General features: G+C 40.8%; 5 protein-coding genes across 16 annotated transcripts in view; 2 read left to right on the top strand and 3 right to left on the bottom strand.

Moving 5' to 3' along the window:
* LOC123758751 (fibrillin-2) overlaps nt 1–43,091 on the bottom strand; it is a 344,156-nt gene extending 301,065 nt beyond the window's left edge. For 5 of the 9 annotated variants that reach the window (XM_069334445.1, XM_069334443.1, XM_069334442.1 and 2 more), the window contains exon 1: nt 23,198–23,792. In XM_069334445.1, the coding sequence (XP_069190546.1) occupies nt 23,198–23,225 (28 nt within the window). In that variant the 5' untranslated portion in view covers nt 23,226–23,792. Of the gene's footprint in view, nt 1–23,197; nt 23,794–42,480 lie in introns of those variants that run through there. The other 4 variants (XM_069334441.1, XM_069334444.1, XM_069334438.1 and 1 more) reach the window with 3 other exon arrangements.
* A 10,861-nt stretch (nt 43,092–53,952) lies between these two features.
* LOC123758750 (uncharacterized) lies at nt 53,953–71,227 on the bottom strand. Of its 3 annotated transcripts, none has more exons than XM_069334436.1 (6): nt 71,078–71,227; nt 67,816–69,064; nt 65,515–65,629; nt 62,783–62,950; nt 61,441–61,728; nt 53,953–58,298 (listed from the first exon to the last, which is right to left on the bottom strand). In XM_069334436.1, exons 2-6 carry the CDS (start codon nt 69,054–69,056, stop codon nt 58,146–58,148), a joined length of 1,965 nt encoding a protein of 654 aa, XP_069190537.1. In that variant the 5' UTR covers nt 69,057–69,064; nt 71,078–71,227; the 3' UTR covers nt 53,953–58,145. The 3 variants fall into 3 exon arrangements, with proteins under 3 accessions (XP_069190537.1, XP_069190538.1, XP_045599356.2); XM_069334437.1 differs by having other exon boundaries at nt 71,014–71,087; XM_045743400.2 differs by lacking the exon at nt 62,783–62,950.
* Nucleotides 71,228–76,736: 5,509 nt separating this feature from the next.
* Nucleotides 76,737–96,605, top strand: LOC123758747 (Inhibitor of growth family, member 3). The gene is made up of 7 exons (XM_045743395.2): nt 76,737–76,954; nt 88,656–88,847; nt 90,493–90,703; nt 91,545–91,675; nt 92,824–92,937; nt 93,973–94,102; nt 95,435–96,605. Exons 1-7 carry the CDS (start codon nt 76,904–76,906, stop codon nt 95,626–95,628), a joined length of 1,023 nt encoding a protein of 340 aa, XP_045599351.2. The 5' UTR covers nt 76,737–76,903; the 3' UTR covers nt 95,629–96,605.
* Ing3 (Inhibitor of growth family, member 3) lies at nt 81,911–87,623 on the top strand. Its single transcript, XM_069334431.1, has 2 exons — nt 81,911–83,383; nt 85,408–87,623. The coding sequence occupies exon 1, from the start codon at nt 82,044–82,046 to the stop codon at nt 83,199–83,201; it is 1,158 nt and encodes a 385-aa protein (XP_069190532.1). The 5' UTR covers nt 81,911–82,043; the 3' UTR covers nt 83,202–83,383; nt 85,408–87,623.
* Nucleotides 96,606–97,334: 729 nt separating the features above from the next.
* Nucleotides 97,335–132,220, bottom strand: phr6-4 ((6-4)-photolyase). 2 transcript variants are annotated; one of them, XR_006772932.2, is made up of 11 exons: nt 131,911–132,220; nt 114,317–114,425; nt 111,866–112,008; nt 110,995–111,179; nt 108,987–109,216; nt 106,376–106,543; nt 104,357–104,497; nt 102,888–103,039; nt 101,923–102,125; nt 101,522–101,736; nt 97,335–99,649 (listed from the first exon to the last, which is right to left on the bottom strand). XR_006772932.2 is itself a non-coding variant. In XM_045743392.2 (10 exons), the coding sequence occupies exons 1-10, from the start codon at nt 132,090–132,092 to the stop codon at nt 101,600–101,602; spliced, it is 1,650 nt and encodes a 549-aa protein (XP_045599348.1). In that variant the 5' UTR covers nt 132,093–132,220; the 3' UTR covers nt 101,385–101,599. The 2 variants fall into 2 exon arrangements, 1 of the variants encoding a protein (XP_045599348.1); XM_045743392.2 differs by lacking the exon at nt 97,335–99,649 and having other exon boundaries at nt 101,385–101,736.
* Nucleotides 132,221–144,179: the final 11,959 nt, after the last annotated feature.

The raw sequence follows: 144,179 nt of genomic DNA, 5'->3' as shown, positions 1-144,179 counted from the left end.
GATATGTCAAGCGAAAATGGGGTTATCTAAGGACAAGATCGTTGCCGTCAGAGGCGCGGGGCGGCCGGGGGCTCCCGCCATTAAAGCGCCCTCTGTGAAGTCCCTCGGAGTCCATATAAGCTGCCGCCGACCACACGGATCACTTTTTGTTATCATAGTTTCTGCCTGTTATCTTTTATCAGCTTTTTTTAGTGTGTTCATTAATCCGGTGATGGAGCGGTATGTAGTGGCGAGATATGGGAGGCAGATCTGTGGGGGAAGGTGGAGAGGAGGAGGTTTGTAGGGGGGGGGGAGGAGGGGGGAGTTGCAAACACTCACAGCTCTATGACAAGAGAGCAAGCTTAGCTCAGCTACTAAACACACACACGTACACATCGTCTTAACCAGGCGGACAGGCTTGCTATCATCACGTGCTCTATATTACACATTTCCAAAACCTTTTTCCTTCACCTGCAGCTCTTCATCTTTGCTACTAAAAAAGTCTGGGAGGGAGGAGTGTGGGAGGGTGAAGTAGGGGCTGGAGGTGTGGGGGGGGTGTGGGGGAGAAGAGGTGTGTAGTGTAGGGATGGACGTGAAGAACCGTAGAGTGAAGATGTTGTGGAAGAATTATATAATGGGTGACCTCTGGTAGTACAACGGAAGGAAGGCCTGTGGGTTGCCCAGTGGGAGGAGGCTGCATCGTGAGAGAGTAGGGGGCAGCCTGCCCCCATGGGGAGCATGACTGCCCCCATGGGGAGCGGGGTGGGGGCGCTCCGAGGGAGGGGGTGTGAGTGGGCCAGCCAGCAGGGCGTAAAGAGCTTGACCACACCTTTGGTAGTTACTGTTAGCTAAGCACCGTTAAGTAAACAGAGAGAGAGAGAGAGAGAGAGAGAGAGAGAGAGAGAGAGAGAGAGAGAGAGAGAGAGAGAGAGAGAGAGAGAGAGAGAGAGAGAGAGAGAGAGAGAGAAAGAGAGAGAGAGAGAGAGAGAGAGAGAGAGAGAGAGAGAGAGAGAGAGAGAGAGAGAGAGAGAGAGAGAGAGAGAGAGAAAGGAGGAGGAGGAATGAGGTGTGTGGCAGAGGGTCGAGGCGCCCGCTGCTCATGTCATCACGCGGTACACAGAAAAAGACACGGTAACACTTTTTTGCTCGCTTCTCTTTATGGCACCGGAGACACGCTGTAATGAGCACACAACCTTTATGATACTGGCACAACATATATCAAAAACTTAAAGTGTCTGCTTACGAAACCTGTACATCTTTCCTCCATCATGGCGGCTTACTCCCCATTTATTATTTCACAAACTTCGGAACTTCACAACCAAAGGATATTATTGTTAGAGGCAACCTCGTTTAACAAATGCAAACCAAGCCATTTATAACTGAAGAAAGATGTACAGGTTTCGCAATTGGACAAAAGTGTCTGATGAATCGTGACTGGAGACACTGTGTAGTAAGAATATAACCTACATCTTCTGGCCAACATCACTTGCTATATGTGATGTGCAAAAGTTGCAAAAGTGTCATCTACAAGTGCAAAACTTCCACTTGAAGATCCAAAGATTACGCAAAGATTGCATAATCTTTGTCTCATAGTTGCAACCAAGGGCAACTAGTTCACCTGCCTGATACTGGACTTTATATTTCCAGTGCTCCAGTTGCTTTACGGACCTTTGTTCCCAGTCATTTTTATCATTTTTTGTTGTAGAGCATTATGAAGTTGGCGCGGCTGTTGTCTTCAGCAAGATGTTCCAGGAACTTTGTTACTAGTTCCCTTGTCTAGTTCCTCTGGAAACTTTTAAAAGTTCTCTGTCGTTGTTGTTCCCAGATCCAATCTCTGGGGTATCTGCCTATCCCACTGTGTCATGGTATACACAGTCCCTATATCCCACTGTTTCAGGGTACAGTCTATTTCTTCCCGGAAACTTCCATGGAGCTGCTCCAGTCTGTAAACTTGTCCCTTTCTCCTTTATAATTTTGCAGTTATTTAGTGTGTAGTGAGACCGTAAGTCTCTATGGGACTGATCATGTCAGTTGCGTCGCTGACATCACCGGTAGAGAATGTCGGGGTGATTGTTGCATCATTCTCCTAATCCCTTGTTATCGCTAGGCGTCCCATGTTCCCCTGACTTAACTACCTAGTTCCAGAACTGACCTATGACCAGCGATCGTTACCTCCCTATAAAGGGTTAAGACAATGAGGGCCCTGAATGACTGTGACACCCGTCCATGTTGCATCTTAGTATTGATTCTTAGGAATCCCTTTGTGGTAATGCCTGCAGGGTTCACCTTGTTTGTATCAAATATATAACACACACACAGCCATAAGGCAGGTTTTGGGAACCTGGAATGGGGCTAAAGCGGAGTGTCTAACTCCCTCATCGATTCTATTGGTCACAAGCTTTGTTATCCACCGAGTTTTTTGGAAGTCTGTCGTAGCAAAGCACGTCGTACATATTATAATAATATATGCAGTGAGAAAATTCGCTCAAAAAATGTGTCATGTTTATCATATTTTTTTGGGTTCGAAAATATTGTCAAAGCCTTGAAACTTTTTAATTACTTTTATTGTTTAATTACGAAAATACTTTTGGAAAAGTATTAGTAAGAAACAGTCCTTGTAGTGATAATTGTGTCATTTACAAAATACCTTGTGTTCTATGTAGAGCAAAAATCCAAAGGTTTGAAATTTATAATTTCGCAACATAAACGTAAGACACGGTCAATTGTCTAATGCTTTGTTTGTTCATTTGTTAGAAAGTTCTCACCAAATTGACTGAGATAAGCCCTGTTGTGCGCCATCACAACAGGGCTTCTTTAATACCGAATTGTAAAAACCATTTACAATAGGAACATTATTGAATCTGCTTTAATACATATTACGAAATCTTATAATTTGAACACTGGCAATGGTTTGTATAATTTAGATCCATTTTTGATTGATCAGGTAAAGGGTGATTTGAGTAGGATGATTGACACATATTTATCTCACTACAATACCTTATTAATATCCTAATGAATGTCTCATTAAAGACATTGTACCTCACCTCTTCCCTGCCTAAATATCCACACCACTGAACTGTAATCTATCCCTCTGAAGATGTATATTAAAAACGAAAGTACTTAAGGAAATTCCCGTCTTAATCCTTCCTTCGTGGTCTGACATTACCTATGATATATTATATATATATATATATATATATATATATATATATATATATATATATATATATATATATATATATATATATATATATATCTTACAATTACCACTAGCTTCGATATTAATGTGCCATGTTAGCAAAGTTCAGCTCACCTATATTTATGCACAGTTAATAGCCCCCATACAAGACATCAGGGGACACTAACTACTCCATGCATGCCATTTCACCTCCCGCCAAGCACCGTGAGGGCCCCTGCTGGCACGCCCCTGCCTCGGCCCCCCGTGGGACACGCCCCTGCCTCGGCCCCCCGTGGGACACGCCCCTCCCTCGGTCCCCCATGGGACACGCCCCTGCCTCGGCCCCCCGTGGGACACGCCCCCGCCTCGCTCTAAGTAATGCCACCAGGTAGATACGGCACAGAGTCAACTACAACCTAACTGACCACTCCGCCATCGTCCATTAGGGGAGTCCTGATTATAAATTAAGTGGAACCGCTGATGCTGAAGTCTCTTCAATGTAGTATTGGATGTGACCCTTGACCCCGTCTCTCAAGAGTCTCGGGGCGCCATCACAACGGCGGCGCGATAAGGAGTTATAATGGCGTTACAACAGGACGTTGCGGCAGGACGTCACACAACAGGACGTTATAATTGGACGTTGCGGCAGGACGTCACACAACAGGACGTCACAACAGGTTACGACAGGACATCACAACAGGGCGTCACAACAGGGAGCCGCAACAGATCATTACGGCAGGACGTATCGCAACAGGAGGTTACAACAGGGCGTTACAACAGGGGACGTTACAACAGCACATAATATCATCATCATAAACTGTAGACTAAATCATCTTACTCATTTGCCTGTTTGATCTCATGATGCTGCTGAGACTCACTCCCCAAGGGTAAAGATTATGCCCAACGACAACAGGCTAATCTATAAGAGAGAAAGTATGTCTTGTCTCTCCAGACAGGCCAGACGCTTGGGGCTAGCCTCACCCAAGGCTAGGTATCGACTTGAGAATGGTCCAGGACGGACCGAAACGTCGTCGTCCCTTCACCTTCTAGTGTGTGGTCTGGTCAACCTCACCCAACCTCCATACATGAAGCGTGTAGGATAGTGTCATCCACACTTCCGTGAAAATAAGCATTCCATTCACCTGGGCTGTAGGAGACTCGAACTCTGGACCCCATGTGTGTGTGAAGCCGAAGCTCTATCGATTGGGCTAGGCGTAGTCTTTATAGGAGTAGTGTCATATGGGAGTGGGATAGGTAACCAGAGATGAGAGAGGAAGGAAATTGGGATAGTGGGGATGATGAGAGGGAAAGGGTGGAGACCCGGGCGCAGCCGGTCATCCAATCTTGCTTATAATTTACAAGATATAACCCGCGTAAAGATTGGTCGTAAGGTAGTAACCACCAGCGTCTCGTTGGCGTGGTTAAAACAACAAAAATGCAAGAAAACCATTGTAACTATAATAGACTCTGTTCATTATATAAGTAACAAACGGTGTTATTTAGCCCAGGAAGAGTGCTAGAGACGAGGTTCGCGTGTGTTACGTGTGTGCACAGTTCCCAGCAAAACACTCCAGGCGTAAAACCAACTGAGCTAGTTGGGGGCGAGTTGTCCAGCTATTAAGGGAAGCACCAGTAGTGTCTCGGGGAGTAAAAAATGTGTACATTAGAGGCAGAGAAGACCCAAAAACACTCGGCACAGTCACGCAATTTCAGCCATACCAAATGTTACGTCATGACGGCCTCAGTTTCCACGAGGCGACCAATGTTTACAATACTCATGTAAACACAGACGGGTGATGCCCCGGCCTTGGGGAAGGGGAGGTAAGGGTGGGTCAGATAGGTGGGCGGAAAGTGGGTGGGACATTATGGCCAGGTGAGAAGGTGGGTTGGTATGACCAGGTGGGTGGGGAAGGGGGTAGGGGACAGAGTACGGGTGGGCAAGAGTGTAGGACAGAGTGGGTGAGTGGCATAGTGGGCAGCGCTGACAGGCGTCTGACATGACCCTCGTAAACACTTGATACCTCCGACACGCTGGGGCGGCGTCACTCATAATTGCTGGCCGGGAATACTGTCGTTGTTGTTGTTGTTGCTGCTGCTGTTACTGCTACTGCTGGAGCGGCTGATCTAATACTCTGCTGTTGCTGCTGCTGTTACTGCTACTGCTGGAGCGGCTGATCTAATACTCTGCTGTTGCTGCTGCTGTTACTGCTACTGCTGGAGCGGCTGATCTAATACTCTGCTGTTGCTGTTGTTGCTGCTGTTACTGCTACTGCTGGAGCGGCTGATCTAATACTCTGCTGTTGCTGCTGTTCCTTGTCTATCAAGAGCCTCCCCCACCCTGTGCTGCCCATTGTAAGGATCTCAAGCATCTATTGTTGCTGCTGCTGTTGTTCCCACACCGAGGGCCTGCAGCCCCTGCCACTCTACGTGTAAACACTACCACAACCATCACTACTGCAACACATCCTCCACAAATGACAGTACATAAAGCTACAGTTAAGCACATATACAAAATAATGTGTGTGTGTGTGTGTGTGTACTCACCTATTTGTGCTTGCGGGGGTTGAGCTTTGGCTCTTTGGTCCCGCCTCTCAACTGTCAATCAACTGGTGTCAATCAACTGGTGTGTGTGTGTGTGTGTGTGTGTGTGTGTGTGTGTGTGTGTGTGTGTGTGTGTGTGTGTGTGTGTGTGTGTGTGTGTGTGTGTGTGCGTGCGTGTGTGTCGCCTCAAAAGCAAAGTTTTGCCCTACTGGTTTAGCAGGGAGCCCTAGAAAAAGACAGCAACCTAACCTTTCTTCCCTTAAGCCTAATATAATACGCATATGTAATACATTACGCCTAAGAAGCCACAGGCCTAGGACTGTGTATATTAGGCCTATAGTATTGAGCATATTTGGCCTAAGAATGAGTGCATTAGATCTAGAAGTTAGGTTAGTATACAGATGATATAAAACGTTGACTTCCTTTTTTGGTACAATGGTCTTAACTGTACTAAATTGTGTTAATAAAATAAAATGTGTGGAGAGGACACGTGACCACCGCCACCCCCTACCCTCACCTGCCCCACTAAACACACACTCCCCCCCCCCCCCCCCGTCCCCACCCTTCAACAAGGTCGCATATTTTTCTAACAGGATAACTGACCGCGCACACGGGAGACATCTCCCGTCACGCAGGGTGCAGTCGCACCTCCACAGATCTCCAGTATCAGCTCTTGATACTGGTAATGGCTCCAAAAGGCCACCACTTACGGGCTATTCATGCCCGTGCCACCTTTTGGGTGGCTTAATCTTCATCAATCAATCAATGACCGCGCAAAACATCTCCGTTCATCATTCCCCGCATTTCCACACGACCTCCTTGGCGTCGCAAACTCTCGTTCCTGTCATGCTGTGTAATCCTGTCTTCACCCTACAGAGGACGAGCAGCGAGGACGCGGCATACTGAACATTCCTTGAGGTGGCCCAGCACACCTCTCTCAGGGTCACGTTCATCTGTTGTGTCTCTCTCTCTCACACACAACCTCCTCGATCAGCAGCTACGTTGTGTGTTTATATATATCTACTCCTCTGTGATGGGATCGAGATCCAGCTCCTGTGTGCCGACACTAAGCCATTAATCAACCGGTGTGATGATATTTTGTCATATACATTTGATCTTCTCGGGGGTTGAAGCTTCATTGTGTTCTGTCGTCCTGGTCCCAGCCCTTGTGTCCTATACTTCCTGGTCCACCACCACGTGTTCCCTCCGGAGAGTCCCACCCGTTTTCTATAAATCTGCATTTACCCACCATGTCGATACCAGAGTGCGTGTGTGCGTGCGCGGCCTAAGGCAGGTGTGTGTGCGTGCGCGGCTTAAGGCAGGTGTGTGTGTGTGTGTGAGCGTTTGCAAAGCTGCAAATACAAGACCAAACTAACAACATTAACCCAAAAACAACGTGGTCCTACGACTGGTATAAACACTTGGCCAATCACCAATACCCCTCACACTGACCGCCTGACCAGGAAGAAGAAAATGAGAAGAGGAGTAAGTGGAGAAAGAAAGAATGCAAAAACAGGGAATAGGAGAAAGCGGTAGGAAATCAAGTAGAAGGAGGAAGAAATAGAGACGAGTAAATAAGAGATGAGGAGGAAATGCTAGCAAGGACACACACACACACACACACACACACACACACACACACACACACACACACACACACACACTAAACTACGCGAAGGAAAACAACTTTTTTTAACAAGATGGAGATAATTGCGTGGTCAACCCACCAACTTCAGACGTGATAATGCAGGTCGGTGCTATGAGCTACTTGACATTGGCCTCTATGTAATTGCAGCACACAGAGCTTTATTGCTGTGTAACAGAGGTGTAATACAATTGAATTCATTCTAACCGATTTATTATGTCCTCCGGTTGATTACAATACGGGAACTCCGAGGCCAGACGCTGGCATAATGAGCGGCCGCCACGGCGCCAGGGGTGGCCAGCCACGGCGCCAGGGATGGCCAGCCACGGCGCCAGAGGTGGCCAGCCACGGCGCCAGGGGTGGCCAGCCACGGCGCCAGGGATGGCCAGCCACGGCGCCAGAGGTGGCCAGCCACGGCGCCAGGGATGGCCAGCCACGGCGCCAGGGATGGCCAGCCACGGCGCCAGGGGTGGCCAGCCACGGCGCCAGGGATGGCCAGCCACGGCGCCAGGGGTGGCCAGCCACGGCGCCAGGGATGGCCAGCCACGGCGCCAGGGGTGGCCAGCCACGGCGCCAGGGATGGCCAGCCACGGCGCCAGGGGTGGCCAGCCACGGCGCCAGGGATGGCCAGCCACGGCGCCAGGGGTGGCCAGCCACGGCGCCAGAGGTGGCCAGCCACGGCGCCAGGGGTGGCCAGCCACGGCGCCAGGGGTGGCCAGCCACGGCGCCAGGGGTGGCCAGCCACGGCGCCAGGGGTGGCCAGCCACGGCGCCAGGGGTGGCCAGCCACGGCGCCAGGGGTGGCCAGCCACGGCGCCAGGGGTGGCCAGCCGCGGCGCCAGGAAGAGGTCCCAATCTCTGATTGGCTAGCTTTATATCTAACACTTCACTTGCGAAAGGAATACTCCGTTCATTATACGTCAGCCGTAAGATCATCTTTAAATAAATCGTTCATTACCGATACCTCAGACCTCCATAAAAATCCCTTCTCATACTGTAACAACAAATTTCTTTCAACAACCAGTGATGCAAGAACCAACTTTTTGTCGTAAGTCCTGCTCTGCGTCGATTTCGTGTGGCACCGTCTATCGCACCCAATTAAGAGATTAGTGCCTCTCAACTCGTGTCACTTGGCCCAACCGGACACCACATGGCGCTGAGGCAGAGAGGAAATGTAGATGTTTATCTCTCAGAATGTTTGGTAATATGTTTATTGTTTGTGATGTGTGTCTATGTATGTATTAACACGATGTACTGAACGGGGTGAGAATAGCTTGAGCTACCTCATCCCTTTGTGTGTATTTTACCTCAATAAATTTATTTCAATTTCAATTTCTGAGGTAGAGCGCTCTTAATTAACTGTGCCCTTGTTGTTGCTTTAGATTCAGCTCCTCAGAACAAAAAGTTTCAAGTAGCACAGGCTATGGCGAGCCTGTAAAAGTGTGGCCCCCTTGCTCAAGCAAACTTTATTATAGCATTGTTAGCTGACGTGAAGCGTTCCGACACGGCGCGGACACGGATTGCAAAGCCGGTATCTATACGAACTGACGTGGTATTTTCCAACCTCCACAATCACTATGGAGGTTGGAAAACGTAAAAAATCAGCTGTACGAAGCTTTGGTGAACCCCCCCCCCCTCTATTGGGGACCTCTAAACGGGTGAGCCCTCCCTCTATTGGGGACCTCTAAACGGGTGAGCCCTCCCTCTATTGGGACCTCTAAACGGGTGAGCCCTCCCTCTGTTGGGACCTCTAAACGGGTGAGCCCTCCCTCTATTGGGGACCTCTAAACGGGTGAGCCCTCCCTCTATTGGGGACCTCTAAACGGGTGAGCCCTCCCTCTATTGGGACCTCTAAAGTTCCATTTGGACTACTGTATCCTTGCCTGGAAACCTCAACTTCGAAATGACACATCTATTTGGGAGAACGTTCCCAACACAGCGACAGACATCATCCTCGAACTAAGTAAACTCTTATAGGCGGGGGGGGGGGGGAAATTGAGGGTCTCGGGACTGACAGCACTACAAATCAGACGCGACAGGCTGATCTTATCATGAATTTTAAAACGCTGTACTAAATAAATTGGAAGATATTACTCCAGACCAGCTCTCTTAACAACGCTATGTAGCTCACACAAGCGGCGACAACTACAAGCTAAACAAGCCACAATGTAGAGAAGATAACACAAGATGCCTTTACATCTATGGGGGGTAATAAAGTAGGGAACGGCCTACCCGCCGAAGCAGTAAATGTCAAGATAATCCTGTGGTTCAAAACTCAGCTGGAAAAAGATCCTCAGGAATAATTGGGGGGACCTTAAAAGGATAAAAGATCCGCGTGTCATTGAAGAACTCATTCAACCTCGAAACCAGATCTTAGAGCACGATTTACTGCATGAAAGCAGCAATTTGGTTCACTGTTTACCTCGTAGCAAAGGAGAAATTAGGGCAGGAATTTTTATCCAGTAGACCTCGAGACAAAATGCCAAATACATCTGGAAAGGTGTCAAGATCGAGGTGAAAATGAATCCTTCCTCGAGAAACACAACTTGTCAATATTGAGAGCTTATCTGATCACTTGCCTCACTGCAAGATGTTCAGTTTTCTCACTGAAATATTAAATTCCTCCACGAAGACTGGCTTAACCATCGATGGCAATGGCCTCTGGGACTGTACGTACAGATATACTTGATTCAGAAGTATGTGACCCTTGTCTCGAATGGGGAGGTAAATTACCTTTGAATTACCACAGTTTTACGGAATCACAACGCATTTGTCACAGGTGGGAGGGAGGTCACGTTCTCAGTCGACATGTTACACTGCAAAAAAAAAAAATACTTTTTCTCTCTCTGGCTAAAGAAGCTTTATCCATCTTCTTAGTAATGCCCTTAAAAACCTGCCGAAAGCTTTTACTAATAACACATAACGACACATTATGCTACTTCGCGCGTAATATGTCTGATGACCTTCCGTGTGTCAAGAGTGTACAGTGAAACGACAGCCACAACGTACAGTGTACAGTGTACGGTGAACGACAGCTGCCCCCCGAGGTGGTGTACTCACCTATTTGTGCTTGCGGGGGGTTGAGCTCTAGCTCTTTGCTCCCGCCTTTTTAGTATATGGGGGGGGGGGCACTTGTGTCTATCACACACTTGAGGCAGCCACACCCCCAACCTCTCGCCCGACTCCCATCGGCAGACTCATGCCGGTAAAGGCAGCAGCAGCAGCAATGAGCACTTGAGGAGTGCAAGAGATTCCCATCCTAATGTCACAACTGGTGGTCAGGCAATGGCCGCCTTTTATAGCGGCAAGCATGACTAATCTTAATTATCTGCGAGTGCACCTTCGGCAACTTGCCACCGAAGGGAAAAAAAAGAGTTACAATTGTTCCAGCAATTTGTTTTTGTCGCTACATTTGCTTCTCCAAATGTGTGAGACTTTTGATATACTTAACGACACGCCTGGCTGTCAGTCGAGGACCCTGCCTGGCTGTCAGTCGAGGACCCAGCCTGGCTGTCAGTCGAGGACCCAGCCTGGCTGTCACTCGAGGACCCAGCCTGACAAGCCATATAGACAGTAACTCATACTCCACGCCGTGTACTCCTTAGCCAAGATTCGTCAAGCATTTAGACGACAACTTACGAAGCCTGTACATCTCTCAACAAATCTTGGGACTTTTGTTTACATTTATTTAACAATATTACTAACCTAAGGTTATTATTATCATAAATACCTCTGAAGGGAACTATCAGGGGGAAAGTGCCAAGCCATTACGACTATATAGCACTGGGAAGGGGTCAGGATAAGGATTTGGGATGGGCCGGGATGGGAGGGGGGGGGGTGGAAGGAATAGTGCCCAACCACTGTGACAGTCGGGGATTGAACGCTGGCCTGCGCGAAGCGAGACCGTCGCTCTACCGTCCACCCCAAGTGGTTGGGAATCAATTTAAAGCCGCCAGGATTACTGAAAGATGTACAGGTTTCGTAAGATAGCGCGTAACACTAGCGAAGTTGTGAGTCAGCTGACGTGGTGGGAACTGCCCGCGGGGGACAGGTCGCCATCATGGTTTCCCTGGTAAACTTGACAGCTAATTTATACTGAATTCCTGTCATTGATTGTGATGACTGCGCTATGAAACTGTTGTGGTCAGCAACAGGTAAATTGACTCTTGTCACACATTAGAATATGACACTAATAATTCATCAAATGAATATAATACTTTTCATTCGCCGTGTTATTCACGTGCTCCAAAAATACTCATCTGTATCAAGAACAGTGAACAGTCAAACTTGCAGTCAATAGATATAAGGAAAACATCAATATTTAACCTGTCAAGGCGGTCAAGATACAACACAAAATCCATCCAAGAAGACATTCGCTGAACTATAATATAGTTCAGTGTCTATATAAGAACTATAATAATATGTGTTTATTATATAGAAACATTTGCACCCCTCACCTGAATGTTGTTGTTTTAGATTCAGATACTCAGAACGAAATGTCTATGTAGCACGGGCTATGGTGAGCCCGTACCTCACCTGCATTTGTGACCTTGTTAAATACGCACCCACCCACCTCCTCTGTCTCGCCTAGCCATTCTCCTAGCCCCCAGCCACCACCCGTCCCTCCCTCTCTCTCCCCCGTACCCTAGCCACCTTTGTTTACTTATTGTCTAAACCTTCACCTTAACTCCGACTCCTAACCTCTAACTTGGCACTAACAGCCTACCCCACTGTCTAACATTGGCTCCCTTCCCTCTCACATGTTTAAACACAGCCCTTCTAACTTTGACCCTCCTGTTTCATAACTTTTTCCCTAACTTACCTAGCCTACCCCTTGCAGTTACACCGCCTATCCCCTCCCCCCACTACTTCCACTTTCCCCTTTTCCAACATGCCTAGCCCTTCCCTCAACCATCAACCCCCCACTCCTAGCCCAACCTATCTAATCCAAACCTAATGAGGAGTAAGGTTGTTGTTGTTTAAGATTTGCTACTTGGAACAAAAAGTTCCAAGTAGCACGGGCTATGATGAGCCCGTAGTGGGCGCCTAGCCCCTTACAGTGTCCTATCCGCGCTCTTCTCCCGACGAGAGCCACATGACTATACACACAGGTGATTCACACACCGACCCATCGCGCCTAAGCTACAACATCAACACAAAAAAAAACACCAGACAAAAACACTGACCGTTGACTTTACCAAATAAAGTCAACGGTTTGAGACTTGCTTTAGTTGGGCGCTGCGGTTTTTTGCCGGCGCTAAGCGAAGCGAAAGTACACAGTGGGCTGCGACTTGATATACAACGGTTAATTAATTACAGTGTTTAACAACGGTACCCGCAGACTGGTGCGCGGTATCCGAGGTGTTCGCTCAGGGCGAGTCCGGTTAAGGTGTGTATTGGTCCGGTTACAGCGGCGGCTGGTTTTAGTGGATCTGATTATGGTTTACTGCTGCGTCTACTGGGTTCCTTTAAGGCAGATGCACTGGATGGTGATGAGTTTAGTTAAGGCAGCTGCAGTGTATGATGATGAGTCTAGTTAAGGCAGCTGCAATGTGATGATGAGTCTAGTTAAGGCAGCTGCAGTGTGATGATGAGTCTAGTTAAGGCAGCTGCAGTGTGTGATGATGAGTCTAGTTAAGGCAGCTGCAGTGTATGATGATGAGTCTAGTTAAGGCAGCTGCAGTGAATCCATTTAACTGGATGAGTTAACTGGATGAGTCTAGTTAAGGCAGATTTTAGGTTCAAGTTAACTTTTGTATGCCTACCTGTAGCTTACCTCTAGTTGGTTTTGAGAGGTCTTCAAACTCTTGCAATCCGACTGAGCCTATGGCTATTATGATGGTAATTGATCCGCGAGGCTGTTGTTGGTAGCGGCCCGCAAGCCTACATATCCTACCCGTCCATTACAAACCTGGCTTACCCGGCACTTCCTATCCAGCGTATCTAATTTTATCTTGAAAACTTCTATATGAAAATCTCTAACTAGAGGTGATTTTAGAGGCTTAGATTTTTCCAGTATCGGTTATGGGAAAATTTCCTCCATATTTTCACCTTTCCTTCACTAAACTTCCACGGAACCCATCCCAGCCCCACGACTATTTCCCCACACACACCTATCCTTCCTATCCCTACCCATACCTGCCCCCTACCCATTCTCATGCCCTCTTGCGCTACTCATTTCTTCTTGCTGGGGTAGAAGCCAAGCTTCAAGCAGGGTATATTTAAATGTTGACCAGACCACACACTAGAAGTTGAAGGGACGACGACGTTTCGGTCCGTCCTGGACCATTCTCAAGTCGATTGTGATGAGGATGTGATGCTCCTCATCACAATCGACTTGAGAATGGTCCAGGACGGACCGAAACGTCGTCGTCCCTTCAACTTCTAGTGTGTGGTCTGGTCAACATACTTCAGCCACGTCATTGTGACTCCTCGCCTGTATATTTAAATATAATGTAACTGTCTGTACTCTACAGAGGTGTATCTAATTCTTCTAAAAATCGTTATATTCAAAATTTCAAACTCTACATTGTGGGACTGTAAGGCAGCTTGCTCGGAACCACTCCAAGAATTGGCTAGCTCAGCAAAATAGCCAAGAAAGTGGTTTACTTATGTGTTACTAATCAGTAATCATTACTGGGAACCCTATTTACCACAGGTTCAATTAGCGGATTCTGAAGTAATAGTTGTGCTATGATCATTATTTTAATTGTGTTACCAATTGACCGAATCATTGTTTACAAACACCGAGACTAGGAGAAGCATTGTTATGTCTTAAAAAATAACATCTTAATAAAATATAAATTAATATTGGAGAGTGAAAAAAGCCTGCACTCTGCTCGCAAGTACAGCACTTCTCTCCACAGGCTCCTTCGCTTCAAAAAGAAGTTATTTTACTGCACATATCTGAGACGTTTGTGCTCAAGTGCTTCATTAATGACCGTATTCGTCTTGTGTATAATTTCTAATCCGGTATCTCTCCTTCTCTGAAAGGGGAAAGTGAGTACCGGAGATCATTCATGATTTCGTCCGGCCTCGCGCGACGTGACAATGGGTTACGTTAAAAAGATTGTGTGTGTGTGCAAACTGGATCCGGTTATGGTGGGAAGGTGTGAGTGACAAGTGACCACCAGTGGTGTGACCAGGTGTAGGGAGAGTGACAAGTGACCACCAGTGGTGTGACCAGGTGTAGGAGGAGTGACAGTAGCCAATATATATATCTGCCTTGACTGCTGGGTTCCCTACTAGGTTCGTACGCTTCAGAAGAGACCAAAAAAAACCATCCGAATGGAGAGGAAACAGGCAACAAGCCGCTAAGCAGGTTAACATCACCTTGGCTCCTAAAAGGACACAAATCTCCCTTGTTCCTGGTTATCTTGAGATGATTTCGGGGCATTTTAGTGTCCCCGCGGCCCGGTCCTAGACCAGGCCTCCACCCCCAGGAAGCAACCCGTGACAGCTGACTAACACCCAGGTACCTATTTACTGCTAGGAAACAGGGGCATAGAGTGAAAGAAACTCTGCCCATTGTTTCTCGCCGGCGCCCGGGATCGAACCCGGGACCGCAGGATCACAGTCCAGCGTGCTGTCCGCTCGGCCGACCGGCTCCCTGCCCTGGTGGTATCAGTCATTCGCCCGCCACCATTATTTGTACAATAGAGTAATACAAGCTATATTTGGTTAAGTACTTTACAATGATAAATAAAACCTGGGGTGTTATTTGTGTTACTAGTAAGCTAAGTAAATAATAGTTGAAGAGTTTCTCATGTGTCGCCTATGAGTGAGTTAATGACATACGAGATGGCTTACTGTGTGTAAAGTTTGTTAGCAGGAATAAAATAGCCGCCGAGTACAGGGTAAAGATAATAAAATGTTATATCAGTACTTAGTTGCCACAATGTTATTAAATATTTGAGGGAGGTGACGAGTGGGGTTCCTCAAGGTGCGGTCATGTAACCATGGCTGTTCCTAATGCATGTGAATAACTTACACTACGGCGTGTGTGAGCTTGTACATGTCACTGTATGCAGATAACTCAAAGACTAATGAGAAATATTGTTCTTAAAACATTCCTCCATTTTGCACCCACAAGATAACGTACGATTTTAAGGGTTGACAATTGTTAATCTCCTTGTTTGAGACGCTGTTCACTTGAGACAGTTAAGCAAGTCCCAGCTGTGTCTGGGTACAAGTGACAGGATGAAGGACCCAGCGGGTTTTCTTCCTATTGGGGAGTGTTGTACATGCTGTTATGGCGGTGTGTCCACTCACACGACGAGTGGCGCTGCCCAATACTGTCACTATGGCGGTGTGTCCACTCACACGACGAGTGGCGCTGCCCAATACTGTCACTATGGCGGTGTGTCCACTCACACGACGAGTGGCGCTGCCCAATACTGTCACTATGGCGGTGTGTTCACTCACACGACGAGTGGCGCTGCCCAATACTGTCACTATGGCGGTGTGTTCACTCACACGACGAGTGGCGCTGCCCAATACTGTCACTATGGCGGTGTGTCCACTCACACGACGAGTGGCGCTGCCCAATACTGTCACTATGGCGGTGTGTTCACTCACACGACGAGTGGCGCTGCCCAATACTGTCACTATGGCGGTGTGTTCACTCACACGACGAGTGGCGCTGCCCAATACTGTCACTATGGCGGTGTGTCCACTCACACGACGAGTGGCGCTGCCCAATACTGTCACTATGGCGGTGTGTCCACTCACAGGATGAGTGGCGCTGCCCAATACTGTCACTATGGCGGTGTGTCCACTCACACGACGAGTGACGCTGCCCAATACTGTCACTATGGCGGTGTGTCCACTCACAGGATGAGTGGCGCTGCCCAATACTGTCACTATGGCGGTGTGTCCACTCACAGGATGAGTGGCGCTGCCCAATACTGTCACTATGGCGGTGTGTCCACTCACAGGATGAGTGGCGCTGCCCAATACTGTCACTATGGCGGTGTGTCCACTCACAGGATGAGTGGCGCTGCCCAATAAACTCGCCCCTCGGAGCAAAATTTAAACATTTTAATGAGAAATGTAAAAACATAATACTACAGAAATTTGCAGGAGAACCTTAACAAACTCGCGTACATAAATGGCTTTTAGAATTCAGTCCAAGCGAGTGTAAGGTAATAAAGCTGAGACAGTGAGAAGTGAGACCAGCAGGTATCTACACATTTGTGGAAGGCAACTACAGGAATCAGAAAAAAAATTCATAGTGAATGAAATTCAAGGTACAGCAGGGGTGACAGCAAGGTGCAGCAGGGGTGTGATAACAAGGTGCAGCAGGGGGTGACAGCAAGGTACAGCAGGGGGTGACAGCAAGGTACAGCAGGGGGGTGACAGCAAGGTACAGCAGGGGGTGACAGCAAGGTACAGCAGGGGGGGTGACAGCAAGGTGCAGCAGGGGGTGACAGCAAGGTACAGCAGGGGGGGTGACAGCAAGGTGCAGCAGGGGGTGACAGCAAGGTACAGCAGGGGGGGTGACAGCAAGGTGCAGCAGGGGGTCACAGCAAGGTACAGCAGGGGGGGTGACAGCAAGGTGCAGCAGGGGGTGACAGCAAGGTACAGCAAGGTGCAGCAGGGGGTGACAGCAAGTTACAGCAGGGTGTGACAGCAAGGTACAGCAGGGGGGGTGACAGCAAGGTACAGCAGGGGTGTGACAGCAAGGTACAGCAGGGGTGCCAGCAAGGTGCAGCAGGGGTGCCAGCAAGGTACAGCATTGGTGTGATAGCAAGGTACAGCAGGGGGGGGGGGGTGACAGCAAGGTACAGCAGGGGGGGGGGTGACAGCAAGATACAGCAGGGGGTGACAGCAAGGTACAGCAGGGGGGGGTATGCCAGCAAGGTGCAGCAGGGGTGACAGCAAGGTACAGCAGGGGGGGTGACAGCAAGATACAGCAGGGGGTGACAGCAAGGTACAGCAGGGGGGGTGACAGCAAGATACAGCAGGGGGTGACAGCAAGGTACAGCAGGGGGGGGGTATGCCAGCAAGGTGCAGCAGGGGTGACAGCAAGGTACAGCAGGGGTGTGACAGCAAGATACAGCAGGGGTGTGAGTGAGAGGTAGGCAGCAGCACGACCAACCAGCACACCGGCAGACTCGAGGACCCTCGCCAGTAAATCAACACAATCTTGCCATTACCAGCGCTGAAACACATCTCTGTCCGACGGCTCATTAACACGCTTCACATTCCCGTGTCGGATACCAGCAGTGACGGACAGTGCCTCGTGCCAGCAGCAGGGCGGAGGACAGTGCCTCGTGCCAGCAGCAGGGTGGAGGACAGTGCCTCGTGCCAGCAGCAGGGCGGAGGACAGTGCCTCGTGCCAGCAGCAGGGCTGAGGACAGTGCCTCGTGCCAGCAGCAGGGTGGAGGACAGTGCCTCGTGCCAGCAGCAGGGCGGAGGACAGTGCCTCGTGCCAGCAGCAGGGCGGAGGACAGTGCCTCGTGCCAGCAGGGTGGAGGACAGTGCCTCGTGCCAGCAGCAGGGTGGAGGACAGTGCCTCGTGCCAGCAACAGGGTGGAGGACAGTGCCTCGTGCCAGCAGCAGGGTGGAGGACAGTGCCTCGTGCCAGCAGCAGGGTGGAGGACAGTGCCTCGTGCCAGCAGCAGGGCGGAGGACAGTGCCTCGTGCCAGCAGCAGGGCGGAGGACAGTGCCTCGTGCCAGCAGCAGGGCGGAGGACAGTGCCTCGTGCCAGCAGCAGGGTGGAGGACAGTGCCTCGTGCCAGCAGCAGGGCGGAGGACAGTGCCTACCTTACCTACCTTGAGGCTACCTTGAGGTGCTTCCGGGGCTTAGTGTCCCCGCGGCCCGGTCGTCGACCAGGCCTCCTGGTTGCTGGACTGATCAACCAGGCTGTTAGACGCGGCTGCTCGCAGCCTGACGTATGAGTCACAGCCTGGTTGATCAGGTATCCTTTGGAGGTGCTTATCCAGTTCTCTCTTGAACACTGTGAGGGGTCGGCCAGTTATGCCCCTTATGTGTAGTGGAAGCGTGTTGAACAGTCTCGGGCCTCTGATGTTGATAGAGTTCTCTCTCAGAGTACCTGTTGCACCTCTGCTTTTCAACGGGGGTATTCTGCACATCCTGCCATGTCTTCTGGTCTCATGTGGTGTTATTTCTGTGTGCAGGTTTGGGACCAGCCCCTCAATTATTTTCCACGTGTAAATTATTATGTATCTCTCCCGCCTGCGCTCAAGGGAGTACAGATTTAGGCTCTTTAGTCGGTCCCAGTAATTTAGATGTTTTACTGAGTGGATTCTAGCAGTAAAGGATCTCTGCACGCTCTCTAGGTCAGCAATTTCTCCAGCTTTGAAAGGGGCTGTCATTGTGCAGCAGTACTCCACTCTAGATAGCACAAGCGTTTTGAAAAGTATCATCATCGGTATAGCATCTCTAGTGTGAAAAGTTCTTGTTATCCAACCAGTCATTTTTCTTGCAGTTGTGACGGCTACTTTATTGTGTTCTTTAAAGGTAAGGTCTTCCGACATGAGTACACCCAGGTCCTTTACATTGCCTTTTCGTTCTATGTTATGATTTGCCTGCGTTTTGTACGTGGTTTCTGTTTTTATATTTTCAATTTTTCCGTATCGCATGAGCTGAAACTTATCCTCGTTGAATACCATATTATTTTCTGTAGCCCATAGAAAGACCTGATCTACATCTGATTGGAGGTTTGCCGTGTCCTCTATGTTGCCAACTCTCATGAAAATCCTAGTGTCATCTGCAAAGGATGATACAGTGCTATAGGTTGTGTTCTGGTCTATGTCCGATATGAGGATGAGAAAAAGTACTGGAGCAAGCACAGTACCCTGGGGGACTGAGCTCTTCACGGTTGATGGGCTGGATTTTATTTTGTTGACTATTACACATTGGGTTCTGTCAGTCAGAAAATTGTAGATCCATCTGCCTATTTTCCCGGTAATTCCTTTTGAACGCATTTTATGTGCAATAACACCATGGTCACATTTATCAAAAGCTTTTGCGAAATCTGTGTAAATTACATCAGCGTTTTGTTTGTCTTCCATAGCATCTAATGCCATATCATAGTGGTCCAGCAACTGCGACAGGCAAGAGCGCCCTGTTCTGAAACCATGTTGTCCGGGGTTATGGAGATGCTGTGATTCCATGTATTTTGTGATCTTACTTCTTAGCACTCTCTCAAAAATTTTTATGATGTGCGATGTTAGTGCTATCGGTCTGTAATTTTTTGCCTCTGCCTTATTTCCTCCTTTATGGAGTGGTGCTATCTCTGCTGTTTTTAGTATGTCAGGGATAACGCCAGTATCTAGACTTTGTCTCCACAGAATGTGAAGGGCCTGCGATAGTGGTTTTTTACAGTTCTTGATGAATATGGAGTTCCAAGAATCCGGGCCTGGTGCAGAGTGCATAGGCATACTGTTTATGGCTTCTTCAAAATCTAGTGGGGATAGGGCGACGTCTGATATGTGATTTGATGTTGGTATCATATCCATGAAAAATTCATTTGGGTTATCAATCTTTAGTGCATTTAATGGCTCACTGAAAACAGAGTCGTACTGCTTCCTCAGTAACTCGCTCATTTCTTTGTTGTCATCTGTGAAAGTTCCATCTCCCTTTCGCAGGGGCCCGATACTAGATGTGGTTTTTGATCTTGATTTTGCATAGGAGAAAAAATATTTCGGATTTCTCTCTATTTCAATGATGGCCTTTTGCTCTCTTTGCCTCTCCTGGGTTTTGTATGATTCTTGTAGCTTGAGTTCAATTGTTTCTATTTCTCTACCTAACCTTCTTCGCCGTTCTTGAGATAGGGTGCGACTCTCAAGTTGTTCCGCGATTCGTTTTCTTCGCCTATATAGGGAACGACGTTCCCGTTCCAATCTGCATCTCTTTCTCTTTTTTCTTAGGGGTATGCGGTTTGAACATATTTCTAGTGCTACTGAGCTTATTTTTTCCAGGCACTGGTTCAGGTTTGCATTTCCTAGCTGTTCTTCCCAGTTTATTTCTGTGAAGTCCTGGTTTATTTGCTCCCAGTTTATCCGTTTATTATTGAAGTTGAATTTGCTGAAATCTCCTCCACCGGGAATCTGGACTGGTTTTGAAGGTCCATTTCCCATGGTTGTCAGAACTTCAATTAAGTTGTGATCTGAGTAACAGGTATTTGTAATCATTATGTTCCCGATCAACTCATCATTATTAGTGAAAATGAGGTCCAGCGTGTTCTCCTTCCTAGTTGGTTCTACTATTTGCTGGTTTAAGGCAAACCTATCGCCTCGTGCCAGCAGGGGCAGGATAGTGTCTCTAGTCCCAATAGGGGGTAGAAAGTGCATTATCCTGCCAGTCATGGGTCTATCGTAGGTGTTTTCACTTGTAGCAGAGTTTGGTGACATTTTGGAGTGTACCAGACTCGAGTGTGGTGGTGGCAGGGCAGGGAGGGGGGGTGTGTGGCAGGGGGGAAGGTGATGGCACGGGACTGTGTGGTGCTGGTGGTAGTGGGCAATGTAGTGGGGGAGGGGGGGCAAGAGAGACAACATGTCGTAGATGATTTGAACATGTCGTAGCTCAGTCGATTAAGGCAGCGTCTGGGATGCTCCGGGACGCAGGTTCGAATCCTCGTCACGGTCCTTGTGGATTTGTTCATGGGCAAGATGACCATTCAGCAGCATCCAGTAAAGAGACGAGTCGAGGCGAGATGCTCCCCTCTCGGGCCTGTGGAGGGGGTGAACGGACACTTGAGTGCTTGAGCCTCGTACCCGCCGCCCTCTGAACCAGCACATGTGTGTGGCGCTGCAAAAATAGAGTCACGACTAACGTGACAAATGAGAGGTTGCTGCTCCTCCCAATTCACGGAGTCGACCTCTAACGGCTTCTAAGGCAGTTTCGTTCTCAGTCTCAAAGCCTTATTGTGAGTCCTGTATCCCAGCGGTCTACGTCTACGACTCGCAATCGAGGCTCTCGACCGATTTCCCCGGGCTAGAAGTGGTTGGGAACATATTGGACAGATCTTTGTCCAGTAAGGCTTACTCGGGAGGAGATTGTGTGGAAGCCTCGCGTATGCCTGCAGTCTGGCGTTCCTCTTACTGTGGCTGGGAGTGGTGACTGCTGCCGCCCCTACTGTGGGTGTCCCCCTGACCCACTACCACCGCCTACAGTGGGTGTGGGGGTGGATGGCCCTCCTGATCCATCTCCAGCCCGCCACCTCCAGGGGTGAGATGATGAGTGAGAGGTTGACGGGTGAGGTTGTACAGTGGTAAATCTGTTCCAATAAGGGTACGCTTATGCCATGGCTTCCCCCCGGGATAACTCTTCAGTGCGTGGCGATATGTACTCTGTACAGGCACGTACTCTGGCCTCATGTTGACACTGCGCTCCGTCTATTGACTGACCGCAGGGACGGGAGACCAAGCGACGCGCGCGACGGGAGGAGACAGCACGTCACAGCATCAAACAGTACCATTACCGAAATCACTTGCATCGGGTTGCTGAGGAGTCCTGGTCAACATCCACACACACGAGGTTGCAACTGCAGAGGCCAGCGAGCAACACGAGACACTGCTAAAACATGTAACAGCCCCGACGTGGCTTTCGTTAAGACGGAGCTGACGATGTTACAGGCGTTCTGATTGGTGCAGTTCTCACGCCAGTAGAGGGGGGGGGGAAAGAAGGGGCCAACACCGAACGCTCATTTAACCGAGTCGATTAGCAACGCGCGCAGATTATGGTGAAAAACTGCATGAAAGCTAAACAGTTGACTGTAACCCGAGAGGTTGGTTCGACGCCAATTACTGGGAATGATTTAAAGTGGGAGTGCTTGGTCACGAGAGGCGGTTGACAGCTACAGGACCCTGGACGGGAGAGAGGGCAGCCTGCAAGTGTTGCCTGCGTGGCTACACTGTCGGCCCCAGTGTCCTCCTGATGGACGCCGCCCCGGGGACCACTTCTCCACCTATATTTAGCTGACGGGGGGGCGCCGCCGCCTCTTCCTGGGGCACGCTGCTATGCTCAGCTGGTCCTGATTAAGCTGTTCTTTGACACAGCCGAGGGAGGGGTTCCCTGCGACAGGCTTCCTGACACTTCCCTTCCATTGACCCATAATACTGACATGCCAGCCAAGGATACGTAAAATTACACAGTAAGCTTTCTGGATCTGCGATGGTCTCGGTACAGCGACGGCCTCGCTTCTTGGAGGTCGGTGTTCGAGCCCCAATGGTCCAAGTGGTTGGGCACCGTGCCTTCCCTTCGTCCTATCCCAAATACACATATCCCTTCCAAATGCTATACACTGGCGGAGATGCCGTGTCTCAGGGGTAGGGGTCACAAGCGACGTCCTTCAGGGCTCCCTAATCTCTATTATTCATAATATACATTAATCCTCTTCATATTAGAGTAAACTCGAGGACGATACTCAAATAGTCAACATAATATACTCAAAAGAAGACTAGTAAACTTTTCAAAGGGCCTAAAATGGCTTGACGTCTCGCTGAAGAGACAAGTGAATACTAACGTAGACAAATACAAATTTTATGAGGATAAATTAAGATGATAAAGAAACAATATTAAGTGAACAAAATTAGAACTGGGCAGACGTATATTTATACATGATACAGGTGAGCAGTGTGGTGGCAGAATCTACCAAGCATTTACTGAAGCGAATACCGCGAAACTTTTTGGCAATATGTTGCAAATAAGACCTGTCTCGCGTGGATTAATATGCCTAATGCATTGCTCATTTGGTTCAATTTCAAAAAAATTTTGTTTAACATATGCTGCTCGTTCTTGAAGTGTAAATATAACCTCTGATTTTCACAGCGAATGGAAAATGGGAAACAAATATAAGTTTAAAAGTGGGAGTGAGTAGACTTACCTGTCAAGAGCAGCAGATGAAGAACCATGGTGCCAGGATAATGCCGCCCGGAGGAACTCAGAGTCACGGTGCCTTTGGAGGCCCTCAGTCCCGTCACGGTGCCTCTGGAGGTCCTCAGTCCCGTCACGGTGCCTTTGGAGGCCCTCAGTCCCGTCACGGTGCCTCTGGAGGCCCTCAGCGTCTGATGCCAGGTGCCGGATCTCACCTCACTAGGTAGGTTTATGGACGATCACAAGCACCACTCATGCTACCCTTCCCTACCTCTGCAACCTTGCTCACCACAGCTGCTTGACAGCGTCGGGGGAAATTTCCTGTTGTGGCTTGCATAAGGTTCCCGCAGGTAATGTCCTCCTGCTTTCCTCTACGTACACTTGTCACACACTTAATAAAGCACTTTGAAAGACGTATAAGCCACTTGCAGTAGTATCCATCACTTGTTCCATGCTTTTAAGGTCACGATCACTTTTTATATTCCTAAATCAGGGGACAGTTCGAAAACATTTTCAATCAACTATTCCCACTTTCTATGTAATAATTTACTCAGTTAAAGGATCATTTCCGCGTCCGAGTGCTACAAACTCTTTTTTTTTTTTTGAAACACAAACTTTTTTTTTAAAACACACTCAACACAGCTGGTTGGGAAAGGTCTACGCGACACACACTCCATGACTCAACAACACATACACACACACACACACACACACACACACACAGACACACATACACACACACACACACACACACACACACACACACACACACACACACACACACACACACACATACACATATACACACACACACACACACACACATACTTCACAAGGCACTGAACACATTTTTGAAAGTAGGTATTATTATGCACGGGGGCTGTTACAACATGACCTTTGGGGCCAGGCATATGAGAGGTCGCCCCGCCGATAAAAATAAACTGCGTGTGTTGTCTGACGATTATGTACGCAACACGCTGGCAACACTTGCATACACGCATGCGCGCACACACACACACACACACACACACACACACACACATACGATCTCCCTCCACTCACAACCACTTTCACGACCATACACACCTCTTCCAGTGCCCTTCTTACCCATGCCCCATTCCCTTCCCCAGTGCCCCCGCCCTCCCCAGAGGAGTCACAAGAGCAGCCACCTAACGGCCCAGGAGTCAACACGCGGGGGAAGGGAGAGGGGGCGAGATAAAAGAAACCAAATAAAAAGGAGCGAGCAAGCAACACTTAGGTGTCTCGGTCAGGAGAAGGCCGAGCCACCAGCAAAGAATGTTGTTTTGGCTGAGGAGAATGTGGAGAATGGAGGGGCGGGGGGGGGGGAACTAGGTACAGCTGAGGCGGGAACTGGAACCTGCAAAAGGGGGAAGGGGTTGACGGAACAAGGAACAGGAACAGCTGGAACAAGGGAGAACAGAGGAAGTGTGGTAGGTGGTCACGACTGCAGGGTGGGAGATCTGGACCCCCACATACAGTGTTTCTAAAGCGTCAAACCACCCAAACTTCGTGGACAACTAGGAGACGGAGGTCACAACACAAGACGCTCAGCCAGCATCGAGCATTCGTTCCTCGTCTGTAACGCATTTGGAACACGTTCTCTCAACCATACAGAGAGAACAGCTCTCTGAACCTACAGTTCAGAACCATAGGCGACTGACTCTTGCTTCACTCTGCACTTTGATTAATGTTACGATATATTTACTAAAGTATAAATAAAAAAGAGATTTTCTATAGCCAGTTTTCAAAATGAGTGTTTTTTGCAGTATGTATATAATCACAGTGAAACGGATTTGGCTTGCCAGAGAGAGAGAGAGAGAGAGAGAGAGAGAGAGAGAGAGAGAGAGAGAGAGAGAGAGAGAGAGAGAGAGAGAGAGAGAGAGAGAGAGAGAGAGAGAGAGAGAGAAAGAGAGAGTAAACAGACAAACATACACAGAGTATCGTCACATACTAGCCTCTAGCCTAGTAACTGTTCCCAGCTCAAGTAATATAACCTAGTTCACAGAAATAAGCAGTTGTATTTAAAATCATAACAATAACAAGAGTCATTGAGTGTCATCACGTATACTATGACCAGTGTCACTGTTGTCAGTCACTTGTGTATCAACACATGACACATGTTTGTTTACAGGTGTAAACAAATCTCTTACTTTGTAACCACCAAAACGGTTTCAAAGGTAACCGATCTGCAGTTGTCCTTAAGCTGAATGAATTCAAGACCAGCTGTGTGGTCCAGGGCTAATCTCAGAGGATCGAACACTCTTAGTCTATTTCATATTTTTGGGGCCCAAAGACGGACTTCACAAGCCACACACAAGTGCCATACTGGTCGTGAGAGCATTGAATACTCTTACAACGTCAAGGAACTACATGCTAATGGCAGGAAAGCTCTAGTTATCTCCAGCTGTTTTACAGGCAGTATGTGGCCACGTTGTAGAACGGCCCCTTAGAATAGTCCTTTGTGGAGCGATGAAAGTCACTCAAATGGTGCCGGGGTACGTCAGGGAGCGTGCTTGGTCCCTTCTCCAATGTCTAATTCAGCAGCCACTACACAACACCCCTGTAACCCACGCTCACACTGATGGCTGTACTTTGCGTGTTACGTAGGACTATGCTACACGACTATGAAGATTATGGTGAACGGCTGAGGGGACTGTGCTACAGCGACTGACTGAGAGGAATGTGCTACAGCGAACTGCTGAAGGGAATGCACTACAGGGAAATAGGGAATATACGACAGTGAACAGTGGACGGGACTCCTCGTCATCAAGGAGGAAATAAGAAACAAGGGCTGTGATGTTGAAGGGAATGCACTACAATTACGGTGCCAATTATGGTGCCCAATAAGTGGTTGGGCACCATTCCTTTCCCCCCGTCCCATCCCAAATCCTTATGCTGACCCCTTCCCAGTACTATATAGTCGAAAAAAGTAGCTTGACGCTTTCCCCTTGATAGTTCCCCTTCCCTCTCCTTGCCTAAGCAAGTACGCCACAGACACGCCCGCAATAATGACTACACTCCTTGAGGGTAGTGACGTCCTAAGGTTGAATAATGCCAACAACACGACGAGAAGACCTCCAGGACACAGGATTCAGAAAAAAAGTTAGGAAGTTTAGCTTCTTCGGCGTAGTGGACTTGCCGATAGAGGGAGTGCAGGGGCTTGCAGTTGGCTCACAATACCCACACTCTGAAGCAGACATGACATGAACGATAGAAGAACGAAGTCACCGGATCAAGTGAACGAGCTAGAGGTGGGAGAGACCACATGATGTGTGATCTTCAAGAAGTTAGATCTAAGATTATGGTGTGATCTAGCAGGCCAAACACGCACACAGGCAGGTGTGTGTACCCAGGAGGGCACAGCCTAGGCTTACCTACCACGGAACACACACACACACACACACACACACACACACACACACACACACACACACACACACACACACCACCAACCCACTACCCATATGAACCAATTATGCTGTTGCAATATCCGTCATGACTCAAGCAATTAGCATTAAATCATCGATGATAATGAGACCTGTCGATGCCTTAGGCTCGTCGTGTTCATTGTTTCTGTCTCGTGTGTGTGTGTGTGTGTGTGTGTGTGTGTGTGTGTGTGTGTGTGTGTGTGTGTGTGTGTGTGTGCGTGCGTGCGTGTGTGTGTGTGTGTGTGTGTGTGTGTGTGTGTGTGTGTGTGTGTGTGTGTGTGTGTATACAATACTCAAGCTGTGGCAGTGTACCCAAGTACGAATACATTGGTCATCCCGTTAGTCTTCAGTATGTATACCTGGCAGGGGCAGGATGGATGAGTGGTAGGATGGGGGTTGATTGGGGGGGGGGGGGGAGGGATGGGAGGGGAGGGGTGGGGTGGAGGTTGGGGGGGGACAGTTTAATGGAAATGCAAATCCTGCAGCATTACTCCATCGCTCCGTGTCTGAGACGAAGGGTACACCCCCAGCAGGCCAGGAACCAGGTCAAGGTGAACAGCACTGCACCTCGGCCCTGCCACCGCTCCCGGCTGCATTAAGACTTACATTGTGCGGCCTTTCCCCCCCCCCCCTCCCCTCCCCCTCTCACAAACAACATACTCCCTCACAACCTGACTCTCATTAACGCCATCGTCGCCACCTGCTTCTCATATACGCCTTCACCTTCTTTCGTATATGCCCTCATCTCCCCATGCATCTCACATTCACCCTTATCCCCTTGCCTCTCATTTACACATTCACCCCCAGTCTCTTTCATATGCACCATCGCCCCCTCCCTATGCCTCACGTAAGCAGCAACCTATCTACAATAATTGCATATTTTAATGCCCGCCACCCGGCACTTTACCACTGGCAGCCAGCCGAAGCAGCCCACAGAGGCAGGAAGACCTTCAACCTCATCAGACTCAAAAGACTTAATCCTCCAAGGGGCCTCCATTCAAAGACATTCATAACGGGAGACAGACGAGACTGTGGCATTTAATACTGTAAAGTCATTTACCCAGGGTAAGAACGCTCGATCCGACCACATTCCTATAAACGTGAAGCAGCAAACAATTCTCTTTAGGTTCATGGCTCTCCAGAGATCCTGAATTTAACCTCTTGGGGGAGGGGGTAGGTACAGCCCCACCGCACATTTATAGAGAAATGACTCCAAAGCCTAATCCAGCTAGACCATCAACCTATCCATCCAACCGTCAGCCTATCCATCCAACCGTCAGCCTATCCATCCAACCGTCAGCCTATCCATCCAACCGTTCAGGCCGTGTCTGCGATTGACAACAGTATCCACAAGGCCACTGTGGCTTCCTGTGGCATGCCAACATGAGAGCAGGGAACACTACAAGCCCCACGAGGAAGATCAAAGGAAAAGTGAGGGTATACCAACAAGCCTGCATTAGACACTTTGTTACGGTATCGGCACCGTCGTCTGAGTGTGGCATGGCAATTCCAGCGCCATCTATGAGTCTGAAATCAAACTTCCCTGGTATTGGACGCTACGTGGACAACGCCATCTATTGGTGGTGGCGTGACAGCGATCAATGGCTCCTGTTTCCTGCCCTGGTTAGCAAGAGGGGTCGACGTGGATGACCTCGGGTGGATGGCAGGTCACGATCATTTTAACGGTAAAGGTAAATATATTGGTGAAGGGGAAAGTGTATTGTTCATCCCCCCCCCCTTTTTTATTGCACTATATAGCCAATTCTTGAAAGCATACTAACAACACTCTTAAACTGTAAACTTCCTCAGCACCTACCACTCAAAACTTACGGAGAGAGAGAGAGAGAGAGAGAGAGAGAGAGAGAGAGAGAGAGAGAGAGAGAGAGAGAGAGAGAGAGAGAGAGAGAGAGAGAGAGAGAGAGAGAGAGAGAGAGAGAGAGAGAGAGAGAGAGAGAGAGAGAGAGAGACCCTTCTCCCTAGGCGTCACACTACGAGGTCTGTAAATTAGGCCTCCCCACAGCGAAATTTGATGTTTGATAGGTTATCAACTAACATAGGTTAATACACCTTAAGGTTAATAATCGAGAAACTAGTAGGGGTCTCCAGGCCTCCGCCAAGGCACCTCGTGTGTTAATACACACTAATGTGACCCACCAACAACAATCCATCAACATTGACGACACAAGAGCAGGGCCACTTCATGAACTTGGTCTGGATAAAGTACCTATCAGTGTCCAACAGTTTAACACCGAACAACCAACACTGTGTTAATCATTGAAGAACACAACCCCAGCACCCCAGTACACCACACAGAGGACCATCCCCTCCTCACGCGACCATTAACCCGTCAGGTATATAACAGAAAACTCCTCACCCCTGAAGGATTCGAACCCAGACAGCCACGACTCCATGCACCGTTGGCGTGTCCAGTACTTTAATCACTGGGCCACACTGACTGTTCAAAAGAATTGGAAGTCGTCAGACTTTTAACCCAATCCCCGACAGCATTTGGTGACCTTTCTTGGGCACAAATATTTCACCAAATCCCCTCACCTGCTGGGGCCACGTGAGTAACATTTGTGCTAACAAGCTTGACTGGTCCCCAAGCTAACATGCAACAGAAAACAAGGAACCATATTTGAATCTCTACCATTAACTGATTCTACCGGTGGACTTGAGCGTGCCTGTGAGTTATCGTCGCATTTCCCGCACTTAAGCGTCTGCAAGGAAAACCGTTAATTAACATCGCGCAGCGCATATTACAACCTCTATGTATTCAACGATTTTTTGTTGTTGTGAGCTATCCTAACTCGGCGCGCCAAATAACCAACATGTCCATAACAGCAACAATACCTCCGATGCCGTCTAATGAGTCTTACGGAACTCTGGCCCATACAGAAGAGATGAGGTCTACTATGTACTGTCCATATGGAGAGATGCCGACCATACCGGGGGCGTCTGGACCCATATAGACCCACCCTAAGGGGTTATATAACACAATGCATGCGGCCAAGTTGCTCTTGACTTTACTGACAATTAAAACTGGCATTAAAAGATTATCGACTCGTCTTAACAATCGGCGAGCGCTCATAAACCCGCCGAGCTCCGTTCGTAAAAGTCGCACCCGATCGCCAACGACTGCAAGTCGTTCTAAGTCCAGCAGGTAAACGGCTCCCCTAAATCTCTCATATCTGACAGGATGGGGCTGGCTCCCCTGGTTCTTTTCTAACTGGCTGTCCTGCTGGCTTGCCATCTGGCCGGCAAGCTTGCCACCTGGCCGGCAAGCTTGCCATCTGGCCGGCAAGCTTGCCATCTGGCCGGCAAGCTTGCCATCTGGCCGGCAAGCTTGCCATCTGGCCGGCAAGCTTGCCATCTGGCCGGCAAGCTTGCCATCTGGCCGGCAAGCTTGCCATCTGGCCGGCAAGCTTGCCATCTGGCCGGCAAGCTTGCCATCTGGCCGGCAAGCTTGCCATCTGGCCGGCAAGCTTGCCATCTGGCCGGCAAGCTTGCCATCTGACCGGCAAGCTTGCCATCTGGCCGGCAAGCTTGCCATCTGACCGGCAAGCTTGCCATCTGGCCGGCAAGCTTGATGTAATGATTAAGTGTGTGATAGGGGGAAATGGAAAAAAACTGAAATATAGGTTTTCTAATAAAGGAAAAAGCCTAGAGGAAGGAGATAAAGAGGAAAGAATTAGCAGTAAAAAGGAAAAGTACGACACAGGAACTAAAAGTGGAAGAGATAAATGCAAGGATAGGAGCTAAAAGTGGAAGAGATAAATGCAAGGATAGGAGCTAAAAGTGGAAGAGATAAATGCAAGGATAGGAGCTAAAAGTGGAAGAGATAAATGCAAGGATAGGAGCTAAAAGTGGAAGAGATAAATGCAAGGATAGGAGCTAAAAGTGGAAGAGATAAATGCAAGGATAGGAGCTAAAAGTGGAAGAGATAAATGCAAGGATAGGAGCTAAAAGTGGAAGAGATAAATGCAAGGATAGGAGCTAAAAGTGGAAGAGATAAATGCAAGGATAGGAGCTAAAAGTGGAAGAGATAAATGCAAGGATAGGAGCTAAAAGTGGAAGAGATAAATGCAAGGATAGGAGCTAAAAGTGGAAGAGATAAATGCAAGGATAGGAGCTAAAAGTGGAAGAGATAAATGCAAGGATAGGAGCTAAAAGTGGAAGAGATAAATGCAAGGATAGGAGCTAAAAGTGGAAGAGATAAATGCAAGGATAGGAGCTAAAAGTGGAAGAGATAAATGCAAGGATAGGAGCTAAAAGTGGAAGAGATAAATGCAAGGATAGGAGCTAAAAGTGGAAAGGAAAAAAACCGTCCTGCCAACATCCATTTAACACAACTCTATAAACAAAACTGGATTTGTCTCTGAACCTTATATCCATGTAAAGATAACAATTAATTAACCTCCTGATGAACCTCGTGGGAGGATAAGTAGTATCAGTGAGTGCCCTTCACTCCTGGGTATCAGGTAACAGTGCAAGCAGTAAATAGGTACCTAGGAGTTAGTCAGCTGTCACGGGCTGCTTCCTGAGGGGTGGAGGCCTGGTCGAGGACCGGGCCGCGGAGACACTAAAGCCCCGAAATCATCTCGAGAAGCACAGATCATCTAGTACCATCTCGAACAATTGCACCACAACACCAGCAATGGTCGACATATTTAGTACTCCTTAATTATTTACTCTACACGTAGCAATGTCAAAAGACGAACATGAACTAAAGCCATAGAGGAGGAAATACAATACCTCACAGGGGTATACAATACCTCACACGGTATACCATACAATACCACACAGGGTATACCATACAATACCTCACAAACATCAATCACTGTGGTCCAAGATAATGACGACAGGAGACGGTAAGGACGGGGTCTGTACCCAGGCCAGACAGGGCCAGGGGCCAGATTCACGAAGCAGTTACGCAAGCACTTACGAACCTGTACATCTTTTCTCAATCTTTGACGGCTTTGGTAACATTTATTAAACAGTTTACACGCATGAAAACTTGCCAATCAACTGTTGTTATTGTTATAAACAGCCTCCTAGTGCTTCGGAGCTCATTAACTTTTGAATAATTGTAAACAAAGCCTCCAAGGATTGAGAAAAGACGTACAGGTTCGTAAGTGCTTGCGTAACTGCTTCGTGAATCTGGCTCCTGTTCTCCAGACCTGCTCCGGTATTTACCCAGGAACCAAGGACCTAAGCCACCCCCATCATGAGGTACAGCCCGAGGGTAAGCTGATACATAAACAATGGACAGGTGACGGAGCTTTGATGGATGGCATCAGGCAACCCAACACAGGTGACAATCATCCGATTAACGAGTTGTGGCCTCCGACTGGGTCATTAACACGTCTCCCCAACCACCTGACCTCATGGGACAAGGTGCCATTACGGCACATTAAAGTGGCAGTTACCGTTGTCTAGTGAAGGGTTCTCCGTCAAGTCTCGCACTTTCCTCTCCTGCTAGACTCATCTCTGCATATATTAATTTATAACTAAGATAATTTATGGTGTTACAGTGCCATGCGGCTGGCCAGCTTGACACGCGGCTGGCTAGCTTGACACGAGGCTGGCCAGCTTGACACGCGGCTGACCATCTTGACATGCGGCTGGCTAGCTTGACACGCGGCTGGCCAGCTTGACACGCGGCTGACCATCTTGACATGCGGCTGGCTAGCTTGACACGAGGCTGGCCAGCTTGACACGCGGCTGGCCAGCTTGACACGCGGCTGGCTAGCTTGACACGAGGCTGGCCAGCTTGACACGTGGCTGACCATCTTGACATGCGGCTGGCTAGCTTGACACGCGGCTGGCCAGCTTGACACGCGGCTGACCATCTTGCCACGAGGCTGGCCAGCTTGACATTTGTATCAATACATTACTGACTGGCAATCTGGCCGGCTTAGCCGTGTGGCTCACTATCTATACCTTGGCCCGGCTTGGTGTCTTCAAACCCCTGTCCTGCGACGGTCTTCCGTTACCATCTGCACGGGGTATAACGATGCAGGACTTATGATCTATAGGCACAGATGCACTTGTCGCCAGCTCCATCTATTTTCTTGTAAGGGGTTCACAGGTGAGAACGTGGTCGGGAATGTGATATGAAAGGTTGTAAGACGACCCCCAAGCCAATGTCTTTTTTTTTTTTAGAATGAATCCCATAATTGTCGCGTAGCTTCCGGGTACCCATTTACTGGTAGGTGAGACGGGGCATCAGGTGAAAGGCAACATGGCCAAACGTTTCCGTCCATCTGCGCTAATCGATCCAGAACGACGATTAAGAAAACGGGTGGAAAGTGCAGAAATAAAGAAAATGTGAAGATGAAAGAGGGGATCGGAACAAAGAAAACGGGATAACAAGAGGGCTCAGATTAATTAAAAAATGATGTCTCAACGAAAATTTGTGATAATTGAAAATTATTAGGCACAGAATGAGTAGAACGAAACGTGGCATAGAAATGTAGGAAGAGGGTAAAGAAGAGACAGGAGGGGGGAATGAGTGGAGGGGGAGGGAGGAATGAGTGGAGGGGGAGGGAGAAATGAGGAGAGAGGGAGAGGGAATAACTTCGAGAGAGGGGGTGAAGATAGGAGGGTAAAAGAGAAAGGCGAGGAATACAAATGCAATCCCGGTAGCCAGAGTGATTTGGGCCACATCAACTGTTTTCCCAGCTGGCGAGTGAAAGATCCAGCCACCACTACACACCAGTCACGTGTACACAGCCTCTCAAGCGCTCACGTGTGTGCGTGTGCGTGTGTGTGTGTGTGTGTACTCGCTTGAATAAACAGCCATAGTATTCAGACACATCTGCATTGTTTAACGCGCAAACACTCGACTGGAGATCATCGTGTGCACAGTCTGGTGCACATCACCGTGGCCTGGCAGAGTCAAAAGTGCACAGTCTGGTGTAAGTTATCTCAGAGCCGGGATAGTCCTGTGTGCACGGAGCACGCAGTTCTCTGACCTAAGTTAACTCCATACAGAGGTTGGAATGTAGCTATAATAAAGCTTAGATGAATGGGACTCTTCCCCCACCAAACGACCCAGGACTCAAAGGTATAATAAGGAGGTACAAGACTCGGGGAGTATGGGCAAGGGTTATAAACCCATGGAACCGCCTACCCGCCGAAGCCGTAAATGCCAAGACTTTGAACTTCTCTTCAAACTCCAGTTGTACAAAAAAAATATCCTCATGAAGAATGAGGGGGAGGGAATGAGGGAGGGGTGTAGGGGGGGAGGGGATCTATGACAAGCCACCGGTTTTCTGTTCCGGTTGGGGGCCACTAGAGAGAGAGTGGTCCCTCAGGTACATTCAGGTAAAGATATGTGTAACATGGGAATGTAAGAACCAACACACATTAAAACTATAGCGTAGATGAATCAAAGGAATGTTAGGAAGAACTTCTTCATTGTAAGGAAAGCGACCAAGTGGAAAGGCGTGGGTAGGCAGGGACACATACTTTACGAGACTGTTAACACCATGCTATGTATCCTCACAAACCCAATGTACCTTCTTGTATATATAGAAATAAATAAATAAAATAAATATACGCAAATTTAATAAGCAGTTTTTAAAGGAAATATGATAGGAAACGGGAGGGTTGGGGGTCAAGGGATAGGAGGGAGGCAGACCTTAGGTGACCTTACAGTCTTACCTTACAGTCAGATCTTAGTCTCTGTGGCGTAGTGGTTAAGACGCTCGCCTGGCGTTTCGCGAGCGCTTTGTCCTGGGTTCGTATCCTGGCCGGGGAGGATTGACTGGGTGCAAATCCTTAACTGTAGCCTCTGTTTAACTCAACAGTAAAATGGGTACCTGGTTGTAAAAACGAATCTTCGCGGGGATCGTATTCCAGGGAACATAGGATTAAGGACTTGTCCGAAACGCTAAGCGTACTAGTGGCTGTACAAGAATGTTAAAAAAAAGTGTTACTCTCGAGCCTACGAGCACATTGAGGCAAGTGAAGAGGACCTCGACGCGAACACAGGGTACGGGAACTATAACTTCCATCACTCGTGATCGGTTCACTCCGATCTTGACGAGAGGGAAAAGGACAGTGTTTAATACGGATGGCAAGAGGACGATGAGCAGCCACACGTGTCAAATGTAAACAAGAACACGAGATACAATAGAGACGTAGTAAATATAGAATAGGATCCACCATAATAGCAGAGATCCTCTTACCCGCAAGCACTTGTAGGTATAAGAACACATACACTTAAATACAGCTGGCACAGAATATATTGTAAATGTCACTGTTTAACAAAAATAATATCTCCCCACCCCCCACCCAAACGTCAGGCAGTAACAATTCCTAAGAGAACTGCATATACAAGTATCCAGGCACGCCCGAGGGACACTGGCAGATACCTAACCAACCCGTTCTCCTGAATAGTACATCGTATTTTGACGTATAATTCCCCCCTAAGACCAAAACTTAATGTACTAAAAGTGACAGCGGCTCGCGAAATCGACATGTCCCGTTTTTTTGTTCGTGGGTCTTCGGGTAGGTTAGGTTCTGGTAATGTAATGCATCACTTTAGCGACGTTGGGAGCGCTTAGGAGAACGGGTTGAGTAACAGGGGTGCAGGTTAGTGCTGTCGGGTCAACACACACTACCAGGCGACAAGCACCCTGCAGGCTGGTCCACTGGTGACGTCGGGTCAACACACACTACCAGGTGACAACCACCCTGCAGGCTGGTCCACTGGTGACGTCGGGTCAACACACACTACCAGGCGACAACCACCCTGCAGGCTGGTCCACTGGTGACGTCGGGTCAACACACTACCAGGCGACAAGCACCCTGCAGGCTGGTCCACTGGTGACGTCGGGTCAACACACTACCAGGTGACAACCACCCTGCAGGCTGGTCCACTGGTGACGTCGGGTCAACACACTACCAGGTGACAACCACCCTGCAGGCTGGTCCACTGGTGACGTCGGGTCAACACACTACCAGGTGACAACCACCCTGCAGGCTGGTCCACTGGTGACGTCGGGTCAACACACTACCAGGTGACAACCACCCTGCAGGCTGGTCCACTGGTGACGTCGGGTCAACACACTACCAGGTGACAACCACCCTGCAGGCTGGTCCACTGGTGACGTCGGGTCAACACACTACCAGGTGACAACCACCCTGCAGGCTGGTCCACTGGTGACGTCGGGTCAACACACTACCAGGTGACAACCACCCTGCAGGCTGGTCCACTGGTGACGTCGGGTCAACACACTACCAGGTGACAACCACCCTGCAGGCTGGTCCACTGGTGACGTCGGGTCAACACACTACCAGGCGACAACCACCCTGCAGGCTGGTCCACTGGTGACGTCGGGTCAACACACTACCAGGTGACAACCACCCTGCAGGCTGGTCCACTGGTGACGTCGGGTCAACACACACTACCAGGTGACAACCACCCTGCAGGCTGGTCCACTGGTGACGTCGGGTCAACACACACTACCAGGTGACAACCACCCTGCAGGCTGGTCCACTGGTGACGTCGGGTCAACACACACTACCAGGTGACAACCACCCTGCAGGCTGGTCCAGTACCATCTCCGTAAGTCGCTCACTCGCAACATGTCGCCCAACTCCTACACTTGACATTTTTCCAGGAATTTCCTCGGTCAAAGCACGTCGGGGGGAGAATTTCAACGGCTGCGTCGCCCACGAGGGTATCCTGACGGGCGTGCAACACATGTGCGTTTATTTACACGGTTGATGTGTGGGCACGATTGCTTCATCAATATTGCTGCTCGGAGGCATGCCCAGTGCAGCGCGGGCATACAGCACAACAATTTAATATGTTTAGCACTTAAAACATTTATAAAGCCTATATAATTCTATAACTTTTCATCAGTGCTTTAAGACATACTCTTGCAATGCCGCGTCCTATTTCAAAATCTGGAGTGTTTATAGGATTTAATAAAAGTTGCAAGTGAGTTTATAAACAGGGAAGAGCAGGGGCAGCAGCAGCAGGCGAGTGCTTGAGGCACGCCCGGAGACCATCAGTGTTGGTCACACACACACATACACACACGAGCGACACCAACCCTCACCCTCCACACACCTCAGTCACACTGCCAGCTGGCCCAGGCACCACACTCCTACCCGCTCTCCTCCGCTGACCCGCTCACACTGACTGACTCCCCCGTGCCCACTATCCCACCACACTTCTCTCTTGCTTCCTCCCACACCACCATGGGACCTCTTCCTTACTCCTCCCCCCTTCCTCCCACACAACATGGGACCTCTCCCTTCCACACAAGTGTAAGGGAATGATGACGGGAAAGTGAGAGGAGGCCAGAAGACATCTACACCATAAGGGGAAGGCAACGACAGGAATAGGAAAGAAAGTTTAGTGAAGAACACTAATGCCAGAGGCACACATAAACAGGATAACATCGGCAGCATATGGGACGCTGGCAAATATATGAACTTCGTTTAGAAACTCAAATCAGGCCTCCTTCAAAACAACCTACATACCATTTGTTAGACAAATACTGGAACATGCAGCACCATGAGAAGCATAAATCCAAAACTGAAGAGTAAATGGGTTTGCGACAAGATTGGTGGCAGAGCTCGGAGGGTTAAGCAATAACAGGCTAATGGAACTAAATCCCTCAACCACAGAGGATAAATGAAGCAAGATGGGATAATATCACAACATACAAGCTACTGAAGAGAATAGATAAGTTGGACATGGATAATCTCTTCAAACTGAGAAAAATCCGGCCAAGAGAACACAGGTGGAAGCTGGAAACGCAAATGAGCCAAAGGAATGTAAGGAAATTGACGTACTCAGTACAGGTGGTCAACAGGTGGAATGCACTGAAAGGAAAGGTTGTGGAAGCCACCTCCATCCACAACTTTAAGGCCAGATTTGACAAAGAATTTGAATGTCAGCACGGTTAAATTATAACTAAAAAAATACAAGGCTGGTAGGAGGGGGATAAAGAGCCAAACCTCAATCCCAGGTGACACTATTAGGCAAGTAGAAGTATTGGACCTCTCCCTTCCTCCCACGCCAGTCTGGGACCTCTCCCTTCCTCCCACGCCAGTCTGGGACCTCTCCCTTCCTCCCACGCCAGTCTGGGACCTCCCCCCTTCCTCCCACGCCAGTCTGGGGACCTCCCCCTTCCTCCCACGCCAGTCTGGGAACCTCCCCCTTCCTCCCACGCCAGTCTGGGACCTCCCCCTTCCTCACACGCCAGTCTGGAACCTCCCCCTTCCTCCCTCGCCAGTCTGGGACCTCCCACGCCAGTCTGGGGACCTCCCCCTTCCTCCCACGCCAGTCTGGGGACCTCCCTCTCCCTCCCACACCAGACAAGTGCTATCACAACAACAACAACAACACACAACACGCTATATTCTCAGCCACAACTATCACAATAACTATGTCGTTAACAACGACAACGTCAACAGCTACACCATGTACCACAACTAACAAGCTCACTATCTAGCCTACGTTATCATCCTCAGTGTACGGCAACGCCAACTGCATCAGACGCAACTAAGCTGTGGTGAGTATGTGGTAATAATTTTGTATAATATTTATACAAAATTATTAAAAGTTGAGAAAAAAGCAACAATAATTACAATAAGTATACTTTAAATATAATACAGTAATCTAACAAACATGATCTTTATAAACCTGGACAATTTGGAAAAGGTGATGCAGCCTATTTATTTTTTTGTTTACATTTATCTCTGGAATTTTTGCTAAAATGATGTAGCATAATTTGTTTATTGTTTTTTACCTGGAAAATGTTAAAAAGAAGACATTGCTTATTTTTGTTTTTACTGTTTTATATTAGTACACCCCTTAAAGTGGCACCCAAATTTGCACACACTCATTCATCAATTGGGAAAATTCCACTTTAGCAGCAGGATATTGCTTCTAGAAACTTTTCTTATTAAGACTACTCAACAGCTCGGTTTATAGAGCTTCAGCCTCATACACTCATTCATCAATTAATTCCATTAGTCAATTCATTTGTTCATTTATCTATTCACTCATTAATTCGCACGATCTACACGATTTTCCTTCGAATTTGTGTTGAGTAACTCTCTCGCAACTGAAAATGCCCCACGCTACTAGAATGACTTAATGCAGTTTACCTAAAGGTGCTTGGCCTGGGTACACACCTGCTGATCTGCAATAATTACGGCCAAGCCTCCCCCCCTCCCCCATACCTCCACCTCTCTTCCTTCCTCGTTGTTGTTGTTTTAGATTCAGCTACTCTGAACAAAAGCTCAAAGTAGCACGGGCTATGGTGAGCCCGTAGTGGATTTACCTGGCACAGGAGCGGGGAGCTTCCTTCCTCTCCGCTGCCTCTTTTTCCCTCTTCCTCTGCTTGCACCTCTTCACTCCTCCGTCTCCATACTCTTCCTCACACAAACTTTCAATGTCATTTTAGATTATGTTACTGAGAAGGCAAAATTGCCCACTCAAGAATTCTACAACCCAACTTATCATTTATCACGGCGCATATTTTTACGGAATCTTCAAATCCGTTAAAAATTAGTACAAATATTGACGTTGTTGTTTTAGATTTAGCTACTCAGAACAAAATGTCCATGTAGCACGGGCGATGGTGAGCCCGGAATTGAGTTCGGTTATTCGCGATAACCTTGTTACTCTGATATTTGGGTCAAAGTATTAAATGGAGGTTGGGTTTCCACCTTTTTCCCTGTTTCTTTTTCGCTTCTGTTTTAGTCTTGTTTTATTAACATTATCTTGGTGGCAGAAAGTTCACTAGTGAGTCCCATTCTTAACGGCTTTTCTAATCATTGTAGTGGCTGTGGAATGTGCATCTAATGCACATTCCACAGAGTCAAAGTAGCGGAAGGAAGATCCACTGCGATATGGTACGAAGAAGCCACTGGGTACTACTTTCAAGCCTAACAAAAGGATATCCAGAGACATTGCAGTAGCCATACACAGACTCAGACTTTGTTACAAGTGCTGCTGGGAGGCAATGAACCCAATAGTTAAAGAGTGTCATATCTGTGGAACAGAAGCAGAGGCGCCACTATTGCACTACTTCCTGGAATGTGAAGCTACTGAAGCCCTGCACATCAAACTCAACATTAATCCAAATATTAACATTGTTGTTGTTTAAGATTCGCTACTTGGAACAAAAAGTTTCAGGTAGCACGGGCTATGGTGAGCCCGTAGTAGACTTACCTGGCACAGGAGCGGGGCCTGTGCAAAAAATATTGACGGGAGAGGAGGAAGGAAAACCTGAGTTCTGGAAAAATATTGACGTTCAAAACTTTCTATATATCAGTCTCGATAGGTTAGCCGAGTTGCTTGGATTCGTACGTTGCTATTAGGCTAAAAAAAAAATATTTTTTACGGAGTGGCAAAATGAGAAAACGAAGAGGTAAACAGATTGACCACCGCCGGCCAGCATCTGGAAAAAGATCACCAACAGTGCTAACAAATATTAAAATAAATATATTTTGCTAAACATTTTACAATTTAACTGGAAAAAGTCCCGGTTGCCAGCATGTGGGTCCCCAGCACCAATGACCATCGACCCACACAAAACTGGCGAATCATACTGAACGAGAGAAAGCCCATCGTGCGGGTGAGGTGGGGGGGGGGGGGGTGAACCCATTGTCGTGTCAGGTTCCTCGAGTGATTGATGGGTAGTTTGGCATTTGATTGCAAGTGACACTTATTTGGCAATTTGCGTGTTTCTGGGCGGTGGTGAATAGGCTGTCATTGACACGAAAGTGCTCGCCCTTTGTCGTTTAACCTTCGCTCGTAAAGACTCGTAAAGGGAGAGGTGGGAGGTACAAGAGAGGGGACGAGTGACAAAATATATTTTACGGGCTCACCATAGCCCGTGCTACATGGACACTTCGTTCTGAGTAGCTAAATCTAAAACGACAAAATATTACGGGCTCACTATAGCCTAGTGAGCTAGGCTATAGCTCACACGGAAATTTTGTTCAGTGTAGCCGTATCTAAAACAACAACATAAAACCAATATTCATGTCAAACGTTTAGCACCTGTGTGTACTCTACAGTGATTCCCAACCTTTTTTCGTTTGGAGAAACCCTTGAAATATGTCGTAAAATCTCGAGGAACCCCTACCTGGCTGACACACATTTAGTTCGTCAGGGGTAAATTACGAAATAGACGTGTAAAGCAGTAGGGTTACTCAAAAAATAATTAACTCATACTTTTGAATACAAGTATTACTGAAAAAAATAAACATTTTCAATTACATCTAGCTTACTGATTACAAAATATACACAAAATTTTTAATGTTAATAAAATTGGTTTTATACAGCTCTATGAAAAAATACATTTATTGTTTTATAATTAATACGGTCACAAATGAACGCTTGCTGTTCTGAACACAACAAACGGCCGTCCTTATCAACAAGGCCAAATGCTCGTTAATCCAGCTATCAAATCCAGTTTATGAATGAAAAACGCTTTATACACATGCAAGCCGTTCTTTGGCCAGGCTGGATAGAGGCGGCCGTCCGCCTACCGTCCCAGACGCGTTCATCAATTTTTAACATACCGTATTGGGTTTGTTTATATATACAAGTTAATATTATTATATATTACATTTATATAACCTAGAAGGGGTTACATTTATATGTAAAGTTAGACGTAGGTTAGGTGTTTTGGTTCTGTTGGCGATTATTAGTATTTGAAGTATGTGGGTTAAGCGTTTCAATCCGTTCTCAGACCAAGTCCATTGCACCCAGCGGTCAACCCCAAAGACGCATTCATAAATTTTAATATGCTGTTCATTCAAAACAGGATTTTTCTCAAATATAAAATAATATTATTTTATAACCATATTGTGCATATTTAGTCATTGGTTAGGTTAGATTCTGTTAGCGATTACTTGTACTTTGTAGTACGCGGGTGAAGCATTTATAGCGTTGTGGTTCGAACAAAATTCAGCGAACAGCCCGTCCTCCAAACAAAGCAGCCCGTCCTCTAAACAAAGATCCAAAAGTGATTCCATGCACCCACCAAACCCCCTGTTTATGAATGAAAAGCGGTTTACACACGACTCACAACTGCTGACGTTCGAACATATCCGGAACAAGTGCTTCACTGACGAATTTTGTTCGAACCACAACGCTGTAAATGCTTCACCCACGTACTACAAATACAAATAATCGCCAACAGAACCTAAACACCTGACCTAACCTAACCTATGCCTATTTATACACAATATGCAAATATAATTTAATATTAATTTATACTTGAGAAAATTCCCGTTTTGAATGAACAGCATGTTAAAATTTATGAATGCGTCTGTGGGGTTGACCGCTGGATGTAATGGACTTGAGTCGAGGATGGGTTGAACAAAGACCCAAAAGTGAATCAATACATCCGTCAAACCCCCTGTTTATGAATGAAAAATGGTTTACACACGACTCCCAACTGATTTCGTTCGAACACTTTCGGAACAAGTGCTTCACTGACGAATTTTGTTCGAACCACAACGCTGTAGATGCTTCACCCGCGTACTACAAATACAAATAATCCCCAACAAAACCCTAACCTAACCAATGCCTAAATATGCACACTATGTTACTATATAATAATATTAATATATATATGAGAAAATTACTATTTTAAATGAACAACATGCTAAAATTGATGAAGGCGTCTTTGGGGTCGACCGCTGAATGGAATGGACGTTGTCTAAGGACAGGTTGTCCTGGGCATGACCACATGTGAATACACCCAGGCTCATACTGTTCATGTATGTAGCCCTCATTAGCTAACTGGCTGCTCAGTGAAGCTAGCTATTATGAAACACAATCACAAGTACTTACCTGTTCATGTGAGACGAGAAGCATGTCATGGACGTGTCCGAGTTGGACTCGTGACGTGGGCTACCATCGTCTCCCTGGAGAGGCGATGGTATTATTATTATGATAGTAATACCATGGAGGTATTTCTCCTTCCTGGTATTATTTTAGTTACAAATCTAGTTTTGTTTTCTTGCACTCATCACACTGATCTCATAGAGACACTGACCACGTATTAGGTACTGCAGTTGTCAATAACCTAGCCTGGTGTTGGCCTAGTGCTCACACTTCCCACTAGGCCTAGTGCTCACACTTCCCACTAGGCCCAGTGCTCACACTTCACACTAGGCCTAGTGCTCACACTTCACACTAGGCCTAGTGCTCACACTTCACACTAGGCCTAGTGCTCACACTTCACCGGGATCATTGACCGTATACGCTCCCACCAGCCATGACGGACGCTGATGTTGAATGACCTCTACAGTGATATTTAGGCCACCATGTTGCTTCACTGACCTTCTAACATGTATACATTTGTCCCGAAAATAGTTCAGGCTTAAAATAAACTCGCCGTATAGGCTATTTACACCGAAAAGGGGGACTACGCCCTAAACACTAATATATCAGTAAAGTACAAGGGATCGTTATTTGTTTACATCCCGTTCCAGGTAGATGTAAAATTCTCATCTTCAAATTTATATTGTATATGACAAAGGCTAGTTTCGTTCCTCTTAACGGAACTCAATTTTGACAGAATATAAATTGCCATATTTTTGTTTTATAATAGCTTTAAAATATGTAAATAAGGAGTCGAAAATTGCTCCAAATTGTAGCGTTTGGCTCTTCTCGTGAATTGTGCTTCGCTAACATAACAAACAACCAAATCCCGTAATTTTAATGTAGCTTAAATATATTTGTGCGTTCACGATATTTTCAGCCCATTCTCGAAACATTGAGCAAATGTTAACCCGTTCTCAGGGATCGTTAACGATGCGGCCTTCCCGAAGACGCATTAATAAATTTTAGCGTAGTGTATTAAAAATTGGTTTATAATGATATTATTATATATGTATAGTTAGGCATAGGTTAGGTGTTGAGGTTGTGTTGGCGATTATTTGTATTTGAAGTGAGTGAAGCATTTCCAGCGTTGCGGTTCGAACAGAAGTCATCAAAGCACTGTTCGGGAAGTGATCGAACATCATTGTTGAGTCGTGTGTAAACCGTTTTATATTTATAAACGGGGGTTTGGCGGTTGGATTAATAAGCATTTGGCGTTTGTTCATGAAAACAGGCTGAAATGCAACCCGTCCTCGCATACAAAGATTCAAACTCGCTAATCCAGCCACCTAACCTGGCATCATCCATAGATGTAACCAATAACAGTTTACCCACTCCCAATTAATACATAATTATGCAATTATGCCAGAGCCAGAACCTGCCCCCTTACAGAATCGCAGGGTACGGTGACGTATATTTTCGCCACATCGCCGGGAAAGGCAGTCAGAAAGTCAGAGTCAAAAATTACTGCTAGATTCGAAGAGACCGAAGCCTCACAACCGGCCCTGAAGGAACTTCCCCCATCTATGTAAACAAATGATCGAATTATCTCAGAATTAGCGCGAGCTCGTTCGCCCCACCTCCCCAACTCGTTTGGAGGGAGGGGATAAGTAGCCCACCACCAGCCGGTGTCCCAAAGCTCAGTTCTAGGACAGATGTAGGCATTCACCGGGTCACCCGATCATCAGCTGTAGGAGCCGTGATGAGGATTCGAACCTACGCGGTGGGTGTTCTCACTCACACGCCCTTAACAATTACGGTCCTGTATATAAAAAAATATCCAATGTTGTGATCTCTTCTCTGAGATTTTCCAACAAGTTATTTGGAGCCCAGCTATCTTGAGGTAATCTTGAGATAATTTCGGGGTTTAGCATCCCTGCGGCACAGTCCTCGACCAGGCCTCCTTTTTGTTACCCCCCCCCCCCCCCCCAGGAAGCAGGCCGTAACAGCTGTCTAACTCCCAGGTACTTATTTACTGCTAGGTAACAGGGGCATCAGGGTGAAAAAAAAATTTGCCCATTTGTTTCCTCCTCCACCGGGGATCGAACCCGGAATCTCAGGACTACGAATCCGAAACGCTGTCCACCGCTGACACAGCTAAGCCTACTTCACAATAATAACTTTCTGACGGCCTTGTGGATTATTACGGGGGCGATGAAAATAACCAGACATTCCTGTTGTGGCATGCGTTTATAATTTTTAATAATTAAGCATTTATCTTAATAGTATTTAGAAAAAAATTACATTTCTATGTGTTTTTTAAGGTAAATGAAATTATTGTTATACAACCATCTATATTTGTTTTCAATATTATACAAAAATATCAATAAACATAAGTGACACTCTTAGACAAAAATTAAAATATATTTGAATGATTTGTCTCATTATGAAAAGTTACAAATGACACAAATACTGTATTGTATATACAATTGTAATAAGAAATGCTGGGAATTATCTGGCTGACATTGACTCTTCCCTTAACATCAAGACTGACTTGGACTCTAAGGCTAGATGTATCCATCCAGAGGATAAATATAAAATCCCAATAAAAATTAATGGATACAATAGTTTGAATACCCATGAAAACTATGCAAGGCACACTCAAAGGTTAGCGATGATCTATAGCTTTTAACATTTACCCATATTTCAGGTGGCTAGTTTATTTGCCTCTCTCGAAGTAGGCTCAAATATACAGTATGCAAAACTTCTTAGTCAAAATTCATAAAAATTACACTTTCTTTCAAATGTGTACAATTCATTATAATGGAATGCTAGAAGGAAGTAAATACTGTATATAAAAAAAACATGTTTACAAGTGAATATCTTGTACTGTTTATGTAGTATAAACTTACATATTAACATTTCTGAAATCACAGCACAAGTTCTTTTAGTTGATTTTTTAACTGAATACTGTATTTCAGAACATTTATTTATATTGGAAAATAGGTTTCTCTGATAGTTGCAGTCTGTGTCTGTGTCTGGAAAGAATATACAGTAGTTGTCTGTATAGTGTACGCGTATATACTTTTCTTTTTATATATTTCACAAAACACATACAGTACAGTGTATTAATTTCTTTCACAATATTACAAAGAATAAAGATTCCTTATACTGTATATACAAGTCAAAATAAGCTTAACCATGAGACATACAGTACTATTTCATTCGGGCGTTTCCTGCCTGAAACGCTTTGCATAATAGTGGCTTTAGGCACTACCTGTAGCTCTATCTATAAATTCAGCAATATATCACCCCTTGTATATATGTACTTTACCTGAATAAACATTTGAATTTTTTGAATTTTGAATTTGAATTATATCGAGTACAGTATAATGCCCATTAAACTCCAAAATAAGTGTTCATACTCATACAGAAGCCTAAATAAATAAAAATTATGAGTTAACAAAACAATTCCAGCAGCATACTGCATCCCTTACTTCAATTTACTCTTACAAGCACACACCCTATATCCTTCCCCAGCTCAGAAATATCCTATACCCTTTCCAACACACACACCCCCCTATAATTAATGCCTTTCCAACACACACACACACCTATAATTAATGCCTTTCCAACACACACACCCCTATAATTAATGCCTTTCCAACACACACACACACCTATAATTAATGCAACAGAGGCAACACAGCAAGTAGGTGGGGAAAGACCTCTCTTCCAGTTACTGAAACATAAGCATCCAATTACACCCCCTTCCCCACAAACACACACACATTCCATACCCTTCCCCAATAAACACACACACACACTGTACTCTCTCACAACATACACACACCATTCTCCAGTGCACTAACACTATAGTTATCCATAAACAAATTCATCTATGCACAAATATCTGTGGTACTGCCTGATATTTTGCAGTTTCCATTCCTGAGAATACCGTAATGGCTACTGACAAAAAGGCTGTCCTATGATCCAGGATGAGATGGCAAGAGCTCTAATGGGTGAGCTGTGGATGTATACACATGAGCAAATAAACAATTATCAAGAGAAGACACTGAGCCTGGCAGCCTATTTAGCACTGTCTGTGGCACAAAACAGTCACAAATTCTTATACCAAGTATATACTTTTAGATGCTAATATGAGAGTAAAACAATGTTTAAGGTATCAGATTATTAACAAAGACAAATGACTTGTAGTGACATTGGGAAAATAGGATTTCTAATCATCCTGAAAATCATTACATTCTATAAGTGCACAACTGTAAGTGGGGACAATGCAGTTCTGACAGTAAAGTGCAGGCCTTTGTTCCATTACGTGTCCACGAGTTAATTATGTGTGATCAATATGTAACCTACCCAGAATACATTCAGAAAAACAAGAGGCTAATATCAGACAATTAGAGAAAATTAAAAACAAAAGTTTTTGCAAAGTTTCCTTAACTGATTTACTAAAAATATATCTTGGAAAATAAATGCAAAAAGAACATTCATAAAAATTGAGCTTGTAAGAGAGAGTGATGTATATAAAATACAATATCCACACACGTGTGTAAAAAGAGGGGGAAATGGGTTGATAAGTTTTCATATACACACATGCATACAGGTTAGAAAAAAAAACAAAATCTAATTACTACAATACTGTATATGAATTCAATATTTTGAAAAATATTTGTACAAAATTGAATAGAAGAACACTAATATTAGCAAGTCAATGCAATACTGTACAATATTGTCAGTATACAAATGTCTGAAACGAACTCAACAACGGCTGTTGGAATTCGACTTACTGATTCTACTTCTCATGTTAATGTTTTAATTAAGGATTAAGTATGCTTGTTTTAAATGCTTAACACAGGCAAATGACCAATATTATACTTATAGACCATTTTTGTATAAAGAAGTATCATAGATAAATTTGTGCTGTATACTGTATGGTAATATATAACATGCTCAAATCTAGCACATGATGTTACCATCACTTAGAATATTATTAAAACTGCAAAAATTATATTGAGGCCTTGCAAAACAACTACATAAACATCACAAATGGTCAAAAGACTAGTAAATACCTTTCAAATACCTTTCAGTGTTGAAAAATGCAAGACCTTGTATGTTGTGAACAAAAATGCAAATTATAACTAATATATCAGAAGCCATGACCCGGCAGCAGGACAACAAAGAAAAGGACATGACGATAATCTTCCACCAGTCATCTAAGAGTTGCTCGGCAAGTAGGAGCTACAATAACAAAATGCCCATTCAAACCACAGGAATAATCAAATGAACACACAGCACCGCTCCTGTGTCGGGTAAGTCCACTAGGGGCTCACCATAGCCCATGCTACTTGCCCCGCTCCTGTGCCAGGTAAGTTACGGGCTCACCATAGCCTGTGCTACTTGGAACTTGTTCCGAGTAGCTGAATCTATAATAACAACAACAACAAATCAAATGAACCTTTTTCTTTATATGAAAAGAAAGTGGTAATTCAGCTGTACAAATTCTGGTGTCTCCATCCGAACTACTGTATCCAAGCACAGATTTCGTTTTCAAAAGGACTTTAGTTTGTAAAACTTTTTAGTTTTACTAACCCTATTACAGTATATATATAAAGGTGTTGAGACCTTTAAAATATTCAACAAATTGAAGGATGCAGTATTAATCCTGATCATTTATTTAAAACTTCCAGTGTAACACACACAAGAGACAACAACTTCAAGTTCTCCAAGCCACAATGTAGAGCAGACAATTTTTTTCACCCATCGAATTGTATACATGCTGAAGCCATAAATGACAAAATAATATTGCATACTGTTCCTGTTCCTGTGGAAGCCTCTAGAGATGATGGCTCACAGGTAAATTCAGAACATACAGTACTATAATTTCAAGAAATTATAGCAGGTCAAGACACAAATTTATGATAACATAAAGGTTGAATTCTGGGGGTCATGGGATACCACATACCAGGGCAGAATGGGGAGTTGAATCAGTGCAGACAGCATACCTCATCTAATGGCACTTTTTTTTCCCCAAGGAAGACCATTGATGTCAATAATTTGCTCATGCCAGTATAAAAATATTTTTTTCTTCTAGCTCCCTAGCCTGAACACCTATATCCACCTACTAAGGGTGGCTCCTTCAACAGACAGGCCAATGCAATCCCCCTCGAAGCCCAGAAATGGCATACAAGTACCATTCTGTCATGCTAAGTTGGTACCCAAGCGGTAAGTTTATGATATAACTTAATATTTGAGGCAAAAAATTATTAATACAATGTTACTTAGTATGAAACCCCACACTTATGCATTTCTGAAATAATAGCCATAAAGTCGTTGATTTTAGTCATTGCAATGCAAGTCTCGTCCTAACCAGATACTCAGACCTTGACAAAGCACTCAGGAGTGTGTGAAAGACTTGGTGTAATTCATTACATAAATTTCACAAACAAATAAATAAATAAGCGTGGGTTTTTATCTTATGTTATTATGTCTGTGAGAAGACATTACCATCACTTATATTATTTAGTATTGCTTAATTATATTGATATCACAGCTTTGTGCATATGAGTATTAATTTGAAGAGAGCTGCAGGTTAATACTCCATATCCAGTGTCTTTATTCATTAAAATCATTGTAAACAGAAACATCCAAGGTTACAACTGGACTATCAACACTTCAATCCCTTTTGTGACTTTCATATACCACTACCAAATGTAAGGCTAGTGATAAAGAAAACATATTAGACAGAATACTAACACAGATATAAACGAATCAATTACATCATAATGTTAAAGGAGATACACAAGGGACAGAGGTATTAGGCGTAATCATCTATAGTACAGTACAGGAGACTATCTTTAATGTGTGAAACGCCTTAGCCTGCACTTAGCATATGTTGGGGAGGGGGGGGGGGGGTGAAAGGCAAGCCTCAGATAATACATCCTCATACCAAGTGGGAGCACTGAAGTGGTTTGGACTGCTATTCCTGCCAATTGACCAGGTATTTAATGAGGGGAATCAACAGAAAGTGAGATAGGACTTCTCTGAAGCAATTGTGAGGACGATGACTTGAGTCGTGGTGTAAGTTGGGGTCTACGTGTAGTTGAGTACATACACAAAAGACATACTATTTTCATTTATGACACTCAAAACAAGAGAGCATATTAGTAGAGTGAAGATAAAAGGGTCATTCAAGTATAACAATACTGAGTGACTACAGTACAGTATCTACCAACATGGATGTCACAAGTGAGAGATGACTACTACAGTATGAAGCTTAATTACCAAAAGATAAAGCAACCAGTATTTCATTTAGCTGTCAACCTAATCTAGCAATTATTACACCCATTATCCTGTCTCCCACTATCATAAGGTTGGATGGCACTACTTGAAAAAAGATGGAATATAGTGAAAAATTTGATATTGCAAAATATATATTACTTGTCCATTCATTACAACATTCAGACTAAATAGCACCATAGATAAACAAGCACTTTCACACTCTAGCTATTATTAACAGCAGCATCCCATCACTTCATAAAATTAAGTGTATGGTGTTCCTTTTGAATTATCAAGTATTAAAAAAAGTGCCAAGCCGTGAAGACTATGTAGCACCGTTTGTGCCACTGTATATTCAAAAGAAGCTAAATATCACTCGAGATGCCAATAGAACAAAAAGGACATAAGGTGAGCAATATCAAAGGTATTAAATTCATCAAGGATTCTACTAAGGAACTAGTGACCTCTAGGTATATTAGGAAAGCAAGATATGATCTCGAAAATTAGGGTATTCTACATGGAGATGCACGACTAAGTGGGACAATACAGGTTAGACAAGAAGGAGCATTACGTTGCTCCATAAAATGACCACGAGTTAAGCAGGTGTGACCGATATGTAACCTAGACAAAACCATTTCCCATGATCTGTTATGATGGAAGGAAAAAACAAGGAAGGAAAAACAAGCCAAGGAAAAAACATCAATTTGATTACACAAATTCCTCTTTTTTTTATCAATCACACATTCCAGGTATTTATACAGATTGAAGATTTGATCATGCAAATTCTTTTCCCATTAAATTTTCTTTTCTTATTACAACCAAATCTTTACTTTTTTTCCACATTCACTTAAGTCTTCTCCCATACATCAATAAAACTTTCAACTGGGCTGCAAAAATAATGTACCACCTGTATACATAAATTTTAACATAATCCAATTGCAATACATTAGATATACAGGATACACTAGGTTTACACCTTCCTTCAATGCTCTTCTATCAGCCTCCCTTTTGGCTCCATCCATGTGTAGACTGATCAAGCAAGAGCATATCATACAGCTCTGGCATACACCTACATAATTATCAAACCATTCATTTATTATACTTTCACATATGCACTGCTTCTTCCATATAAAATAAACATTCCATTTAACAAAGCTCTGCCAACTCCATACATGCTTATCCTGCTCCCAAGTCTTTCTCTAACTTTGCCTTATGCGTCTTTCAAAGTTCATCGTGGCCATATACACCTTACAATCATTCTCATATGCCTTCTTTACAACTACTGTACTGTATCTCAAAACAAATAATGTACGTGATACACACAATCCTCCACCACAGAACCTACCTTATTCATCACTGACCCATTTCTTATTTATTTCCTGTATTCTTTTGATCACTATCCTGCCAGATACTTTGGCCACTGCACCTAGTAGACTAGTGTTGACCAAACAACACGCTAGAAACTGAAGAGACGACAACGTTTTAGTCCATCCTGGACCCTTATCAAATCGATTGTCAATCGACCTCAGTCTTCAGTCAAACTTCAGCTACGTTATTGTGACTCATCATCTGCATAGTAGACTAATCCTTATATAATTCTTATTACTACTCTCTCATATTAGTGATACAATTACAGATTTTGTTTCCAATACTCTGGCAGAGTAACACTATCAAATGCAGATTTGGCAATTTCTCCATACCCACTCAATTATAAATATAAATAAAGTCCAACAGAGCCTCAATTATAAAAGCTAAGTGTGATCAGATCTGGTCCAACAAACTATGATTTGCATTACATCAACTAGAGAATTTTTTTGTTATCAAGGATATTTTAGGAATTTTCTTACAGCAAATGGTACAACAAAGCTTTGCAGTGGTTGAAAACACAAGTAAGCTTAAACAATACATTTCAAAAATACTACCAGTATACTGAAAAATATAATATTTTTTTACTTATCCTTACTTTGCTTGACAAACACCTTCAATGAGACCTGATCAACCAGGTTGTGACTCATGCATCAGGCTGCAAGCAGCTACATTAAACAGCCTGGTTGACCAGCCCACCAACCATGAGGCCTGGTCAGAGACCAGGCTGCAGGGACGTTGATCCTCAGAATCCTCGACAGGTAATCCTTCTGAAGATCAGTCTTATCCTGGAAATTCAATGTAAGCAGAATGTAGGTAATCACGCCCCAACCTTGTTCACTTTTCTCAATACAGTAATTTTTAGTACTACTACTTTTGATCAACAATGTCTTCTGACAAAAGAAAAATTAATGACAAACCTTGAGTAATGAGATCACACCACACAAGTACATAGAAACTTGCATGGCCAAGAAGCTTTGTTTCGGTGGGACTATGGCACACGCACACATGCACATACATACATTCTTGAAACCTGCAACTTCAAGAAGAGGAGGTCATAGATTTAATCTTAGTAAAGAAAGGTGCCAAAAATATTAGAAAGTTGTTTTGCAGTGGTAGATGATTGGAACATGGGAGAAGGCAACTGATGCAAAAACAATTAATAGTTTCAAAGAATTATATGACAGAGGTAGAGTAATTATCAGGAGAAAGCACTAAGCCATTATGACTACTGTATAGGTCATATGACAAAGTACTGGGAAGATAGGGCACCGTGTATGTAACTCTCATCCAGTAACTACAATTAAGTAATTACACACATTATATTTTACAAATGATAAATACACAATCATAATACAGTAAAATATCCCCCGAAAAAAGATAAGAAATTTGTTATGAATATTCACTTCTACTACTGCAGACATAAAGAATGCATAAAAATTATAGTTTTTATAAATATTACATGTAGAATTGCTGACATCATGTAAGGCCAATAAATTGACATGGTATTTGTTTTCAGGACACCGGCTACATATAATCTTAGTTTATTGGGTATATAATTTCTTCTACTATACCAATAGCTCTGTTAAATTGCAACTCGCCTACATTTTCTGCACCCAGAAGAATGGAAATACAGTGGGACCCAACTCAAACTCATGGATATGCCAGAAAGATTCTAGTATAAACTGCTAATATAAAAAAGTATAAACTGCTTGATAAAACAAAAACAGTTTGTATTTGATATTTTTTTTAGGCATTGCCATGCGTGTCCATCAGGACTAGTCCACATTAACAGCCAATCTAATCTGAACCAAAACTTGATTAAATACAGTAAAGTACTGCTGAACAGTGCATAAAAATCTTTAAAACAAACTCAAATACAACAAATTACTATATCACTCCTGACACCACTCACTATATTGTTGCCAACTAGATATTTTGTCTGAAACTGGTATCAATCACAATATTCTTCTCCAGGGTGGGACCAAAGAGCTGAAGCTCAACCCCTGCAAGCTTCCGTGTAATCTTATTTTTATTAATATACAATATTAAAAAGTGGTTTTATGTGGAATCATTTATAAAATGTTAACAAATATACAAAATACTTGTATAAAAATTAAAAAAAAAAAACTTTAGGGTGGCCATTTGTCCTGTCAGGCCAGGGGCCTGCCTGTCCTGTTTGACTTGTGGGTTGTCTTGTCCCGTTTGTCCTGGTCTCACAGATCGAACAGACTGGCTCTGCACCATATAATTTGAGCAAGGTCTCACTGTACATTGTATCATGAATACTTATAGATTACAATATTTTTATATTATACAAAATTCACACACAAGACAATACGATATCGTTATGAAAATACATACTATACCGAGAAGTAAGAAATCCATACAACTGAAAAACTCACCGGTTCAAAAGGCAGATCAAATAAGCACAAAGAAAAATCATAATTGGAGCTACAGTTTTCAGTATCAACAATACATATTTACTGTACAATTATTTCCTAGTAGTGTTAAATCATCATCTTACATTTACACACAAAAAATAGACAAAAGAGAATGTTAGTGTGTGTGTATGCATGTGCACGTGCGTGTTTGCACACATCTGAAAGATGAGAATAGAGAGGTCACAGTAATCCGTTCAATCACTACCATCCAGACTGAATACAAATCCTGACATCTGGTACTGATTCCAACATAATCTAAGGTCAAAGTAGATGTGAAGACTTTACCGCTGATCGCTCGACAGTTAACATAAAAACTGATGGTTCCCTTGTAAAAGAGCACGCCTGTACAGAGCAACACATGCACTCCACAATACCATAAAATCAAACGCATGTATGTGGCTTTTGTAAACGAAGAGGTTTTTAATAAATTATTTTTACATTAAATGTTTATTACAAACTGTCAAAATATGATTCAGGTACAAAAGCAAACAGAGCAATAGTACAAAATTCACTACTTGTGCAACTAGGAATTTTCAAGTATAAAAAATTACCTAAAATCTGGACAGCCTCATAATTTCATATTTTATGCAAATGTCTGTAATCAAACATAATTGCATATTTACATCCAGAATATCATTTGCAACACTTCCAATTTTCCAGCTACATAAATGCATAATATTTTGTAAATGAATAGTTAATGTTTTCATCTACATCACTTAATTATACATCAGTGAAGAGTAGCAAGTACATTATCCTCCCCCCTCCTGCTTTTACACTGTCTATTCATATTAAATGTCCTTGTTTTCTTCGTATTAATAACTGTCCTGTCAATTATTCCTTTTCCTTTGTTAAATGATTTGCTAGTTTAAAACTGAGATTCTTTTTTTAAAGTTTCTGAAAGTTTCTTTTTGCTACTAACATTATCTAATGCTCCTTCCAAGAAGACTTCCTGGAAACTTATAAATCCCATTAATAGCGTGAATCCTTATTGAGCTTAAATAAATCTTAATACATTATCAATTTTATACATTTTTAACAATCAAATTCCTTTAAAAAAAAAAAAAAACATTCTTCACATCCTAATATAAATGTCAAGATTTATTAATAGTGCAGAATCCTTGTTATGTACAATTCGTTTTTTAAAAGGATCCTAGTTGTATTAGGGTTTAATATGTACAGTATTTATACTGATAAAATTCTTCCAACAAACTTTCGTATATTCTTGGATAATTTTGGTTGGGGTTTTATTATCAGGTTCATAGAGATTGTTATTAACTGTATAAATATATTCCATCTTCACTTTCTGCACCAATATTTTCTTGTAAAATTCTGCATTTATATTTCAAGTCAAATTTCCCTTATCTTGTTACCATTATTTACAATGACCTTATTTGTTTTTGCTGCTTGATTCATCATTTACTACAGTATCCAGACAAGATACAGTATGGTGGTCATTTTTCAGTTGAACTTTTTTTTTTTTTTTTAGATATTATTCCCTTTTTTGTGAAATTTATATTGGCTAGAATAGCACAGGGAAAATGTAGGCCATTCAGTACATACATCTGATTTTAAATTAGACATTCTAGTTAGAGAGAGAAAAAAAAAAAAAAAAAAAAAAAAAAAAGGTATTTGGGCATGCTTAGGCAATTTACCAAATTTAGATTTTGGTATCAGAGCCAACTCTAATAATAGCCTTCACTGACATACAGTGAGGATTCGTCAGGTCCATAAGAAAGGTACTACTGTACTATCTTTCTTGATAAATGCATGCACATCTTGTCTTGCCTGTCTTCAGTTTTGTTCTAAGTCTTTTGTATGTAATCTCAGCTATTTAGACTTTTACATGAATAATCTTAAATTGGACCAAAAAAAATTAAATACAATTCTGAGTTATCACATGATTCAAGGAATATCTTGCCAGTGCCTAAGTATTTCATATCATTGGCCTTTGTTTATTTCTCATTATCAAGCATTTTTTTAATTGAGCAGGTCATTAACAACAAATTAATAACATAATTCAGTCAATTGTAGCATATCCTTTTGATATTTTCTATCATATCAAATCAATATGAACCCACTATTACAACTGTCTTGCTTTCTCGCTCACTTCTTGATACCTATTGCAACCTCTATATTTGAAAGAGCTAATACCATCTGAAAATGAACCATGATATAACTAGCCATCTTCTCACTAACCATGTGAATGTCTTGACACTGTCCACAAAGATCCCCATAGTTCTTGGTTGCCACAGGTATTTATGAGCTGAAGTTACTGAAATATTAGAAGACTAGGCATCTATTCACTGGCAAGTCCAACTTAGTGACTTATTGATAACTCAAATTCCCAACAAATTAGTGGAAATACAAGTCACCTTCTGTAAGGAACTAATTCTTATGATAAACAATACTTTTAACACCTGCCTGATACTAATATTGTACCAACAATTAAAGGACCTGGTCACATTCATATTTTACTCAAATTAAAAGAAATTCTAATATTTCTGTGTTCATTTTTTTAATCAACTTATAAATTACTTATTTTTCAAATTATAAGTTATTTATTCACTATGTTCATGAATAATTTTGTTCTATGTAATGGCAATTTTAAGAATTTAGCCACATGTCTTTATTATTTTTTTAATGGTTTTTCAAAAGGAACAAATTACCTTGCACACAGTTTATGGACCAAAATAATTCGCTAAGCAACTTTGTGTGCAGTTGGGTCTGGATTCCCAACGGCACACAAAGTAATCCTCAATTTACCGGATGAATGTGAACACAAACCCTATTTTTCCCATCTTCCCCACTTTCACTTCCATCTAGTCTAATTTATTTATTTCACTTTGTATCTCTCTCGTCCTTCACAAAACGTATACTGTAATGCACAAATGATTACTGTAATGCACAAATGATTACTGTAATGCACAAATGAATACTGTACTTTTTATTTTACATTTATCTTGGTGTTTATGTTAATTTGCAACCCACTCATTTCTTGAATCTTAGGTCTCACTATTTTCAATATATTCTTTTTATTTTGGACTCTCCATTATAGCTTTCAATTCACAATGTTGCGTATACTAACTCTATAACTCTTTAAAATATAATTTTTTATTATATTTAAATTTATTTTAATTCCTATTCCCATATTACTTAAATTCCCAATCATTCCAATTCCTTTTTTCCTCTAAATTGCCATGATTAATCTTAATTCATATATATGAACAAGTCTTCAACTGGCTATGACAAGTCACTTTAAAAAGTGCCATATCATTGCACAAACCTTTTTACATTAATATCTATTTTAAAGAGTTTAAATAAATGTATTATATTATATATATCAGATTACAGTATTTGTACAAGTCATGGAGGATAATATACAAGATTTAGTGCTATAAATAAATCATGCTTTTATCAAGCGGCAAAATAAATATTCATGGTCTGGGATATAGCTATGGAGCCCTTTTTAAAGTGATTATACTCAACTCTGAACATGGAAAACAACACAGAAAATGACATCATTTAGATAACTGAAGCAGTACAGTATTTCAAAGTACCGTAATGTAAGGTGAACAATAAACATCTTCCGAACATTGATCATGCGTCACCAACCCCACTGTATTCAGAAAAAGAGGACAGAAGGTTTCAAGGTAAATGGATGGAAAATTCAGCAAAGCCACCCCCATGGGAGCACAGACACAGGCTAACATCATTAAGAGTGTACATACTGACTGCACATAAAACTAGATAAATGGTAAAAAGTTTACAAAAATATGATCAAAATACAACTGAAAACAAAAACAGCAATAAACACAGTCATTAAATAAAACAGTACTTAAAGAGCGACACGTGAATAGATTTAATAGTCTGCAACCAGCACATGTTGTGAGTAGCCAGAGGACTGTCAGTCACTGGAGTCTAAAGAACACCTTATAGCTCAACAGACACATGCATATTGTTGTTCACTCACGAGTTCACCAGTACTGTATTATCCATCACATGTTAACCCATTGGTAATATTTGTATTACTGACATTTTCCAACCCATCCTAAAGCTCATTTAATTTTTTTACTTTTCAATTTACCATTACACAATAACTTAAATTTGTCTCCTTAGTTAACTTCCTGATAATCTCCACGTTACAAAAGCAAATGGATTCTTCACTAAAAAACAAAATAAAATCTAACTTTTAACAAGTTATTAAAAAATGGAAACTATTCAATACCCGCATTAAAATACTTATATTTGCACACCGCATAGAAGGAGCAATTTTGACCTGACTAAATCCAAGATGTCCTAACATGAGAGAGAGCCACAAGACTTGAGTTCAACTCCTTCATCAAGAACTATATTACTTCATTTTCCACTCTCCTGATACTAGTTTTCTCTTAAGACAGACCAAGTAGTCTGCACCACTTTCTCTAAATTATTGAATGATAAGTCACTGTATTCCTCAGGTGCTGCACCACAATTGATACAGACAAGAGTCAAATGAAATGACAAATATTTTTCTACTTACTTTTGCAACATTTATATTTAATTCTTGTGTTTTCCACACTGACTTCCCTTAATTGTTATTGTATATAATCATAATCCTGAATTAACATCTACTATATGATGTTCAAAGTGGTCAGGAGGCACAAACAATTGATCAGTGTGATCATCTTCAGGGTCTAAGGTCAAGTCTTGTTGAGAACTGGTAATCAAATACTGAAGTTCACTAGACACTGGTGTTCCATCCTGAAAAAGGTACTGTATAATTAAAACAAATACACAACACTAAATATTAAACATTCTGGAAACAGATGAAGGGGTTGAAAAATTTGTAAGAAAACTTTGAACATTTACTGTAAAATATCGACTGGTTTTGTTATACACCAGTGAAATATTTTTGTGTGTGCCTGACCAAAATAACAAGAATGTGTAAAAATTTTAAGGATTGTGTTAAAGTAGCAGAAGAAAACTAACGAAAGGCAAAGACACCATAAGGGAAGGGTGGAGGAATGTAGTGATATACAAAACAGACTGGCAGTTGGGTCTGCAGCAAGTGTAGCCAAAGAAATAAAATGGGGGAACAGCATTGCTTCTACTTGCTTCATGGCCAACCAATACACACTAATCCAATGCATCACATTCTATAGTGACAGAGCACCTACAATTATTCAAACAGACTTTGTTAACACTTGTGCATTGACAATTGTGTTTTATATTAACTTACAGCCTCACAGTGGCTTTATCTACAAATTCCATATACCTGTACAGTGGAACCCTGATTCGGCGAATCTCCAGTTGGAATGCACACTTTCCAAGTCGGATTTGCTTGCCTGATTTCATGAACAAGAGTTTGATGAAGCAGAGGATGTGCGGATTTGCTGAAGATGTTGGGACAGTTTAATAATGCAATCACCTTTTTAATGATTGTCATAGATGGACATAAGAATGGAGGCATAAATGGACATAGTACTATGGAAAGAGTTGGGGGCCTTGGAAAAGCCATTAGGCATATTTGAAATAATTGTTTTTTCCAGCTGTAGGGTTTATGTTCAGGAAAATATGGGCCTACTTCCTTTGAAAATGAGATTTCAAGGCTAGAACATTGGAAATATGCTAATGTGGTTAAATCTCTTAACAGATAGATTCTCTTGGTAACTGTCCTTGATATGACAGGTCGAAATTAAAATTTTGCTCAGTGAAATTGGCCAAAAGTGGGAAATATTAAAGCATGAATGGTAACTGTTAATATGGCTACAATCACACTTTTAATGACTGATGCAGATGACTGCAACATTAGGAGATAGATCTGGGGCCTTGAGGAAAACCCACTGAGCACATTTAAAACCAAATTTTATGATTCATTTTCGTTTTGAGATTTCTTGGATTTTGTTCACAAATATAGGCCTCCAGAAGGGATCTAGTTTCAATGAATCCCTCACTGCAATAAATTGTGGTTGGTCCCGTATAGGTCACTGAATCAAAGTTGCACTGTATAAGTTAAAGGAATTAATCTCAATCAAACAAATCTGGCACACAAAGAACATAAAATAGTTATTGAACCTACACAAGATTTAAACTGTTCAGCAACAAGTAACCACTCTTACATTTCTTCTCTTATACAGTAATGTAATATTTCCAGACTGGGTTATTGCTGTACACATCTGAATCTCAATATTCACACGGTTCCATGTCTAGAGAGTGCAAATGAATATTGACTTTACTTAAATTGAACTTCGTGTTATATGAGAAACTAACACCTCTTGATAATATACCCACTTAAACATTAGTACCAATATTCCTGCCACAAATCTACTGCATAAAGGATATGACAGCACTCATCAACAGTGTGGTGTCATTTGTTGTTATTTACATACTGCATCCTTCTTGGAACATATACAGAGTAGAGAGGAATGCTCCACAGCAGTGAATATTAAACTACCTGATGTGGCAGACTGACAATTTTATTTCCAACTTGCCTGGGCCCACTGCCATATTTGTGCCATATTAACATATTCGTATGGGCATGCAGCACGAAATCAGAAACACTAACATTCTTGACTATATTCAATTGAAATGGGAGTGTGCATACCAATTGCAGTAGTGCACTTGAGGAGACATTTCCTTTATATAGATTGAAGATTGACTGCTGGACTGTGTGTCTGTATGGACAGTATGAAAGACCTATTGTTTGTGATACTGTACATAAAATATTATTTGAAAATTCGTAGAAATCTTAATCTGTATTATGATTCATTTTTGGAGAAAATTTGTTTTAAAATTTTGCATATTGAACCTAAAGACATAAACTGAGATGTGATTGTAAAGGGTCACTGGATGTAAATTGGAAAAGACATAACAAGGATATCAGTACTGAACTCTAATGAAAGGTAACTGCCTCAAACCAAGGAAAATAAGATACAGTACTTAACCCTGCTTTGAATATAGTTTCAAAATAACCAATTGGCAATGCTCACAAACATTAATTTTTGAACATTTTCACATCAAAATCAATGTTCAAACCTATGCATAACGTAGGTGAAGGGGGTGGTTCACTCTGGACAAGGAAAGGGGCATCAACTCAAAAATGCAAAAGTATTAATGAATGTGACAGATAGAATAATTGGAATAATGTTGTGATTAAAAATAGGATGGTATAATCATCATATTGTAGGCTGCCACATAATGATTATTTATATGACCTCTCCTATTTTTCATTAATACCTGCAGGAAGATGCAACCTTTATTCATAATATGTAAAGTGCAGTATAGTGCAGCTTAATTTTTCTCTCATTAATGTACAAACTTTATATGGCTGTGCACATCCATTATTATCACCACCATTTCCCACTCTAATAGGCTGGGATCATCAGTTCAGAGTATTTAAAAACAAAAAAAATTATAATAAAGGTGACAAAGTCAATAATAAAATATTTTAAAATTCACCTGTGGATTCTCAATGCAATAAAGAACTGTGCTACCTCACTCCACTTGCATTGATAGCCTATACAAATGTCTTTTAAGCATATCTCTTTACTGATTTCACAGGTTAATTGGATAGCAGTGTGGGTTATAAAGGGGGTGGGAATATGAGTACTAGTCACTGTCCCAATACAAATTATCTGAATAAAACCGTAAACTATGTGAATTTACGATTATTTAAAAAAATTAAACTGGGTGGGAAATTAAACATACAATTTTTTTTTTTTTTTTTTTTTACAAAATTATCAAATAAACTTAAATGGGTAGGCTACTTTTAATATACAGAAATAACATCTTTGATTTCATTCATTTTTGCCTATGTATGCTGGTATACTGGTGAACAGTATACAGTACAACCTACAGCCTCCACTACTTGTATGTCAAGAAAGATGAAAACTAATGGACTCACCTGATTTACAAATTCTCCATCTTCCCTCTGGAACACTACAATTTCCCCTCCTGCTCCGCCTATCAAAGAATCACTAAAGGTTTCCAACACATCAACTTGACTCGCGAGGTGGGGAGAGCCGGCCTTGTAAACCGAGTGTAGTTTTGCAAGCTCATCGTCCTCCTGTTGCTCCTCATTAGTCAAAGGCTCAGTAAGGGAAGCAACCAGAGGATGTATCACACAGTCAGCAGTCTGAGCCACAGTCTCCCTTAGACCAGGAGCTATATGTTCTTTGGTCTTGCCAAAATCCTGCAAGTGCATTTAAAGATAAGACGGTCAATGCATTAAATTATTTTATATATACTTCTTTTTTAACAAGTTAAACACATGTGAAATATACTTTTGAATTAACACCCTATTTCCCTTCACTTTCTAGTGTGTGGTTTGGTCAACATTATTTCAGCCACGTTATTGTGACTCCTCGTCTGCTTAATACCCTAATTTTGCCAGTCCATTCCAGTCGTAGTAGTACTACTACTAGTACTTCTACTACTAGTACTAGTAGTAGTACTACTATTACTACTACTAGTACCACTACTGGTACTACTACTAGTACTACTACTATTAGTACTACTACTACTATTAGTACTACTACTATTAGTACTATTAGTACTATTACTAGTAATACTACTACTACTACTACTGCTACTACTAGTACTACTAGTATTACTACTAGTACTACTACTAGTACTAGTACTACTACTAGTACTAGTACTACTACAGCTACAGGAAAAACAGCTACAAACCCACACCAGCTATGCCTGGAAGCAACAACAGTGCATCGGCTGGTGCGATTTGCTGCATCATGATCCGGCAGCTTATTTGCAAATGAGCTACAGAATCACGAGCTGAAGTACATGTAAAGCTGAAGAAAGATCATGGTCCAAGTATGACAAAGCTCGCATATACACAAGGCTATACAGTAATGATCATTCACCCAACAATGCGTGCAGGTAGTATCAGGGGTGGCCATTAGGATAAACAAACTACACCACCCTGTAGAAAACTGCATAAAGTAGATTCCAACTCAACGCCAGCAGAGCAGCTCAGACAGAAAGGCACAGGCCATAGGTCAATACATGCCAGGCCCCACCCCCAATCCTTTCCCTTTACATGCAAATTCGTTCATACTCACTGTATTGTGACTATTAGTACAAAATTTAGCATCTTATCAGGGTAATGTTTTTTGTTTAAATCTTGACCATGGAGAATTATATCATGCACAATAATGAAATAATCAGATTTTGTAAAATTGTACGGTACCACTTCAGAGAAATGCAATTAGCAGTTAAATATTACCCACCTGATGAGGTTCAGAATATTGTGACAAGAGAAGGTTCATATTCTTTGGCTGGTCTTCGCTCTTAACCACAGCTTCAGAATTGTAGCAAGCTTTTTTCCCTGCTACTGGTGACATGGACCAAGACATGGGATCCTCTTCTTCAATTTTAATTTCTTCCTTTACTGAAATCTATAGCAAGTATTGAGTATAAGCACAACTTTCTTTGCTTTTACTCAATAGTAAAATTGAGTAAAACTGGGGCCCTGTTTTATGTTACTGCTATAGTGCCATATAAAATGGCATTATAGCAAGCCCTCAAACAAAAGCACAAAACTGCAGACATATTCAGACATTGCAATTTACAATAAATTAAACAAAATTAATACTATTTATTTTCACAGGTATGCAAGCTTTAGTGCGCTAATGGCAAATTTCAACCATATTAAATTTAATAATTATCAACAGAACCATCTTCACATTTTTTGTAGGTATTGGTAGGTACCAATACCAACAAAATAACAAATACAGCATGTCTACCATTTTTATTTGTTCTCGTTACATTGTACTCCTGTTCATGTATTCACATGCATTTTGATTTCACTTTTACAGTAATCCTCTTCCTTTCACTTTAGATTTATATTCATCAATTTTCTATTAATCATCTATGTACTGGTTTTTTGTAATACTTGATGAATATAGAATTCCAGGAATTTAAGCCTGGTACAGTGTGAGAGCATACCATCTAGGACATGTCAAAGTCCAGTGGGGTTAAGGTGGCCTTGGATATATCGTTTGATAATGGCATCACATTCAGCGATCGTCAGTGTGTCCAGGGGTTTTACTGAAAACAGAATTATACCGTTTCCTCAATATTTCACTTACCTCTTTGCTATCGTCTGTGAAAATTCCCTCCCCCCCTTGCACAAGGGCCCATTGCTAGACGCAGTTTTTGTTCTAGATTTTGCATAGGAGAAAAAGTCTTTGGGCTCTGCTCTATTTCACTGATATCCTTTTACTTTCTTTGTTAGCTCTTGGATTTTATATGATTTGTGTAGCTTTAGCTTGATTGTTTCTTTCTTTACATAACCTTCCTTCTCATTCTTGGAATAGTGAGGCTTTGAAGTTGTTTTGTGATTTGTTTTCTTCTATAGAGAATGACATTCTTGTTCCAATTTGCATATTTTTCTCATTTTTCTTAGTGGAATGTGATGAACCTGTGTCTAGTGCTACCTTGCCTATCTTCTCAAGGCACTGATTTAGGTTTGCATTACCTCACTGTTCTTCCCAGCTTATTTTTTAGGGATCTTGGCTTATAAGTGCAAGTTAATGAATTTATTATTAAAATTGAATTTGCTGAATTCTCCTCTTGGATGTGAGACTGGCTGTGCAGATCTACTGCCCATTCTTGTCTGAACTTTGATCAGGTTGTGATCTGAGTAGGAAGTATTTGTAATCAATACATTCCTAACCAGTTCATCATTGTTTGTGAAAATAAGGTCTAGTGTGTGTTCTTTTTAAGTGGGTTTCATTATTTGCTGGTTTAAGGCAAATAAGGGTTCATTTATGTGTAACTTCATTTAGACTACTTCCCGGGAATATCTCTGATGTAATGGTATTTGCTACATTTTCCATTTTAAGTGCTGTAAGTTAGTCACCAAGCATCATGATGATTGGGGCAGTGAGGGAGGGAAATATCAAGGGAAAGCGCCAAGACATTAGACTCTATAGCAATTGTTTTTTTGGCAAGCTGCTTTTTCCAGGGGTCAACAATGTTATTTTACACTGACTGAATTTTACACTGAATGTCTCCATAATTTGAAATTTAAATACAGTATTATGAAATCTCGATCATAATCTTTTACCTTCTTTCACTTCCATTTAGACTAATGATACCTGGGCCAAAGCATGCCTGACCCCAAACTGATGAACCACCATTGTGAATTTTGAAGCACACTATCAGGTATTAACTTGTAAACTATTCTAACACCAAAATGAAATATGACTGTTTGATGATTTACTCAGTTTAATTCAAATCAATGAGGGGTAGCAAATTATGAAAGAAAAAAAAAAAACTTCTATTTTTGGTTCTATCAAAGGCTCACTTTGATAGAAATACAATAATGTCACCCTAATTTATCTTCCATTACATTTGTTTTATCCTGATTAGTGTTGCTGAGACCCTATTTTCAATTAGTCTGTCTCATTTATTTGTCAAAACTGCCTTCCTTGTATATACACACACACCATTTATTTTACTTGCAGCATTTCACCTCACATCTTTGCTTTTCATTTACTCTGCCGGACAAGTAACATTTTATTCTCCCCTTTACTTTGACTTTTTATTTCCCAACCTTCTCTCCTGTTTCTCACTTGTTTCACTTGCGGTGACATAATACAAAGGTATAGCTGAACACTTGTTATAATGATGATGTGTGTTGTGATTATAATAGTTTTTTGCAGTCTCTCACTTGTTTCACCTTAACATTCCTATATACATCTTAGTACCACCACCAAGAAAATGCTATTACTTTATTAACTTGACAGTACAGTAACTCCCTTCACCTGGAATTCTGCAGTAACTATTCAAACTACTCTACTTCAAAGCCTGAGATATTAAAGGGATTAACTTGTCTACAGATGATACTACACAAAGCTAACCCTTAAAGGAAGGGAACTTACTAAGGGCAATGGGAAATCATGAATAAATTTACAAAATTCTAGTGCTTTTACAATGTCATAATACCCATAATTACCAATCTATTCATAGTGGATTTTGGGACAGCTTCTGTTTCTTGATGTTGGGCCAGTTCATCCACAGCTCCAGTTTCAGTTTGCACAATTTTCACCAAAGCTTCACGGGCTGACACTCTGCGTGAAATAATAAGCTTTAAAAAGAAAGAAATCAATAGTGCTATTAATATTTAAATTCCCCTTAAAGTACACTTTCATACATTAAGTACATTTCATTGTACATTATGCACAATGTACTTAAGTACATTTTAATGTATGAAATGTACTTAAAGTACATTTCATACATTATCATCATAATGTTATCTACAGCTTTTAATCCTCATTAATGCCTAATTTTACACTGTCAACGATTGGGGAGGCCAGAGCAGAGAAAAAAGGCACCATTTAAGAAAACTTGTTGACATTTAAAAGCAAACAAAATACCATTCATCTTATCCACAGTAACACTGCTATTTCTTCACAAGACTTGTTCTCCTACCCACAAATACACTGATACTCTCTTCACCAGTCTATCAGTCATTCTCTACCTAACTAAACCATCTTAGTATGCAAGCCACAGGCTTGTCATTTATTGGTTTTTGCACTTTACCGATATATCTTTCCAATTCTTGATTATTCATGTTCATGCCTTATCAGAATCCTGCATCCATAGACCTACCAATTTACTAGTTTCCTTACATAGGAACCAAGTGGAGAGCACTTCTGCTGCATAAAGTTAGAAGTCGCTTTCTCCACTACAGTATCAATAGGTGTATCAGTACAGTATCGCCACAGCCTAATTATCATATTTAAAGCCATTAAGAGGCGCCAATTTGCTTTACCCAAACATCATCAAGAAGAATCTGGTGAAGGTTGGCCATGTTGTATGACCCACAACTGGATCCAGCACATCACCATATACATACCTTGTGATAGCTTCACAAGGATAGCTCTTGTAATATGTTCCCTTAAAATGTTGTTAAGACTTCAACTGTGAAGTGGTTAGTGACCTAAATGGAATATGACCACATCAAATGCCTTTGAGTCAGTGTATACCACATCTGTATTCTGTTTTTCCTCTAATGCATCTGTGAAGCTTTGAGATATAGGGTTGTACCTTAAATCTTTATCACGTTACTTTGATTATCTTGGGAAGCTTGAGGCAATCACAAGTAAAGAAGTGTGCAAGGGGTTGGGGTAAATTTCCCAAGCTTCTTCACCCATTCCATCTTCAACCTTGTGATCTTCCTATTCAAATTCAAATTGATTAACTTGATCAAAATTTTGGACAAAAATTACACCTTTGGAATTATTTATAGTTATGTGCAAAATACAAATGTCTGCTCCTGGAATTTTAAATTTAATAAATGACAATTTCCCCTCTGAATGGAAAACTTCCACCAACAGGCTATCATCAGTTTGTGTGGTGATTCCAGGCTCTCTAACTCAAATGGAAGTAATAGGGTGTAAGTTTTAAAATAAAAATACAAATTGTTGCTGCCAACATGACTTTAAACCAAGAACTTTTCGTATGCAAAAACCTCCAGTAGAATTTCAGAAAATACACTGCTTTTAATTAACAAAAGGCCTATGGATTTAACAACGGAATCTCCACTACCAATCAGTTTTGAGCATTATGACAATGTCTACCTGATCCTCGAGAGGAGGGAGTATATCTGAAGAGGCTGAAGGCATAAGCCGTACAAAGCAGCATTTTGCCTCCGAGCCTACCCTGTAGCTGCAGTTACTGGGTAGACTCAACTACCTGAAGAGAAAAGGGGAATATTCGGGTCCTTGTGCCTGGCAAACACACATGTTGCAGCATAGTCATAGACAGCATTTCACACCATTTCTCCTACAAGATAAAAGGCAGCAAACATTGAGCAGGTTGAGTTTGAAAACCCAATTTGCTAATCAAGATATAATAATTAAGTAGCCAGTTCAGAAAAATGAGAATGTACGACGTGCCTAGTGGGAGACGTTTTAGGCTGTTGCTCGACATATCGGTTAAATTCCCATTCTGAAAGCCAGGTATCTAAACAAACATTATAAATGAAATAAGTTTTTGAGGCATTTGATAAAACTTTTCAGCAGTGAACAACTACTGTTAATCATGCGAGTGCTGCTTCCCATATCAGCCAAAGAGATTAACCATAGCAGGCCCTAAATAAATATCAATGTACAGTACTCTACATTTAAGATGTTACACATATTTTTGTACATTTAATGTTAAAACATTTTTTCCTTATATTTATAAACACAGCTCAAAATCATTACCAAAACTTATAGCAAAACAGCCTAATAGTACTATATTTGGTCCTTACCTTATTACAACAATCTGGTTCTTCTCTCCAACAGCTAACTGCTCTGACTCTATTAAGGTTTTGATCTGTGATGTGATCTCATCCTCCGTCAACACAGTTCCTTCCTTGGCTATGAGAGACAATTCTGTTAGTGGTACATTCGGTCCCAATGTTGTGGGGGCACAATCTAGGCTTCTCGTGTTGGACCCAATGTAATCTAGGTCTCTTGTGTTGGACCCTATGCAATCTAGGTCTCTCGTGTTCGACCCTATGCAATCTAAGATTCTCGTGTTAGACCCTATGCAATCAAGGTCTCTCGCATTGGAACTTATGCAATCTAGGTCTTTTGAGATGGACTCTATTGTTCCTAAAGGTTCACTCAAGTAAGCCTGTGGAGTCACATAATTCTCATCTTCATTTAATACACGAATCTGACTATTCTTATAATCTCTCCTTCTTACAGATGAAACACTTTGAGCAATGCTTTGAATTAAATCAGGTTCAGTAGTGGGCACTGTTAGCAAGTTTGAAATGTTTCCACTTCCACAGTCACTCGAGATAAACAAACACGATTCCTGCTTATTCTTAACGAACACATTAGACTTCAACCTACTTTCCAATATTGAAGTAGTTCTCACCATTTGATCCTGTTCATTGCTTTCAAGATCTTGTACTCTTTTGTGAAGTAAAACATTTTCTACATCCTTGTTTGAATCAAAAGTAACTACACCATTTTCAGCTTTATCGAGGAACAAGTTTTCAATATTAATACTAGACACTCTTTTCTCTTCCTTTAATAATGTTGATCCCAAATTACGAATTCCATTTTTTCTATTGCTACTAATTTGCCTATGAGCTAAAGAACTTGTGTATGTTTTAGCTTGACTATATCTTGGTTTTTTGGCATTTGGAGGTAATTCTGCAACTTGCAATGATTGCTTTCCTGACATTAGAGTATTAATGACATTCTTTACTACTTCATCTAAACTGTTTATAACATCCATAGCAGGCTGGATGCAAGTAAATGAATCTTCATCCCCACGTAATAAAATATAGTAACTTTTGAGATCTGGACCAATAACAGGACGCAACTGTGAGAGAGTGTTCACTACACTCTCCACTGGGGCACTGTTGGAGGCAATATTGTTACTTGTAATGGTCCCTGAACTTGATGGAAGGTCATTCAGTCTGTTTAATGGAGGCCCAGCACTTCCATGATTCCGCTTCCTTGATAATATGGAAATTCTATCTCTCCAATTCATTTTGAAATCTGAAAAAGAGTAAATTAGCTTAATACAGTACAACAATACACAACTACAGTATTATAAAATATAAATGTATTAATGCTCCAAACTACACACACATTTGACCCTTCTATGCAAAAATTTGCTATGCAATGAATTCAGTTTACATGAAGTAGGAAGAGTATTAAAACATAATAAATCACAAAATGAGTTCTGCACTACTGAAAGCAGAACATATTTGGAAATGTGATGAATAAAGAAATTTATAGAAAACCAATTGGCCCAAATCAAGTAGTTTCTATTTATATCCAACCACTTCCACATATTTTATCCAAACTACACCAGAACCTTTCCAGCAAGTTTCACTAGGAACATATTAATAAGGTTAACTAGTAACATTTCATATACAGTATAGCAATCTTATTTCCAAACCAGTGGTTACTCATTTCTTTTCTAAATCTAAACATAATAACTGTGGATATGTTGAATATAGACATGGACTCCTGCACTACTTGGATGCAGGAATAACAAAGTTGCCTTAATTGTACTGTGATGGAAATATCAACCTAACTTTCACTGTATTCAAATACCTTGGCATCCCGTAGGCCTCGATCCAACATACTTACGGTCCTTAGGTTAGACGAGAGCTCAAAATTCCATAGATTCTCAAGCTGTGTGCGAGTCCTGGTATGAGAACTACATCAACTCTCATACCAGGAACGATTAAGGATCACAAGACTAACACTGCAAACCAGACATGAAAGAGCTGATCTCATCAAGACCACCTTTAAAATACTGTACTGAACAAGTTAGAGAATATTAATTCACACCACTTCTTTAACAGGTCAAAAGTAATTATACAAGAGGAAACAGATTCAAATTCAAAAAGCCCCAATGTAGGACAGAAAACAGATGCTTTTCATACACAGGATTATATACTCATGGAACCACCTACCAACAAAAGCCGTAAAATGCCAAGACATTATTACTTCAATTCAAAATCCAGTTGGAAAAGAAACCTAGAGAACACTGCGAGGACCTTTTAACAAGCCACAAGCTTCCTGTCACTGGCGAGACCGCTAGAGAAATGGTGGCCCTTAGATAAACTCAAGTAAATACTGATTTGGAAATAGAGTTGTTAATTTATGGACCAAATTACTGGGTAATAATGGGCTTAGGCTTGCTAGATTGTTTCATGCATAGGTTAGATATACGGTGTTTTGATTGGGCATAAATAGGAGCGGCTGCACATGGACTGATAAAACTTTGGCAATGATAAGCACAATCAAGTCACAGAAGTATTTGGGCAATGTTTTCCTTCACCTGATAAATCTATTCAACTACCAGTGAATAAGTGCCTTAGATTTGTGAATTGCTGCTGGTTGCTTTCTTTGAAAGGTTGATAATTAGACTAGGGAGACCTCAAAAAGTCAAACAGGCTTCCTGTACCTTACTATCGGAACTTTCAGGTAAACTTAATCTTTTTATAATGTTGTGGGTGTTTGTTAGGGGCAGCTACAGCACAGATTAACACTCAGCCACTTATTCTATTTTAATTCTAGAGTGTTGTCAACAACTGATACTTTGTGCATACAGTTCCTACAACAGGCAGCCAACAAAATTACTTTAAATAGCGTAACCTTCAGCAGTTCAAATGTAAGTGCTTCATAAGCCTAACAACACGAGGCAATACACATTGTTATTGTTCTGGATTCGTGAAGCTTATCAAATTGTGTTGACCACAGTCTCCCTATCAATGATCCTATTAACACACACGCCACTAAGCATCCTAAATAAACTCTGCATGATCCCTAGGCCAAATAAATAACCCGTGTATAGTGATCATATACCCCCTCACCGAGCTAACCAAGGCGGGCCCAGCTAACGCTGCTCCCAGTAACACGCGACTCTAAGACCCATACAACGCCCAGCAAGCCAACCAACCAAACTACCCCCTAGCACAAACTCCACTCACCACCCGAACATATACAAATGGACGCGATAAAGCCCTAGAGGAAGACGTTTGGGCAATGACCCACCTGGGCTCCGCTAGGGCAGCATGTGTTGTAGTAGGAGGAGGAGGAGGAGCGCCCCACACAGACGTGTGTGTGTGTACAACGTGAAGGCCACTTGTGCCGACCCACCGCCGCTCTCACCTATACACAAGCCCCTGACTTTCAGTAAGTCACTTATTAATGTATTCCTGGTGCAGTGGCTGCCAATGGTGCCTCGGAAATGTGTCTGAGTGTTGTGATTTGTTTATTCTCTGATTTGTTTTAAATTTGGGAATAGGTCAGTAGGCTATTGGATTGATAGTAGCAAAGGGTAGGATGGAGGGGACAAACCCTTCCTAATATACTTTTTTTACTTATATATACAAGACTTCTTACATTCTTGTAAAACCACTAGCATACTATCATATTTCATTTAAAAAATATACAGAACATGATACAATGGTTAAATCAGTAGTTACATAAATGCACATTTAATAAAGCCACTAGCACATATATTTTGTGATACAGTAAGTTTTATTTTATTTTTATTATTTTTCGTTTACTCTGCACCCCATTAAATAACCCCCTCTCGAATTGTGCATAGCATGTTGACCAATAAATCTCCAACGTCAAAATATGATATAAGCATTAGAATTACAATTCAAATTCAAATTTTTATTCAGGAAAAGTACATACAGTACACAGATGATTTATAAACATAATGTTGGATTTATAGATAGAGTTAGTACATACAATACCTAAAGCCACTAATACGCATAACGTTTCGGGCAAATCATAGCGGGTCTCTGAATTGAAGAGCTGTTGCGTTTTATTTTCGCGAGTCCTCGGTTAGGTTAGATTCGGACGATTTGATACATCATTTTTGTAGCGTTGTGACAACTCAAGAGGACGAGCTACATAATGGGCTCAAGATCTGAACCCCCCAATTCATTTACCTAAGCAAGTTACAATCCTATAAACTCATTTAATCATTATAATAATTAATTGATTAATTAATATAATAATTACAATTCATCATTGATTAATTAATATAATCATTATAATTATTAATATAATCATTATAATAATTCATTGATTAATTAATATAATCGTTATAATCATTGATTAATATATTAACTATAATAATTCATTGATTAATATAATTATAATAATTCATTGATTAATTAATATAATTATAATAATTCATTGATTAATTAATATAATTATAATTCATTGATTAATTAATATAATAATTGTAATAATTAATCAATGCATTATTATAAGTATTTAATTAATCAGTGAATTATTATATTGTTTAATTGATTAATTAATATAATAATTCATTGATTAATTAATATAATACTTGTAATAATTAATCAATGCATTATTATATTAATTAATCAATGAAGTATTATATTGATTTAAAACAAGATTTATTGATTAATATAATTATAATAATTCATTGATTAATATAATAATTGTAATAATTAATCAATGCATTATTATAATTATTATACTAATTAATCAATTAATTATCATATTTATTTATTTATTTATTAATCAATGAATTATTATATTGAATAATTAATATAATAATTAATTGTGCCGGGGGACAGGAAGCCAGAGTGTATTCATACACGTTAGCCTTATATCGAGGTCCCCAGTGGGGACCTCGATACACAATGTTTAGTGGGCTTCTATATTTATTTAGTAGTCTTGGTTACAGCAGTCGATTACACACAGAAATCACAATAACGTGATGTATTCCAATGAACAAATCCACAAGAGCCGTGACGTAGGTTTGAACCCTCATCACGGCTCATATGGATTTGTTCGGCAGTCGGTTGTTGGCAGTGTTGTAGACGTTGAGACGAAACTTGGAGCAGAGCAGAGAGCTGAGTGAGGCCGGAGTCGAGGAGCTCTATGCGGGAGAGTGTGGTGACTCTATGGGTAATGGTGAGTGTCTAAACTCCATGGGGTGATGAGTGTCTAAACTCGATGCGGTCGTAGTCTGCTGTCTGCTCTGTGTCGAAGCTGTAGCGTCTTCGGGTAGGTTGGAATTGTACACGCCGAGTGCTACATTCTTGAGGATGAAGTATACTACCACAGTACACATTCTTGAGGTTGAAGTATACTACCAAATATACTTGGGTAGTATACTTGGTCCACTCTTCTTTCTCACCTACCAATGATTTTCCAAATGCCACGCAACACTTGAAGCCAATTCTGTTTGCAGATGACACAACCTTCATTTTCTCTCATGCTGACCCACATATTCTAAAAAACACTGAATAATGAACTTAAAAAATGCCTATTTGAGGATGACTTAATGAACTTATCTTTAAAATCGATAAAACGTTTTACATATTGTCTGGTAACAAGTCTCCGGGGAATATTAGGATTAAGGACTTGCCCGAAACGCTATGCGTGCTAGTGGCTGTCCAAGAATGTAAGAACTCTTGTATATGTAAATAAATAAAACATAAATAAAAAGTCCAAGAATCAAATTCATCTGAGAATTAATAAAACCCAAATTATGAACAGAGTAAATAGGAAATTCGTTGGTGTTCACATAGATAACGTACTTAATTTCCATTGCCACAAAATAAAAAAAAAAAATAAAAGTAGTAGGTATTCTTACTAAAATGAGATAGTAAGTAGCTCTCCCTGCCTTGCTAACTATGTATTATTCGTTCATTTATCTATATCTCACCTATAGTATCTGTGCCTAGAGTTCTACAACCCTAAATAACTTCCGACCCATTGCCTTCTTAATTTATGTTTTTAGTTTATATTTTTATTTATATTAATGAATTAATTTATGTATTCTATATGAACGGGTTGCGTTCATATAGAATTTTTAAATTTAGCTTGTTATAGTACATGTATTAGTTTATTACACAAAATATGTCAACGTAAGTTAGTGGAGATCATTTGTTACTGGGGGGTTTAAGATGCAAAATCAACAGGTAGCAATTACCCGGCAAGAGGTGACATCAAGTTTTGGCGCGAAGGTGTGTTGCAACAGGTGGCCTCTTCCGGCCAGTCTGTGGAAGATATGTTCGCTCCGGTGGAAAATCGTTTCTAATTGTCAGGGAACTGGGCCTGCACTCTTCAGAGATAATTCTTTGTCATACTCTTCGTACTTAAACGAATATACGTATTCAAAGTTGACACGTTAATTGTAAGTGTACTTTTCGTTCTTGTTTAAAATCTCTCCCCAGTGCATAACTTTGTATGTCTAAAGCTAGACACATATATAATCAAATGATCAATAAGTCTCATATGGATCCCACCCAATATTGGCTACCAAATGCATGAGTTACCCACAAAATCTGCTTTCAAAGAGGAAACGTTACTACTGCAAGGCTTAGGCTTGGCTCAAAGTACCTCTGGGAGCTTGCACCACCATATATACTGAAATTGATCTGACTGAACGTTACGGGCTATTCATGCCCATGCCACCCACCTCTTGGGTGGCTTAATCTTTATCAATCTGACTGAACGTTACGGGCTATTCATGCCCGTGCCACCCACCTCTTGGGTGGCTTAATTTTTATCAATTTGACTGAACGTAAACGCTTTCACCAGAACTATTCACATGCTTTGTACGTCACTATATGTATTGGAATGTGAACAATTTATATAATTCGTAAATAATTATATTACAAATGTTTAAGAAATATATAAGTACTTAATTTAAAATGATATACTACCAGAAATCTAACCAAATATCCAAGGTTTTCATACTGCAGGTAGTTCATGCACACTTTTGTAAAGTTTCCACCACCGCCCATTGGATAGGCGTGGGGTGCATAACTATTAAATTAAATTATATGTAGCGGTAACTGGCTCACTATAGATGGAAATTGCTTAGCTTATTTGGAGTTCAGGAACCTATGTGACTCCGGAACCTTTTCCGCTATCCATCGGCAGCCTTGGGTATGGGGTGCATAATAAATTAACACTCGATCAAGAATTCTTAATTGGGATTATAGAGATCTCTAGAGATAACGATTTCTCCAGGATACAACCCACAATTTCAGTCGGCTCACTCTTGGGTGCCTATTTACTGCAAGAATATCATAAAATCTAATTTTGACATCCTAGTAAACTTCAGCATATCTTAATTCGATTCTGGTGGTAGGCTGCTTAAGATTTCTCCAAATCTTTCACAGTACTTTATTGTTGTGCTACTTGTAATACACTACAGTCTGTTCTTATTCATATTTTCATAGATTTATCCAGATATGTGTTAATTTATTATTGGTTTTAATATTAGGTTGCAGTCAGTATTAGTCAACAAATTAATTTCTTTATATACGGTCAGAGATTTAAATTCGTATTTTAATGTCTCGTCTGGGTAAAAAATATATACACATTTGTAGCACATTAGGAATGCACAAGTGTACTACACCATGCCTACTGCCCGGGAAGGGAACTATCAGGATAAAGCACCAAGCCATTACGACTATATAGCACTGGGAAGGGGTCAGGATAAGAATTAGGGATGGGACGGGGGGAAGGAATGATTGCCCAACCATCTGGACGGTCGGGGATTGAACGCCGACCTGCATGAAGCGAGACCGTCGCTCTACCGTCCAGCCCACGTTCCTGCCGCCCGGGAAGCACCATCAGAGGACAACTTCTCACCGGTCCGTGCCCTCCTACAGCCTCAAGTACTGCCGCCCAAACTGCTACACCACGCACGTCGCCTCGCAGACGACCCCGCCGCGGTACCCCCCAAGACTGATGCCTTTCAACTTCACCCTTCAACAGTATGGACGGTTCTCAACTCCCTGCAGCCCTCAACTATGCGGGCCTACCACACTAAGAGGAACGAATAAGCCAACTATGCGTCGGAGTACGTACAACAGACGAAGCTACTGAGCTCAGCCGAGACCATCTTGGACAATCACCCAGCTAAGACCATGGCGGCGTCGAGCCGGTGGAGAAGTAAGGCACTGAACACCTACATGGGGCAAATTCTTTTCGTTCCCGCCGTTGGGGGGTAAAAATAGCCTAAGCTACTCTATCCCTTTGAGATGTATTTCTTTCTTGTCTCAATAAACATACTTGAACTTGAACTGCTGCCGCCAGCTACTATTAGTCCCAGTCCAATGCAGAGTTTTCTTCCATTCACAGAAAAGTCAGTTATATTTCATTTGCAGGTGTAAATTTGTCTCCATAGGATTAAGATACAAAACTATGGAATAATTTAGCAAAATATCCCAGATTTGCCCACTTTAAGTAGGAAATGTTGATTACGTACACTACCAACATTTTACTTGCTCGAAGACTTCACGAACATTGCAGACCGACAGCTAACACAACATTGGCGTCCATTTTCCTATTACATATGTATCGACAACTCGACGACAGTACCAGTAATGTTGTCTGCCGCCTCCACCCAGAGCCCTACGTATTCCTTGGCTTGCAGTGTGTCCTTGTGATGGGCCGTGTACCGCTTACTGATGGTATCCCTGTAACCTCTGTTCTGGGTGTAGGTCACTCCTGTCTCCACCATCTATACTCCCACCAACACATGTATATACTTCATTAATTCCATATTCATTTGTAAATGCCCCCGGAGAAAAATCAGGATTAATACAAAGCTTATTCGAACTTTCCATAGGAATGACAGACGGTGGAGTGGTTAATACAAAATAATCCACCGACAGGTATGTGTGTAAGGAGAGGTAGCTTCTTCACGGGAAGGGGGTTGGGATGTCACGGGATCAGACTGGGCTCTGTTGATCACAATCTCGGGCATTGTTCAAGTCTCGCCGGTTGTGGTAGATCACTACCATAGTCTCCACTACACTCGTCATCACCACACTGCAGGTCGCAAGTGCACCACTTAACATCACAATGGCAAGGAGAATTGTAGTGAACGCCATAGGAGGCTATGATCAAATAAAGGTTAGTGAATACAAAATAAAACTCACGTATTGTCAACATGGATAATTCTGATGATCCAGCCGAGGGTCATCAGAATTATCTGATGACCCACGGCTCAAAAGTGACCTTGCTACTTTCAGCCCATCCTCATAAAATGATAGTAATTTTTTTTTTTTTTGCAGAAATATTCCTGCGCGGGCCCTAATCTTTTGGCTGGCCCACTAAGTTTTGCTTGTTTCTGTTTTACTTGGGCGGAGTATGAGTATTTATGACTTGTATGGTCGCTTCAGTAAGATTTTGCCCCATGTGTTTAACAACTTATTGTGCTCTGTAGAATCTAGGTTGAAATCTTAATGGGTTTGTAACTATGCACTGTGTCAGATAATGTTCCAGTGGTCTGTCGGACATTTCTCTACAGTGCTGATATTTCCTCTCATCTTCCGGAACCTGTAAGCCTATTTCCCATGCACATGGGTATCCAAGCCTGATGCGATGTAAGTGTACTTCTGTTGTTCTACTGATCCCTTTCATCTAAATAAGTGGTTCGTAGTTGGGATGATGCAGCTGCTGTGTTGTGGTCACTGTACATCTTTTGCACTGCCCTGTTTCTATTTACTTTCTTAATCTGTGATAGACACTGTGGTATGTAAATGTCTACATTTCTTCTCTTAGTTGCAAGTTTTGCAGCTTCGTCTGCAATGTCATTTCCTATTATTCCCACATGACTTGGCACCCAGTTGATAAGAACCCGACGGACTTGACGTTTGAGTGTTTGCATTAATGATATGACATTTGTGATCAGGTGGATATTATCATGTATGTGTTCTTGTTGCAAGGTTTCAATGGCAGTTCTCGAATCTGTATGTATGATAACATGTTGCCGGTGTTCAGCAAGAGCATGTTCCAAAGCTCTTTGAATGGCTAGCATCTCTAAAGTTGAACACCCATTTGAGAGTCTCCAACTATTTATAGTTTCCTGCCTTAACTGCAGCTCCGGTTTCTTGTCCCTGCTGGTCTACTGATCCATCTGTGAAATATGTGAAGCTGTCAGATGCCAAGTTTGCTTCTATATGCATCTGTGAAATATTACGTGGCAGATGAGGATTGGGGGCCCTAACAGCTGAATGGACAGCGCTTCGGATTCGTAGTACTGAGATTCCGGGTTCGATCCCCGGTGGAGACGGAAACAAATGGGTAAAGTTTCTTTCACCCTGATGCCCCTGTTACCTAGCAGTAAATAGGTACCTGGGAGTTATAGACAGCTATTATGGGCTGCTTCCTGGATGTGTGTGTTGGGGGGGGGGGGGAAATAGTAATTAGTAACAGCTGATGGCAGTTGAGAGGCGGGCCGAAAGAGCAGAGCTCAACCTCCGCAAGCACAACAAGGTGAATACACACACACAAATCTCCCTCCTTTCTTTCTTTGTCTCTCTAGAATATTTATGTTAACACATACACACACACTTTTTTTTAACCAAGACTAGAGGTTCATAAGGGATGTCAATGACGTGCCTAGTAAAACTGAAAGCAAGAGCTGTTGTCGTATCTCAGCTCATCTGAAGCCTGCTCCTTGAAACTTATTTATTTCATGAGAATGTACTATGAAACTATCACATAGGGAACTATCATATAAGGAATCTGGTGAAACTGCAAGCAAGAGCTGTAATTCTTCCTCCGCTAAGTTGAAACCTACTCCTAGAGGCCCTATTATTTTATGAGCCTGTTATATGCATCAGTAGGAATAGCCTTTATTCATTAGCAACATTAGGTAACAATCATATAAGGAACAGGTTAAGCTTGTAGCCAACTGTGTACCAGAGCCTTCATGGGATCAGTTGATCTGATCTCCCGTGTATTAACCTATTGAGCGAACACGTTACAGATGTGAGTCAGCCTAGGAGTGAAAGATCGCTAAATGGAGTGATGTTATTGAGAATGGCACTTCCACCATGAGGCTGTTGAAGGTTGAGAGCCTAGTGCTACGGGTGGCAACTACTGGTACTCCACAGAGGTGGACCAGGTGCGAAACTTTGAGGATATTGGCCTTGTACGTAACAGTAAGACCACCAACGTCCCGACGGTGTTGCAAGCTTTGATGTTTAACTGTTCCTTCCCACCTGACCTGAAGACTAGAAATAAGCCTTCTTGCCCGTCTCTCCACACCATTTGGTCCGGGAGACATCTCCCGTCAAGCAGGGTGCAGTTGCGCCTCCACAGATCTCCAGTATCATCTCTTGATACTGGTAATGGCTCAAAAGGGCCACCACTTATGGGCTATTCATGCCCGTGCCACCTTTTGGGTGGCTTAATCTTCATCAATCAATCATCAATCGTCTCCCCACACGGGAGACATCTCTCGTCACGCAGGGTGCAGTCGCACCTCTACAGATCTCCAGTATCATCTTTTGATACTGGTAATGGCTCATAAGGGCCTCCACTTACGGGCTATTCATGCCCGTGCCACCTCTTGGGTGGCTTAATCTTTATCAATCAATCAATCGTCTCTCCATTTTGTCCAACAGTCTGATGAATGATGGGGAAATACCCATCCATCTCTGTCTGTCTGTCTGTCTGTCTGTCTGTCTGTCTGTCTGTCTCTCTCTCTCTCTCTCTCTCTCTCTCTCTCTCTCTCTCTCTCTCTCTCTCTCTCTCTCTCTCTCTCTCTCTCTCTCTCTCTCTCTCTCTCTCTCTCTCCTCTCTCTCTTTTATGCTGAAACGTAGTCAAGGTTTCACTTATTAACGCATGCACTCTGGCTGTAGTATAGGATGTTGTTATAGATTCAGCTACTCGGAACAAGTTCCAAGTAGCACGGGCTATGGTGAGCCCTTAGCTTACCTGGCACAGGAGCGGTGCTGTGTGTGTGTGTTATAGGAATTATACTTTCAACGCTTCTCTTCAAACTTGTGCGATTTCCTGAGCATACTAATTGGGCTCTATCATATCTACATTTGAAACTGTGTATGGAGTCTACCTCCACCACATCACTTTCTCATGCATTAAATTTGTTAACTACAATTGTTAACACAATTCTTTCTAATGTCTCTAGCTGTGGCTCATTTGGGTAGTAAGTTTCCACCTGTGTCCTCTTATACGAGTACCACCCGTGCTAAATCATTTGTCTAATGTATGGTGTCTAATGTGTGATGTCATCAATTTGCTGTATGGTGCCTATTAATCTTTGTTTAAATTACCAATCCAGTTGTCAATGCAATCAATCAGAGCTACCAATGTGCTTTAATATACCTACTAATCTCTTTCATCTCATTTTTTTCTTGCAATGTATCTGTTATCATTTTATTAATTCTGCTAGAATTTACCTACTTAAAATTACCTGTCCGAAACGCTGCGCGTACTAGTGACTTTACAAGAATGAAAATACCATGCTATGTATCCTCACAAACCCAATGTACCTTCTTGTATATAAATAAATAAATAAATAAATAAATAAATAAATAAATAAATAAACAAATAAATAATATTGGATCCCCCTAACCAATTTTATCGTCTTTGATTTGTTGTTTAAGATTCTGCTACTGGAAACAAAAAGTTTCAAGCAGCACGGGCTATGGTGAGCCCGTAGTGGACTTACCTGGCACAGGAGCGGGGCTGTGGTCTTTGATTTTTTGTAATATCCTTTTATACCTGGCTGAGGTGGGATGAGTTAAATAAATAAATAAATAAATAAATAAATGTTTATTTAGGTAAGGTACATACATACAAGAAATTTTTACAAAGATTGGTTGACTTATAGGTAGAGCTAGTACATACAATGCCTAAAGCCACTATTACGCAAAGCGTTTCGGGCATGAAAAACTTAAATGACAAGCTTAATACTAATTGAGCATAAAGAGTAGAATGAAAACAAGAAATGAAAACATAGCTGAAAAAGCAGCACAAATACAATTATGTCGACAAACAGCGCTCTTTAAAAAAAAGCAGACATTGGTTGACAATAGAAGGGTAAGGTAGGTTACAGGGAATTTATTAGGTATAGCTTCGTTTTTATCTTAAACTGGTTGAGAGAGGTACAGTCTTTAACATTCTTTACAGTCTTTTTAAGACTTAAAAGATTCCCAGTTAGCTTACCTGAGTGCTAGAGTAGAATATTTTCTAATATCCGTGAGTGAATGAAATTGTAACATATGATTGTGTTACGTTATTGAGTAGATTAGACACACAGTATTTAGTGGGTTTTCATATTTATTTAGTAGTCTTGGATACAGCAGTGTCGTAGACGTTGAGACAGAGCTTGGAGCAGAGCAGAGAGCTGAGTGAGGCCGGAGTCGCGGAGCTCTATGTACTCACCTAATTGTGCTTGCGGGGGTTGAGCTTTGGCTCTTTGGTCCCACCTCTCCCTCATGTGGGAGAGCATTGTAGCTTGATTCGGTCCCAGTCTGCTGTCTGTTCTGTTTCGAAGCTGTAGTGTCTTGGGGTCGATTAGAACTGCATACGCCGACTGCTACATTCTTGACTGGAAATTGTAACGTTTGCTATTCTCATATTGCTTGCTTATATATGGTGACTACACCTCAGCTCCCTCCAATAAGATAGGATGGAAGAACTGTTACCTGTAAATAGGGATAGGATTATAGCTTGTGTAGTTAGTGCTAATTAGTTACGCCATTAAGATGATGAGATAATGGAGCGAGTATAAGGTGTAGTTTAGCGAGTATAGAGTGTAGTTTACTCGGTGTAGTGGAGCGAGTTTAGAGTGTAGTTTACTCGCTACAAAATAATTACAAAACTCAATGTATCTCAGCATTACACATTTTTGTGTATAGGAGTTTTTATACATAGTAAAAATGTGTTAAATGCTTAGCGTATATCATATAGTTAAAGTTAAGTAAATGTAATAATATCATTTGTACAATTAATATTGCAGCAAAAGAAATTTAATGAAATCAAATGTTTCTTGGTACGCCTAATGCTAGCCAATCAGCACACAGTATTTTCCTTCCACTACAGAACTGACCAATCAGAAGCGAGAGAAGTAGTCCTGGTCTCCGTTTACGCTATCTTGGTTGTTTGGGTACATCACGGAGGAGCTAAAATCAAATAAAACTGACTGGCACCCTGTGTTCAGCTGGAAACTGCATATAAGAAGCGAATATGCTGTATCTGGAAGACTTTCTGGAAGTGATAGAGCAAATTCCGCAAGAAATACGTGATCGGACTACAGACTTAAGGGAACTAGACCTGGGGATCCAGAACACCTCAGACCAGTTAGAAGACCAGATCAAAACCTTTTTCGGAAATGCCAAAAAAATGAAACCCCAGGAGCGAGATGCCGAGTATGAAAAAATTAGAAAAGAATACTACAAACTGCTTGACGACGCCGATGAGAAGGTGAATATTGCCACGAACATGCACGATCTACTTGAACGTTACATGAGAAAGTTGGACCAGGAGCTCGAAAAATTTAAGTGCGAACTTGAAGCAGATAGCCCGGGAATTACGGAAGTTTTAGAGAAAAGGTCTTTGGAGTTAGACGAGCCTATTAGAGACAATCAGAAAGAAAATCGCTACGTTACTATGAACTCAAGCAGCAGCCGTAACACGGAACGTCGACAGTCGTCAACATCGTCGACTGTGTCTGTTAAGAAAGAGGAAAGGACAGAACCTAATCTGACATCAAGCATGTCAGTGTCCCCACCACCGGCATCAACTATTTCATATACACTGGGACACATGGGAGCTGGTAGTAATGCCATTGCAGCTGCAGCATCTCAGGCAATTGCAGCAACGCAGCAGATGCAGCAGGGCCGTCGTACAGCAAGTTTAAAGGCCTCTTACGATGCAATTACCTCTGGAGTTCAGCCTACAGAGTTTTCTATAGGTAGTGAATTAGCTAATGCAGCACAAACAGCCTTGTTGGCTTCGGCTTTGCCACAGGAGACGTGCAGTAACGCAAACACTAGTAGTACGAGTACAGGCTCAAGCAACAAGAAACAGAAAAAGAAGCATACTTCAGTTAGCACTGTCGCTGCTACAACAGTCATGGAAGCTTCACCTGCTCCCTCGGAGGATCTCCTGCAGGATGCACTAATTGATCCTAATTCTGAAAATCCTGACTGGACGTATGACCCTAATGAACCGCGTTATTGTATCTGCAATCAAGTTTCGTATGGTGACATGGTTGCCTGTGATAATCCTAAGTGCCCGGTTGAGTGGTTTCATTATCCATGTGTTGGTATCACTGCTCCACCAAAAGGTAAATGGTACTGTCCCCAATGTGCTGCTGCTATGAATAGACGAGCAAGAAAGTGAGACGAAGGGGGTGCTGAATCAAATGATAGCACATAGAAAATATTGAAATGTACAATATTATGAAATACAGCATAATGATCAAGTTAACCTGGTGGAAGATGTTTTGTGTTTTAAATAAAAAAATATAAATTATAATGATCTAAAAACAAGAGGCTCAACATAATACAATTATAACTTGTAAGGTATGTAGATTTTTCCATACTCAGACTATAGATAAATATGATAATTATGAAAACATAATACTGTACAGTAAATAGAAAAGCAGATTAAGAAATTTATGATTTAACCCAAATGATTAACAGTACAGTATAATAAATATATGTACAGTAATAATGTTAAATATATAACAGTTTAATGAATGTTTTATGAAGATGATGAGTCATAACATGGCTGAAGATATGATGATCAAACCACACATCAGAAGATGGAGAGATGACAACTTTTTGTCATGACAAATGACAAATGGAACATGACAAATGGTCCAGGACCATTATCAATGGTCCAGGACAGACCAAAATGTCATCGTTTCCTTATCTTCTGATGTGTGGTTTGGTTTCAGTGTTTTATGAATATATGTTATGGTTGTAAATGGAAATAAAGCTATTGAAAGGATAACAAAAATAGAAAAAATTCTATTTTTTTGTACATAAAGTATGTTGACCAGACCACACACTAGAAGGTGAAGGGACAACGACGTTTCGGTCCGTCCTGGACCATTCTCAAGTCGATAGTCCAGGACAGACCGAAATGTCATCGTCCCTACTAGGGAGCTGGTGGCTGAACAGACTGAATACTGGACACGTGATCCTGTGGTCCCGGGTTCGATCCCGGGCGCCGGCGAGAAACAATGGGCAGAGTTTCTTTCACCCTGATGCTCCTGTTACCTAGCAGTACATAGGTACCTGGGAATTAGTCAGCTGTCACAGACTGCTTCCTGGGCATGGAGGCCCGGTCGAGGACCGGGCCGCGGGACATTAAAGCCCCGAAATCATCTCAAGATAACCTCAAGATATAACCTCTAGTGTGTGGTCTGGTCAATATACTTCAGCCACGTTATTGTGACTCATTGCCTGCGTACATACAGTATTTTGTTTGCATTATGATGCCGATATTAGACAATAAAATTATGTTAGTCACATAATCCTGAATGTGTACCATTCTATAAGCTTAACATTTGAATGTCTCGTATATTTCAATTGCCCAAATATTTTTGTGGGGGTCGAAAGAGTTTGAAAAATATGTGATGTGTTCAATATTTATGTATTAATGAAACAACCCGTATGAAGTGGTTTTTATTGGTAAATCTATTTAATGAGGTTCCAGAAAATTTTAATAGTAAATTTTATCCTAAATAAAAGCTTGGGGAATATGAAAGTCAATGGCGTCTTTTTTTTTTTGTTTTGTTAATCTGTGGCTGGTTTTCATTTTGAAAATGTTGGGTTGGGGTTCATTGAGGTTCCACAAGTGTTACTTTGAGAATTGATTTGTAACTATGAAACAGAATATTTCTTTTGTCAGGGAATTTTTTTTTTGGAAAGCTTTTCATCTATCTGGCTATAAAACTTTATTCTGGTATGTACATTACAGTATATTGTTAGGATTTTGTGTAATGGAACTCTTGGTCTTGAACTTTATCTTATTTTCCCACATCCTTAACAAAAATCTACATGTTGTCTGGGAATGCATTCTTAAATAGATATACAGTATTATACTTAATGTATGTACTTTATGTATAATTTATATATTGCAGTATATACTGTACTGTAACTATATACTGTACTGTAACTATATACTGTACCTTATATTAATTTTTATTGAAATATTTTGAAGATTTACTGTGCAAATTTTATTCATATTTTGCACACCTGTTACAGTACAGTACATGAAGTCTCATCAGAAGAAATAAAACTTGTCAAGTACTGTCCAGAATTTAATATTATTGCACTTATCACAGATTGGCTGTTGTGCATTAATTACAGTATATAGACTTGGTTCTATACAAGTCTATATACTGTACTGTAATATATAATCAGATAAATAATCTTTCTGGCTTGGTGCATCCTTTTGATACTTATTTAAGTACATAGATTTCAGGTTGAAGTGCCACTTATGCGAGCTTTGTAAATGTGACGAAAGCAAACGTGTAATGTTTGATGCTGATGTACAGTACAGTGGCATCTTGATTAACGAGCTTAATCTGTTCCAGCACCGAGCTCGTCATGTGGAAAACTCGTCTTGCGAAACAACAACAAAACTATCGTAAAAGGTGTCCGAGAACCAACGGAAACGCTCGTTAGTAAAGACAAATGTTCTGTGAGTGGCTTGCTTGTTACTCGAAATGCTCGTAGATAGAGCTGCTCGTTAATCGAGGTGCCACTGTATATTGTATATATTTGTGAAATAATTAGGAGGGAAAATAAATTAAAATAACTTTTTAGTATGTACAGTAGTAACCTATAGCTGATAATCCTGAGGTTGGTGTTACACACAGGCTTTGAATGTTGAAAACAATTGTGAAGTATGAGTATTTTTGTCATGTAGAAGAGACAACTACATACAGTGTATAGTTATTATGCAAGTGAAAATGCAGTACAGGTATTTACTAATCTTAATACTGTAATACAGTATGTTTTATCCTAGCATTGTATTACCCAATACAGTACTGTAATGCATGATTGCCAAATTTATGTGCAATATTCAGTACAGTATATACAGTGGTATCTTTGTTTTCGAATTTCATCTGTTGCCAGAGAAGGTTTGTAAACCAAAAAATTCGTAAACCGAAACATATTTTTCCATAAGAAATAATGTAAATAGAATTAATCCGTTCCACACCCCCAAAATATTAACTTAAATACATTTTATAAATACTACTACCAATATTTTGTACTGCAGCATGTACAATTGCCTCGGGAGCCTCGTAGCCTGGTGGATAGCGCACAGGACTCGTAATTCTGTGGCGCGGGTTCGATTCCTGCACGAGGCAGAAACAAATGGGCAAAGTTTCTTTCACCCTGAATGCCCCTGTTACCTAGCAGTAAATAGGTACCTGGGAGTTAGTCAGCTGTCACGGGCTGCTTCCTGGGGGTGGAGGCCTGGTCGAGGACCGGGCCGCGGGGACACTAAAACCCCGAAATCATCTCAAGATAACCTCAAGAATCAAGTATATCTTACCTTTAAATTAATGAGGACTCTTGTAATCGTATGGAAGACGGTGTGGAGGGGAGGAGGAGGAGAGGTGTTAGTGTTTTGAAGGGGAGTGCCCTTCCATTATAAGACAGTGATGACTTTTCTGGGGTACTCTCTCTCCTACATTTTGCAGGCATACCACTAGGACCTGGATGTGGCTCACTGCTTGCTTGTCTTACTAAGAATCTGTCTAAAGACACAAAAAACAAAAAATCTTGTTTTTCCTTACATTTTAAGTAAACTGAAGCGCCTCACCTGTACCACCAGGAACCACGCGCTCTGTCAACCCATACGTGTATTAACGAACTCGCCAAGCGAGGCATTTTAGTGTTATTTTATTTGTATACCGAGTCAAGTTTTACGAAGAAATTGAGCTCCTAAACAGAAAAATTCATAAAGAGGGGCATTCGTCAACCAATGTTCCACTGTATATACAATATGTTTTGTTTTAAGCTACATCATTTTGTTTCCAAATATTTTAGGGCGATAGTTAAAATTTTACATGATTACATTTAATAATCTAAGGAAATTTGGGCTCTGGATTTGTTGCCAGTAGATATAATAGTCCATTATTTCTGGTCTGATGTAAGTAAATGATTAATTCATGTTATAAGAGATAATAAGCTTCAAATGATATTAATAACTACATTATTGTATCATATCTTTCTTTAGTAAATCTTACATACAGCATATGTAATTCATATGCTGTAATTAGACAATTGTGGTGAAAGTAAAAAAAAAAAAAAAAAAAAAAAAAAAAGGTCTGAAAATTTGCATTGAATTTTGAAGTGTTTAATATGAATACTATGTATCTAGCCAGCCTCTTATTGTTGTTATTACTTTATTATGTCTGCGTTTATCATGTAATTCTATGTATAGTAACTTAAATTTAAACATGTACATAGGCATTTATGGTAGCAAGATACTGTACTGTGCAGTACAGAAATTAAGGGGAAAAACAGCAGGATCTATTTATTCATATATTAAACTTTTGACTGTGAGGCCTGAGTAACGAGTCAGGACAAACAGTTGGTGTGAAGATTATAATATGTTTTGTCCTGCCTTAAAGATTTGACCAAGAAGGCAATGTAAAAGTTCATAACACACATGACGGATGTACTAGTGGGTAACTTTGATGTAAAGTACTTTATTGTTTTGTTTTAGGTGCTCTTATTTGTGATATGTATATTTGTTTATATGTATATAAGATTCATTACACTGTATAATATTTTTTATGTTTTGTTTCATTAATTGAATCCTGTGTTACACTACAATGAACAAATATATTAATATTACTCAAATTAGGAATTTGTGTTAGTTTTATTTGCTGCACAAAAATGTTTTGATGTTTTTGAAAGGTATATTTTTGTTTTATTCTTCAGGATTAAGTGTACAAAAATATATGTTGATTACTGTAATTCTTTCCAACAGTTTCAACACTTTCATTAATCTTTAATTTCTCAGAGTACTTTGTTTAGAATGCACTACTGTACTATTCTGTTCTACAGTTTAGTCAAATTTAGTGTAATTTATGCAAAATACGATTTTATGAGCTTGCATTCAAAAATAATAAAATGAAAATGTTCTTAAGATAAAATACAATTACAGTTTTATAGATGAAACATCTAGCACAGATTAATGTACAGTTAAATTTTGTTGGAGAAATTGAAAAGGAATGTAATTGAGGTACTGTATATGCAAGGGTGAGACTGGCAGTGGTTTTTTCCTTAGCCCAAAAAGTTGGCCGATTAAATTTTTTTAATTTTTTTAAATTATTCACACATCAAACTTCATTGATAGAAAATGAAATGATACTATACGTACTACTGTCTATGCTCAGTTATCCAAATTATATGGGGTTCACTCCAGTTTAGGGTACCTAACCAAACATTCAAGTTGGATTTCTTTTCATGAATATCCAAAAATGAACAAATAAGCATGTTTTTGTATCACAACCCAGTTATTTCTATTGTTTATCTCATTCCTGCCATTTACCCTTATATTTTCATCATTTACCTGCTTGTCCCCAACTGTTTACTTGAAAGCAATGTTACCTTGAAGTGTTTCCGGGGTTTAGTGTCCCCGCGGCCCGGTCGTCAGACCAGGTGATGAGCATGAATTAATTCTGATTACCCGAAGATATTACCCGAAGATTTAGGTTACTGTACTGGAATTCAGATTACTGAGATCTTACAGTCCTGTATGTATGAAATACATATGATACCCCAATATGTAGAAATTAATTCTCACTACAATATTTTTTAGGTTGAAGATGGCCCTCTCCCTCCAGCTCCCACTGAAAACCAAGTTACTGTTGAAGTTAAGGCTTGTGGACTGAACTTTTATGACATATATGTTCGTCAAGGTTTGAACCCTGAGATACGGCCACCATGTACTCTTGGATTGGAATGTGCAGGCATTGTGACAGCTGTTGGAGTAAATGTTGGTTCAGTCAATGTTAGTACACAAATTGTCAGTACTAGTACATATTTATATCTAATATAGATAGTGCTTGTTCTCATTTGGTTTGATTTTACACAGTAAGTGCTGAGCTGGTTGTTATGGCCAGCTGTAAAATTGGTTTAAGTGTTTGGAAGCCAAGTGTTTCTTTACTAATACAGTATTGGTGCATTACTTAGTATTATTATTATTAGTTTCTTACACAGTACATAAAATTATATGATAAACTTTTTTCTTAAGTATTGTACTGTATTACTAGTAAGTGATTAAGAATCTTTTTAATAAAATATCATATCCATGTTATTTATTGTTTAAAAACGTTAATGATTAATTGTTGAACAACAAATATCCATCACTGTGATACTAAAAGCATTCACAATTTTTCATGCAGTGGAATCCTGCTCAAATGGAACTCATTCTACCAGAAATCCGAATGTAATGGAAGAATTCAATTTCATTATTATGATTGTTAGACTTAGTTGTAATAGAAATAAATAATGAGTTTCAATAACAATCTCATGCATTTGTTGGACTTAAATTCTCAGGGTTTAGATTTGGTTGGTTTTGTCTTGGATGTCAGAGCAGCCCGCCTCTCTACCATGGTCAACACTATTATTGCTGTGCCTTCATTTTCAGCAGGCACAGTAGAGATCTCATATTTTCTATAAGGCAGCATGAACTTTTCCTGGGATTGGACTTTATGGATAGGTCGACTTTGACTTCTTGGAATTTCTTTCTCAGGCCAGTGCACATTCAGGGTGTGTCAGACATATTTGTGAATGGTCTATCATCCTTCTGTGGGATCTCAATGGATTGGCCAGTGGATGCATCTTCCTCTGCTTTACAAGATGTCCAGCCATCTGCTGGTGGACCTGTTTGCCTTTGCATCAAATTAGCAGCTTCTGGTCTACATAATGCTGTTTCTAGATCATAAAGCCTTTGCAGTGGATGCCCTTTGTCTGGTCTAGAGTTAGTGGTCTTAACTTTACTGTACTTCTACTCTCCAGGCTAGCTTTTTTTTCCTGAATGAGACTGCATCTAGGAATTATTGAATATTTTGCAATACAGTGAATTAAAGAATTCCAGGCTTAGTATTTTTGATAATTACAGTACTCGCTTGCTTGCTTATGAATCTTGGTTGGAGTCTCCAACAGTTTGTGAAAACAGAGAGTTTAGGGCTCTTTAGCTCATCCCTATAGGATGGCACATTATTTGTTTAATATTCTTTGGTCAGAAGAGGAGCTTCAGAAAACACACTGAACTACCTTCTTGATTGGCGAGTACACAGAGCATTGTTGCCAACACCACCAAAGTTATTGTCTCCCCAAGAAGATAAAAGATATACTTGTAAAATAAATTTTTATAGTGTTTTTATCATACACTTATAAATTTGTTGCCATTTATTCCTATAATATTGTCTCTGTTAAATACAGTGCAATATATTTATTATTATTATTATTATTATTATTATTATTATTATTATTATTATAGATTTATTGATTACTCATTTAGTTTAATATGATATATCTAAGCTTTTTAATAAGGTTAAATATTGAGAGATTGAAACGTGTTTTGTGCTAATAAGCAATTAAACCTATTTAAATTCTTATTTGTTATGTTTTGAAACTTTAAATGTCAACAGGTAGGGGATCATGTAGTTGCACACTGCCCAAAAGCAGGTGCATGTGCAGAGCAGATCACAGTTGATGAAGACAGCCTGATGGTCGTCCCAAACAACATGAGCTTTGAAGTAGCAGCATCATTCACCATTAATTATCTCACTGCATATTTTTCTTTATTCCACCTTGGAGGATTGAGAACTGGTGGAGCAGTTCTCATACATAGTGCAGCAGGTAGGCATCGAAATCACGTCAGGTTAGACAAATGTATAAACATCATTCCACATATTTTGTGAGGTCCTGCTTTGTATCTCCCTATGATACAAATTAAAAAGCTGTCAAACCTTCAGTACCTCATCAGGCTCTAATGATCCACGAGCACCAATTTGGAGACACACATGAGAATCTAGTCAACTAACAGAAGGAAAGGACAGTCTGAGGATCAAAACATCACTACAGTAACCAAGAGAAAAACCTACTAGAAAGAGCACACCAAAGCATACGTGTAGTACATTTGCAGTACTGATGCTACGTAACTGCTGGTTCATATCATCGTACTTGGTAACAACTCGCTACCTCAGGACCTATGTGGATTCAGTTGAATTCCAAGTTACATTCTTATAGCATATTGTTGTCTAGTAGTTAAATGCGCGTGCTTGATATTTCTCAGAATGCAGGTTTAAATTCCTCTCATGGGGAGCCGGTCGGCCGAGCGGACAGCACGCGGGACTTGTGATCCTGTGGTCCTGGGTTCGATCCCAGGCGCCGGCGAGAAACAATGGGCAGAGTTTCTTTCACCCTATGCCCCTGTTACCTAGCAGTAAAATAGGTACCTGGGTGTTAGTCAGCTGTCACGGGCTGCTTCCTGGGGGTGGAGGCCTGGTCGAGGACCGGGCCGCGGGGACACTAAAGCCCCGAAATCATCTCAAGATAACCTCAAGATGGCTTACATTGATTTTCTCTATTATTATTATTATTATTATGATTATTATTATTATTATTAATATTATTATTATTATTATTATCGTTGTTTATGACTTTAAGTGAATTCCGCTTTATATCACCACTTGTTCAGGTGGAGTTGGATGGGCAGCTACCCAGCTTGCTAAAACTGTTCCTGGTGTATGTGTGTTTGGAACAGCTTCAATTCAAAAACATGAAGCTATTTCAAAAAATGGTGTAGATTACCCTATTCACCATGATCAGGTAAGTGTTATTACTTCCCCTGTTACATCTTTTATTCAGAGGTACAGTAGCATGTCTTGCACTTCAACCATTAATGGTTATACAGTTCATGGGATCCCAGTGAAGAATATGATCTTAACATGGCAAATATCTGCAGCTTTATTAGTCAAACCTCTCAAGGTACATAATTTATTGAAAAATAAATGAGGTAGCAAAACCTCCTTAAATGTATTTTAGCTTTATTTAATGGATCTTGACTGCAGTTTTTTTAGTTACAGTACTGTGTCATTGCTGAAGACAAGAAATCTTATAGGCTTATTGAGGTTTCCCAAGGCAAGGGCAAGGCTCTCTGCAGAATCACCTAGATTCAATGGGGTTTAACCTGACTTCCTTCACACTGTGTCATTCCTTCACACACACTGTACAGTACATGGATCATGCAGGCAGACATACCTTGCGATGATTTTGGGGTTCAACGTCCCCGCGGCCAGGTCCTTGACCAGGCCTCCTCGTTGCTGGACTGGTCAACCAGGCTGTTGGACATGGCTGCTCGCAACCAGCCAATCACACCCTGGTTGATTAGGTTTCCTAATGACATGTCATTACTTTTTTTTGTGAAATGCAGCATGTGCCACAGTGAATTTTCAAACATTCATCTATAGTGTGCATGGGAGTAATTCAGAGGAAACTTATTCTGTCAGAATTGACTGTTTAAAGATTTTAACATCAAATCAAAGCCTTTGCTTGTGACATCATGTGACTGCTAAGGGGTTTCACTCCAATACCAAGTAGGCTGGCTAGCTGAACCCACTGCTTGTACCTGGATTGTGCCTCATTCATTCCCTGGTTCACTAACCTGAACCAGCTCACATATATATATGACATGATTTGATTGTAACACAAGGAGAATAACGGAGGGATAGGGAACAGCTGTAAAATGTGGCTCTCTTAAAAAGTAGCTTTCTTTAATAAAAGGTGGGAAGCAAGTGAATGGCCCACCAGAAAAGTGTTTCATCACATTCAGTGCTGTATAGTTTAATGTTTTTAAATTATCTTCTTCCTCAGGGTCTTCTTTTCAACGTCTCAAGAATATTTCATTGTATTGACTTGAAGCATAAACCAATAATGAGAAGAAATTAGTTCAAATTTTAATTGTTTCAAGTTTACAGGATTATCAAAAAGAAGTACTACGACACCGCCCTCAAGGTGTAAGCATTGTCTTGGATAGCCTAAGTGGGGTGGACTTCACTAAAAGTCAAGATCTTCTAGAACCACTTGGCAAGGTTAGTAATTCTGGCTGTATTTTATTCAACATTTTTAAACCCATTATTATTATCAATTATTTATTTATTTGATTTATATATACAAGAGCTTGTGCATTCTTGTAAAGCCACTAGCATGCATGGCATTTTGGGCAGGTCTTTAATGGTAGTTTCCCTTGAATACGACCTGCCAAATTATTTAACAGCCGGGTACCCATTCACTGTTGGGTGAACAGAGGCGTACAGTTGCTTGCGAAGAACGGGGCGCGTGTCTTACCACTACGCCACGGGAACTAATCATTAATGGAATACAATTGATCCTCATTCAGTGTTATTTCTTTAAAATCTTGCACAAAACAAAATTAAATTTGTATGGGGTAAAATAGGGTACTGTTCCAGATCTCTAAATTTCCACACCTTTCAACTCTTTCAATAAAATATCAGCCTGAACAAACATTATTACTAAATACTCCTACCACCACTAATAAGCAAACCAGAAAGATGTATACATTACATTTATTTTAAAAACACAAGTTAGGTAACATATAATACATAGAGATATTTATCAGCTCACCCTGTGTAGATGAGCCTTCTCAACCACAATGAAAAAGTGAGGGAAAACAACCTTATAAGAGTGAGGTGGATGCCTCACAGGTTCACCCATAAGCCTCCATCCTTGGTCACATCTCCTCTCTCTCTCTCTGAGGGTGAAGATGGTACAAGATCAGGCTACACAAAAATACGAGGGTAACCTATTTTACAAATAAACATTCTCTCACATAACTCAACAATTTGCTAACATTGAAGTTGAGTAATGAAAATTGACATGGGCAAAATAAAACAGAGATTTAGATTTATAAAAATATAAGCTAGACATTACATACCAGTCATTACAGTATAACCAAGGTGTTGGTACTATGGATCTTGTGCCTTAGTCTTATAAGGACAGACCCATTTTTCTTGCAGTATGAATTTTGATGTTTTTGGAATTTTTCTTGTTATTTTCTATTAGGAAATTAATTTTTCATTACATGATTGACATATGTTTATGCACAGGTGGTGCTGATTGGTGCTCGCGGAATGATAGCCAGTGAACACCGTAGTCTGTGGCGTATCTTTAAAACCTGGTGGACCACAAAAAGTGTCTCTCCGTACACACTCATCATGAACAATCATGCTGTTGCAGGTATATAATACTGTATATGATAATTAATTATAATGCCATTTGTTTTTTTCTAATTCTTTATATTGTTTCCATCTCTATTTAGTACTTTTGTTAATTTCATTAAGGTTCAGTTTTGTGCATCTCTATATGTTTCTACCATTTAGAAATATAATCTTTACCTTTTAAGCCTTCAGTGCATTTCTATACAGGGGTGTCTGACTTATAAATGGCCTTAAAATCCAAATTTTGGCTTACGTTCTGCTATACAAACCAGTTTTGAAGCCCACACATGATGAACAGTAGTAATAATGGCAGTACACACCCAAGTCAGAAGAAACACTGTGAGGCAATTTAAAAATTATATTGCTGCATAAGCTATAGACCAACCAAAGCTGTTCTATAGCCATATATGACAAAAAAACAGTGAGTGTAATTAGGTTGAGGAACCAGGGGGGAAAATTCTCATAGATAATGACAGATACAGTATATGTGAGGAACTCGACAAAAGATTTCAGGAGGTCTTTACAATACAACTAACCGGAGACCAAGGTTACAACATAAAAGGCCAAAAGAAACACTGAATGACATTGCAGTCACTATACAAAAGGTAAAAACACACATGGAGAAACTAGATGCAACAACTTGAACGGGACCAGATTTAATATCACCGTGGCTGCTGATCTGTTACCTAAAATTGTAAATAAATACACAAGGCAGGAAATTTTTAGAATTTTTCCCAGATTTCTGGAAAAATGCAAACTATGTCCCAATAGTCCCCCAATCCATAGTAAAAGAAAAAAAAAAAAATTAAAATATAAAAAAAAAAAAATTACAGACCAGTGTTACTGACAAGTATTATGTATAAATTGCTGGAGAACATAATCAAGTTAAGAATGATTTAACACCTGGAGAGGACCAACTTCGTAACAAAAGGACAGCATGGATTAAGAAAAGGAAATTCATGCCTGACAAACTTGATTGAGTTCTATGCCAAGGTTACTAAAATAAAGCAGAAAAAGAAAGCTGAGTAGACTTTATTCTGGTCCTACACTATTGAATGGCAACATTACCTTGGCTGTAGACTATTTTCTATTAAGGTAACCTATCTTGCACATTTACAGAGTACCTTTTTGCTAAAACTACAAGTAACTCGTACTAGTTACTTGCCCCAATTTATCTCTCTCACGTTACACTAATCTTGTACATTTTAGGATTCAGGTGGGTTTTATGAGACATTTTCCTCTCAGGCAAATGCTGTATAAGCAAATGTTTGTCAGATAATCTTTGTTAAATAAAAATGAGGATTTTCATCCAAATCATGTAACTATCACACTAATTGTGCAACTTTTCCAGGGTTTCACTTGAGTGAATTGGGAAACAAAGACCCTACGACCTTTCGTCAGGGATGGAAAGAAGTTTTGGAAATGATCAATGTAGGAAAGCTGTGTGCATGCATTGATTCAGTATGGAATTTCGATCAAATTGTTGAAGCAACTAAGCAAATTGCCGAAAGGAAAAATATTGGTAAAGTTATTATCAAGCCATAAAAACCCTTTGGTTCTAATATTTAAACTTATATATTTATGGCATTTTTTCAATCCTTATAAGTGAAATCATATTGGGAATACAGTATCTTAATATGTTAATACAGTATATATATAATTGACATATGTCAAGTTTCATTATTTAAATTTTTATTTTTTTTAGCCCTTAGTGCAACTGTTCAGCAAGGTAAAAACGATGCAAGTCTTGACATTTTTCATTAGAAATGTGTGAGAATTAGGTTCTGCCTATAAATCCCTATACTGTACTGTACTGTAATTACCAAGATTGGTGACCTGGTGCTCCAATTCAAAATCAACTTCATGGTGCTCCAATACAAGAGCAACAACTGGATGCTCTCTTCACACAAACAGCACCCAACAGCATGCATCTCTGTTTGGTCAGTGTTAGGTAATTACATTTTCAAGGCTATTAAAGATTCTAAGTGTAGTTACAGGAGGAGAGCTACGTCTTCCCAGTACTATAATACTTGTCATTTGACACTTTGAAACTACCGACAGTTTTGCCCTCCACCTCATGTGTTGCAACCATCTACCACCACTCTGTAAAGGTAAACTTTCAAAAGTTTTTTTGGCACTTTTTTAACAAAGGTTCAAACTAAGGAAACAAACTTTTGTCCTCTGGTTCTTGAGGTTGCAGTTTTAAAAATTCTTCTTTGTCAATTTTGACGATCCCCATTAGTATTTTGTAAGTAGTGATCATATTGCCTCTTTTTCTTCTATCTTCGGCATATTTAGCATCTCCTTGTACCTCTTGTTTTTCAGTTCAGGGAGACATTGTGGAGCAGCCATCATAATGTCTGCTTATATCAATTGGCAATGAATTTAACAGCTGTGATGGGATTGTACAGTGGCCTTTTTCTATATGTAGATATTGACACTTTAGCATTAACACTTTATTGGAACATTTACTCAATGATGCTTAAATAGATCAGCCATCTCAAGAAAATTTAAAAACTTAAGGAATTTTTTTTCTTTATTTATTTTGGAGCAGTGTGAGCATAGCTTATCAGGGGACCAACCATCAAGAGATCACCTCGGACAACTATCACTCAAATTGATAATTACTTTGCTTGTGAGCATTTTCACAATGCTTTGCAAATAACTGCCAGAAAAGTATGAATGTGTTTTCTTTTTACAGTGATTTGAACCAGTCATGTGTGCACATATTTCTATTTTTTTTATAATGAAAAATATGACACCAAATTTATGATTAAATACCCACAGACTTTATACTTAAAGACGAAATTAGGCCTCACTGAGTGGGACTTGGGGGATGCCCATGGCATTCATAGTCAGGTACAGTATGCAGTGATAGGGTGGAACATTCAAGTGTTTGAGCAGTGAACCCCAGTTTTGAAGTCAATATGCTGTGTACAAAGATCTACATTTTGATTTTAGTAACTATACACAAGGCAGCTTGTTAAATACTGTTCATATCAATATGAGAGGTTCTACATTATTTAAAATTCCAAGTACAGTGTAACGAAAATTATTATAATAATAATTTTGATTAGAATGTATACAGAATGCTGCAAAATGTTTGAATAGTTGTTACATAAAATGCATACTAATACACTAGTATGCAATGCATTTCAGGCATACAAACTGTACAAGATATAGTACTAGTTTTGCCAAGTATCAAATGCTTTGCTCACATGAACTATATATATACAGTGCAATAAAACATCTTTAATTAAAGAATTCTTTATTGAGAACATATTTACATTAAGAGTTTATACAGATTTTTGACCACTATAAAAAATGTAAGGTCTCTCAAAGTCAATCACTGTAAATTACAAAAACATATGACATTTTCTTATTTTATTCATCTCTTATGACATTTTCATTATTTGTATCCAATCTGAACATCACACATACTTCTCGGGTTGTTCATTTTACTGCTATTTTTTTTTTTTATTCACATTTTGTGGAGCATCAGTTTTACATCCATGAACAAGGGGTCAGCACTAGTACTGCTTTATGCAGCTCTCAGACTGCATCTGTTCCTATGTTGTTTATTGTAACTAAGGCTTTCATAGCACTAGCCACTTTCCACACCCTAACCTTAATTTCAATTTGCACAAATTCATCTTTTTATCTCATTTCAGGTATTTAAACAGAACCACCACTTAGCACTTCACCATTCAGTCCTTTTATGACAAAAAGTAATGAACATTACAAAGATTTTTCAAACTAATGTGCAATATCTAATAAATCTTATTTTGGTCATATATCATCATCCACATGATTACCTGTATTGTCAACCATTAGTAAATTTATGTAGGAATCAATCATGTTTATAATTTTTATCTTCCAACTCTTGCAATAGATTATCTCCAGCTTTTTGTACCGACTTTGCTAAGCACTTCTGAAACATAGTTGCTGTATGTGCTTTGCCAATTGTGTTTGTAACTGTGCTGGCATGGATGGATGAAAGCATCACATAGAATCAACAACTTTAAGACATGTCAAGATTTTGCTATACTATAATTTAACAATTTTAATGCTTATATATATATACACTATATATATTTTTTAATTTGTATATGATCACAGGCAGCAGTTGAGTACAATATACTAGTGGCAAGGTTAACTGTCATCTTTTTAATTTTATTGCATTTACTTTTAGGAAGTTCTTGCTATATTTGTTATAACAAACAAATATTTTCCATATTCTTTTAACATTTCATTCACCCCCCCCCCCCTAGAAGTAAAATAAAATACTGTATTAAAATGCATCCGAGACCAATATACTAATATATACTGATTAAAAGACTACCTTCATTTTCAATATTCAGTGTTTCCTTTTCAATCTACATGCTTGGTGAGGCTTTAGCACACATCCTGATGCTGTGAAGGAAAAAGATTGTCCACAATATATACATGTATATACATTTTAATCTGTGTACAAAAGATAATCTGCCAGTAAAAATAAATAGAAATATGCAGTTGACATAGCATGTAAGGCAATTTATACATCTAAATTTATGAGGTATAATGCACAAATTTAAGACACAATTTGTGTGTTTGAAGCTCAAGATCCAGGAATTAACTACTGGGGGGGGAATTTGTGTAATGTCTTCAAAGTAAAAGCGTCTTATGAATTCCTCTTTAAGAATGGCTTGTAGTGATTGTATTACATTTAGTGGGATAATTAATGTACTTTTACTAAATTTTTAAGTTTGGGTAACAATAAAAACTATACAGACAGGATGAATTTCAAATAAGCTTCAGAAGTTTACATGTAAAATGTCCAGTTCTTAGCTAACTTAATGTTTTTTTTTCTTTATCTTGCAACCAAACAGCTATGAATGGGATGTTCTAAATCAAAATTTTTGACAATGAAGAAATGGTGAATCAGGTACAATAGTCAATCAGCACTAATACTGGGATGCTTTTTATTTTTTTAAATGTGCCAACTGCCAAAAAAAAATATGAGATTACACTGTTGCTACCAGCATATGTCTATTATGCACCCCAGAGAATACAAAGGTCTTATTCAGACCTCTGCATGTTGAGGGAGAAACTCCCTAGATTATGCAGGATGACTTTCCACAAGCCCAACACTGCCAAAGTTTCTGGCACAATAACATGGAGCTTTATCACTACATACTTGCAATTCTAGCTATTATTTTGTGTTTCCTACTCCACTGCTCTGTTCACAGATGGGTATAAGTTTATCGACGGTGTTGGCTATACCATCAGTTTCCCGAAAAACCTGTGTGTCACCTGCCCCTGGAGACTAGCAACTTCTTGCAACTTTGTATGCTCTCTGTCAGCTGTTTTCTCTGCATAAATATTCCTTTTTCATTTGTGGTTTACCCTCAGTGACCTCATCGCTCTGCGGTCTTAACCCTTTGCATCTTATGGTGGTCGAAATCCAATGTTGGCCGTTTCTTATCTCTGGCAAATATGCGACCCTCAAATTTTGATGGGTTCCTAGCCATATTGAAGTTACCCTGAGTGAACTTGCAGACACTGCTACTAAGATGATTTGCACTTCCTGGAAAGGAATTCCTTATTCAGATTTCTACCCAGTCATTCATTCTGCAACCTACAACTGGCAAGATCATTGGGCCAGCATTACAGATAATAAACTACTGCTCTTTGAAAGTGATCTTTTCCCCTTAGCCTTCCAACCACCATCATATTAGACGATGGAAAACGGCTTTGGCCAAGTTGTATATTGATCACACCCACTTAACTCATGGTCACTTAATGGAACAGCATCCTGCTCCTTATTGTCCCACTTACAATCACGCACCCCCTTGTAGAATGTCCTGATTTTCAGGATAAGTCTTGCTCTCCTAATGTCCCTGGGGGTCGCTTGTCTCTCTCTCTCTTTTCCCTTGGGGGAATCCAATACCTTTCATATCACTCGCCTAATGTTCTTTTGTTTTCATACTAGCATCTTTAGTAATATTCAAAAACCTTTTGAAAATACAAAAACAGAATGCTATATAGTCTTCCTGGCTTAGAGCCTTTTATTTTTATAGTTGCATACTTTTCTTATCTGGCTATATAAATTAAACATGCATTCCACCCTTGTCCAAAAAGTATACTGTAGGAGTTTCCAGAGGCTGTAGGAATAAGCTTTTGGACTTTTAAACTGACTCCTTTGAAGATGACCACAGAAAATAATTTATAGATCACACACTACAAACAACAGGAATGCACTTCAATTTTGTACGTGTTTGTGGTTTGCAATACAAAACTCGGCTCGTCCCATTTTTCTTTTGCACAATTATTATATTTACTCAAATGTTCTTTATGCATCCTACATGTGCCAATGTATCCACCTGTGTGGATTTCTACTTTAGCTGTGCAAAACTCGAGACATTCAATGATCTCTGAACTATTTACACATGCGTGCATGCAAGAATATCTGGTTATGTCTTATGGCTAGTGCACACAAGTGTACATGCACACATTTAATAAAATAGTCATTTGCTGAAATATATGGGTTTCTACTATTGGTGACAAGAAGCCTGTTAAGGTAATCGAGATCAATGACTCACCTTGCCCAGGATGAAGCCCACAACGGTTACTTAACTCCAGAGTACCTATTTTCTACTAGGGGGAACAGAGGAAATGTGAATAAATATCTTGCCCTACACAGGAATAAAACTCTGGTCCAATCAACTATGAGCCGACTTCAAAAATCACTGTGCTAGAAGGTTGCATATCTGTGCAAATGATGTGTGGATGCTTTTCCCCAGGTTACTATGACAGAGATTGCATGTGTTGATAGCATAGACATTCTAAACAATAACCATAAAATTATCATTTCTACTGATGATTTATTAATCATTGATTCAATGATTCTGATAAACCCAGTGTCAACCTTGGTCTTCAATCAATCTACAGTAGTAACAAAATAAATATAAATAAATGTTCTAGAGATCTAGCACACGACCAGATCACAGGAAATAAGTAAAGATGTGAAGATCATAACCGCACATTATGCTTTCACGGTGACAGTTTTCTACCAGCTATTTACATGTATTTCTTAGCTATTTTATGGTCATTGTCAGTCAATTCCATTATGCAACATTACTCGTAACAGAAGAGTAACACCGGTGTAAATGCTGATAGTAAATAAGTAGCAAGTGATTGATCCATGTTGAAGCTGCTAAGAGTTCCGGCAACGATTCATTTTTTCTAGAAGGTTATCTACAGTATTTAGAATCGGGTAATTCAAACTTAATACTAGTATTCGTGATCATAAAACCAGCTAACATTTGCAAATGTATATTGTAACTACTGTAAGGTTGTTTATATACCTCCAAGATGATACTGTTCAATCATTACCCCCACACATGGCAGGTATAACTGTCTCATGATATTGGTTTTGTATCAAGACCCAAGATTCTACCATTCTAGGTTCTGTCGAGAAGAGTTGGAATGCTGCACTTGCAGCTTAGCATTCATGATCATCCGAGGCACATTTGAGTCAGGCCTGCACTTGAACTCTATAGCTAGAATCACGCTGGATATCACTTTTGCCAGTCTTGTTGCTTCTTTTCTTCTCGTACTCAGGTGGAGGTGATGGGTAGTGGTCCACAGTAGGAGACTTTATAGCAGGATTAACTAGAATGTTAAAAACAAACAAGTTAGAACATTTCCTAACATTTTATAAAGGAAACTACATATATTATCATGTATACAAGGTATTTAAAAAAAGTACTAAACTTTCAATGTTTTGATTATGTTTGAGGTTTGGGCCTAAATTAAATTCTGTAGCATCACCTGATCAAGTACATCTGTAATACTTACTTTTTCCTCTGTAGTGAGCAAGTTGTTGGTACACCTGCTTCATCCTTTCAATATTGTTCTGGCTCTGCTTGATGTGATCCACCATAGGCATCGGATAGTCACCTCCAACAACACATTTCGCAGCTCGTTGCACTGACTCAGGTGCAGTCCAGGGCTCATGAATATATTTTGTAGGGAAGTTCTTAAGCACAGGCAAATATGTTCTTAAAAGTAAAAGAAATTTATATTTTAATACAACACAAATGCTAGAAATACTGTACTGTAGTTCTATTTCTGAATTCTAAACTTGTCTTAACCCCATAAATTTTCAGTCTTCCTGGCTTGGCGCCTTCTTTTCATAATTATTAACTTCCTCTTAAAAGTAAATTTGACCAGTATTGCTTCCTATTTACAGTATTCCCTACTTTCAACACGTCTCATCATGGCAACACTACAAGTATCTCCAGATGCCTAATTTTATCATCTTTACATACAAATTTTCACCCACCCCTCTATATACTGTACATTAAAGTTAAGAATTGTAGTTGTAATTGTTAAATTTATCAAATTTCTCCAAACAGGAAGTTAAACTTGCTGAAATAACCCTACACCAAACTGGCTTTCAACAACACACATATTGTACAGTGGATTCCTAGTATGATGAAACTTGTTCAAGCAGAATTATGGAAAATTTTCATATATAGTTATGCAGCACTAACTGGCCCTAAATTCATGATTTTGAAGTGTGGTACAGTATTTCTATGTACAGGATAACATCTTGACCCACAAATGTTGAACTGTTATATATGCAATCCTGAGGTTGCACAAAGTATATGGAAAATTACAAATTTTTAATTTTTACCAGAAATAGAATGTCGACTTACATGCAATAAACTTTTATACGAGGATATACGGTATTTTTGAGCCATCGTTTTATACTTATCTTTTTCATTGTAGCAAAATGTTATATCTTATAAAAGGCTTACCTTATATAGTCACCATTTGGATCCGCTTTTCTACCGTACCGTACAGGACAGTAACAATGGAAAAACTGCTGGAAAAATGAAGAACATGAGAGCCACATCCAGGACCCAGCATTTACAGACCAGTCTGCATCCAATAGTAATTCATCAAAAACCTGGAAGAAGAATTTCCATGTAATTATTTTGCTGTTTCTATTGTTCCATTTCAAACTGAAAAGTAAAACTTATGAAAAAGTATGCATTGGAAGTATAGTACTGTATACTTTTACCTGATCTTTGGTGATTGAGGAAATTAAATAATCTAGTGGTAATGCCTATTTTACTTATTATACAATGCAAATTTGCCGTTAGTCAAAGCTCTTATTTAAACAACTATGGTGTAAATGCTATGTCAATCTTTATATTATTCAGTATTGTATATAGAACTCTCCCAATGGCACAGCTTGCCTTAATAATAGATATTGTATATCTATTGTTTATTTTATTTATGATAAGTAGCTTGGATAGGTTTCTTTGGTTAGGTTAGGCAAGATCATTTTGATCTTGCCTGTTAATCATTTTAATTAACCCTTAAACTGCTCCTGTTGCCCTTAAATGATAGACTAACGAGGCTCTTGCTGCCTGTGGACGATTTAGTGTGCCTCGTAATATTCAACATTCCTAAATATTCTATGTAGATGTCATTTGACACTAAGATCCCCTGGCAATCATTTCCCATATTGGAAGAAATCCTTAAAGCCTTAATTACCTCCTTGGCATTATAATAAAAAAATTTGCACCATATCAGGTGAACTACCATCCATTTATTGTTCTAACGCCTATGCTTGGAACCACTGTTGCCGTGCAAATTTCAAGGACTTTTATGACCCAGGAGGATATTTGTGATAAAGATATCCGTTACAAATGATGTACTGTACTTTAAAGTTAATTCACAGAATTTTACATTTTATTTCTTCACTTTACTACTGTATTGCCAAACAAAAATTAATTTTTTTTTCCCAGCATCAGAAAAGTGTTTTATGATATAAAAAAGAAGATATAAAAAAGAAGATGAAGTTTTTAGAATCTCTTTGTGAACCAGGAAATAAACCTAACATGGTGTGTGCGTTTGAGGGTTAAGTGCTGGTTGTGGCCAAGAAGACCTGATTAATCTAAACATGGTCGCTGCTTTTATTGATATATGGAACTAAATTTTTTCCAATACTGGTTAACTCAAGAAACCAGTAAATAACCTGTTAAAGTCCCTCTTTAGATGAGGCAGGAACCACATTCCAATATCCCAAGATTTTGTGTACCTGTACTGAGTGTTAGTAAATTATTTGCAGTTCCAATGGTGCTGGTCTGCTGCGATCCATTCTAGAAATACAGTACAGTATTATATTCTACAGCACTTGGCTTAAAATCTTGACATAGCATACAGTATTTTGTATATACAGTACCATACTGTATGTTTACTGAAGAGGTACACGCACCTTCATACCCTCTTCCCAAGACACCCACAAATCGCCCCGAGTCAGGAAGCAAGCAACAGCATGCCGAGCCACGTTGTGGATCCACCCCTCTTTCCGCAGCTGAGTCATGATGGCATCCACCCAAGGATATCCTGTTTGACCCTGTGTAAATATAAATTTGTAGAAACTGCACTTAATTTTAGAACAAAACAAAAAAGTAATGTGAACATAAGAACAAAGATAACTGCAGAAGGCCTATTGGCCCATACGAGGCAGCTCCAATTTATAACCACCCAATCCCACTTATATGCATGTCCAACCCACATTTGAAACAATCGAGGGACCCGACCTCCACCATGTTACGCGGTAATTGGTTCCTCAAATCAACAACCCTGTTACCGAACCAATATTTACCCAAGTCTTAACTAAATCTTAAGCTTATCCAATTTATACCCATTGTTTCGTGTTCTGTCTGTGTTGATACTTTTAATACCTATTAATATCCCCTTTGTTATATTCATTCATCCACTTGTAAACCTCTATCATGTCACCCCTAACACTGCCTTTACAGTGAATGCAATTTTAGCTTTGTTAATCTCTCTTCATATGACAGGTTTCTAATTAACTTTGCCATCCTACACTGGATACGTTCAAGTGAATTTATATCCATTCTATAGTACGGCGACCAAAACTGAACTGCATAATCTAAATGGGGCCTAATCAGAGCAAGATATAGCTGAAGAACAACACCAGATGTCTTGTTACTAAAGCTTCGATTAATAAATCCCAGTGTCCTATTTGCCTTATTACAAACAATCATGCATTGATCTTTTGGTTTTAAATTCTTACTAATCCTAACTCCCAGATACCTTTCACAATCCGATTTCGCAATCTCAACACCATCTAGCTCGTATCTTGTAACTATCATCATTACCTAGCCTCAAAACTTTACATTTATCAGCATTAAACTGCATCTGCCAATCTTTTGACCATTTCAAAACCCTATTTAGATCGACTAGAAGTGATCGCGAGTCTTTTTCCATGTTTATTTCCCTACAGATTTTTGTACCATCGGCAAATTTGCAAATGTTGCTACTCAAACCTGAATCTATATCATTTATATATATTATAAACAACAGAGATCCCCAGGACAGAGCCTTTAGGCATTGACATAGCTCGAGTGCACGGGGAAGTTGTGTAAAACCCTGGTTTGTGTCTCGGAGAGGCTGCAGGATCCAACTAAGTTCAGTAGAATTTCTGGTTTCAACTCTTTTTGACATGTCGTAGCTCAGTCGATTAAGGCAGCGTCTGGGATGCTCTTGGACGTAGGATCGAATCCTCGTCATGGCCCTTGTGGATTTGTTCATTATACTTGGCTCATAATTTACATAAAAAGAGATGACTACCCAAGAGTAGTCATCTCCCAAGCTTAGAGAAAATCTATCATAGCACTACAGCACTTGTTTTAATAAAGATAATTTAGAAACAGAAAAGCGAGCTATTGTACCATGATTGTTAAGAAGACATGTAGCACCATTCCAAGGAAAATTTTGATACTGTATATCAAGACAAGAATATTTTAAACTTCAGTGAAAATGAATTGAGCATTGGCAAGGTATCGGAAAAAAAAACGCACACACAAGCTGCACAATATAAATGTAAAAGATCCTGTACACAAGAGACATAATTAAAGCAGAGAAGGCAACAAACTCAAATGATTTGCATTTATTGCAACAAGTATAAAATATTCACATGTTATAGTTAAGAATATACTGTAGAAAATTAGTTTTCTAATTCTATGTCACAAACCTTGTTTTACAGAGGTACCCTGTACCTCTCTGAAAGAGAAGTACAGGGTATTTTACTTATATAACTTATATAACAGATACATCATGAACTATTTTAACATGTGAGTGGATGAACTAACAGATGGACGGAGGACAACCATTTTAAAAACAAATTTAATTCTATTAAGCTGTAAGAAGTTAATTATATACTATATATTTAGCAATGCCATTTCAAAATGTAGACTGCACTTACATTGGCCCATTTTGCAAGAGCTTCTGGATTCTTATCCCAAGGTATCTGAACACATATGGGGTTTCCTTCCATATGGTCAAACTTTGGGTTGTTGGTTGCTGCAGTGTAGTAGAATTCTCGCCACAACAACTGACCATGCAGGGACAGTGGCGGAGGAGACTTTCTAATCTGTTGGGTAATCAAAGATAACCAAGTTCTGAGCTACGTATTAAATGAACAATGCAGGGTTGTGGAATGTTTTGTAAATGTGAAGTACTATACAGTACTGTACATACAATAAGCCCACTATTTGTGTACTATAGGAATGCATTCCAGTCTTCCCAGTATCTGATTATTTTCTACTTTCATCCAAAAAAGTGACTACTGTACTTCCTGTACAAATGCAGTAGGTGAGAGCTAGTAAGGTCCCCTCTGGAGAAGGATCACCCACCCCAAATATTTTATAGGCTATCTATAGTGCTATGTACAAGCACTGACTACATAGCTGAAGGACCAAAACATAGCCTTCATGGCACAGAGCATGACAAAATTTAAGGGGTATCATAGCACTCGGAACCAAGAAGGGAGCAAAAACAGTTTAGTAAATTAGTTAAGTCCATTTCCTCATTATTTATAATACCATATACAGTAGTACTTTCTATAAAGCAGGATACGGTACAGTACAGCATTTAATTCTGTACAAAAATTCCATGAATATGAAACAATAATACTGGATATAAACTTATTTTTGATAAAAAAAAAAAAAAAGGATTACCAATTTCTGTGTGAGCCCTAATGGCTCCCTGAAGCTATCTTTCTGAGATGGGTCGCATCAACTGTGGAGTTCTTAGGTATACTGGGGACTAAAGCCAGAACCTGCCCCCCCTGCAAAGAGAGAGCATATGCCAGTCCATTACCTAACTGAGAAGGTATCCAGAACGTTGGTGAACCAAAACAGACAACTGTTGGGTTCAAAGGAGACTGATGACTTGCATCCCACCTAATGAACTCTCCAAACTATTAAACAAACTGTCAAATCTCTCTAAATTAGTGCGAGCTCATTTACCAAACGTCCCCCACCTTACGACCCGAGAAACAGGAGTCTTGGAATAGGGAACCAAGGATACCGGATCCACCCACAAAGCATCCAAGGCAGAATTGGCAGCATGATGGTAGTAGCAGAGAGCCGCCTCCAGACATAGCACATGGTGTACCCCTGGCTGAACCAACCAAGCATCAATAAGCAGAGGACCCCTTTGGAAGCTAGCCAACTCCTTCACTAGAAATGAAGGAACCGGTTGCAAAAGAAGAAACGTCCACCAAAAGAATAAAATTCCCGCCTCTGAAGAAAAACAGGAAGCTCTCCAACCCAACAACCAGAGGCATGAGCTATCAAAAGAAAAGGATTCCTGGACTGAAGGGGAAACTGTAAACTTAGAAGAAGCCAGAAAAGGAAGACCCTGGTCAAAGGACAAAGGAACAAGTAGATTTAAGTGGTACAGGAGCAGGCTGGAGGTGAAACAATGAGGAAGACAGCTCGCAAAACGGTGCCGAGATAACATCGATACAGAACACAAGCTGCAGCAGCTCGGCCAGTGCAGTACCTTGTGGTTACCTTGCGTTGATTCTGGGGATTCTAGGTTCCTGTGGCCCGGTTTCTGACAACCTCAACATGCCTGGTCAGTGTGCAACATGATACGAGGCAACAGTATTCAGCATAAGACGCCAATCAAGAAAAGCCAAGAGAAACGAGGCAACAGTATTCAGCATGAGGTGCAAATCAAGAAAAACCAAGAGAAAGGAGAGCACCAAATGGTCAGAAACTGAAGAACAGCTACGAAGGAAAAGGAAGTGGGGTGAACAAGCTCATGGTAGTTTCGAGAGATTCGATCGTTTGTTTATGTAGATGGGGAGGGTGGAAGGGAGCTCATTAGGTGAGTTGCAAGGCTTCGGTCTCATTTGAACCCAACAGTTGTCCATTTTAGTTCACTGACTTTCTGGATACCTTCAGAAGGTTAGGTGACAAACATCTGCTCCCTGTGCCTCTTTGAAGTGGGACAAGTTCTGGCTCAGGTCCCTGGTAATCCTAAGATATCTACAGCCGACGTGACCTAGTACTGGTAGTTAGGAGCGCTCAGCGAGCTGGTTCACAAGCAACTCCCCAAGAATATAAATTTTGTTCTGCTCTTCCAATTTATTATTTTAAAAGTTACATTTTTTTATTAACTTTTTAGGGTGGCCATACATATATACAAGGAACAAGGGTGATGACAACTTAATTTTTTTGTCTAAGAATGTGGACCATGCTTGGTCACATTCATACCAGCTCTCCCTTGCTGTAATGTACACATGAAATAAGTACTTGCTTGTGTTAAGAGAATTTGTTATTGGTAGGGGGGTAGTGGCAAGCTGAGTTAAACTATACCTCACACACTCAAGTTTTTGTAATTAAAACATTTTTTGTGTAGTTGACATGAACAAATAAGCATGACATTATTAGCCTATTCTGTTTCCCACTTTCATGAGGAAGGGAGGCCTCAGCCTTAAATAAATACAACAGTAATATAGGAAAAGATTACAGATACTGTAATACTGCACAGAGCAATAATGTACATCAACTTCTAAAACGTACCTTTCTATACAAGTCATTAAGCTCGGAAAAAAATCTTCTACAAGATAGACAACCAAATCTAAGGTATGGCGATAGTCCAGTGCGGGATGGATACAAAGACTGTGGAGTCATCTTGGGTCGTCCAAACGAGGCAACCCAAGCTTTGCGCTCTAGATGATGCTCTAGCCTGGTCAGGGCTTCATTCTCGCCTCCCTTCCAACCGGTTTGATTTAACGAGTCTGTGTCAAAACCTAAACAAAAAAGTAGGATTTCAAAAGAAATTTCTATAGTATAATGAACTTTTACTTAAATTTTTTTTTACATTATCTTTAATTTCAAATACAGGTGTGTACAACTTAAGTTAGAAGGATAGCATCATAAAATATTTATAAAAATCATGATCCAATGTAAAAATGTTATTAAAATTTTTCAATAAGCAGATTACAAAATACAATAACTGCACATTACAAAGTAATATGCAAGTATTAAGTATTCTTTACCCTCCCCTTTCAACATACAGTGGTTATAATCACATAAGTACAGTATTAATATATTTTTGGTATAAAATGTTGTCTACAAATATTTGTCCTCAATTAATTTGAATTCAATTATGAATTCCATGTCTTTTATACATGTCTACCCTTCACAATTCTCCTCTGTTTATACTGTACAATACTTGCATTTGCACAATTCCTTGTTCTCCTATATGTATATCTACTCATCCAGTCGCATGTCCACTAAGCATAGCTATCCATTCCCATCCATTTGGGTATCCTAAAACTGGTATAGAAACCACTTAAAGAATTTAGATTTCCTTTATATATAGTCAAATCACCAGCATTACACTGATGACCCCAGTTATCAATGTAATTAGATGATTTGACTAAATGCATTCAGTTCTTGATTATTACATTTTCACTATGGTGGCTTGTAAATGCATGTCCAATCCAAAGCAATCCCCTATATCAAATAAAATACTATAATACAGTATTTGAATACAGTAATTCATTCCTTTATTACTATTAAATATCTAAGTCATGCAATACTCTATTCACTCTATTTGCTCCACATTTAAACCACCCATAAAATCACACTATTATTCCTGCTATTCTGTCAAGTCATAATCTCAGTCTTCACCTCTAAACATCAGAGTAGGCCAAGCTATGACCAACTACACTTCTTCACCATATCCGCGTCTTTCCAGAATACTTTTTTGTAAACACAAGAATCTTGTTTTTCTCCAATATCATCATCTCTACCTAAACTACAGTAAAGAATGTCAGATACTGAATGCAAGATATTCCTTGGGATTAAAAAAAAAGGCCTACGAGCTCACCATAGCCCGTGCTACTTGGAACTTTATGTTCCAGGTAGCCAATCTTTAACAACAACAACAACCACCTTGGGATTTCTTCTGACAATATTTTAAATGCCTTACATTGATTTTGTTAATATATACGGTACAGGTACATACTGGTACTGTACTTCCCTTTCCTATACTCTTTATATCCTTTTCATTTGTTCCAATCTCTAGGAACTCGCTCTCTTGAGGGAGTGAGATAGGTCAATAGACAAGGCCTGACCTATTGACCTATTATATGAAGAAAATTATACATGTACAATATTATATTAGTATCTTTTACATCTATCATCCAATGACTTAAATATTCCTTTTATTCACCATTTTTATCACTATTTCTTAATTTTTTTTTATTCATATTACATTTTCTCATCCCTCTGTTACCATACAATTTATTTTCGACAAATCAATCAGATTTTTACACACTCAGCATATGTTTCATTCCCTCATTCATCCTCTGTTTACACTGCCATACAGCCTTGCATTCTTTCCGTGAAGCATTACCACTTGTTTGCCGATATCTTTCAGTTGCATCAAAATTTGTGTTCCATACATTTTAATTTGTTTTCTTTCATGTCTTCCTTTTAACCATGCTGCATTCTCTTTTGTATAATATAGTTCTCCAATTAGTAGTTTAAACCTACAGTAGTACTTAAATGAATGACTTACCCAGCTCTTCCAGAGTGGGAACTCCATATTTCTCTTCATGGTCATCAGATAAAGGAGTATATTTATCCTCCAGGTCTTTAAGAGTAATTGTGCTTTGAGGCAGAGGTGGCAGATCCATACTCATTAAGATATTTTGGAATGATTTGTACGTAAGAGGTGGTTTGCCGCCATTTTTGTCGATAATTCTATAGGATTTGGAAAAAACAGTTATGTACATTAATTTGTTATATAAACAATCAGACTATTTTCAATAAAAAGAGTGATTAGGATGGTAATACTTTAGTAATACTGTATACAGTGCTCTATTTAAAGATTTTGTAAATTTTATTAAACATTTTCAAGAGTTCACCTTTAGAGAAATTGACAGTCTAATAGCCTTGATTTGAAAATATTTATAATTTGAAGTAACTGTCTGATGTGGAAACATAATTTTTGGGTGTTTTCAATTACCTTTTCTGTAACATTCCATGCCAATTGTTTTTCATGTCTATGGGAACTAAACACTGGTACTAGGATACATCTTTAGATGCCATATTAATCATTAGTGAGTAGAAAATTGGTTAGGAGTAGGCATAAACATAGGAAGAAGAGGGGAAAATTGGAAGACTGGTAGCTAATTTACAAGTAAAATTTGGGCTTTTGCATTATATTTTGTCAGGTAAACTACCAAGGACTGGAGTGCACCTCCAAATCTGGAAACAGTTCCATGTGAAGGTAATTAAGAATTTTGCTTAGGATATGTAGATAACAGTAGGAAAGAAAAAGAAACAATAAAATCAAAGCTTAATTTTCTTAAAATGTAATACATACTGTACTGTCAACATTTTAGTAACCTTAAAAGGGTATAGAAGAAGTCTGCATTCATATTTACTTTTCTGGTTTGTAGAGTGTATGAGAGGTCTTAACAATAACGTTGATGCCCATCTCACGGGCAATGGCCACAATATTTGCATCACGTGCTTTGCCAAATGGCTCGGGATCTTTTTCGAAAGTTAAACATGTTGTGCCCCACTCCTGTAATAAACAAAATAAAAAATCAGTAGTAAAGTACATGTTACGGAATAAAAAAGTCAAGAAGTTTGTACCTCCTTATGCAAGTAAAGGTGCCACTTTAGCTGCATTCAAATTATGCATGACACTAGAACAGCAATATATGAACCAAGACACTGGAAGGATGAAATCACATTACAGTACCATAGTTGCATTATGTAGTTTTTAATCTTAAATCTAATTTAAAGAACAATTATAATTAGGACCTAAAAGTTTGAAGACTTTGTGAACTAAGAAGGGTAGTTTGTCTTTCACACCAAAGACAAGCATATAAAACTTCTACAGTATCTTATTATAATAATTACACATTACAGTATTTGGGATAGAACTGATTTTGATTCGTATGTAAAAACTATAGGCACTGTAATTAGCAGCAATAATCACCATAATGAACCAGGTTACTGTAATCCCATGTTTACCTAGAATATACTAATCATATTGACAGAAGCTTTTTCAGATAAACTGACTGAAAATTTTAACTCTAGTATAAACAAACTCATGGAAACAAAACTTTCAAATAATGTTTTTAGCTTAAAACAAATTATCCCTGTTTCTTCAGAGGAAAACTATAGGTAGTGTAATCTTTCTGTCCAAAGTTCAGTTTTCCACCATAACCAGAGTTGCACAAGCAAGATTATTGGGAAAAAATAAATTAATAGTGCTGTATCCCACAAACATTTCTAATTTCTTTTCACACAACTGAATCACACTACTTAACGCTGTACCATAATTATGAAGTGAACGGTTTCTTTTGAAGAACACAGTATTGTACAATGATTTTATTCTCCTTTGTCTACCTTATTATCATCACAGCCTTTAGTGGTCAGAGATAATAAACGTTACAGTCACCTACCCTACAGACTCCCCCTGTCATCTGCCCTGCCATCACAACACCTTACATGTACCCTGCCAACCAGCTACCAAATCAGGACGTTCAAAGCAATCTACATAGCTTTTATTAGACCAGTACTGGAATATGCAGCACCTGCTTGGAATGTATACCTTGTGAAACATAAAACTAGCATTGAAAAAGTGCAGAGGTTTGCTATTAGTGTCAGAGCTTAGAGGGTTAAATTATGAGGATAAGCTGAAGGAACTGGATCTCACAACCTTGGAGGACAAGAGAAATAGAGGAGATATGATATTGTACAAGATACTGAGGGGAATACACAAAGTGGACAAGGACAGCCTCTAAGTTGAGAGACAGTAGGACAAGAGGACACAAGTGCAAGCTGGAATTGCAAACGAGTCAAAGAAATGTAAGGAAGTACTTGTACCCTGTACAGGTGGTAAACAAGAGGAATGCACTAAGAGAGGTTATGAAAGCCACCTCTATTCACAACTTTAACGAAAAGTTTGACAGAGAGTGATTGTCCTTCCCTTTAATAGCCTAAATTCACACACACACTTTAAAGAATAGTGAAGCTTCAACGCAACCAGCAAATGGTGCGTGCCTCACTGAAACGGGCAAGGTATGCAAGCTGGCCTGACCTCAGCATCGGACATCACCAGACCATCAATATCAGTAATAATAATAATTTGTTTAGTTTGGGACCGAAAGCCTGCATGTATGTATGTATATATATTTTCATGGTTGTATTAAGGTCTGCCTCCCCCCCCCCCCCCCTCCCACAACTGACCCTCTATCCAGGATGCAACCCCACAACAGTTGCCTAACTCCTGGGTACCTATTTACTGCTAGGTGAATCAGGCGAAAGGAAACTTGCCTAACCATTTGTGTCCAGCACAAGAATAATAAATATAAAATTTATTCAATAATTGGTACATAGTATGTTCTGTATATTTAATAAGGCCACTATTGAACTAATTTGAACTAATACACACTGTTTCAGACATTTAAAATGATTCAGTTAGGTTGTTTAAAGGTTTGATAAGTTAGACAAGAAGTTACATTACATTACATGAGCACTATTCCCAATGAAGCCGTCTTAGTATAAAAAGTGAGAATAGAGGGTAGTTGAGAGAATGTGACAAGGGGAGGGAGTGAGGCTGAGGGTAAGTGAATAATGAGAGTGATGAGTCAAGGGGGTAGACATACATCATAATTACAAAATGTCACTCAACATGTGGGAAAATTTTGTTTCTTGTTTGTTAAAGAGGACTGTATGACGAGTTATTTGATCTGGCTAGAATTTCGTCATGTTGGGTAGCCTTGAGAGGAAGCAGGTGTATAGATTTAGCTAAAAAGAGCTTCTGAGGCCATGTACAAGAATCAAGATAGGTTACACACAAAATACAGACCATTACTTACTCTAAAAAGCTCAGGAAGGACGTGCGCTGGTTGGCCGCGGATGACGAACAGGCGAGAATTAAGTTTCCGAAGCGAACTATCAAGGTCCTCAAGACTTTGTAGCAGGAACCTGGAAAAAAAGTGCATATACCTTCTGTTAATGCGGGAAAATAGGCTAAAGGTGAGCGGGGACACTAACCTTTGCTACATTGGACTGAAGGAAGGTTCGATGGCTAGCCCAAACAACTTACACGGGAGATGTACTATCCTGAATTTACCCAAGTTTACCCGAGAGCCACTAACACTAGTGGCCTCGACGAGGGCAGGAAGCAAGCGGCTTGTCAAAGGTCCCCCCTAATCGTATCGTAGCCTAATTCCCTATCTTAGATAGGGAATTAATTATACTGCTATAACTCGTATGATCATCCTCAATCATGGGTTACTACAAAGTAAGGACGCACTCAGCGACATCTTGAGCTCACGTGGAAGGGAAATATATACACAAACAGGGAAAATGAGTGCCGAAATATAATATGGCTTCACCAACCTGAACACTTCAGTGCGTCATGAAACTAGCAAAACTTTAAAACATTTGAATAGTGTTGTGGCACACAGATTGTCAATGACCTCGGTCTCGAGCCCGCTTGTTCATCTATAATCGATATACTGTATATGAACATTTATAATTTGTTCACATATATATATATATATATATATATATATATATATATATATATATATATATATATATATATATATATATATACACATCGTCATTTGTTCAATGACGATGTATCAAATTTTGTAATTTCCTCATCAAAACTAAAGTGCTTAGCTAGATAAATTTTGGGGTTCAGTCCCTGAGTCCATTATGTGCCTCTATAACCCTTTCCATTACCGCCCACAGGATGGGCTTGGGGTGTATGATAATGAACTAAATTTAAGACAGTTAAAGGTTCATAGGTAAACTCACTTGTTGCTGAACCACACAGTGCGGGATTCAAGAGGCACTCATTCAAGACTGAGCTCTAATGCCCTCATTTAAGACTCTCATGCACTCAAGCATCTTCTTCAAGCCCCGCTCCCAGTACCCGGTCTATGCTACTTTCTCAAAATTTAATTTAATAACACACGTGTGTGTTCAAGGGGGAAGAAACTAGAATTGACACGGATGGTCCAGCCCCCTACTGGCTACTGTCTTTCAGATGGAATAGTGGGTGGACAAGGTTATACAGACAGACTGGCGGGCAATCTGACATTCAAAAGACAAGAGGTCGGTCAGTTCGACATTCAGAATTCGGTCCATCTGGCAAGCGGTCGGTCGGTCCAACAATAATAGCGATAACTAATAACAGCGATAACTAATAACAGCTACAATAACAGCTATAACTAATAATAATAATAATAATAATAGCGATAACTAATAATGATAATAATAGCGATTAATAATAACGATAAATAATAATAAAAATAGAATTAATAACAAACATTTACAATAATTCTAACGGCTAGGCTTACTGAACTAACTAGGCTTAAGCTTGGCAACAACTGCCACTGGGAGTTTTCACCACCTTGAGAGGTGAACTGTTCATTGACAGTTGAGAGGCGGGACCAAAGAGCCAAAGCTCAACCCCTGCAAGCACAACTAGGCGAGTACCTGCTGCGAGAGATCTGACCAACTAAATTTTGCCAGCAAAGGAATTCGCATGCCTTAAGTCACTATATAATTGACTGAAGAACAAGAATTTAGAGAATTATATAACAAATAACCGTGTACCGTAACGTTAGTCCCTTGTAACCTCTTAAACAAACGTCTGGCAAATTAATAATGTAACGAACTTTGTATTTTGTTAAACTTTTGTACCTAGTTCATCAATGCTGTAACTTGGTCAGTTTAGCGAAAACTGGCGTTCAGTTCCTCAATTCATTATGTACCTCAAAACTTGTCCACTGATACCTGCATGATGGACATGGGATGCATAATAAATTCATCGACTTGAGAATGATCCAGGACGGACCGAAACGTCGTCGTCCCTTCACTTTCTAGTGTGTGGTTTGGTCAACAAATGAGCTACACTCAACAAATTACAACTGTTCAAACACCGCCATATACAGGACATGCCCCATAAAGGTGTGTCTTCCCTGGACTGAAGGCAGTGAGCGCCTGTAAGGCTTCTTTAATTGCTAATACTTCTCCAACAACACATCTGTACACAGGCTATCATTGTATAGTTCCCCACTAATGCATGCAAGCACGCAAACGCGCGCGCACCTGCCCACGTACATACACACAAACAAATGCCTGTCGATATCAAATAATCATTAAACCTCACCTAGTTACACAATAATTTATTAGCCAATATATATAATAATTATTAATAGTATTAAATTACTGAATGTCTCGCCACAAAATGTACAGGGGGGTTGTGGAAATTGCTACAATATTAATACTGAAAAAATCTGTATATTAAACTTGTCTTTGCCGAGTTTCATTATGTCGAGCAAAACTTTTAAAACTGAAAACTTTCTCAAGCCTCATCTGGACCAGAAATAAATTCCTGCAAGGGGCTCTTTGATAGATAGGCTTCACGAAGCCCACGCGCCTTCCGTCATAACGTCCCCTTGAATAGCACGCCCCCGCCCCAATCCCCACCTTCCACTCTCGTAGGCTGTTAAGAGTAAGGCAAATGAGGTAACTTTCCCCGTACCCGAGAGAATAGAGGGTGGTGAGGCAAGTTGACCAGACTACACACTAGAAAGTGAAGGGACGACAACGTTTCGGTCCGTCCTGGACCAGTCTCAAGTCGATGAGGTAACTTGGAGGTGGTGAGGTAACTTTCTCTGTACCAGAGAGAACTGAGGTGGTCAGGTAACTTATGCGCACCCTGCGAGATGAGAATTTTTAGTATCACATAGCTAGATCTTAACACAAACTATGTAACCCTTCAAATAGTCAAGGGTAGCTGCATAAATTACCACGTACCTAAATATTTTAATAAGAAACGAAATCCCCAGTTTTAACGTTAAATTTAGGAGTTGGACTTCTCCAAAGGTTATTATTAGCATCAATCTCAACCTAGTGAAAATAAACAGCTTGTAAACAAGAATTTAAAATTAAAAGCAAATATTTAACATGTTAAACCTAACTCAGTCGACCCTCTTCCCCCTTCACCGCAAAAATTCAAATTGTACTTTTACATAGTTTAATGTTACGCTAATGATTTTCACTATGAAATTTTCGTACTGAGTTCTTGACCGTTTTCGACATGTAATATTTATAAATTTTAATATCCCAGTTCGAGACTCGAAAATGCCCTAGAATTCGGTAACGTTTAGAGTTTAACTCTCCTAGACTGATTACCTTGACGCAAATACCCATCATAGTACATGCATGCTGACGCACAGATCTTCGTTACATGGGGAGGAGAGATGCTATTCCTGCACCAACGAAATATAAATTACCTTACAGCACCGCAACATAATTTAAACTACAGGGTCCAGGTGTTTAGGCCCCACGCCACATTCCGCGCCCCCGATCCACGTTTAGGGTCCCAGGCCACATTCAGGGGCCCCGATCTACGCGTAAGGGGCCCCGATCTATGCGTAAGGGGCCCCGATCTACGCGTAAGGGGCCCCGATCTACGCGTAAGGGGTCCCGATCTACGCGTAAGGGATCCCGATCTACGCGTAAGGGGTCCCGAAACATGCCAGAAATTGAGAACCTGAAATGTAGAAATGGCAAATGATGTCTATTTCAACCCAAGAAAATATAGGCCTAAGGTAGTGAGAGTGGGCATGGAAACCGGAAGGCCAGTGCAACACGAGGGGAAGACCAGTGCAACTTTTTTTCGAAAACGAAAGGGAATTAGGAACATACAAAATTTGTCTCAAAAGGGCACATATCAACAGAATCACATCAGCGAAAGAACGCAAAGCTGGCACACTTTGGAGCCCCATCTACAAAATGCAAGTCGAAGCAAAAAAACAAGAACGTTCCGAGATACAAGGTACCTCATGAAAGACTAGCAAGGAAATTACAGGCACATTTAAATAAGTGGTAGAATACAATAGATAAAACACTGAAAATAAAGAATCGTGCTAAATGGGAATGAATCTGAGTGGAGAAATGTAGTGAGTGGGGTACCACAGGGGGTCCACTTTGGGGTCAGCCCTTTTTGTCATATAATCAATGGCATAGATGAGAATATTACAAACCACAACATCAAATTTACAGATGGCACCAAGATCTATGGTAAAATGGGAAATGAAAAGTATGTACTCCACAAATGGACTGGCAAATGTTCTTTTACATCAAAAAATGCAAGCTTTGCATGTGGGCATAACAACCCACCTCATAACTACCAGCTACCTTCTTTTGAGAATTAATTATTTAATTGCGTTGTCTAAGATCATTGACTAAAGGCTAGACCTATTGTCAAAGTAGACATGGGGGATGTTAAACAGGTGCAATATAACGAGATGTTATGGACGGAGGCTAGAGGCAAGGAGGAACCACTGGGATGAACCTTTGTAAAGGAAACAAGATACTGTACACATAATATACCTGTATACATGAAAGATCAATTTCGAAATCCGCACAATAATATAACGCACTGGAGTGAAAATTATAGTAGGAAATGACGAACAGACTCGGTAGAGCAGGGGTGCCATTGGTACAAAAGGACACTATGAACGCCAGAGGCCCACGGCTTTTCAACATTCTTCCATCAAACTTAAGAAATATTATCGGAACACTAGTGAAGGCTTTTAAGAGGCAATTGGGCACGTTGCTGCAGGAAATGCTGGGTTCTAATGGGTACGTGGGTCTGCGGGCAGCTATAACCTTCCTTACTGATCAATTATCACCAGCCTAGCTAGCCTTGCCCTCAAACGGGTTTGGCAAGTATAATAATTAAAAACGAAGTATAGGTAAACTATATGTACTCCCTAGTTCACAGTAACCAAGTGGAAGCTGGAAGTAAGTAATTATCAAAAGAAGGCACCAAGCCGGGGAGGCTATTTAGCACCATTTGTGGAAGCTAAAAAACGCAAATCGGTCTTTAAGAAATTTTTGTCATCTTGGACTACGTGTACAGACTTTTTCTAAGATAAAACTTAAAAGAGCTGTCTCTAAATTCTTCTGTTTTTTTTTCATTTATATTGTGATGCTGGGCGAGATTAATTTTGCCATAAGAGTTCAGAGTTGGTCAGCTCAACATACCGTATTAACACCTGCGCATGTTAAGCTGGCCAACGTAAGAACTGCCTTTAGAAATTTGACCAAAGAGTCATTCAGGACCTCGTATACTTCCGTTACAGACTGGGTTAACCTTAACTGTTATTTGAAATAGCCTATATTAATTTGCACACTACAGAGAATGATTAAAAGACTTTATTGAGGTTGTTGTTGTTTAAGATTCGCTACCTGGAACAAAAAGTTCCAAGCAGCACATTTAGTATCTTCCATATGCATTTGTTGAGTAGAGTAAATCATAGGAATAAATGTCGCATACAAAATTAACAAGAGGCTAAGCATATTTAATTTGAATATAAAATGTTCTACATTATTTATTCTAATAATTAAATTCTCATATACAAATATATATATGATATATACAAATATCAAGTGATATCAGAAATTAAGGTAGGCCTATGTACATTTATTTATATGGAAGAGTAAGAGAATGGAATGTCATCTATAGTGTTTAATTTTCATAACTCGGAACTCCTTGAAAACTTATGTTATTAGGTTGTAATGTCATCTGGGTAGTTTGAGTTTGATAATAGTGAATAATGTATGATATGCTCACATGCAATACTAGGTTAATGATCTTTGGCTGCTGGTGAGCCTCACACAGAAATCTGCTATTCTCCAAGGCGAAAATAATTAAACACTGCAGAACTTTTTATATTCAAATTAAGCAATAAGCCTTGCCTCTTGTTAATTTTGTATACTGTTTTGTTTTAATTAATATATTGAGACCTACTCAATTTGAGAATATTTACTCACTCACAATTGCACATGGAAGATAATAAATGTGTTTATGGCAGATAATCTTAATAATCTTTAATCACTACCTCCAGGAGGTAAATTTAAAAATTAAACAATTCATTGTAATGAGCAAACCACACATCAGAAAATGGACAAACGACGACGTTTCGGTCCGTTCTGGACCATTTTTAAGTCGTCGTTCATATTCATGGTGATGAAACTCCCAACATACAACTTTGCTTCAGTCACATTCAACACACCCACCGCCGGGAACGCTTATTGGTTCACATGTCTCCACAATTACCTGCTCTCAAAATAAGTAATAAAAGTCGAGATAGGAAGCGTGGGAGACCTTGGCATAGGAAAAAAAAGGAGGCATTTACCACCTCCCCTTTCTCCCACTTTCTCAAGTGTTTGCCCGTAAGCACATGTACGTACGTGCGTGCGTGAATGCCAAAAATTATGTCTAGGGGTTTGATATTCAGCTCTTGGACTCTGCCTTTACATCCGCCAGTTGTGTAATGTAATGACTCCCAACCTATCTTTCATAATCGACTTTTGAAATTAAGAATGGAATTAGCTTCCACTACTTTCTCATAAAGTTGATTATATTTTCCTAATAATCTTACGTTAGCAAAATATTTTGCAACATTTCCATGACTCGCTTTATCTCAAGCTTCCACCCATGCCCACTTGCTCTACTGGTAACAATTAAGAATATTTCCTCTATTTCCACCCAATCAATCCCCCTAAGAATTTTATGTCGCTATCGTGTGTCTGTCTCTGCTTCCCCTTTCTCTCTCTCAAACTAACACTAGGGTTCATAAGGAATGTCATTTGATATTCCTAATAAAACTGCAAGCTAAGAGCCGTTATCCTACATCAGCTCATCTGAAGACTGACCCTAGAAACTCATTTATTTGATGAACATATTTGTTTTTATTATTAATAAACTTTATTTAGTGCTTAATTATAATCATGTTAGTAACGGGATGAAGCTGGAACCAACTGTGCCAATGCCTTCATATGGTAGGTTGACTTGACCTACACTGAGCGAACATGCTCCACATTTGTGTGAGAATAGGAATGAATGATCGCTGATGGAATGATGTTCTTGAGAAAGACTCAGAGTGAGGCTGTTGAGGGCCTTGAGTTGTGGTTGCCAACTTCTGCTTGTCCACGAAGTTAGGCCCGGTGGGCATCTTTAGAACACTGGCCTTATACCGAAGAATAAGGTGACCAAGATCTCCCAAATGTTGAAGGCTCTGATGTATTGATGTGTCCAACAAGAACAGGTAAAGACTAGTGTCCAGGTCTTCTTGCACGTTTTCTACTTTTGTCCAGAATTTGGACATAATGCTGGGTCAGGGCGTCCAAGAGAGTGTTACATACTCAAGCTGGGAGCAAACTGATCACAAAGTTCGCTCATGGGAACTGATAATAAAGGTCATGGGAGCTCAACAGAAACGCTTTGCCAAGGAAGCAAATTTTCTTGAGAAAATATCAAATTAATGTGCGTGTCACTGCTCTGCACATGCCTTGGGAACAAAATTCGATCCAACTTCAGTATGTTATCAAGAGCTAATAACATGTTATTACATCGTTGAAATTATACCACATAAACCGTTTATATATAACTACTAAAATGTATAAATACACTGTTTAATATACATCAACAATTCAATTAAAAGTAACAAATTACCAGCAAATTACAAATGAAGGCTGCTGGGCAGACACTCCGGGTGACGATGGCGGATGACCAGTGGCACTTTGCCTTGCCAACGCTATCAACCCATTCTCTTAATACTGCTCTCAGATCTTAGGTTAGGCTATTTGTACCCTACCATTGACAAGCACCCCCAGTAGCCTAAAAAAAAAAAATCAAGAGTCGACTGGACAGTATTCACACATTTCCTGTCATCACACCTAGTGATGCTGTGTGATTACAACAGAGGGTCTTCCAATACAGTTGGCTTCGTTCTCGACTCACAATCAGGAATAGTGGATTCAATCCCCGGCCGAGATAGGAAACGTGCCCAACCATTTATTTCACCAAATGTCTGTTAACCTAGCAGTAAACAGGTATCGGGGAGTTGAGTAACACTTACATTTTTCAATAAACTTACTTGAAGTATATCTTAAAAGGATAGAGTAACCTAGCAACACTTAGGTGGGGTCAGTAGTTCGACATTCTCAATACAAGCTTAAAGTAATTGTGTGCGTGTGTGTTTCTGAACAGGCTTCTTGTCCCCGACAAAAAAAATTAATATCCTAGAATCCCGCCGCAAGGGAGACCCCTAACACCCCAGACGTGATCCAGAATGCACCGTCCCCCTACCTGAATAAAATACAGCTTCAAGACATACCAAGTGTCCACGTGTATCTTGATATTCTAAATAACCATTTATACAAGTAAATTACCGGTGAATGTTATATACACACATGCATATACACAAATATATACATGCATATAAGACCCGACCAAGGGTTGAAGCTGTATTACCAGGGCTCACTGCCTGGCGTACACAGTACCATAACCACTTCACTAGCGACTGCCTATAAGAGGACCATTGAAGCTTTCTTTCACATTACGGGCTACTCAAGCCCGTGCCACCTTTTGGGTGGCTTAATCGTCATCAATCTTTCTTTCACATTTGTAGGCTCGGTACACCTCGAGCATGCACCAAGATTTGATAAAAAACAGTGCTCAAATTGCACCACAAGATTTGCTGGGAATTGGTTATAGAACTTAGTAGTCTCCAGAACTGACCAATCCGTGTAGGCAATCGCTGGTTAAGTGGTTATGGTATTGTGTACATCAGGGGGTTAACCCTGATAATGCAGGTTCGAACCACTTTGGTTCATAGAGTTCTTAAATGATTTATAGCTTGGGGGACCAGTCAAGCTTTCGTATTTATTATATATATATATTTATTATTATTATTATATATATATAAATATATATATATATATATATATATATATATATATATATATATATATATATATTTATATATATATATATATATATATATATATATATATATATTTCATCAACACAAGACAGAACACGAAACAATGGGTATTGAATAGAAGTGTTTGTAGAGAGCCTATTGCTCCATATTTCTTGATGCTTCTATATTGGAGCGGAGTCTTGAGGTGGGTAGAATATAGTTGTGCATTAATTGGCTGTTGATTGCTGGTGTTGACTTCTTGATGTGTAGTGCCTCGCAAACGTCAAGCCGCCTGCTATCGCTGTATCTATCGATGATCGTCTTGTAGAATCGGCTCTTATAAACAATGTACCCAACATGAACTTGAGTCCTGGCTTTGTTGCTGTGGACTCTTCCCTTTCACAGTATATACTCAAATGCTCTAATCTTTCTAACAAACGTGACTTAACATAAGCTTTCCCCCTTCCATTTCTTTCTTTCTCTTTCCTTTTCTTTCTCTCTTCTCCCTTTTTCTGTTCATTGTCTTCTCCTACGCTCCCTTGCTATCCTCTTCTTTTTTCCTATTACTATCTCCTTCGGTGGTTATAATAGGAACTGCCTCGTATGGGCCAATAGGCCTGCTGCAGTTCTCATTACTACTATCCCCTACACCTGACTTTCCTCCTCAGCTCTCTCTTGCCTATTTATTGCCTGTCCCTACCTCCTCATCACAATCGACTTGAGAATGGTCCAGGACGGACCGAAACGTCGTCGTCCCTTCAATTTCTAGTGTGTGGTCTGGTCAACATTTCTGTGTTGTTTACTAGGATTTCTCTGGCGATGGTTTGGTTGTGGGAAGAGATTATATGTTCCTTAATTGAGCCCTGTTGCTTATGCATCGTTAAACGCCTAGAAAGAGATGTTGTTGTCTTGCCTATATACTGGTTTTTTTGGAGCTTACAGTCCCCATTCATATATATATATATATATATATATATATATATATATATATATATATATATATATATATATATATATATATATATATATATATATATATATATATATATAATTCTGGAACCTGCTAAATTACGCCTAAATATTTATATTAATAAGGGCTAATTACCCTCCTGGAAAAATTCACGTTCCTGGACAATACACTCTTTTAAAATAGGATCTAGTTTAATATATTTCAGAATTTAACATCTTAATAAGGATACTGTATACTATTTACCAATCTGCCGCAGGTAGAGCCTCCCAGTATAGCACTATTTTAGGTTATTGAGGTCAAATGAGAGTATTTAGTGTGGTTTGTAAGTCCAGTTTTGGCCAAAAGATCATCCACATAAAGTTACCAACTTCGTGTGGATGATCATTTATCTCGGAATTTGTGGAAAAGAGCGAGCAGGCACGATGCCTGCTATGTTGCAAGAGAAGACCACTCTTTAATATTTAAAACTACGATTAAAAAGATGGTTATCGAGGCAGAGAATCTCTAAAAGGATTCGTCTGAAACAAGTACCCACGGAGACCAGAGATAGAAGTGTTACCGGATTAGGAGTTTACACAGCCTAAGAGAAGGGCACTGGCGAATGTTTACATCTATGTCATTGTGGTGTGTCCCTGTGTGTCAACTGGGACACACCACATAAGTGTATCCCAGTTGCATATAAATGGCAGGATGAACCCAGTGAGGCTATATTTTGTGTTGGGAGGGTGTTGAACATATTCAAATTTCAAATTAAATTTTGTATTCAGGTAAAAGTACATACATAGGTGATGAGTTACAAATATAATGTTGGATTTATAGAGCTAGAACATACAATACCTAAAGCCATTAATACCCATAGCGTTTCGGGCAAATTACCTGTAGGTATGTTTATTTAAACCAAATGACTGATCAATTCATTTATTTGCGTATAAGAAGATAGATTGGATGCTTTATTACAGACCTTTGTGATTAATTGGTACATTCTCGCAAAGCCAATCAGCTCCCTCAAGCACTCAATTTAATCCTAAAGCTCTTAAATATCAGCAACAGTTGTCACAATTGACCTTGCAAAAACAATTTCCCCCTTTATTATACTTACGTAATGTGTAAACAAAAGCCTCATTACTTTCAAAGAGCTCTCTCATTATGTCACTAAGAAACCAGATACTGTATAAACAATCTTGTCTCCATTTAAATCTTTATCATATTATCATTTACTAGTTTTATGACAAGCAGTCCAAGTCCTCATTCCGGTGTCTTGTAGGGATTGATTGATGAAGATTAAGCAACCCAAAAGGTGGCACGGGCATGAATAGCTCGTAAGTGGTGGGCCTTTTGAGCCATCACCAGTATCAATAGATGATACTGGAGATCTGTGGAGGTGCGACTGCACCCTGCGTGACGGGAGATGTCTCCCATGTCTTGTAGGGATTGAAGTTGCCTAGTTATATTTTGAGGGAGGCGGTAGTATTTTCTGATTGGTGGTGAGGGGTGAGGCTGGCGACGGAGATAACGGCTGAGGTTGGTGGAGTTGAGTGCCATCAATAATTGAGGGAGGAAAGGGTGTCGAGGAGGAGTTGAGGCAGGGAACTGTGATGGTCTACGTTTTCGGCTCGCATTCGAATCACCCGTATTCAATCCCCGGCCAGGACAGGAAAGGTTGGACATGTTTCCTTTCAACTAATGTGTTTTCTCCTAGCAGCAAAATAGGTACCCAGGAATTAGATAATGGTTATGGGTTGCATCCTAGGAAAAGTCTTTAGTTGGCTTATGGGGGGAGAAAGAGCAACTTCGAAAATCACTAATGTCTCCGACAACGGGAATGTGGTGTTCAGGGGTGGTGACGGCGGAGGGGGTCAGAGATGGCTGAGAGAAAAGTTAAGTTGGTCAGTTTATTAAGGTGGTCAGTGCGGCTGAGAACAGAAGGACGGAGTAAGGAACCGTGTTGTCTGAGAGGTAGGCATTGAGTGGGGGGGGGAGGGTTGACAGCTTGGTGCATGGGGGTTACTTGGGGTATCGAAAGGATAAGATAGCAGTGTGGACGGGATTTGATAAAACGGTTAAACACAATGATGAAGTAGAAGAGCAAGACGACACAGAATCCGGTATGAGACAGTATGGAGACGAATATGAGATGTGAAGAGCGGGAAGAAAAGGGAGAAGATGAGTGGGAAGATGAAGTATTGTGCAAGCGAGGAGAGCCAAGCGTAAGAAAGCATTCTGGAGTCTGTAGACCCCAGCCGTCTTCTTCAGGTGTTCCAGACAGACAGCGGGTCCCGACCACCTCTTGATGCACTGGGCCACACCTGCTGTGTCGGCGCACAAAAACATTTAGCTACGCATTTTTTAATGTGACATTTGCACTAAATTTGTAATGGACGAATTTAAAGCCCAAGCAGTGAATATTTAGCTGGTAAAATCAACAACTGTGGGTTGCATCATGGGGAATGACCACCTCGATAATCCTATCAGGCTTTTTTCTCCTTGACAACGGGAAACCTCGAAAAAGATTTCTACTGAAAATGAAACATTTCAGTCAACCTATTTAAAAATAAACAATAAGGGGGTGGTAGGAGAAAAAATCTGTTTTGGCTCCAGAAATTTAATCTCAAGCACGTCCCTCGTCTCGTTAAAAATCTTTGGGAAATTACTGTATTATATATTTTAATTTAAGAAAGTTTTACGATGATGATTCTAAAGAATACTATTTCAATAGGACACCCACGTGTGGAGTCTGAGCACCAGCCTGTAACTGATGCAGACAAGCTGCGTCTACAATACCAGAGATCGTCCCGCAGCAACATAAGAACAGACGCTATTGTCCCATATCTACGATTCTCGCCCAGGTAAATACGACGGAGGTGTCCCAGTGAAGGACATTCAACAAGCAAGTGCTTCATAGGCACCAGATAGTACCACTAGTACTATCTGGTGGTACTATTGGCTGTCTCCACCCCCCCCCCCAATCAATAATCTGAATCAGCCTAGTGTTGTAACCAATGCGAAGCCTTGTTAAAGCATTTCCCCATCATCTTGGCATCCTGGAGGTGATCCAGGAGTTGACCAACCCAGATTACTGCGTGAACCTCTAGAGGTTTATAAGTCACGTAAGATCAAATAGGTAGGTGACTGCCGACAACAGCCTTGGCCACTCCCAACATGCTGACGTGCATTGGGGCCTATCAAAAAGTAATGACTGCCCCGACGCCAACCCCTCTAGTATTTTTAGAACCAGAGGTTGGAAATGATTAAAGGCTTCTAGATTTAAAGCACAAATTTGGAGTTACTGTATATGGCAAACTGGGACGATTCCAGCGTATACTTTACACTGACTGCAAGAAGAATGACTGCCAGTTCTGTAGTAAAAATAGAAACTATTTCAGGGAGTAACATCCGGGACGACCGCTCCATATCTATCTCCAGATTCTGACCTTGAGTCATCAATATAGACTGGGATGGTATCCTCGTAAAGAAAGATGCTCCAAGAACAATAACCTCAAAACGCCGTCTAAAAGACTGCACGGCGAGAAGCTGGCTGCCCCCCACACCTACTGCACGGCGGGAAGCTCTCTGTCCCCCACATCAATTGCACGGCGGGAAGCTCTCTGTCCCCCACATCAATTGCACGGCGGGAAGCTCTCTGTCCCCCACATCAATTGCACGGCGGGAAGCTCTCTGTCCCCCACATCAATTGCACGGCGGAAAGCTCTGCCCCCCACACATACTGCACGACGGGAAGCTCTCTGCCCTCCACACCAACTGCACGGCGGGAAACTCTCTGCCCCCTCCCCCCCCCCCCCCCCACACACACCTGCACGGCGAGAAGCTGGCTGCCCCCCCCCCCCCCAACACCTACTGCAAGGCGGGAAGCTTAGCATATGCCTTGACGACGGGAGAGCGTTCACAAAGGCATAACTAGATACACAAGACGGTAAACTTCTGAGCTTCACATAACCATAGTCTATGATGGGAATCAGCAGTTTAACTTTTAAGGAGTTCCTACAACGGTTTGAGCTACAACAAATTAATTCAAATATCGGAATAAATTTCTTTATAAGAGCAATGACTTAGGCTATAGGCTAGGATAGCGTGGACAGCCCGTCCTCCTAAGGATTCCCAACGTCAAGGGTTATTTCAAATTCCTATCCTAGCCTACCAGAACACCAAACTACCCTAAACGCAGCCCCGCTCCTGTGACACAGAAGTCCATATGGGCTCACTGGGCCCGTGCTACTTGGAACTTTTGTTCAGAGTAACTGAATCTAAAAAAACACATACCCCAAACAGGAAACGAGACGGTATGTCAATTTCGCGAGCCGCTACCATTATTCTAGTACGACGATGTCTGGCCTTAGATAAAGTATGCGTCAAAATGAGATGCTCTATTAGGCGGACGTGTTGGCGTGGAGGGTAATAGGTTTGAACCGCAAAGAAAAAATGGCCACGGAAGGGGAGGAGGGTGATAACCTCTAGAATCAAGCACTAGATATACTCCTGGTAAGAATCAATGCATTTTAAGCAGCGAACCGACAGATCACATTATTGGGAGGCGTGGATTACACCACTCCACAAGTTAAAATTATTATAAGTAATATTCAGCAGTTGTAGACCTTGTGGCTATACAGCACGTCAACTAATGTAGCTTGTTAATCTGACCACCTCTTAGTTAACGTTTAGTTCGCAAATCTGATCAAATATGTCGGGCTACGAAAAAAAACGAGATTAAGCCCTTAGGCCTAACGCATTTTCGCACTTTCAAATCCATGCATGCCTTAATGAAAATGAACGGTGGCCGGTTAAAGATGTCTAACATTTAATAACCACATGTGATAAGGACGGAGGACCCATAACTTCAGATTACCAAGTTGTAGTTGCAACTATTAACTGCACGAGGCGCGCCAACCCCCCAGCTGAGCCTGCTTCCTGGTAGATATTAGGCACAAGAAGCGACGCTTACGTACCTGTGGCTTTTTAAATATGCATTTTATGTAACTATTCAACCATTGAACCGTGTTCTGTATTATTTTGTAAATAAAAATATTATGTAACGCTGCAAATACTACTGATAATACCTTTACACACATGAAAAATGCCATGCTAAGCCTATGCTTACAAAAAGAAAAAGCCTCTACAAAATATTAGTAATCAATCTGACTCTTAATTTACTGAAACAAATTCTTGATTAAACAGCACCTGTGATTCGCCGAAAAGCTTATGTTGAAATGCATTGGCTGTTTGCTTCTCTACAACCATTAATAAAATAAGATTAAAAACTTTTATCCATTCATACCTACGCCTTCAAACTTGTGCAGTTGCATCACAACAAAGTCAGTAACTAGACTTCAAACTCTTTGATAGCCTACGCAGGAGGAAACATCAAGGATGACGTTTAAAAAATATTAATCTATTGCCAATATATTTTAGAATTTTCTTATGGCATCTTGCACTTTTCGTTTCCGTGATAAAGAGGCAGCAGACTGGCAGGCAGAAGACAATACACAATGCACAGCTGACCGCTGTTACAGAGTCTTCACACCTGAAGATCAGTATTGTATACCACCTGCTCTCAACCAATCTCCCACACAGGTGCGCCAACACCATAAAAAAAGCGCGAAACAGTAGCCGCGGTGTTACTGTACCCCCGGCTTGGGCTGGTTAAGGCGCCGCGGTCCATACCCGTCGTTTATCTCTGGCTGGTTTCGATTGTTTTCCTAATCTCGCAGCCCGACCTGCGGACAGTTTCCAAGTGACAGCTTGATCCTAGGGTTACCTGGGCGCTGTGTAGTGTTTTTCGTTCATAAACGAGAGTTTGGTGGCTGGTTTAACGAGGATTTGACGTTTATTCTTGAGAATAAGTTGAAGAAAAGAATGACAAATTATCTTCGAACTTTGATCTAAATATGCTTAATTTCCTTCCTACGTAAACACCTCGAAAATGTTTCACCCACTAACTCTTAAATATACATAACCGCCAACTGAACCAACACGCTGCAAACCCTAGACTTACCCATGTGCGACACCTTGATAAATAATATTTATTTGTGTTTAAGAAAGCTCATTTTTTTTTTATTCTCCGGCATGGACAAAGTAACAATTGCGCCTTTATGGACGTTCGACAATTTTAGCCAAATATTCAAGTTTGCCTTTTGTAAATTATAATTATCTATCTAACCACAAAATGCTTAATAATAATTAGGGCCCAGAACCTGAACTCATTAAGTGACATTCACCTTTCTGCAACTCGCACCTATAGGACGGTAATGGGGGTCAATAATTGGCTAAGAAAAAAAAATACCTCTCACTGTGTTAGGGTCTCAGTTTGCTAAACTGTGAATATTCTGTTCAACTAACTAGCTCATCACTTCTGTAACCTGAAAATGATACAGATGCACATACGGGATCAATAAATTCCACAGAGCCTAGTATGAGCTTCTGTAAATGGGCGTTCGTAGTTTGAACGAACATATAGCAAGAATGTATTATTAGAAGTCGACTCATACCAGGAGCGGTTGAGGGTCACGGGGCTAACACCACTGCAAATCAGACATGACAAGACTGATCTCATTGAAACTTAAAATACGGAACTATTTGGAGGGTATTGATCTATGCAGCCCACTTCTTTAAAAGGTCAGATGCAACACGAACAAGGAGTATCGGTTTGAAGCTAAAGCCACAATGCAGGACGGAATACAAGAGATGCTTTTTCACTCATATGTGATTATAAAACCATGGAAGCACCTTCCCGCCGAAGCAGTAAATGTCAAAACACTGTTTAAATTCAAATTAGAGCTCGATAAAATCATCAGGACAAATGGAAGGGATTTTGACAAGCCGTCGGCTTCCTGTCTTCGTAAAAGCCATTAGAGAGATGGTGGCCCTCGGGTAAATATATTTCTATTTTACCCCGAAGGCGACCCGAAAGGCGAGTTTATTTGGCAGAATCAATCATGGGAGCGAACTTATTAATACAAGTATGAGTAGTTAACGTAAGATGGATATGAACTGTTCTGTTGAATCGCCTCTTTTTAGCTTCACAATACCTCAAAACCTTCATCCCTCGCGGAATTCAGAGATAACTTCCAATGGTGTTCATGAAATATGTAAGTACTTCATTCATAATGATGTACTACCAGAAATCTTACACAAATATCCAAAATTTGCTTACTATTGATAATGCATGCTTTACAATGACTGTAAAGCTGCCGTCCAACTGGATGGGTGAGGAACTGTGCAACCCTCTCACCCCAATGTCAATTGCCTTCTAGAGAGAGAGACTTACGGGCCACTTCTTGAACCACTGAGAGATAACATGACTATTGATGTAATACTTAATGAATATATACTAAAAATTGTGCAACAAGCTTCACAAGACTTACTTGCCTAGCAATATGAACTTTTTAAGGTTCAGTTCCCGAACTGTATGCCTTATAATCCTTTTCACCTCCCCCCCTCCCCGAAAAAGATGAGTATAGGGTGCATAAATGACAACCCTGAAACCCTGTTCTCCGGATAAGTATCTACACACACACCTGATGCACTTCAGACCGAAATATATAACAAATAAAAAAAATACTTTTCTGCTTGACACTGAATTACATAACCTGGAAGCCATGTTGGGCTCAGTGCCTTGTATCTCTTGTACACGCAGCTTGAAGCTTTAAACTGTGAGCCGCCAATATCAACTCGTACACACACTCACCTCCACTTGTTGATGCCAACATTGGACGACCCGGCAAACCACGGATCCAATATAAAGATACATCTGAACGTTGCAGCATTTTTGAGGCCCGCTCGGAGAGCAGGATTATCGTGCAGACGAAGTCCTTTTCTAAACCAGTGCACCAGATGCTTAGGTTTAGCTTTACTTGCTTCCCCTGTCATAATTTATATAGCTATGTCTTAACACTGTAAATGAACACAAGAACTTTGCACATGTTAGACCAGGATATATGACAGGAGAGAGAGAGAGAACCCAAGCTCCTCCAGCACTTGTTTACAAGCAACTGGCAGTGGCAGGCCAACACGCCTCGCTCAACGTGACTCACGCCTTGCCACCACTCCCCACAATCCCAACTATCATCCCTTAATTATCATTCGTGAACACTTCTATCCCTGTTCTTTCCACTTAAACAAATACAAGTATAGTATCTTGAATGAAATGAACATTACACCAAGGTCAATCTACTCGCGAGAATAGGATAGAATAAAGAGAAGGCAGAGTGGGGTGACGGGCACTAGCGGCACAAGGTGCAGACGCGTCGCCAGCAACGTGACCGTCACCTTATAAAAAACTAAGCTCCCATATACTTCTTATTGATGAGTATGGGGTGCATAATAAATGAACCGAACCTCTTAGAAGAGTGAATGACTATAGATGGCACTCAAACTCAAACTAAGTCTCCCTGGATAACATAACTACTTATTACACACAGAAATCACAATAGCGTGATGCATCAAATGAACAAATCCACAAGGGCCGTGACGAGGATTCGAACCTGCGACCGAGAGCATCCCAGAACAATGGATTTGTTCATTTAACATAACTACTTGCTTAGCTAATTCATCAATGGGGGTTCTGATCCTAAACCAATTATGTGGCATAGGGATGCCTTCCACCACCGCCCACGGTATGGGTATGGGGTGCATAATAACTGACTAAACTATATAAACGTTGTAGCCAGATGACATGAGTATAGTTTATACTATAAAAGAGAATGTCTGTTTCTTCAACACAGGAGGCCAGACGCTTGTGGCTAGCCTCACCCAACTTTCCAAGATGACAAACTGAGTGGATGGATGGAAGCGTCACAGGTCAGTTTGGGGGTCGGCCCCAGTACCCATTTTAAGAAATACTGGCATCTATAGGGAACTTCCTGATAAAAGGGAGGGGGGAGGGGGAAGATTGGGAGAGGTGCGCAGAGGGGAGGAAAAGGGTGAGAGGGAGGATAGGGAAAGAAAGAAAGATAAGCGAGAGCGAAGGGGCGAAACTTTGCCCACTTGTTCTGCCTTGGCGCCGCATGTGTGTACTTACCTAAATGTGTTTGCGGGTGTTGAGCTTTGGCTCTTTGGTCCCGTCTCTCATATCAATTGGTTTACAATTCCTGGACCTATTGGACGCTTATCATATCTACATTTAAACAATGAAATTGCAATACCGTGATTATATATATATATATATATATATATATATATATATATATATATATATATATATATATATATATGCGGAAAAAATAATATATATATATATATATATATATATGTCGTACCTAATAGCCAGAACGCACTTCTCAGCCTACTATTCAAGGCCCGATTTGCCTAATAAGCCAAGTTTTCATGAATTAATGTTTTTTCGTCTACCTAACCTACCTAACCTAACCTAACCTAGCTTTTTTTGGCTACCTAACCTAACCTTACCTATAAATATAGGTTAGGTTAGGTTAGGTAGGGTTGGTTAGGTTCGGTCATATATCTACGTTAATTTTAACTCTAATAAAAAAAAATTGACCTCATACATAGAGAAAAGGGTTGCTTTATCATTTCGTAAGAAAAAAATTATAGTAAATATATTAATTCAGGAAAACTTGGCTTATTAGGCAAATCGGGCCTTGAATAGTAGGCTGAGAAGTGAGTTCTGGCTACTAGGTACGACATATATATATATATATATATATATATATATATATATATATATATATATATATATATATATATATTATATCTTGTCTTCAGATCCACTAGGAGTCTGGAGACAAGCTGGTAGCCAATCTTAGCAATTTTCAAGAATGTAAGAACACCAGTGTTATGTATTCTCACAAACCCAATGTACTTCTTCTATATTGTGTTTGTATAAATAAATAAATAAACAAATCTAAGAAGGGAGCGCTTGGTGGAACTATTACCAGCTATTACCAATACCTGCTATTACCTACAGCGGCGTGTATGAGGGTTACATGTAAAACTTTGTTTGGGAGCCTCCAAACTCATAGTGGTTCTGGCCAGATCTCAGGGTTGTGCATGTGACCTTAGCACATCGTGGTGCATGTGACCTTAGCACATCGTGGTGCATGGGTTAAGGCGTGCGTCTAGGGTTACTAAGGACGCTGGTTCGATCCCGCATGCCTACTCCAAAGCTTTTCTGATGTTATACTCTTTATTTGTTTATAAAGAATATAACCCCTTTCCCCCCTCCTCCCCCAACATACACGCACGTACGCACACACCAAAGAGCCGAAGCTCAACTCCCACAAACACAACTAGGTGAGTACACACACACACACACACACACAATTATTTAGGATAGAAGGACGGATTATTTAGCACGGGTGCTACTCGAACAAGGGGACAGGTGGAAACTGAGTACCCAAACGAGACATTTGAAAGAATCTTTTCTGTGTCAGAGTAGTTAATAAACGGAATGAATTATGACGTGATGTGGTGGAGGCTGACTCCATACACAGTTTCAAATGTAGATATGATAAAGCTCAATAAGCTAAGGAACCTGTACACCAGTAGATTGACGGGAAAGGCGGGAACAAAGAGCCAAAGTTCAACCCCCGAAAGCACAACTAGGTGAGTACACACACACACACACACACACACACACACACACACACACACACACACACACACACACACACACACACACACACAAGCAAGTCCCAGCTGTGTCTGGGTACAAGTGACAGGATGAATAACCCAGCGGGTTTTCTTCCTATTGGGGAGTGTTGTACATGCTGCTATGGCGGTATGTCCACTCACAAGATGAGTGGCGCTGCCCAATAAACTCGCCCCTCGGGGCCAAATTTAAATTTAAAAATAACAAGGAGCTGTAGTTGTAATAGGTATTAAGGAATAAGAAAGCTCCAGTCAAAAACAAATGAAAAGCTAAAGACAGAGCATAGCGACAGAGATCCTGAAAGGGGTACAGATGGAGGTGGGCCGAACGAACAATGGAGGAGGTTATCAGGCTAGGCTGGTACAACAAGGACAGAGATCTATCGATGAAGATAGTATTCAAGAACGAAACTCCCCCCCCCCAAAAAAAAAGAGGAAATTCAAACAGAAAAGAGCAAACTGCTAACTGCAATAGACCATTACATGTTTGTTAAGGTGTAAAGGATTACAGAGGCACATAATCGGTTCAGGAACTGAACACTCTAGTTTAGCTAAGCAAATAACAATCTTTTGACGCTAATTACAAAATTATTAATGTTATATATACATGTACACATACTGCCAGGATAGTAACTGCGCTATTCCAGATCACGTCACACTATCAAACCCAATAATAATAATAATATTATTATAGGTAGATATGGTAAAACGAATGGTAATGCAATCTACATATTAAAGAGGATGTCTATTTACTTATTGTCTGTCCAAGGGTGGATGCTTAGGGCTAAACTCACCAGATGTCGCAGGGTGGGTAGGGAGGTTGGTCATATAGAGGCTGAGGTCCATGTTCCCCTTTAAGGCAACTGTTACCCCATACCTGTACGTACAGCACCGCTCCTGTGCCAAGTAAGTTCACTACGGGCTCACCATAGCCCGTACTACTTGGAACTTGTTCAGAGTAGCTGAATCTATAACAACAACAACCCATACCATAGGACTGTTGCCTAGTACATGGGACTGTTATCTTATACCGTGTAGCTGTTGTCTGGTATGCAGGCGATGAGTCACAATAACGTGGCTAAAGTATGTTGACCAGACCACACACTAGAAGGTGAAGGGACGACGACGTTTCGGTCCGTCCTGGACCATTCTAAAGTCGATTGAAACGTCGTCGTCCCTTCACCTTCTAGTGTGTGGTCTGTTGCCTCGTAGTTTGAATGATATCCCGTATCGTGGGAATGTTTTACACTGTATTAAGTTACTCGTACCGTAGATAAGATATATGTACCATAGTAAGCCCTTGGCGTTAGGCACAACAGAAAATATTTCACCAAAAAAGGACAAAAGAAGTTCCTCCATGATGATCGAACTACACATCAGAAAAGGAAGAATTGAAACAACAAGAGACCCTAGAGCTACCAGCTTCCTTTTCCAGCGCCTCAGCGTGGCGATAAAGAGGGGAAATGCACACTGCATTCAGGATTCCTGCCCGCCATCTGAGGAGCTGGAGGAACTCCACAACTTATGATAATCATCTTTGTACCCCACATGTAACTCCTTTTTTGTAACAAAGTATAAATAAAACAAATATATATGTGTATATACAAAAGAATGAGGGTGGTAGAAGAAAATAATAAAGTACTCAGTGAGAATCCACAAGGTCTTCTCTGAATACTCCTTATTTTCTTCTCCAAGGCTATGGGTCCGCACACTTGCACCAGAGGTAGTGGTACCCCTCACAACTTATATATATATATATATATATATATATATATATATATATCCACATTGTGTGTGTGTGTGTGTGTACTCACCAAATTGTGCTTGCGGGGGTTGAGCTCTGGCCCTTTGGTCCCGCCTCTCAACTGTCAATCAACAGGTAGAGGTGTGTGTGTGTGTGTGTGTGTGTGTGTGTGTGTGTGTGTGTGTGTGTGTGTGTGTGTGTGTGTGTGTGTGTGTGTGTGTGTGTGTGTGTTAAAAAGCAAGATCAAATATATAAGTATTCATGATAAAAAAGACAACGTGACAAACACAATTACTAAACATGAACGTGAAGGCGTTCATGACGTCAGGGGGAAAAGAGCTGGAGGAAAGGTGGGGGGGGGGGGGGGGGAGGGTTTGACCTACTCACTCACCTCCCTCATCATACTCCCCTCCCACCTCCCTCCAGCGTCCCATCCCATATATTACTATATACCTTCTCATCCGCCTCCCTGTCCCACATCATTCCCCACATACCATCCACCTCCCCACCCACATCCGTCTCCTCGTCTACATCAATTTCCACACACCCTCATACATGTCAGACAGGCAGTGATGTGGTGGAGGCAGACTCTATACACAGTTTCAAATGTAGCTATGATAAGAGAGAGCCCTATAGGCTCAATAATCTGTACACCAGTTGACTGACGGTTGAGAGGAGCGGACCAAAGAGCCAAACCTCAACCCCCACAAGCACAATTTATTTTATTTTTTGTATTATTATTTTCTACCACAGACGTGGCCACACATTTACAAGCACAACTACGTGAGTACAAGTCTCCCCGTCCCATCTCTTTTCCCACATATCCTACGACAACACCTCTACCACCATTATCAGAAAAGATCCACCATCATGAGTACACACAGGTATAACAACAGAAGGGGACACACACACACACACACGGGAAGGTTCACAAATCGCACCGAACAGTGATGCAATACGACAAATGCAGAGACACCTGTCTGAAGGTTATGAAGGCGCCTCAGCAAAAAGGCGAAAAAGGCAAGGAAAGTAAAGACTGAGGTTCTAATACTTGGGAGATTTTAATCACAGGGAAATAAACTGGGTAATGAAGGACCTCCCCCACTGATGATGTTATAGATTCAGCTACTCGGAACAAGTTCCAAGTAGCACGGGCTATGGTGAGCCCGTAGTGGACTTACCTGGCACAGGGGCGGTGCTGTGCCCCCACTGAGGTGATGAAACATGGAGATCAAAGCTGGTAGACGCAGCAGACATGCTCGAAGCTGCATATTAATACACCACAGAACTAACAACACCATGGGGAGAGGACTTAACAACAACATATCAGACCTGGTGTGTACCCAAAACAAGGCAGATGTTGGGAAGATAGAGAGTGAGAGGCACTTAAGAGCAAACGCCTACAGTACTGCGTTATTGTGCCCGAGTACATGGTAAATATGACGATAGAGACGACAGGATGTAGCACAGGACGAAAGAGAATGTATTCTATCAGTATAGATTCTTAACTACTCACTTCAGTATACCCAAAAGTACAATATGCTTGCATTCATATTAAATATGAGCGCAAACTCATAGTTATTCAATTCTGAACTCACAATTAACTGGAGAAATAGTACACCACCGTAACACGGGGGTTAGGTCAAGATATTCACTGATACAGAACTAGGGGGATACAGACACAATGACAATACTCCCTGGGTAAAAGTACGTTGTTTCATCAGACTATTGAGGTTGGCAAAGTACACGACAGCCAGAGGAAAGGGGAGCAACTTTCCTTTTTCCTCCAGGGTATTTGCTCACATACACCAATAATACTGCAAGTGTGGTGGATAGCTTGAATAAAACTACACCGAGTTAAATCTCTTTGCACAAGAAATTGTATTAATACCTTCGAACTGACATCTTCTCATCCAGTGGGTCGTGGGTCTTATAAAAGCTCCACCATTAGCTAAAGAATGTTATAAAAACTCGTTTTCTATCTCTTCCTTTCTTACTCCTCCCATCTCTCCTTCACTTATTTCCTCAAGCAGATGTTGAAGGCGGCGAGGGTTGGTGTTACTCAACACTGCACCACCTTGGTCCCCACGCAGGAGAAATTATATCTCACAGGTGTGAGCATACTCGCCCTCAAGGATTGTTATTTGCTTAGCTAAACGAACTAGAAGGTTCAGTTCCTGAACCGATTATGTGCCTCTGTAACCCTTTACACCTCCGCCCACGGGATGGGTATGGGGTGCATAAGAAAGTGAATTGCCCTCACATCACACTCTCTCATGAAGCCGGCCACCACGCACGTCTAGACACTAAGCACAAGATACAGCCGGTGCTGATGCTCTGGCAACATCAACTCTCCTGTTGGCCTCCCATACTCTCAACAATATAACTCACACTCAAGTCAGAGTAAACGTTTTCAAATAATAGGACAGTGTTATAAGGAGGGTGAGGGCGCAGAGCTACAAGATGTGCAAAGTGAAAGAATTAAACGCGATGGTAAAATATGATGGAACTTATATTCCATCATAGTGCAGCTAATTCCACTCGAGAAGGTGAACGAGAGAAGCAAAGCAAACCCCTGGTTCAATAGGCACTACAGGAAAGCGATGGAAAGAACCAAAAAAGCATTACTTCTTTGAATTTACGTACTTACATTTTACATTATTATAAGTTTTATATTAGTATTCTTCCACTTCCTAGTGTACATTTCGGATTTCCTTGTTTGTATTTGTTTTTATTTATATATATTTATTTATATCAACTCCATGTTCCTCCGCCTTTACATATACCCATTTAAATTCCATCCCCCCCCTCCAATCATACGGAAATAACCCTCTGCTCCCCCCCCCACACATCTTCACAGCCATTACTTACTCTTATTACCCTCTGTTTATTATGTACACAATTCCAATACCACAATAACACTTGCAGCTAAATATAAACTTGATAAGAACACGTGGGTTTATGTTTGGCAATTAGCGAGAGTGCTAAGCTCTTACCTGTGAGGCGACGCCTGGCGGTAACGCACCACACTACCAAGCCTCTGACAGAGGGATATATGAGAAGAACCTAACACTAAATCTAGAACAAAAAATAAATTATCTAAACAAAACATATTAACGACCATTTTTACCTATGGCATTATGTCATTCGAATATTATGATATTTGAGTATTGAAGCGATAGTGTTTAGAAGGCTTCCCGCACTCTTCTCAGACACAACTTGTGGTGGGGTCACACGTTGGACTGACTGGACGGTGGGGTGACGGTCTTGCTTCATGCAGGTCGGCGTTCAATTCCCGACCGTCCAAGTGGTTGGGCACCATTCTTTCTCTTGCCTCCCCCCCATAATTTTTGTGATCAATTTACAAAGACCATTAAAAGCTAGATCGAGCAGACACGCATCTCGGTTATCTGTATACAAAGTGGTGCGTTGATTGGAGGGCTTCGGGTAACCCGGGAAACATAGGTGCGGAGACTCAAAAAGAATTATAGACAAGGTTTGTACTAAATTTACTGAAAGCCAACAAATGACTTCATTATGATGCATCCCCCCAATAGAAGTCAAACACCCTGGTACCTAATTACTGCTAGGTGAACTAAAGCATCAAATGTTTGGAAACGTGCCCAAGCGTCCCGCCCTGCCCGGGAACCAATCGACTTTAGAATGGTCCAGGACGGACCGAAACGTCGTCATCCCTTCACCTTGTAGTGTGTGGTCTGGTCAACATACTTCAGCCACGTTATTGTGACTCATTGTCTGCATCTGTTTTAATTGTGTACTTTACACATGATCCGTGTCGCGAACGTAATATTATGTGGTTGTAGCTTTCTTGATAGTGGGAACGAATGCAGTACAAAACTGTTCTGGCTTTTCTTTCCTTATTATAAAATATATAAATATCTACTGGCCACGAACTAGCTAGCGAGTGAATGTGTACAGCACTAGAGTTCTAGTATGTTTATTGAGACAAGAAAAAAATACGTCTCAAAGGGATAGAGTAGCTTAGGCTATTTCTACCCTCCCCCCCACTGAGTGGCGCTGCCCAATAAACTCGCCCCTCAGGGCAAAATTTAAAAAATTATAATTTTCTACCCCCCCCCCCCTACTGCTAGAGATGGTCTAGCGGTGGGGGGGGGGGGGGGGTTGTCGCACTTGGATGCAATGCTAACATCTACAAGCACGCTGACACTGCTGTTGAGTCGAGTGCTGAGCAATATGCAGTCGATGAGTGAGCTGATCACACGTGCGACCACATGTGCGACCACACGTGCGTCCAACAATAAAGGCTTGGAAGACATATTGATCCAGTGTTTTCTACAGCACAACGTGGTTACGTCACACACCAGCTGCCAGCGCCACGCACAATTACACCAAACTTCCTCGTAGTTACTGATAAGTCTCAATAGGAACCACCGGGGGTTAAGAACGGGTAACATAGTTTCAAAGGTAGACATGATGGAGCCCATTAGGCTCGGGAACCCGTACACCAGTTTATTGTTGAGAGCCGGGACCAGAACCGAACCTCAATCCCTTCAAGCATAACTAGGTAAGTACAGTTTATTTAACAAAAGGGGCATACGCACTAGGGGGAGGACAAATGGAAATTGAGTGCCTAAATGAGCCATAAAGGCATTAGAAAGAATTTTGTTAATGTCAGAGTAGTTAATAAATGAAATGCATTAGGAAGTGATGTGGTGGAGGCTGATTCCATACACAGTTTTAAGTGTAGATACGATAGAGCCCAATAGGCTCAGGAACCTGTACACCTGTTGATTGACGGTTGAGAGGCGGGACCAAAGAGCCGAAGCTCAACTCCCGCAAGCACAACAACAACTAGGTGAGTACAGACTGCGACTAAGCTACCTATGTGTGTGGAAGATCGGGATCAATACGACAGAAGACAAAAATAAAGTGCAAATGTTGTGGACGACCAAATGCACATTCCTCGATCACCATTTACTCATCTGTAGTACGTTCCAGCAGCTATAAGGATCTTTATTTTTCTTATACAGCGTCATTTTGAATCTATCATTGAAATATGAAAGATGAATTGGGCGACATAAGGATTGGTTAACTCAAGCACCATTAACTCCCGAACAAATACAAATTATGAAACGAAAAATGCCGCTTTACTTCTGAAGTACAGGAAAAAAAATAAGTCCCTGGCTATCGTGCCCTCAGTCATTACTCCTGGCTATCGTGCCCTCAGTCATTACCCCTGGCTATCGTGCCCTCAGTCATTACCCCTGGCTATCGTGCCCTCAGTCATTACCCCTGGCTATCGTGCCCTCAGTCATTACCCCTGGCTATCGTGCCCTCAGTCATTACCCCTGGCTATCGTGCCCTCAGTCATTACCCCTGGCTATCGTGCCCTCAGTCATTACCCCTGGCTATCGTGCCCTCAGTCATTACCCCTGGCTATCGTGCCCTCAGTCATTACCCCTGGCTATCGTGCCCTCAGTCATTACCCCTGGCTATCGTGCCCTCAGTCATTACCCCTGGCTATCGTGCCCTCAGTCATTACCCCTGGCTATCGTGCCCTCAGTCATTACCCCCTGGCTATCGTGCCCTCAGTCATTACCTCTGGCTCTCTGCCTCCGCCGACCCCTACCTGACCATCGTGCCCTGCCTGGTCATTGCCCTCATAGTCCCCACCCCTGGCAATCGTCCCTCCTGCATACGTCAAGCGCCTTCCCTCATATTCCTACTCAACTCTCAGTTTCTTCTCTTGAGAAGATGAAAAATTAATTCTCCAAAAGTTCATTTTAAAAACTGAATGGGGCCGACTTGTATTAATCTATTATATAACGTATTTACCTGAACCTTTCTCAAAAACCTCTGATAGGCACTTGAAAAGGTGATTACAAACAAGCTGATGTGACCATTCCACTTAGAAATATATTATCTCATCTTACACTGAATATATAGCGCCACCTCTTCCTATTTAGCGACAAGCAGGTCCATTAAAATTGTAAAATAAACTTTGCTTTATTTTTTTTTTAAACTTTGCTTTATTTTGCTAAACTTAAAGTAGTTTCTTCTATAGTGAGGAACACGTGAAAAAGAAGATTCGTGCTAGAATCTTTGATCTAAGCCTTTCACTAGCAGCACAATTTATATTTCTATAAATGTAGAAATATATATTTCTATATACATATGATGCATTGGAGAAATCGTAGGTAAGAAATAAACACTATATAAAGCTAACTATACGTAGTGTCTCGGGCATAACGTAATTATGAAATTTATTTATAAGTTTAATGTGGTAACTTCTTATTTAGCTTTAAGTGTTATCATATTTGAACAGTTAAGGAGATTTAACAAATGATTTACGATTTTTAAGCGATATTTAAATTTAAATAATATTTAGATTTACCAACAGTACAAATATAATATTTGGTGGTCACAACTTGTCTGTGACAAGATACAACCCACAACAGCTGTCTTATTCAACAGGCTTACGACATTGGACAAAATCTAACCGTCAGCGAGAACACGCTTCCACTTGAACCCCTGTGGTGCAGGTGGCCCCCAGACACAATAGAATAACATTCCCTCCGATGGAACGGAAGATTAATAGAGACTTGACGCGCATGCAGGTGCATATGGCGCGCACAATACCCCGCAAGAGGGCATGGGGTGGGGAGTATTGGGGCGATCCCCCATGCATGAGGGCATGGGGTAGGGAGTGTTGGGGGTGATCCCACAACCCGCCCCTTGGCATCCTACCATGTCGCGGTGTGATCCCGAGACCCAGAGGGCAGTAGTACGTCTCTTAATTGTGAAACCTTGGTCTGGCAATGTACCCACACCTTACATTCTCTGCTCTCAGGCTCCGCCCTTCTTGTTGGGGCAGGAGGGTGATATGACGGCGCTTATACCCTCATTAATGTAACTATGTTACCGAAATGATACGATATATTACAAATACACACACACATTTTATATATATATATAATTTATATATACATGTATGTCGTACCTAGTAGCCAGAACGCACGTCTCGGCCTACTATGTAAGGCCTGATTTGCCTAATAGGCCGAGAGATTTTCTTTATTTTCAATAAATTGTTTCCTATTGGTTTATTGTAAATATTATTATATTATATTAAGAACATAAATTATTGATTTAGTTATGTTAGTTTAGGTTAGGTTACGATAGGTTAGGTTAGGTAGGGTTGGTTAGGTTCGGTCATATATCTACGTTAGTTTTAAATCAAATTAAAAAAAAGCTCATACATAATGAAATGAATAGCTTTATCATTTCATAAGAAATTTGTTTAGAAAAATATTGAAATTCAGGGAAACATGGCTTATTAGGCAAATCGGGCCTTGCATAGTAGGCCAAGAACTGCATTCTGGCTACTAGATACATTATATATATATATATATATATATATATATATATATATATATATGTCGTACCTAGTAGCCAGAACGCACTTCTCAGCCTACTATGCAAGGCCCGATTTGCCTAATAAGCCAAGTTTTCATGAATTAATGTTTTTTCGACTACCTAACCTACCAAACCTAACCTAACCTAACTTTTTCGGCTACCTAACCTAACCTAACCTATAAAGATAGGTTAGGTTAGGTTAGGTTAGGTAG

Source organism: Procambarus clarkii, chromosome 31, assembly GCF_040958095.1.
Source record: "Procambarus clarkii isolate CNS0578487 chromosome 31, FALCON_Pclarkii_2.0, whole genome shotgun sequence".
NCBI lineage: Eukaryota > Metazoa > Arthropoda > Malacostraca > Decapoda > Cambaridae > Procambarus > Procambarus clarkii.
This window is presented reverse-complemented; position numbering and strand designations above follow the sequence as displayed.

Coding starts and splice junctions, on each gene's coding strand:
- LOC123758750 (XM_069334436.1), bottom strand. CDS start 69,056: ATGAATTGGAGAGATAGAATTTCCATATTATCAAGGAAGCGGAATCAT. Junction 65,630..67,815: donor AACCAGATTGTTGTAATAAG/GTAAGGACCAAA, acceptor TATTTCACGCAG/AGTGTCAGCCCGTGAAGCTT. Junction 58,299..61,440: donor ATGGAGAATTTGTAAATCAG/GTGAGTCCATTA, acceptor TACCTTTTTCAG/GATGGAACACCAGTGTCTAG.
- LOC123758747 (XM_045743395.2), top strand. CDS start 76,904: ATGGCAAGGAGAATTGTAGTGAACGCCATAGGAGGCTATGATCAAATA. Junction 92,938..93,972: donor TTCTAGAACCACTTGGCAAG/GTTAGTAATTCT, acceptor GTTTATGCACAG/GTGGTGCTGATTGGTGCTCG. Junction 94,103..95,434: donor GAACAATCATGCTGTTGCAG/GTATATAATACT, acceptor CAACTTTTCCAG/GGTTTCACTTGAGTGAATTG.
- Ing3 (XM_069334431.1), top strand. CDS start 82,044: ATGCTGTATCTGGAAGACTTTCTGGAAGTGATAGAGCAAATTCCGCAA.
- phr6-4 (XM_045743392.2), bottom strand. CDS start 132,092: ATGACAGGGGAAGCAAGTAAAGCTAAACCTAAGCATCTGGTGCACTGG. Junction 111,180..111,865: donor ACACTCTACAAACCAGAAAA/GTAAATATGAAT, acceptor CAAATCCTATAG/AATTATCGACAAAAATGGCG. Junction 106,544..108,986: donor TTAATGACTTGTATAGAAAG/GTACGTTTTAGA, acceptor ATTACCCAACAG/ATTAGAAAGTCTCCTCCGCC.